The sequence below is a fragment of the Haliotis asinina genome, chromosome 16, assembly GCF_037392515.1.
Source record: "Haliotis asinina isolate JCU_RB_2024 chromosome 16, JCU_Hal_asi_v2, whole genome shotgun sequence".
In the NCBI taxonomy this organism is placed as follows: domain Eukaryota; kingdom Metazoa; phylum Mollusca; class Gastropoda; order Lepetellida; family Haliotidae; genus Haliotis; species Haliotis asinina.
Window position 1 is genome coordinate 1,103,732 of NC_090295.1, and position 101,851 is coordinate 1,205,582.

Sequence of the window (101,851 nt, forward strand, 5' to 3'; positions counted from 1 at the left end):
TGCATAACTCATTGAACTTCAGATGACCGTAAACATGTGATTGATCATGAAATGTCTAACTCATTAATTTCACAAGATGCCTCTGTTCTCAAGTAATGTGTATATTATTAGTCTGGTTTCAGAAATGTTTTCCTCTTTTATTTAAGTCGTATGAAGCCAGACTCTTGTTATGATACCCAAAAATTCTGAAGTGTCCAGAACAGCATTCAAAAGTTCCACTAACCCGGAGGCCCAGCTCCAGTTGTTATTGTATCAGGCCAGTAAATTAAAACATGTGCAGGCCTTAATGGCCTTCAGTAAATTATCATTTCAATGATTTTTCTACTGGAGTGTTTCCCCAGTTTTTCATTATTAATGTTTGGGAATCATCCACGATCCATCATCTTACAATAACTTACAGTTTCACTTAATGGTATTTCAGCACTTAAGCATAGGAATGTCAACACTAGACTAACAAATATAAACCCCTCCGTGTGTCATTTTGTAGAAACAGTGTGAAACTGTGTACTATGCAGTCTATTTTTTTAAACTGGTTTGAATAAAAAAAAATGGGCTTGCAGATTCCTTTTGGGACCTGTAGATTTTAAAGCTTGCAGGTAGTAGCAGGCCCTGATGGCCAGCTGGTAAATGAAACTATTGCAAACACTGGTCCAGATAGTCTAATAATAGGCCAGAATAAAAATGTGTGTATGTCTATCAATTCAAAATCACTTTTGAATTTAAGGATCAAAAAGAGTTCAGCAAACACTGGGTTTGAAGTGTGAAGGGTGACATTGTTGAGTAAATGGTTACACATTCACTGGTTAAACTGATTGGAATGTAAAGATGTCAACTTGCTGAACCATTTCAAATGATAACAGTTCTAATGGTGAAGAAATGGTTTTGAAAACAATGGCTTTCTCCTGAAAGGGTACTATATATTCAAGGTAAGACATGCCAGGTGTGCATTACAGCCTGGTGATTGTGAGGGTCATTCCGCCCCCAAACTTGGTTGTTTCCAAACATGGTTGGCTGTATATGGCATGGAGGAGACAATCTGATAGGGGAATCCCCATCGGTGACTGATTACAAACATGGTTGGCTGTATATGGCATGGAGGAGTCAATCTGACTGGGGAATCCCCATCAGTGACTGATTACAAACATGGTTGGCTGTATATGGCATGGAGGAGTCAATCTGACTGGGGAATCCCCATCAGTGACTGATTACAAACTTGGTTGGCTGTATATGGCATGGAGGAGACAATCTGATAGGGGAATCCCCATCGGTGACTGATTACAAACATGGTTGGCTGTATATGGCATGGAGGAGACAATCTGATAGGGGAATCCCCATCAGTGACTGATTACAAACTTGGTTGGCTGTATATGGCATGGAGGAGTCAATCTGACTGGGGAATCCCCATCAGTGACTGATTACAAACATGGTTGGCTGTATATGGCATGGAGGAGTCAATCTGACTGGGGAATCCCCATCGGTGACTGATTACAAACATGGTTGGCTGTATATGGCATGGAGGAGACAATCTGATAGGGGAATCCCCATCGGTGACTGATTACAAACATGGTTGGCTGTATATGGCATGGAGGAGTCAATCTGATAGGGGAATCCCCATCGGTGACTGATTACAAACTTGGTTGGCTGTATATGGCATGGAGGAGACAATCTGATAGGGGAATCCCCATCGGTGACTGATTACAAACTTGGTTGGCTGTATATGGCATGGAGGAGACAATCTGATAGGGGAATCCCCATCGGTGACTGATTACAAACATGGTTGGCTGTATATGGCATGGAGGAGTCAATCTGATAGGGGAATCCCCATCGGTGACTGATTACAAACTTGGTTGGCTGTATATGGCATGGAGGAGACAATCTGATAGGGGAATCCCCATCGGTGACTGATTACAAACATGGTTGGCTGTATATGGCATGGAGGAGTCAATCTGATAGGGGAATCCCCATCAGTGACTGATTACAAACTTGGTTGGCTGTATATGGCATGGAGGAGACAATCTGACTGGGGAATCCCCATCGGTGACTGATTACAAACATGGTTGGCTGTATATGGCATGGAGGAGTCAATCTGACTGGGGAATCCCCATCAGTGACTGATTACAAACTTGGTTGGCTGTATATGGCATGGAGGAGACAATCTGACTGGGGAATCCCCATCGGTGACTGATTACAAACATGGTTGGCTGTATATGGCATGGAGGAGTCAATCTGACTGGGGAATCCCCATCAGTGACTGATTACAAACTTGGTTGGCTGTATATGGCATGGAGGAGTCAATCTGATAGGGGAATCCCCATCAGTGACTGATTACAAACATGGTTGGCTGTATATGGCATGGAGGAGTCAATCTGATAGAGGAATCCCCATCAGTGACTGATTACAAACATGGTTGGCTGTATATGGCATGGAGGAGTCAATCTGACTGGGGAATCCCCATCGGTGACTGATTACAAACATGGTTGGCTGTATATGGCATGGAGGAGTCAATCTGACTGGGGAATCCCCATCGGTGACTGATTACAAACATGGTTGGCTGTATATGGCATGGAGGAGTCAATCTGATAGGGGAATCCCCATCAGTGACTGATTACAAACTTGGTTGGCTGTATATGGCATGGAGGAGTCAATCTGATAGGGGAATCCCCATCAGTGACTGATTACAAACTTGGTTGGCTGTATATGGCATGGAGGAGTCAATCTGATAGGGGAATCCCCATCAGTGACTGATTACAAACTTGGTTGGCTGTATATGGCATGGAGGAGTCAATCTGATAGGGGAATCCCCATCAGTGACTGATTACAAACTTGGTTGGCTGTATATGGCATGGAGGAGTCAATCTGATAGGGGAATCCCCATCAGTGACTGATTACAAACTTGGTTGGCTGTATATGGCATGGAGGAGACAATCTGACTGGGGAATCCCCATCGGTGACTGATTACAAACATGGTTGGCTGTATATGGCATGGAGGAGTCAATCTGACTGGGGAATCCCCATCGGTGACTGATTACAAACATGGTTGGCTGTATATGGCATGGAGGAGTCAATCTGATAGGGGAATCCCCATCAGTGACTGATTACAGACTTGGTTGGCTGTATATGGCATGGAGGAGTCAATCTGATAGGGGAATCCCCATCAGTGACTGATTACAAACTTGGTTGGCTGTATATGGCATAGAGGAGTCAATCTGATAGGGGAATCCCCATCAGTGACTGATTACAAACATGGTTGGCTGTATATGGCATGGAGGAGTCAATCTGATAGGGGAATCCCCATCAGTGACTGATTACAAACATGGTTGGCTGTATATGGCATGGAGGAGACAATCTGACTGGGGAATCCCCATCGGTGACTGATTACAAACATGGTTGGCTGTATATGGCATGGAGGAGTCAATCTGATAGGGGAATCCCCATCAGTGACTGATTACAAACATGGTTGGCTGTATATGGCATGGAGGAGTCAATCTGACTGGGGAATCCCCATCGGTGACTGATTACAAACATGGTTGGCTGTATATGGCATGGAGGAGTCAATCTGATAGCGGAATCCCCATCAGTGACTGATTACAGACTTGGTTGGCTGTATATGGCATGGAGGAGTCAATCTGACTGGGGAATCCCCATCGGTGACTGATTACAGACTTGGTTGGCTGTATATGGCATGGAGGAGTCAATCTGACTGGGGAATCCCCATCAGTGACTGATTACAAACTTGGTTGGCTGTATATGGCATGGAGGAGTCAATCTGATAGGGGAATCCCCATCAGTGACTGATTACAAACATAGTTGGCTGTATATGGCATGGAGGAGTCAATCTGATAGGGGAATCCCCATCAGTGACTGATTACAAACATGGTTGGCTGTATATGGCATGGAGGAGTCAATCTGACTGGGGAATCCCCATCAGTGACTGATTACAAACTTGGTTGGCTGTATATGGCATGGAGGAGACAATCTGACTGGGGAATCCCCATCGGTGACTGATTACAAACATGGTTGGCTGTATATGGCATGGAGGAGTCAATCTGACTGGGGAATCCCCATCAGTGACTGATTACAAACTTGGTTGGCTGTATATGGCATGGAGGAGACAATCTGACTGGGGAATCCCCATCGGTGACTGATTACAAACATGGTTGGCTGTATATGGCATGGAGGAGTCAATCTGACTGGGGAATCCCCATCAGTGACTGATTACAAACTTGGTTGGCTGTATATGGCATGGAGGAGTCAATCTGATAGGGGAATCCCCATCAGTGACTGATTACAAACATGGTTGGCTGTATATGGCATGGAGGAGTCAATCTGATAGAGGAATCCCCATCAGTGACTGATTACAAACATGGTTGGCTGTATATGGCATGGAGGAGTCAATCTGACTGGGGAATCCCCATCGGTGACTGATTACAAACATGGTTGGCTGTATATGGCATGGAGGAGTCAATCTGACTGGGGAATCCCCATCGGTGACTGATTACAAACATGGTTGGCTGTATATGGCATGGAGGAGTCAATCTGATAGGGGAATCCCCATCAGTGACTGATTACAAACTTGGTTGGCTGTATATGGCATGGAGGAGACAATCTGACTGGGGAATCCCCATCGGTGACTGATTACAAACATGGTTGGCTGTATATGGCATGGAGGAGTCAATCTGACTGGGGAATCCCCATCGGTGACTGATTACAAACATGGTTGGCTGTATATGGCATGGAGGAGTCAATCTGATAGGGGAATCCCCATCAGTGACTGATTACAGACTTGGTTGGCTGTATATGGCATGGAGGAGTCAATCTGATAGGGGAATCCCCATCAGTGACTGATTACAAACTTGGTTGGCTGTATATGGCATGGAGGAGTCAATCTGATAGGGGAATCCCCATCAGTGACTGATTACAAACATGGTTGGCTGTATATGGCATGGAGGAGTCAATCTGATAGGGGAATCCCCATCAGTGACTGATTACAAACATGGTTGGCTGTATATGGCATGGAGGAGACAATCTGACTGGGGAATCCCCATCGGTGACTGATTACAAACATGGTTGGCTGTATATGGCATGGAGGAGTCAATCTGATAGGGGAATCCCCATCAGTGACTGATTACAAACATGGTTGGCTGTATATGGCATGGAGGAGTCAATCTGACTGGGGAATCCCCATCGGTGACTGATTACAAACATGGTTGGCTGTATATGGCATGGAGGAGTCAATCTGATAGCGGAATCCCCATCAGTGACTGATTACAGACTTGGTTGGCTGTATATGGCATGGAGGAGTCAATCTGACTGGGGAATCCCCATCAGTGACTGATTACAGACTTGGTTGGCTGTATATGGCATGGAGGAGTCAATCTGACTGGGGAATCCCCATCAGTGACTGATTACAAACTTGGTTGGCTGTATATGGCATGGAGGAGTCAATCTGATAGGGGAATCCCCATCAGTGACTGATTACAAACATAGTTGGCTGTATATGGCATGGAGGAGTCAATCTGATAGGGGAATCCCCATCAGTGACTGATTACAAACATGGTTGGCTGTATATGGCATGGAGGAGTCAATCTGACTGGGGAATCCCCATCAGTGACTGATTACAAACTTGGTTGGCTGTATATGGCATGGAGGAGACAATCTGACTGGGGAATCCCCATCGGTGACTGATTACAAACATGGTTGGCTGTATATGGCATGGAGGAGTCAATCTGACTGGGGAATCCCCATCAGTGACTGATTACAAACTTGGTTGGCTGTATATGGCATGGAGGAGACAATCTGACTGGGGAATCCCCATCGGTGACTGATTACAAACATGGTTGGCTGTATATGGCATGGAGGAGTCAATCTGATAGGGGAATCCCCATCAGTGACTGATTACAAACTTGGTTGGCTGTATATGGCATGGAGGAGTCAATCTGATAGGGGAATCCCCATCAGTGACTGATTACAAACTTGGTTGGCTGTATATGACATGGAGCAGTCAATCTGATAGGGGAATCCCCATCGGTGACTGATTACAAACATGGTTGGCTGTATATGGCATGGAGGAGTCAATCTGACTGGGGAATCCCCATCGGTGACTGATTACAAACTTGGTTGGCTGTATATGGCATGGAGGAGTCAATCTGATAGGGGAATCCCCATCAGTGACTGATTACAAACTTGGTTGGCTGTATATGGCATGGAGGAGTCAATCTGATAGGGGAATCCCCATCAGTGACTGATTACAAACTTGGTTGGCTGTATATGGCATGGAGGAGTCAATCTGATAGGGGAATCCCCATCGGTGACTGATTACAAACTTGGTTGGCTGTATATGGCATGGAGGAGACAATCTGATAGGGGAATCCCCATCGGTGACTGATTACAAACATGGTTGGCTGTATATGGCATGGAGGAGTCAATCTGACTGGGGAATCCCCATCGGTGACTGATTACAAACATGGTTGGCTGTATATGGCATGGAGGAGACAATCTGATAGGGGAATCCCCATCGGTGACTGATTACAAACATGGTTGGCTGTATATGGCATGGAGGAGTCAATCTGACTGGGGAATCCCCATCAGTGACTGATTACAAACATGGTTGGCTGTATATGGCATGGAGGAGTCAATCTGACTGGGGAATCCCCATCGGTGACTGATTACAAACATGGTTGGCTGTATATGGCATGGAGGAGTCAATCTGATAGGGGAATCCCCATCAGTGACTGATTACAAACTTGGTTGGCTGTATATGGCATGGAGGAGTCAATCTGACTGGGGAATCCCCATCGGTGACTGATTACAAACATGGTTGGCTGTATATGGCATGGAGGAGTCAATCTGACTGGGGAATCCCCATCGGTGACTGATTACAAACATGGTTGGCTGTATATGGCATGGAGGAGACAATCTGACTGGGGAATCCCCATCGGTGACTGATTACAAACATGGTTGGCTGTATATGGCATGGAGGAGACAATCTGACTGGGGAATCCCCATCAGTGACTGATTACAAACATGGTTGGCTGTATATGGCATGGAGGAGACAATCTGACTGGGGAATCCCCATCAGTGACTGATTACAAACATGGTTGGCTGTATATGGCATGGAGGAGTCAATCTGATAGGGGAATCCCCATCAGTGACTGATTAGAAACATGGTTGGCTGTATATGGCATGGAGGAATCAATCTGACTGGGGAATCCCCATCAGTGACTGATTACAAACATGGTTGGCTGTATATGGCATGGAGGAGTCAATCTGATAGGGGAATCCCCATCAGTGACTGATTACAAACTTGGTTGGCTGTATATGGCATGGAGGAGTCAATCTGATAGGGGAATCTCCATCAGTGACTGATTACAAACTTGGTTGGCTGTATATGGCATGGAGGAGTCAATCTGATAGGGGAATCCCCATCAGTGACTGATTACAAACTTGGTTGGCTGTATATGGCATGGAGGAGACAATCTGACTGGGGAATCCCCATCGGTGACTGATTACAAACTTGGTTGGCTGTATATGGCATGGAGGAGACAATCTGATAGGGGAATCCCCATCGGTGACTGATTACAAACATGGTTGGCTGTATATGGCATGGAGGAGACAATCTGACTGGGGAATCCCCATCGGTGACTGATTACAAACATGGTTGGCTGTATATGGCATGGAGGAGTCAATCTGACTGGGGAATCCCCATCGGTGACTGACTACAAACATGGTTGGCTGTATATGGCATGGAGGAGTCAATCTGACTGGGGAATCCCCATCAGTGACTGATTACAAACATGGTTGGCTGTATATGGCATGGAGGAGTCAATCTGACTGGGGAATCCCCATCAGTGACTGATTACAAACATGGTTGGCTGTATATGGCATGGAGGAGTCAATCTGATAGGGGAATCCCCATCAGTGACTGATTACAAACTTGGTTGGCTGTATATGGCATGGAGGAGTCAATCTGATAGGGGAATCCCCATCAGTGACTGATTATAAACTTGGTTGGCTGTATATGGCATGGAGGAGTCAATCTGATAGGGGAATCCCCATCAGTGACTGATTACAAACTTGGTTGGCTGTATATGACATGGAGGAGTCAATCTGATAGGGGAATCCCCATCAGTGACTGATTACAAACTTGGTTGGCTGTATATGGCATGGAGGAGTCAATCTGATAGGGGAATCCCCATCAGTGACTGATTACAAACTTGGTTGGCTGTATATGGCATGGAGGAGTCAATCTGATAGGGGAATCCCCATCAGTGACTGATTACAAACTTGGTTGGCTGTATATGGCATGGAGGAGACAATCTGACTGGGGAATCCCCATCGGTGACTGATTACAAACTTGGTTGGCTGTATATGGCATGGAGGAGTCAATCTGACTGGGGAATCCCCATCAGTGACTGATTACAAACTTGGTTGGCTGTTTATGGCATGGAGGAGACAATCTGACTGGGGAATCCCCATCGGTGACTGATTACAAACATGGTTGGCTGTATATGGCATGGAGGAGTCAATCTGACTGGGGAATCCCCATCAGTGACTGATTACAAACTTGGTTGGCTGTATATGGCATGGAGGAGACAATCTGACTGGGGAATCCCCATCGGTGACTGATTACAAACATGGTTGGCTGTATATGGCATGGAGGAGTCAATCTGACTGGGGAATCCCCATCGGTGACTGATTACAAACTTGGTTGGCTGTATATGGCATGGAGGAGACAATCTGACTGGGGAATCCCCATCGGTGACTGATTACAAACTTGGTTGGCTGTATATGGCATGGAGGAGACAATCTGACTGGGGAATCCCCATCGGTGACTGATTACAAACATGGTTGGCTGTATATGGCATGGAGGAGTCAATCTGACTGGGGAATCCCCATCAGTGACTGATTACAAACTTGGTTGGCTGTATATGGCATGGAGGAGACAATCTGACTGGGGAATCCCCATCGGTGACTGATTACAAACATGGTTGGCTGTATATGGCATGGAGGAGTCAATCTGACTGGGGAATCCCCATCAGTGACTGATTACAAACTTGGTTGGCTGTATATGGCATGGAGGAGACAATCTGACTGGGGAATCCCCATCGGTGACTGATTACAAACATGGTTGGCTGTATATGGCATGGAGGAGACAATCTGACTGGGGAATCCCCATCGGTGACTGATTACAAACATGGTTGGCTGTATATGGCATGGAGGAGTTAATCTGACTGGGGAATCCCCATCGGTGACTGATTACAAACTTGGTTGGCTGTATATGGCATGGAGGAGACAATCTGACTGGGGAATCCCCATCGGTGACTGATTACAAACATGGTTGGCTGTATATGGCATGGAGGAGACAATCTGACTGGGGAATCCCCATCGGTGACTGATTACAAACATGGTTGGCTGTATATGGCATGGAGGAGTCAATCTGATAGGGGAATCCCCATCGGTGACTGATTACAAACATGGTTGGCTGTATATGGCATGGAGGAGACAATCTGACTGGGGAATCCCCATCGGTGACTGATTACAAACATGGTTGGCTGTATATGGCATGGAGGAGACAATCTGACTGGGGAATCCCCATCAGTGAGTGACTGATTACAAACATGGTTGGCTGTATATGGCATGGAGGAGACAATCTGACTGGGGAATCCCCATCGGTGACTGATTACAAACATGGTTGGCTGTATATGGCATGGAGGAGTCAATCTGACTGGGGAATCCCCATCGGTGACTGATTACAAACATGGTTGGCTGTATATGGCATGGAGGAGACAATCTGACTGGGGAATCCCCATCGGTGACTGATTACAAACATGGTTGGCTGTATATGGCATGGAGGAGTCAATCTGACTGCGGAATCCCCATCGGTGACTGATTACAAACTTGGTTGGCTGTATATGGCATGGAGGAGACAATCTGACTGGGGAATCCCCATCGGTGACTGATTACAAACATGGTTGGCTGTATATGGCATGGAGGAGTCAATCTGACTGGGGAATCCCCATCAGTGACTGATTACAAACTTGGTTGGCTGTATATGGCATGGAGGAGACAATCTGACTGGGGAATCCCCATCGGTGACTGATTACAAACATGGTTGGCTGTATATGGCATGGAGGAGTCAATCTGATAGGGGAATCCCCATCAGTGACTGATTACAAACATGGTTGGCTGTATATGGCATGGAGGAGTCAATCTGACTGGGGAATCCCCATCAGTGACTGATTACAGACTTGGTTGGCTGTATATGGCATGGAGGAGTCAATCTGACTGGGGAATCCCCATCAGTGACTGATTACAGACTTGGTTGGCTGTATATGGCATGGAGGAGTCAATCTGACTGGGGAATCCCCATCAGTGACTGATTACAAACTTGGTTGGCTGTATATGGCATGGAGGAGTCAATCTGATAGGGGAATCCCCATCAGTGACTGATTACAAACATGGTTGGCTGTATATGGCATGGAGGAGTCAATCTGATAGGGGAATCCCCATCAGTGACTGATTACAAACATGGTTGGCTGTATATGGCATGGAGGAGACAATCTGATAGGGGAATCCCCATCAGTGACTGATTACAAACATGGTTGGCTGTATATGGCATGGAGGAGTCAATCTGATAGGGGAATCCCCATCAGTGACTGATTACAAACATGGTTGGCTGTATATGGCATGGAGGAGTCAATCTGACTGGGGAATCCCCATCAGTGACTGATTACAGACTTGGTTGGCTGTATATGGCATGGAGGAGTCAATCTGACTGGGGAATCCCCATCAGTGACTGATTACAGACTTGGTTGGCTGTATATGGCATGGAGGAGTCAATCTGACTGGGGAATCCCCATCAGTGACTGATTACAAACTTGGTTGGCTGTATATGGCATGGAGGAGTCAATCTGATAGGGGAATCCCCATCAGTGACTGATTACAAACATGGTTGGCTGTATATGGCATGGAGGAGACAATCTGACTGGGGAATCCCCATCGGTGACTGATTACAAACATGGTTGGCTGTATATGGCATGGAGGAGTCAATCTGACTGGGGAATCCCCATCAGTGACTGATTACAAACATGGTTGGCTGTATATGGCATGGAGGAGTCAATCTGACTGGGGAATCCCCATCAGTGACTGATTACAAACTTGGTTGGCTGTATATGGCATGGAGGAGACAATCTGACTGGGGAATCCCCATCGGTGACTGATTACAAACATGGTTGGCTGTATATGGCATGGAGGAGTCAATCTGACTGGGGAATCCCCATCAGTGACTGATTACAAACTTGGTTGGCTGTATATGGCATGGAGGAGACAATCTGACTGGGGAATCCCCATCGGTGACTGATTACAAACATGGTTGGCTGTATATGGCATGGAGGAGACAATCTGACTGGGGAATCCCCATCGGTGACTGATTACAAACATGGTTGGCTGTATATGGCATGGAGGAGTTAATCTGACTGGGGAATCCCCATCGGTGACTGATTACAAACTTGGTTGGCTGTATATGGCATGGAGGAGACAATCTGACTGGGGAATCCCCATCGGTGACTGATTACAAACATGGTTGGCTGTATATGGCATGGAGGAGACAATCTGACTGGGGAATCCCCATCGGTGACTGATTACAAACATGGTTGGCTGTATATGGCATGGAGGAGTCAATCTGATAGGGGAATCCCCATCGGTGACTGATTACAAACATGGTTGGCTGTATATGGCATGGAGGAGACAAACTGACTGGGGAATCCCCATCGGTGACTGATTACAAACATGGTTGGCTGTATATGGCATGGAGGAGACAATCTGACTGGGGAATCCCCATTAGTGAGTGACTGATTACAAACATGGTTGGCTGTATATGGCATGGAGGAGACAATCTGACTGGGGAATCCCCATCGGTGACTGATTACAAACATGGTTGGCTGTATATGGCATGGAGGAGTCAATCTGACTGGGGAATCCCCATCGGTGACTGATTACAAACATGGTTGGCTGTATATGGCATGGAGGAGACAATCTGATAGGGGAATCCCCATCAGTGACTGATTACAAACATGGTTGGCTGTATATGGCATGGAGGAGACAATCTGACTGGGGAATCCCCATCGGTGACTGATTAGAAACATGGTTGGCTGTATATGGCATGGAGGAGTGAATCTGATAGGGGAATCCCCATCAGTGACTGATTACAAACATGGTTGGCTGTATATGGCATGGAGGAGTCAATCTGACTGGGGAATCCCCATCGGTGACTGATTACAGACTTGGTTGGCTGTATATGGCATGGAGGAGTCAATCTGACTGGGGAATCCCCATCAGTGACTGATTACAGACTTGGTTGGCTGTATATGGCATGGAGGAGTCAATCTGACTGGGGAATCCCCATCAGTGACTGATTACAAACTTGGTTGGCTGTATATGGCATGGAGGAGACAATCTGACTGGGGAATCCCCATCGGTGACTGATTACAAACATGGTTGGCTGTATATGGCATGGAGGAGTCAATCTGACTTGGGAATCCCCATCAGTGACTGATTACAAACTTGGTTGGCTGTATATGGCATGGAGGAGACAATCTGACTGGGGAATCCCCATCGGTGACTGATTACAAACATGGTTGGCTGTATATGGCATGGAGGAGACAATCTGACTGGGGAATCCCCATCGGTGACTGATTACAAACATGGTTGGCTGTATATGGCATGGAGGAGTCAATCTGACTGCGGAATCCCCATCGGTGACTGATTACAAACTTGGTTGGCTGTATATGGCATGGAGGAGACAATCTGACTGGGGAATCCCCATCGGTGACTGATTACAAACATGGTTGGCTGTATATGGCATGGAGGAGTCAATCTGACTGGGGAATCCCCATCGGTGACTGATTACAAACATGGTTGGCTGTATATGGCATGGAGGAGACAATCTGACTGGGGAATCCCCATCGGTGACTGATTACAAACATGGTTGGCTGTATATGGCATGGAGGAGTCAATCTGATAGGGGAATCCCCATCAGTGACTGATTACAAACATGGTTGGCTGTATATGGCATGGAGGAGTCAATCTGACTGGGGAATCCCCATCAGTGACTGATTACAGACTTGGTTGGCTGTATATGGCATGGAGGAGTCAATCTGACTGGGGAATCCCCATCAGTGACTGATTACAGACTTGGTTGGCTGTATATGGCATGGAGGAGTCAATCTGACTGGGGAATCCCCATCAGTGACTGATTACAAACTTGGTTGGCTGTATATGGCATGGAGGAGTCAATCTGATAGGGGAATCCCCATCAGTGACTGATTACAAACATGGTTGGCTGTATATGGCATGGAGGAGTCAATCTGATAGGGGAATCCCCATCAGTGACTGATTACAAACATGGTTGGCTGTATATGGCATGGAGGAGACAATCTGACTGGGGAATCCCCATCGGTGACTGATTACAAACATGGTTGGCTGTATATGGCATGGAGGAGTCAATCTGATAGGGGAATCCCCATCAGTGACTGATTACAAACATGGTTGGCTGTATATGGCATGGAGGAGTCAATCTGACTGGGGAATCCCCATCAGTGACTGATTACAGACTTGGTTGGCTGTATATGGCATGGAGGAGTCAATCTGACTGGGGAATCCCCATCAGTGACTGATTACAAACATGGTTGGCTGTATATGGCATGGAGGAGTCAATCTGACTGGGGAATCCCCATCAGTGACTGATTACAAACATGGTTGGCTGTATATGGCATGGAGGAGTCAATCTGACTGGGGAATCCCCATCAGTGACTGATTACAAACTTGGTTGGCTGTATATGGCATGGAGGAGACAATCTGACTGGGGAATCCCCATCGGTGACTGATTACAAACATGGTTGGCTGTATATGGCATGGAGGAGTCAATCTGACTGGGGAATCCCCATCAGTGACTGATTACAAACTTGGTTGGCTGTATATGGCATGGAGGAGACAATCTGACTGGGGAATCCCCATCAGTGACTGATTACAAACTTGGTTGGCTGTATATGGCATGGAGGAGACAATCTGACTGGGGAATCCCCATCGGTGACTGATTACAAACATGGTTGGCTGTATATGGCATGGAGGAGTCAATCTGACTGGGGAATCCCCATCAGTGACTGATTACAAACTTGGTTGGCTGTATATGGCATGGAGGAGACAATCTGACTGGGGAATCCCCATCGGTGACTGATTACAAACATGGTTGGCTGTATATGGCATGGAGGAGACAATCTGACTGGGGAATCCCCATCGGTGACTGATTACAAACATGGTTGGCTGTATATGGCATGGAGGAGTCAATCTGACTGGGGAATCCCCATCGGTGACTGATTACAAACTTGGTTGGCTGTATATGGCATGGAGGAGACAATCTGACTGGGGAATCCCCATCGGTGACTGATTACAAACATGGTTGGCTGTATATGGCATGGAGGAGACAATCTGACTGGGGAATCCCCATCGGTGACTGATTACAAACATGGTTGGCTGTATATGGCATGGAGGAGTCAATCTGATAGGGGAATCCCCATCGGTGACTGATTACAAACATGGTTGGCTGTATATGGCATGGAGGAGACAATCTGACTGGGGAATCCCCATCGGTGACTGATTACAAACATGGTTGGCTGTATATGGCATGGAGGAGACAATCTGACTGGGGAATCCCCATCAGTGAGTGACTGATTACAAACATGGTTGGCTGTATATGGCATGGAGGAGACAATCTGACTGGGGAATCCCCATCGGTGACTGATTACAAACATGGTTGGCTGTATATGGCATGGAGGAGTCAATCTGACTGGGGAATCCCCATCGGTGACTGATTACAAACATGGTTGGCTGTATATGGCATGGAGGAGACAATCTGACTGGGGAATCCCCATCAGTGACTGATTACAAACATGGTTGGCTGTATATGGCATGGAGGAGACAATCTGACTGGGGAATCCCCATCGGTGACTGATTAGAAACATGGTTGGCTGTATGTGGCATGGAGGAGACAATCTGACTGGGGAATCCCCATCGGTGACTGATTACAAACATGGTTGGCTGTATATGGCATGGAGGAGTCAATCTGACTGGGGAATCCCCATCGGTGACTGATTACAAACATGGTTGGCTGTATATGGCATGGAGGAGACAATCTGACTGGGGAATCCCCATCGGTGACTGATTACAAACATGGTTGGCTGTATATGGCATGGAGGAGTCAATCTGACTGGGGAATCCCCATCGGTGACTGATTACAAACATGGTTGGCTGTATATGGCATGGAGGAGTCAATCTGACTGGGGAATCCCCATCGGTGACTGATTACAAACATGGTTGGCTGTATATGGCATGGAGGAGTCAATCTGATAGGGGAATCCCCATCAGTGACTGATTACAAACATGGTTGGCTGTATATGGCATGGAGGAGTCAATCTGACTGGGGAATCCCCATCAGTGACTGATTACAGACTTGGTTGGCTGTATATGGCATGGAGGAGTCAATCTGACTGGGGAATCCCCATCAGTGACTGATTACAGACTTGGTTGGCTGTATATGGCATGGAGGAGTCAATCTGACTGGGGAATCCCCATCAGTGACTGATTACAAACTTGGTTGGCTGTATATGGCATGGAGGAGTCAATCTGATAGGGGAATCCCCATCAGTGACTGATTACAAACATGGTTGGCTGTATATGGCATGGAGGAGACAATCTGACTGGGGAATCCCCATCGGTGACTGATTACAAACATGGTTGGCTGTATATGGCATGGAGGAGTCAATCTGATAGGGGAATCCCCATCAGTGACTGATTACAGACTTGGTTGGCTGTATATGGCATGGAGGAGACAATCTGACTGGGGAATCCCCATCGGTGACTGATTACAAACATGGTTGGCTGTATATGGCATGGAGGAGTCAATCTGATAGGGGAATCCCCATCAGTGACTGATTACAGACTTGGTTGGCTGTATATGGCATGGAGGAGACAATCTGACTGGGGAATCCCCATCGGTGACTGATTACAAACATGGTTGGCTGTATATGGCATGGAGGAGTCAATCTGATAGGGGAATCCCCATCAGTGACTGATTACAAACATGGTTGGCTGTATATGGCATGGAGGAGTCAATCTGACTGGGGAATCCCCATCAGTGACTGATTACAGACTTGGTTGGCTGTATATGGCATGGAGGAGTCAATCTGACTGGGGAATCCCCATCAGTGACTGATTACAGACTTGGTTGGCTGTATATGGCATGGAGGAGTCAATCTGACTGGGGAATCCCCATCAGTGACTGATTACAAACTTGGTTGGCTGTATATGGCATGGAGGAGTCAATCTGATAGGGGAATCCCCATCAGTGACTGATTACAAACATGGTTGGCTGTATATGGCATGGAGGAGACAATCTGACTGGGGAATCCCCATCGGTGACTGATTACAAACATGGTTGGCTGTATATGGCATGGAGGAGTCAATCTGACTGGGGAATCCCCATCAGTGACTGATTACAAACATGGTTGGCTGTATATGGCATGGAGGAGTCAATCTGACTGGGGAATCCCCATCAGTGACTGATTACAAACTTGGTTGGCTGTATATGGCATGGAGGAGACAATCTGACTGGGGAATCCCCATCGGTGACTGATTACAAACATGGTTGGCTGTATATGGCATGGAGGAGTCAATCTGACTGGGGAATCCCCATCAGTGACTGATTACAAACTTGGTTGGCTGTATATGGCATGGAGGAGACAATCTGACTGGGGAATCCCCATCGGTGACTGATTACAAACATGGTTGGCTGTATATGGCATGGAGGAGACAATCTGACTGGGGAATCCCCATCGGTGACTGATTACAAACATGGTTGGCTGTATATGGCATGGAGGAGTTAATCTGACTGGGGAATCCCCATCGGTGACTGATTACAAACTTGGTTGGCTGTATATGGCATGGAGGAGACAATCTGACTGGGGAATCCCCATCGGTGACTGATTACAAACATGGTTGGCTGTATATGGCATGGAGGAGACAATCTGACTGGGGAATCCCCATCGGTGACTGATTACAAACATGGTTGGCTGTATATGGCATGGAGGAGTCAATCTGATAGGGGAATCCCCATCGGTGACTGATTACAAACATGGTTGGCTGTATATGGCATGGAGGAGACAATCTGACTGGGGAATCCCCATCGGTGACTGATTACAAACATGGTTGGCTGTATATGGCATGGAGGAGACAATCTGACTGGGGAATCCCCATCAGTGAGTGACTGATTACAAACATGGTTGGCTGTATATGGCATGGAGGAGACAATCTGACTGGGGAATCCCCATCGGTGACTGATTACAAACATGGTTGGCTGTATATGGCATGGAGGAGTCAATCTGACTGGGGAATCCCCATCGGTGACTGATTACAAACATGGTTGGCTGTATATGGCATGGAGGAGACAATCTGATAGGGGAATCCCCATCAGTGACTGATTACAAACATGGTTGGCTGTATATGGCATGGAGGAGACAATCTGACTGGGGAATCCCCATCGGTGACTGATTAGAAACATGGTTGGCTGTATATGGCATGGAGGAGACAATCTGACTGGGGAATCCCCATCGGTGACTGATTACAAACATGGTTGGCTGTATATGGCATGGAGGAGTCAATCTGACTGGGGAATCCCCATCGGTGACTGATTACAAACATGGTTGGCTGTATATGGCATGGAGGAGACAATCTGACTGGGGAATCCCCATCGGTGACTGATTACAAACATGGTTGGCTGTATATGGCATGGAGGAGTCAATCTGACTGGGGAATCCCCATCAGTGACTGATTACAAACTTGGTTGGCTGTATATGGCATGGAGGAGACAATCTGACTGGGGAATCCCCATCGGTGACTGATTACAAACATGGTTGGCTGTATATGGCATGGAGGAGTCAATCTGACTGGGGAATCCCCATCAGTGACTGATTACAAACTTGGTTGGCTGTATATGGCATGGAGGAGACAATCTGACTGGGGAATCCCCATCGGTGACTGATTACAAACATGGTTGGCTGTATATGGCATGGAGGAGACAATCTGACTGGGGAATCCCCATCGGTGACTGATTACAAACATGGTTGGCTGTATATGGCATGGAGGAGTCAATCTGACTGGGGAATCCCCATCGGTGACTGATTACAAACTTGGTTGGCTGTATATGGCATGGAGGAGACAATCTGACTGGGGAATCCCCATCGGTGACTGATTACAAACATGGTTGGCTGTATATGGCATGGAGGAGTCAATCTGACTGGGGAATCCCCATCGGTGACTGATTACAAACATGGTTGGCTGTATATGGCATGGAGGAGTCAATCTGATAGGGGAATCCCCATCGGTGACTGATTACAAACATGGTTGGCTGTATATGGCATGGAGGAGACAATCTGACTGGGGAATCCCCATCGGTGACTGATTACAAACATGGTTGGCTGTATATGGCATGGAGGAGACAATCTGACTGGGGAATCCCCATCAGTGAGTGACTGATTACAAACATGGTTGGCTGTATATGGCATGGAGGAGACAATCTGACTGGGGAATCCCCATCGGTGACTGATTACAAACATGGTTGGCTGTATATGGCATGGAGGAGTCAATCTGACTGGGGAATCCCCATCGGTGACTGATTACAAACATGGTTGGCTGTATATGGCATGGAGGAGACAATCTGATAGGGGAATCCCCATCAGTGACTGATTACAAACATGGTTGGCTGTATATGGCATGGAGGAGACAATCTGACTGGGGAATCCCCATCGGTGACTGATTAGAAACATGGTTGGCTGTATGTGGCATGGAGGAGACAATCTGACTGGGGAATCCCCATCGGTGACTGATTACAAACATGGTTGGCTGTATATGGCATGGAGGAGTCAATCTGACTGGGGAATCCCCATCGGTGACTGATTACAAACATGGTTGGCTGTATATGGCATGGAGGAGACAATCTGACTGGGGAATCCCCATCGGTGACTGATTACAAACATGGTTGGCTGTATATGGCATGGAGGAGTCAATCTGACTGGGGAATCCCCATCGGTGACTGATTACAAACATGGTTGGCTGTATATGGCATGGAGGAGTCAATCTGACTGGGGAATCCCCATCGGTGACTGATTACAAACATGGTTGGCTGTATATGGCATGGAGGAGTCAATCTGATAGGGGAATCCCCATCAGTGACTGATTACAAACATGGTTGGCTGTATATGGCATGGAGGAGTCAATCTGACTGGGGAATCCCCATCAGTGACTGATTACAGACTTGGTTGGCTGTATATGGCATGGAGGAGTCAATCTGACTGGGGAATCCCCATCAGTGACTGATTACAGACTTGGTTGGCTGTATATGGCATGGAGGAGTCAATCTGACTGGGGAATCCCCATCAGTGACTGATTACAAACTTGGTTGGCTGTATATGGCATGGAGGAGTCAATCTGATAGGGGAATCCCCATCAGTGACTGATTACAAACATGGTTGGCTGTATATGGCATGGAGGAGACAATCTGACTGGGGAATCCCCATCGGTGACTGATTACAAACATGGTTGGCTGTATATGGCATGGAGGAGTCAATCTGATAGGGGAATCCCCATCAGTGACTGATTACAGACTTGGTTGGCTGTATATGGCATGGAGGAGTCAATCTGACTGGGGAATCCCCATCAGTGACTGATTACAAACTTGGTTGGCTGTATATGGCATGGAGGAGTCAATCTGATAGGGGAATCCCCATCAGTGACTGATTACAAACATGGTTGGCTGTATATGGCATGGAGGAGTCAATCTGATAGGGGAATCCCCATCAGTGACTGATTACAAACATGGTTGGCTGTATATGGCATGGAGGAGACAATCTGACTGGGGAATCCCCATCAGTGACTGATTACAAACATGGTTGGCTGTATATGGCATGGAGGAGTCAATCTGACTGGGGAATCCCCATCAGTGACTGATTACAGACTTGGTTGGCTGTATATGGCATGGAGGAGTCAATCTGACTGGGGAATCCCCATCAGTGACTGATTACAGACTTGGTTGGCTGTATATGGCATGGAGGAGTCAATCTGACTGGGGAATCCCCATCAGTGACTGATTACAAACTTGGTTGGCTGTATATGGCATGGAGGAGACAATCTGACTGGGGAATCCCCATCGGTGACTGATTACAAACATGGTTGGCTGTATATGGCATGGAGGAGTCAATCTGACTTGGGAATCCCCATCAGTGACTGATTACAAACTTGGTTGGCTGTATATGGCATGGAGGAGACAATCTGACTGGGGAATCCCCATCGGTGACTGATTACAAACATGGTTGGCTGTATATGGCATGGAGGAGACAATCTGACTGGGGAATCCCCATCGGTGACTGATTACAAACATGGTTGGCTGTATATGGCATGGAGGAGTCAATCTGACTGCGGAATCCCCATCGGTGACTGATTACAAACTTGGTTGGCTGTATATGGCATGGAGGAGACAATCTGACTGGGGAATCCCCATCGGTGACTGATTACAAACATGGTTGGCTGTATATGGCATGGAGGAGTCAATCTGACTGGGGAATCCCCATCGGTGACTGATTACAAACATGGTTGGCTGTATATGGCATGGAGGAGACAATCTGACTGGGGAATCCCCATCGGTGACTGATTACAAACATGGTTGGCTGTATATGGCATGGAGGAGTCAATCTGATAGGGGAATCCCCATCAGTGACTGATTACAAACATGGTTGGCTGTATATGGCATGGAGGAGTCAATCTGACTGGGGAATCCCCATCAGTGACTGATTACAGACTTGGTTGGCTGTATATGGCATGGAGGAGTCAATCTGACTGGGGAATCCCCATCAGTGACTGATTACAGACTTGGTTGGCTGTATATGGCATGGAGGAGTCAATCTGACTGGGGAATCCCCATCAGTGACTGATTACAAACTTGGTTGGCTGTATATGGCATGGAGGAGTCAATCTGATAGGGGAATCCCCATCAGTGACTGATTACAAACATGGTTGGCTGTATATGGCATGGAGGAGTCAATCTGATAGGGGAATCCCCATCAGTGACTGATTACAAACTTGGTTGGCTGTATATGGCATGGAGGAGTCAATCTGATAGGGGAATCCCCATCAGTGACTGATTACAAACATGGTTGGCTGTATATGGCATGGAGGAGACAATCTGACTGGGGAATCCCCATCGGTGACTGATTACAAACATGGTTGGCTGTATATGGCATGGAGGAGTCAATCTGACTGGGGAATCCCCATCAGTGACTGATTACAAACATGGTTGGCTGTATATGGCATGGAGGAGTCAATCTGACTGGGGAATCCCCATCAGTGACTGATTACAAACTTGGTTGGCTGTATATGGCATGGAGGAGACAATCTGACTGGGGAATCCCCATCGGTGACTGATTACAAACATGGTTGGCTGTATATGGCATGGAGGAGTCAATCTGACTGGGGAATCCCCATCAGTGACTGATTACAAACTTGGTTGGCTGTATATGGCATGGAGGAGACAATCTGACTGGGGAATCCCCATCGGTGACTGATTACAAACATGGTTGGCTGTATATGGCATGGAGGAGACAATCTGACTGGGGAATCCCCATCGGTGACTGATTACAAACATGGTTGGCTGTATATGGCATGGAGGAGTCAATCTGACTGGGGAATCCCCATCGGTGACTGATTACAAACTTGGTTGGCTGTATATGGCATGGAGGAGACAATCTGACTGGGGAATCCCCATCGGTGACTGATTACAAACATGGTTGGCTGTATATGGCATGGAGGAGACAATCTGACTGGGGAATCCCCATCGGTGACTGATTACAAACATGGTTGGCTGTATATGGCATGGAGGAGTCAATCTGATAGGGGAATCCCCATCGGTGACTGATTACAAACATGGTTGGCTGTATATGGCATGGAGGAGACAATCTGACTGGGGAATCCCCATCGGTGACTGATTACAAACATGGTTGGCTGTATATGGCATGGAGGAGACAATCTGACTGGGGAATCCCCATCAGTGAGTGACTGATTACAAACATGGTTGGCTGTATATGGCATGGAGGAGACAATCTGACTGGGGAATCCCCATCGGTGACTGATTACAAACATGGTTGGCTGTATATGGCATGGAGGAGTCAATCTGACTGGGGAATCCCCATCGGTGACTGATTACAAACATGGTTGGCTGTATATGGCATGGAGGAGACAATCTGATAGGGGAATCCCCATCAGTGACTGATTACAAACATGGTTGGCTGTATATGGCATGGAGGAGACAATCTGACTGGGGAATCCCCATCGGTGACTGATTAGAAACATGGTTGGCTGTATATGGCATGGAGGAGACAATCTGACTGGGGAATCCCCATCGGTGACTGATTACAAACATGGTTGGCTGTATATGGCATGGAGGAGTCAATCTGACTGGGGAATCCCCATCGGTGACTGATTACAAACATGGTTGGCTGTATATGGCATGGAGGAGACAATCTGACTGGGGAATCCCCATCAGTGACTGATTACAAACATGGTTGGCTGTATATGGCATGGAGGAGTCAATCTGATAGGGGAATCCCCATCAGTGACTGATTACAAACTTGGTTGGCTGTATATGGCATGGAGGAGTCAATCTGATAGGGGAATCCCCATCAGTGACTGATTACAAACATGGTTGGCTGTATATGGCATGGAGGAGACAATCTGACTGGGGAATCCCCATCGGTGACTGATTACAAACATGGTTGGCTGTATATGGCATGGAGGAGTCAATCTGACTGGGGAATCCCCATCAGTGACTGATTACAAACATGGTTGGCTGTATATGGCATGGAGGAGTCAATCTGACTGGGGAATCCCCATCAGTGACTGATTACAAACTTGGTTGGCTGTATATGGCATGGAGGAGACAATCTGACTGGGGAATCCCCATCGGTGACTGATTACAAACATGGTTGGCTGTATATGGCATGGAGGAGTCAATCTGACTGGGGAATCCCCATCAGTGACTGATTACAAACTTGGTTGGCTGTATATGGCATGGAGGAGACAATCTGACTGGGGAATCCCCATCGGTGACTGATTACAAACATGGTTGGCTGTATATGGCATGGAGGAGACAATCTGACTGGGGAATCCCCATCGGTGACTGATTACAAACATGGTTGGCTGTATATGGCATGGAGGAGTCAATCTGACTGGGGAATCCCCATCGGTGACTGATTACAAACTTGGTTGGCTGTATATGGCATGGAGGAGACAATCTGACTGGGGAATCCCCATCGGTGACTGATTACAAACATGGTTGGCTGTATATGGCATGGAGGAGACAATCTGACTGGGGAATCCCCATCGGTGACTGATTACAAACATGGTTGGCTGTATATGGCATGGAGGAGTCAATCTGATAGGGGAATCCCCATCGGTGACTGATTACAAACATGGTTGGCTGTATATGGCATGGAGGAGACAATCTGACTGGGGAATCCCCATCGGTGACTGATTACAAACATGGTTGGCTGTATATGGCATGGAGGAGACAATCTGACTGGGGAATCCCCATCAGTGAGTGACTGATTACAAACATGGTTGGCTGTATATGGCATGGAGGAGACAATCTGACTGGGGAATCCCCATCGGTGACTGATTACAAACATGGTTGGCTGTATATGGCATGGAGGAGTCAATCTGACTGGGGAATCCCCATCGGTGACTGATTACAAACATGGTTGGCTGTATATGGCATGGAGGAGACAATCTGATAGGGGAATCCCCATCAGTGACTGATTACAAACATGGTTGGCTGTATATGGCATGGAGGAGACAATCTGACTGGGGAATCCCCATCGGTGACTGATTAGAAACATGGTTGGCTGTATATGGCATGGAGGAGACAATCTGACTGGGGAATCCCCATCGGTGACTGATTACAAACATGGTTGGCTGTATATGGCATGGAGGAGTCAATCTGACTGGGGAATCCCCATCGGTGACTGATTACAAACATGGTTGGCTGTATATGGCATGGAGGAGACAATCTGACTGGGGAATCCCCATCGGTGACTGATTACAAACATGGTTGGCTGTATATGGCATGGAGGAGTCAATCTGACTGGGGAATCCCCATCAGTGACTGATTACAAACTTGGTTGGCTGTATATGGCATGGAGGAGACAATCTGACTGGGGAATCCCCATCGGTGACTGATTACAAACATGGTTGGCTGTATATGGCATGGAGGAGTCAATCTGACTGGGGAATCCCCATCAGTGACTGATTACAAACTTGGTTGGCTGTATATGGCATGGAGGAGACAATCTGACTGGGGAATCCCCATCGGTGACTGATTACAAACATGGTTGGCTGTATATGGCATGGAGGAGACAATCTGACTGGGGAATCCCCATCGGTGACTGATTACAAACATGGTTGGCTGTATATGGCATGGAGGAGTCAATCTGACTGGGGAATCCCCATCGGTGACTGATTACAAACTTGGTTGGCTGTATATGGCATGGAGGAGACAATCTGACTGGGGAATCCCCATCGGTGACTGATTACAAACATGGTTGGCTGTATATGGCATGGAGGAGACAATCTGACTGGGGAATCCCCATCGGTGACTGATTACAAACATGGTTGGCTGTATATGGCATGGAGGAGTCAATCTGATAGGGGAATCCCCATCGGTGACTGATTACAAACATGGTTGGCTGTATATGGCATGGAGGAGACAATCTGACTGGGGAATCCCCATCGGTGACTGATTACAAACATGGTTGGCTGTATATGGCATGGAGGAGACAATCTGACTGGGGAATCCCCATCAGTGAGTGACTGATTACAAACATGGTTGGCTGTATATGGCATGGAGGAGACAATCTGACTGGGGAATCCCCATCGGTGACTGATTACAAACATGGTTGGCTGTATATGGCATGGAGGAGTCAATCTGATAGGGGAATCCCCATCGGTGACTGATTACAAACATGGTTGGCTGTATATGGCATGGAGGAGACAATCTGATAGGGGAATCCCCATCAGTGACTGATTACAAACATGGTTGGCTGTATATGGCATGGAGGAGACAATCTGACTGGGGAATCCCCATCGGTGACTGATTAGAAACATGGTTGGCTGTATATGGCATGGAGGAGACAATCTGACTGGGGAATCCCCATCGGTGACTGATTACAAACATGGTTGGCTGTATATGGCATGGAGGAGTCAATCTGACTGGGGAATCCCCATCGGTGACTGATTACAAACATGGTTGGCTGTATATGGCATGGAGGAGACAATCTGACTGGGGAATCCCCATCGGTGACTGATTACAAACATCATTGGCTGTATATGGCATGGAGGAGTCAATCTGACTGGGGAATCCCCATCGGTGACTGATTACAAACATGGTTGGCTGTATATGGCATGGAGGAGACAATCTGACTGGGGAATCCCCATCGGTGACTGATTACAAACATGGTTGGCTGTATATGGCATGGAGGAGACAATCTGATAGGGGAATCCCCATCAGTGACTGATTACAAACTTGGTTGGCTGTATATGGCATGGAGGAGTCAATCTGACTGGGGAATCCCCATCAGTGACTGATTACAAACATGGTTGGCTGTATATGGCATGGAGGAGTCAATCTGACTGGGGAATCTCAATATCGCACTTTATCACAACCCCAAATGGTTGAATTGGGGTCTGATACCCAAGTAGCTGTATGGAGAACTCTGGACTTCCTGTAAACACTAGTCATCACTCCATGCAAAATAAATCACAAGACATTGATTAAGTGTTAATGTTTTTAATAGACAAAGAGACTGATTTTTTATCTTTCACATTTTGGCCATAGAACACTTGTTTCTACAACCTGCATATATAAACAGGTCAAAACACACTTTCATATTTACAGTTCGCAGTCTGAATAATTCTAAACCATTGAAATGGAGATGATAAACTTTCTATAAATTTGAAGATGAAAATTCACACATACTGATGTCATTTGACGATTCATGTTTTCCACAATTCCCCATGATAAGCAGACCTTCAGCAGCCTTGAGGAAACTCTGAAGTTCCTTTTTGTCAATGGAATGCCTACATCTGTTGAAAAGCTTGTTCATCAGATCCATAAATAATACAAATGCTACCGGTACAAATTAAAGCTATGACATATTGTACAAGTTGAATCTCAATAATCACAATCACTTCAAATATGTCTTTTCTTTCACTGATACATGAATATACCTCTTTGTCTGACAAAACAGTATTAATGATAATGGACACAAAAAAAAAAAAAACACTGACAAATAATTCAATATTTGGACATCCAGAACTTGAGAGAGATCTGTACCTTGGTAAACATGATGACCAATATTGGATGCATTCCTAACACTTGCACCATTATTTTCGTAAATTCAACTGAACCAGAAACACTTACTTCACTCTATATGACAAAAGTTACACTGCTATTGCCACATATGACTGGATTCCTCAAGGGAGAAAGTATACATTTGCCCTTTTTCACATAAGGAAATTCTGTACCTAAAGCAGGGAAGGATGGAAATACCTTGACTGCTTGCAACACTGACGCCAACTCCCAACATTAATAAGAGTCGGAGGTACACAACATACTTGTTACTTAGAGACCGTGGTCAACACCGCTGTATAAAAACAGTCATAGAATAATTTTCAACATTGCTGCCATCGCAACGGAGTAAAAAATGTGATATGACATTCAAGGGTAACACAATGGGTAAAATAACAACAAAAAGGATGAACATGTGCCTTTTAGACCCTCTTACTCGATGATATATTTTTAATATAGCCATCTTTTATGTAGTATTCTGTGAGCACTTTTAGAAACATGATATTTATGGGCTAGACACTGTTCCAATTAATACCCAATGATACAGATACCCTAGCGATAAATAATTTACATGAACATCTGATGTCGGTGAAGCGCAAAGAAAATAACAAAATCTTTTAAATATTACAGGCTATTTTAAAATATTCTGGTGCCATTTACATATTGCATATAAACTGTATAATAACTGGAGAATTGGACTTTTTCTTCATCGCAACCATATCCAAAGCAGGATTGGAATTCTTGAATTCACATAGATTTATCTGTGGGTTCCTGCCATGTAGGCTTTGTGTCAATGGACATTTAGGAATATTTAAGCTGAGATAATTTTCATGTCTCTTACACCGTAACTAACGGGTCACTTGAGATGAAAATGTTCGACATCTTTTAACATTTCTTATAAACTGTTGACAGCAAAATAACTAGTGGCATAACAAAGGGAAAAAATAAATCTATGCATAGTGATAACATTTCAGATATTTACATAAAATTATCAAACTTTTTTGTTTATAATTCTAAGAACAATACCTCTGATTAACATCATGACCATTCATTCCTGTTTCGACATGACTCAGATATGTAACAGATATCCTCTTGACTGCCAACTTGTCCAAAAGTTATGAAGTAAACCCATCATACAGACTGAATGTGCATACGAAGCGGGAAATCCCCTTTCCAACTTACGTTTATGCAGGGGTTGGATATCCTTTAATGATGTAGTAGGGGGTAAGGTATTCAAATCATAAACATACATGGTTAAAAAGAAATTGCTCAAAGACATTTATACTGACTTTATTGCACAGAAAAACAAACAGTAGTGCAAGCTTTATCATGATGCACAGATGTTTATTTTAGTTTCATATGCTACAGTTTGTGAGGAAGTTTACTCAGGTTCCAAGATTGCTTTACAAATATTCTCCCAATTCTTAAAGTTGAACAGAAGAAGAATGATAATAATTATAATAAAGTTGAACATGAGATAAGCTTTTTCACAGCAAAGCATTTTACTTTAAAGGCAAAAATATTTTAACTTTTGCACATGCTCAGAATAAGAATGTGTATTCACAAGATGAGATGATATATATGCAGTGTAAAGTTTGACTTTTGGAGTTGACCAGAAAAAAAAATACAAACTAAAAAAAAACAACAGCTGTACATGATGGCATAAAATGACGAGGTTGGGCCACGACCTTGACCTTTAATCGTCATCAATACATATAACATCCTTCTTCCCATTGACCTTGGCAGTGTCCAGTTTACTGTCCATCTTGCTGGGGCCACTTTCTTTCTTGGTCAGGTCCTCAGCTTGTCCAGTTGAACCTGCCAACAAACACCACTGGTATTCACACAGTTAACTTCACACCTTCACCAACTACACAAATTATCTATCTAGCTTAAACCATCTGATGACTTGGTGCTTACAGTTGTCCTTTTAAAACTGTACTTACATGATATCGCTTAGTCAAAGCCCTTCTTTGAAAAGCTCATTTCGATCAAATCAATTTAATCTTAGATATAATGATCATTACCTCTTCACACAAACATTTGCTCCCAAATAGATGCAAATCAAGCCAGTAATTTCAAACGTTCTATTGCCCCTGTTTTGAACATATCAAGTTCAGAATTCACTGGTATGAACAAAGACAGATGTTTAAGGACACAAAACAACATTCTTTTATACTTCCACAAAGGCCATTTTCAAGTGGAACCGGGCACGTGCCTAGCCACAGAGGTGTATCGCATTCGACCTCACTGACACAATGACAAAATGAAAATGGTTTTCTCAAAAGCACTTTTTTGGGGGAAGAAAAAAATAAAAAATTAATGGCAATTTGAAATTAAGTCCACTTGTGATGTGAAGTAAATGATCAAGTATTTTTATACATGTGGTGCTCTGTGTATCAATAGGGTCGAATACAGAAAGATATATCAACCAACAACCAACCTAGCTCACTTTGAGGACTTTGATGGGGCATCTGTAGGGAAGAAAAATATATGCGATGAACATCTATGAAATTCTTGTGGAAGAGATGTAATTTTGAGAGTTTACTTCCCATAGACAAATTATCATTAGCACAAGTTGCATTGGAAAAATGTGATATACTTTCTGGATGCCTCTAGATTCACATCAACACAATACAGACTCCAGATCCACCTGTGTAGATCTCTGTGGAAATATACTACTGGGATATATGATAACTATGACATAAGCGGGGACGGAGAGAACCGCATTGCAAAGTTCATTCTGGCTTAAAGGCTGTTCACGTCCTACAGAAGCATTCAGAAAATACTAACGTGAGGCGATATATTACATATTTAATCTAATCACTGGCTCCACGAGAAAATGGCCCAAGCTGGTTTGCTGATAAATCTGAATTATGCAACATGACATATGAAGTAAACTTGTGACGACACACCATAACTATACTTTCAGCCTTCAACAAACATGAAGCCACGTCTAAACAAAACACCAATCAGGAGAAACATGCAAATTGGGTGTCAAAGAATTTGTCCTCATGAAGCTGATCACACTGCATGTAAAAGTTTGACATCTGCCAAATATTTACTTGATCCCATAAACATAAGGACAACTTCATCGGTTGTAACTAGGAACATTTGATCTAAGCAAATGCTGCAATTAATAATCTATCACAAAACTTCAAAAACACTGTCTGACAAGAAACAGGTTCACTCATTTTGACTTGACAAACAAAACAAGTGGGAAAACATTCACCATTTTGTTAATCACGTCAACTAAATGGACGGTCAAGTGCAAGCAGGGGCATGAAGAAAATATTCTTTGAAAAAACATCAGACGTAAGTTCTGAAAACAAGACTAACATCCATGGCAGATATGAACTGATCACATGACATGGCATGATGCTCTGTGTTCAGGCCAGGCACTCGCAGAATAAACTCAACGCCAGAGGGTGATTAATATTTTCTGGCCTCAACACGGACACTAGATGGCTGACATGGCTCTGCAACAAGGTGGAACTAAGAGCTATAGCCCATGCAGAAACGAGTGTTACACAACATACGTAGTGGTAGAAACTGGTCCAAACCAGCTGGTGGCAGATTGTCCGGTTTCATCTGCCAAGAAAAGGGCTCAGCAGGCCCAAGAAAAGGATTGGGTGGATCAATAGGAACTGTTTGTGAGAGAGAATGAGATAAAGTGTTACTGGAGGTCACGACACTGGGTTGGAGGTTGATGTTACCTGAGGCCATGGCACAGGTTGGAGACTGAGATAAGGTGTTTCATGTGGTCTGGACACAGGTCGGAGATTGAGATAAAGTGTTATCTGTGGTTAGGACACATGTAGGCGACTGAGATAAATTGTTACAAGTGGCCAGAGGACAGGTTGGAGATGGAGATAAGGTGTTACATGTGGTCAGGACACAGGTCGGAGATTGAGATAAGGTGTTTCAGGGGGCCAGGACATGAATTCGAGATTGAGTTAAGTGTTACATGAGGCCAGGAGAGGGATCAGATAATGAGATAAGGCATTAAATGGGGGCCAAGACAGGAATGAGAAATTGAGATAAGTATTATACGGGGCCAGGACTAAGGGTAAAGTAGGACTTAAACAGGTCAGTGATTTTGTCACCTATCAATATTAAGGAGTGATCTGAAAGGTATTCACAACACTATCAACTTTATAGATTCACAGCTTTGGATAATTTTTATCATACTGAAAAATGTTAATATATCTCACGCTCTCTGTCATTTAAAAAAAAAACAACACAAAGTAGACAAAGTCATCAATATCCCCCGCAATGGCAAAATACTCTTCATGAATATGTTTACTAGTTTTGATGATGTTAAATGTTGGTTAAGTGGAATGAGATTATTGAAAATATTTTACTCAGAATTCCAAAACAACCAAAAGGCACCAATACACCTCCAGACCAATCTATCTTTGGTGAAAAATATTTAAAGGTTTCATAATTCTACTCTGGAAAAGAACCCTAACCCTAACCCTAACCCTAACCAACCCTTGCCAATACCCATATCAGTCAAAGTCAAACCCCGCAACTATGTTTGGCATTTCAACAACATCATGTGATCCACTAAAAATGGAAACCTTATGAATGCCTGTCTTTCCTTTCAAGAAAGATAGAAAGATCATGCAGCATGATGCTGGGCACCTGTTCAGTTTCGGTCATAATCAAAGGTATAAAAGCAATGGGTTTGCCAATATCCATATCATAAACATTTAATGCAAATCCAAATCTCAGTCTTTTCGTTTTGTGAAAAACAGAGGTATGAATTTTGAAAAAAATTGTTGAACGATGCACAACTCCATTGATGACTCTCAGCCATGCTCGTGTTGAGCATTGATTTTTTTTGCTCTAAATTATCAGATTAACATTAATACTTGAAAGAAATTCGGTATAATTATAAATTACTTAAATGATCAAATTTGATGGCATAAAAGAAAATAATAGTAAGATCAATTCTGAAACACACACGCACGCGTACCTATCATGAGACCTATCATTTCCATGAAACGAGGAACAGGAAATACCAAATAAGGCATATTTAGAAAGAGAGAGAGGTATTGTGAGAGGACGATCACTCTAGGCTGTTACTTCAGCTTCCTGAATACAGGAAGTACCTGGGCTGTAATTCTGCAGGTCTCCATGACATCAACCATGTCACATTCAAATGCATAGATCGATGCTCATACTGTTGATCACTGGATTGTCTGGTTCAGTCTTGATTATCTACAGACTGCCACCACATAGTTTGAATGTTGGTGAGTGCAGCATAAAACTGTAATCACTCACTTTAATCAGTTACCTGACTAAACTATACACTGGTGCATCTTTTCAGAGTGAAAGCACCTGTCTCAATCTGACCCACCATGTCAAGTCTGAGCTACCCACCAGTTAACCTACTCTGGAAATCAAGGCACAGCAGGAGCCTTCTATCTCAGATCTCCATGGATACATAACCTGTAGGGTGCAATCCTGTCCTACAGAAGCAGCAGACTTTCTACAGGCATCTACTCACCAGATGATGGGGCTGGGGACCGATGGGAGGGGCTGGGTGTTGCTGATGGCAACCGTACACTCTGACCACCTGGGACTGCACCTGTAAACAATGGCACAACCATGAAGAAGTTCAGGTACATGGGTGTGTCACAAGCTGCACAACTAAATACCTTGACGCAACATGAGTTCCACCGTAGTCTCGAGTAAAATCTGGCAGACTCAGTAAGAGAGACATCCCCAAGATTGTGACAAGTGGCAAAGCGTATACTTGGAAACTTCACTACCTCAGTGTTTGCCCCAGGCATAAAGATTTAGGATTGATCATCACTCCCTTGTGTCATGAGAGGGAGTCGTGGACATTTTTTTACGAGTCATGGACATGTTTGGGAGTCAACTTCAGTTTGGAACTTTCGAGACATCAACTGTCATTGTTTAATAAGAACATAAGACAAGGTGGGGCAGGTCAGGTATCTGATCACCACTGAGCAGTTAACTGGCAAAATTTAAACGAAGTAGTATTAAGCAGAAGCAAATTACGATCAATTGTGCATCAAACACGTAGGTTTCCAAGTCAGGGCAAATACTACTACCTGCGATATCACAATTTCCCTCATTATTTTTCTGTCCTGATCATTCCATGTAAATTTTCAAATATTCATATATCTGGCAATAAGTTCTCCTATTCATGTTGTCATGGTTGTAAATCAACTGTCACAAGCCTGACTACCTGATCCAAAGCCACTTATATCACTAACCGATGAAACTTTTGTTTGACACAGACAAATCATGACGAGGTCTATGGGAAATGTCGTGACTGAGACCAACTGATGTGTTTAGCTTCTCACCAAACAGGTTATCTGTCTTAAAGAATGAATAAACTCAATTTTTTGGTACTCTTTTTACCACTGCATATGAAAGACCTCTGGTTAGTCATAAACTGTACACCATCTTATTTTTAAAAAAACTTGTGGTTAATTAATACCAAGCACTTAAAAGTTGCTAAAAAGCCATCTGCTTCTCTCTCGCCCGCAAACGAAACCACAGACAGGTTACGTAACTCTGTCGCCGGTGCCCTGCAGTGATGTCATAGAAGGAACGATTTTCAGTTAGTTGCATAGAAACTGTGTATGAAGCTCGTCATTTTGCTGATTTCTTGACGTCAAAGACATGCCAAATTGTTGTGTTGTCGTCAACTGGGGTCGGGTGATGGTGTCACTATGCACAGATTTTCCACCAGACCTCATAGTTAGTGCTTAAATTGGTTGTTTGTGTGTGCAAAGCGAGCGTTGTCGAAGCCTGTGGTATATACTAAATCGGATGGTTCGCCCCCTACCACACTTCCAGGATAGAAAATGGAGTTCAAGTTTCATCGAGTTTACAAATCAAGACTGCTTACTACACATTGCTGGCCAAAAGGATTTTGCATGAATATAACGCTTTCTTCCTTGGAAGCAAGGTTGTGGTCGAAGTGACAATATTATCGAAAGTAATATTATATTGACCCCCATCTCACTTCCAAGAGTGAAATTGTTATGTTAAAAGCAATGTCATGTAAAATCCTAATGTCCATCAATAAAATACATATTTTACCATCAGTGAAAAGTAATTTTGATTTTGTAAGTTGGTGAAAACAAACTTAAACACCATTCATCCTCAGACAGGGCGCCGCCATTTTTGAAAATCATGAAGTCACAGGCTATAGTCCATTTGAATTAATGAGATTATGGTTTGTTTTCATCAAGTCGGAAAATCAAAACTACTTTCAACTAGTAGTTAAATATGTACTTGAATCATAACCAAAAGGAGTTTGCATGACACAACCTGTAACATAACATAAGCGAGGTCGGGGTCGAAGTGAAAATACTGCGTGTTAACTTTCTTCACTTGCTAAATTTACTTGGCTTGTAACGTTCACTCACCAGTATGTAGACACTTGTCAATATACATCTTTATATTTGGTCTCATAATCCTAATTACTTTATAATCATACTTGTATGCATTTTGAAACTTAATAAAAAGAAGCAATCTGCGAATATTTAACAGGAATGTAATATCTAGACATTTTACAGTTTGCATATATGATTCATAATTCACATGCATGCCCTAGTGTATGTCATCTGTATCATTAAACTTCACGTAATGATTGTGAGAACATATAGCTTTCATTTTTCACAACAGCTGTTGCAATTTCAGGTTTGTACAAACCTGTAAACGAAATAGTTTGCCTCTTGAAATGTAGATCAATTCTGCAAATAGACCCTCATATCTATACCTACTATTACATCACGGAGACTCGCCGCTCTGATTGGTTGAAATTTCGTTTGCGGCTGAGAATTGTGCACTGTTGTCAAAAAGGTCGATTTAAAGTAATTATAGATCGAAATGAGCAGTTTTAATGACAGGGTTTCATTTATTATGAATGATGTCAAGGAGTGATTTATGTCCCTAGAGTATATGTAATCTTTAAAGGTATCAAAAGCAAGTTCATCCACACTGGCCCCAAGACATCAAACTAAGCTATTGGTCGGTTCATACTGACAAATCGCTATCTAAATAGTATGCAATATGGTGTACTCAATTTAACAAAAAATGATAAAATAAAACAATTCTTTCACAAAACAATGTATAAAAATGTAAAGCAAAGTATGCAAAGATGGCTGCCGCCATATATGTACTGAGTTCATTAAATTACTGACAATGACATTCTGCACATAAAGAAATCACAGCACAGAAAGCTGAAACAGAATCACTGATGAAATGGGATGAGCTCTTTCACCAAATGCTTTTAAGAAATCAAGGTTGAATACCATGTTTGCAAAAGTGAAATCATTCCCAAAATAAATGTCTTGAAATTCAATTTTCTTCATTTTGTGGTGAAAACCTCTTTACAAAACAAACAAAACGACCTAGTTACCAATAAATAAATAAATAAATAAATAAATAAATAAATAAATAAATAAATAAATAAATAAATAAATAAATAAATAAATAAATAAATAAATAAAACCCAAAAGCATTAAGGTTAACAAGGACATCAAAGTAATCATCACTTGAGGAAACAGTGTTGAGATTGTCAGACATCTGTTGAAGGAGGCCAACTCCACCAACTTTATTACACAAATTAACAAAGGCTTTTCCACTTCTTTAAACAGTTCATGGTCAAACGTAAATTTTGATGACAATGGGAGCCAGTTTTCCCAATACTGTTTCCTCTCTTGGATATGGCCATCAAATTACAATGCTAACCTGGCAGAAGCGGCATCATGGGAAACCCCATGGGTCCTGAAAGTGAAGTAGCCAGGTGTTTAGCTCAGTTGTATCACAAAGGAACAAACTCGTTTCTCTTGGATTTGTAACTGTATCACCGTGGACAAATATCTCTATCAAACTGTCTTGTCACACGAATGCAATTGCAAATTGAGCAGCTACTTTTGAAGAATCAAGACCTGTATTATTAATCTTACTTCTAAATGCAAAGAGAATGTTTAAGCTTGCAAGCTATTTCATTAAAATTATACTTCAATAAAAATGTTAATACCAGTTTCATACTTATTTGTCTGTACGTCATTTTATCTCACATTTAAGTTTATACTTTAAATTACACATGCAGGAGTACAGGTCGATATCGTCGAGCAGCGGTAACCAAATCTCTACAAACTACAAACAAATTGTATGACTTGATTCTACACAGAGTGACAGGCTGGCCCCTAGCATTTTCCTCAACAAAGACAAAACCTTAATCTGCATCGCACTGCCACAAGATACGTACATCGTCATGTGACAATAGCTGCAACATGATCCACCTAATAGACACTTGCCCTTAAATGTGGGTATCTGTGTTCTAGATCAGGCAACAAAATATTTCCTTATCAACACTGTAAACAGGATACAGGACGATTTGACACTGCATAAGTGATGCCACCAAATATCTGAACCCATATTCCAACTCAATAAGTATTCAAAAAGTTGAATAATCTAAAACATAGGTACACATATTTGAAGGCAAGTAGTACAGTAAGCGAACTGTGTTGCAGTTTTGTTGGACAACTGACTTAAATATGGCAGTGCTGTTAGTATGGCATGTACAGAGTAGGACTATCTTACTAGAAGACAGACAGCAGCTCTGTTAAGTGAAACCATTTATAGAAAGCAGTACAGAGAAATGGTTACCGCAGCTGGATACCGTCATGCCTACAGACACGGGTACAGAGAATCAACTAGGATGTTTTGTATTGAACAGCATTGTGAAGCATAAGTAAACATTTGGATTTGTTCTACCCATCTTCAAGCCAGACATGGTCAACCAGCAAATTTACAAAGCAGTCCATACAAAATGAAATAAGCGAAACGAACCAAGTATATTAAGCACTAGAACATCTAATATGCGGTGGTAGTAGCTCGATATCAGAAACTTTTGTGAACACTGAAGATTCTTTTCGGGGTACTAGGAAAACGGGGAAACCTCCAAAAGGTTCTGCACTTGGAAGAAAACGTTGACTAGTTTCATATTTTTGTTTTGTTTCACAAAAAGGGTTTCTTTTATTCTCATGCATTTTGAAAGCACCAAGGAAAGGTAATAATAAAACAAATGTGTAGCTGCTTCCTGCATAAACACTGCATCAAGACTGTACAAATATATAGCAACCAAATTCAGTGACAAGCCAATCTTCAAAGTAAGCCAGTGATACGAACAAATACTATTGTGAGGTAGGCTGAAATTAAGACAGAAGCTTAGTGACCCAGCTGTCATGCAAAGCAACTTATAACCACATGATTAATTAATTACTGGTCTCTCAAGTCTGGAAAAGTGGAACATACTTCCAGAGTGTTTACATTAAGAAAAGTCTTGTAACTGTCCTTTTCAATTTCTGTTCCTTTGATTTCAAACACCTTTGAATGGTCATATAATTGTGATTTTAGGGGCAAAATATTGTTTCACATATGATTCAGAGCTGACATGCTTCTGAGAAGTAAATATTTCTTGTTATTGCACCAGCAGAGAATAGTTTCAACTACCTTGTTAGAGTATTGCCGGCTAATATGGACAGGTGATTGTTAGCAAGGTTGGCAAGGGTTGGAGAGACATTAATTAATGCATAGTGGTCTAATGCACATGAATCTACTGAGGCAGCAAAGCACTAAGGATGAGAAATCGACTGGAGACGAAACAGTTCACATATCAGCAACCCCTACTGAACCTGGAAGCAAGGTCTTCGATTAATTCAGACAACAGCCAAATTAAGAGCTACAAGTGTTAACAGTGACTCTGTTGAAAGAGACGTAAAGTAAACAGAGTAGTTTCCAAAAGTTCCAAAATATTTCACCACACATCCCAAACTTTGTGCACATTCATGACATAATTCTCTGAGGAACAAAGCAGTGTCAACATCTGCAGCTCATAAAACTTGTCAGTGCACATAAAATAGTTCCTGGACACAGAACAAAGCATGTGAAGCTTGCCGATTCTCACAACATGCCATGACATGAAGGCTCCCCGCTACCAACCTTGATTAAATGATGTAGGGGGGACCCCAAACTGCGGTCGAAACCCTGCAAAACTGGAGTTAGAGTATGGTCCTCCAAAATTGCCTGCAGCTGCCGCTGCCATGAACTGGGAGGACACAGCTGCAGAAGATGTGGCTGCAGAGCCTGAAGCAGAACTTGACCCACCAGAGAGTGTTGGTGTTGGAGGACCGGTCGTCGAGGAAGGAGTAGCCTGGTTTGGGTTGACCAATCGGTTGAGGATATTCCTCTCAGACATCTGTAGTCGCTGGGTGACCGGGGGCACACGGGCAAGGGTGGCCGGGAGACGGGCCACATCCTGTTTCATGTCACTCAGCAGCTCCTCCAGCTGGTTTAGCACTGGATAATGTGCAGATTACCAACGTTAATACACAGCAAGTGTGGTACACACGCACACACACGCACGCACGCACGCACGCACGCACACGCACACGCACACACACACGCACAATATTCATGCAAATGCAAACATTCACTGCCAAGATCTCATAAGTAAATAACATCACAATGTCAGCAGATATTCAAATTCTTGTATGTGCCTTTCAACAATTTTTGTTCAGAACTGACTCATGTGATATATTTACAATATATTCACAGATGAAAGTGTTTTCAACTTGCCAGCAAGCACATGTTACTGCACCCAGACACACCAAAACTGCTAAGGTAAACTGGGCTGGTTGGGTTCAACCCCCTTTATAAAAAATTCCTGTTATATCACAGCATGTCAACTATATCTAGGAGAAACATTTGAAACGATACAGGTGACGAGTTACCATTTCTGTGAAACTCATGAGCAAGTTTATTTTGCTGACAAACGTAGAAACACGCTAAGTGCGAAACAAGATGCCACCCGTCAGGGCTGCATCAACTGAAACAGACCTCGATTCGTATTTCGATAATGGACCCATGATTTGGTTCTTCATATAATTAACAACACCAGATTTTATTTACAACAGGGTCAGCTTTTTCAGAATGAAATCCATTGTCAAGTTGGCAAAGTCTGCTAACAACAATTCTCACTGGATAATGGGCAGGCATCAACCAATCATGTTTCATCTTATTCTATTACACAGAACTGCTAGAGCTGGAGTCAAAATTATATTCTGGCTGCATAATTTAAATAGGCATTGAAACATCATATCCAAAATCTAAATTAAGGAGTCAGAATCAATTTTTGATGAATTGAACATTGATTTGTTGCAGCCCTACCCCCATCATCATAAGTTTAAGGCCTCCTCTACAAGGCATGTTACTCTGCACATTCGCTTGTGCCCCACGGCAACCATGAAGGGCATATCTCCGTAATGCAATAACAACCATGAAAGTGAGAAGATGCAACAGACCTTTATGTAGCACAGCATTTGCAGGCTTGTTCCCGCCCAGGGATTCTTTAGATAGATGCTGATGACTCTCAGCTAGACACTCAAGTTCAGCAAACCTGGAGTAAGACATGTGAAAAATCAGGAACCAGTTAAAGCTGGAGAAATATTTGGCAATGATGTGCTAGGAATCGAGAATACTTTTGGGGGGACCTGCAGTGAAAAGTGAGCTCTCGATTTCATAAAAACATCCCAAACAATCATGACAAACTATTATGTTCACCATACATGTAGAATTGTTAGTTCCAGAATAATGGAACACCAGAATAATACATAAATCTGTGTTCGGTAGTAAAACATCACAGAATAGTTTAGCTGTTATTTCAAATGACCACACACAGTTATCTACCTTGCATTGAGTGCCATGGCAGGATGAGTTGGGTCCTGAGTAAGGTTGAGGTAAGCTGCACGTCTCAGTTGCTCTTCAATGACTAGGGCCTGCTCAAGGAGCTGAATCAGAAACTCACATTAATTATCGCCATCTACTGTATATGCACATCATGAAAGAATATGATCATCGATGAATCACAATCACATCTTGTATGCATGCCATGAAGAGCAAGTCAATAACTTACAATACATGATTACTCATCAACTACAATCACTATGTATAGCATGGACGGCTAGATAATGGAACACAATCTCACTTTCTGAACTACATCAGAGCTGAAAGACGTGTAGAACACGAGAGGGTAAACATTAACACCTGATGTTTATCGGTTGAGGTGACAGCTGTACTGCTTATAATACATCGGTTTTAATTAGCCGGCCAATCATACCTTAAACCTCCTTGCCAGGAACTTGTTCTTGATCTCCAGGAAGTTTCCTTTACCCTGTTCACTGATGAAAGGTTCATTTATGATCTGGAAGCGGGGATCATTCTGAATGTCCTGCCACCGACCATATCCAAATCTGAATCTGGTTAAGGGAAACCTTGGGAGAAATCTAGACTTGGATTGTACTTTTTGCACGAGGGGGTTATGGAAGAATGTAAAACTGTGGGTTCAGGTGAAAGGTCAGTGTCCAAATGGCTGAATATAATACAGATCATGTTAATGATTACACCACAATAGGCACTTACTTCTGTTTAATGTCACACTGTTTTCAAGAACATACATCAGCAGCTGAAATAAAACACTTGTCTCTTCTATGTTGTCTAATTGCAAAACCGTAAGCTCATAAATAATGATACCAGGAAGATACTGTCTCAGGAAAGATAATATGGCCTGTGACAAATTTCTAAGAAAGTACCCAACATGTTAATCACAGGAGACTTATCTCAGACAGTCATTCCAACAAGGTCCTACATGTGACGATAGTGAGTACAGGGAAGGATACGTGACAATGCCGGCAAGCAGCCAGTAGTCATGACGACGATGCCAGACCTCGTGTTCACGCCCTGCCTGCAGGGCTCGTTGTTCATTGGCCCAGAGCGTGTGAAGCTCTGTGAAGCCACCATCAGCAATATTAAACATAAACTTCTGGAACTGCTCGTCCCTCTTCTTCTCCTCTTCAGAGCGAGGCACAGATTCCTTCTTGGGTTCAACTTTCTCCTTCTCTTTCTCGTCCTTTTCTCCCTTCTCCTTGTCTTCTTCAACTGCACAAAGACACAACCCAGATTAATCATCACACCATGGATGAATGCTGAGATCTGATTGGTTCAGGTGTGTGGATCAAACGTAATGTATTATAATCACATCTAAACATACATATGGAAGCAAGATGAAACCGTGTTTCTCAAGACATTTGTCTGTATGTATGCGCATGCATATGTTTACCTGTTATTTGGAGTTTTGTGGAATAAGATTAGACTTGGGATACATATAACACACAACCTACAGTGATACTTCCACAAATGCGGCTAACATGCTAAGGAATAAAGACAAAGTCCATGAAAATAATGTTTCCAAGCAACACAAACCCTCTTTCTTCTCTTCCTTTTTCTCATCCTTGTCTTCTTCCTTCTTTTCATCTGCTTTCACATCTTTCTTCTCCCCATCTTCCTTCTTCTCATCCTCCGCCTTCTCACCTCCCTTGGAGTCATCTTTTGCCTTCTCGCCGTCAGCCCCTACAATGACATCACATGCCTCATCACACACGTACACAATACTGAGCAATGTTAACTGAGCAACACTGCACCAAGTTGAGGTTGAACATGGAAGCTGTTGTCAGCATTGTTAACATCTTTCACCAGAACAGGTGGGTCCTCTCTGACTGTGACCCATTACACCACCAACTAATGTGCAGTCCAAACAGAAATACCAGGTGTTGCTACACATGCCCTAACCGTGTCCATTTGGATAAAATATCTTGTAGAAACACATGTAAAAGGTAAGAAAGAACGAATGGTTTTAAGAAATCAAATGTTACAGTGTGTTCAGTTCAGCAAGTTTGTTTACCTTCGGCCTTCTCCTCTTTCTTCTCGGTGGTGTCCATGGGGACTTCCTCCTCCTTTGACTTCTCCTCAGCGGCCTCCTCCTTGGGTTTCTCCTTCACCTCCTCCTCTTTCTTCTCCTCGGTGTCCATGGGCTCTTCCTTCTTCACTTCCTCCTTATCACCCTCCTTCTGCAGAAAACAATCACAATAGCACATCTCAGTCACGTTTGCTAGTCTGGTGGTTAGAGTGCTGCCTGTCATGCTCATGGCCACAAAGTTTCATGTTACTCTGTCAAGAAATGCATGTTAAAGGAGGTGAAAAACCATTTTCACTGTACATAAATTTGTAAAGAATTTCTGTTCCCTGATTTGGCTGCAGCTGTAGATTCCCGGGGACTATACCAACAACACACCTGTTCAGCTTCTTCCTTCTTATCCTGAGTATCCTTCTCTTTCTCCTCATCCTGTCCTTCTTTCACCTTGTCAGGTTTGTCTTCCTCCATCTTCTCCTCCTTGTCTTCAGTTTTCTCTTCTTTCTCTCCTTCTTTGGTTTCCCTCTTCACTTCTTCTTTACCATCCTCCTTCTTCTCTTCCTTCACCTCCTTTTCATCCTTTTCCGGGGCTGGTGATGCTGCTGCTGCGGCTGTAGCCGCTGCAGCTGCTGCTGCAAGTGCAGCCTCTTTCTTCATCCTTTCAACAGCATCCTCAGCCTTTACGTACGGCATGCTGTGAGTGCCATTGATCGCCTCAAATTCTTGAATCTGTACACGATAAATTACATGATATTTTCCAGTGACAAAAGAAAGCGCTGTTTGTCACAAATAACTGATTACTGAAAATAATTTCGTTACTTATACCCTCCGAGATAAATGACGCTTTAACCAAAATGAATCTAATATGAAGCAATCTTCCATTCATTACCGCAATACCAACTGAACCAGAAGACCAAGGACTTCAGATTAGCAGTATTAAATTGACTCAGTATTACTTGCTTCAACATGTCACAACGGATTCAAAGAACTGAAATGCTACTAACCTTTTTCCTAACTAGAGACATGATTCCAATTCGAGTGAGTACATGTTGTCGAGACAGCCCTTCCCTTGGCACACCATCAGCAAAGGTTTCGGAGTTATCTGCTCCTGGTTCACAGAGATGCCGCATGAAGAGTGAGACATAGGCCTTGAATACTTTCTCGGATTTCCCGCGGAGATCTCGAACCAACCTGAAAACATCAGAATGGCTAAAAGAACTTCTGAATGAATCACTGGGATAAGCAACATACAAAAAAACAACAGAACTGCATGCAAACAAAATACAAAAAGCAGAAACATGATATGTAGTATTCATTTACAATGCCAGCACAATACATACAATACCACAACTTGAACAAGCACTTATGCAAGATTTAACTAAGATGAACAGGTTAAAATTTCAATTACAAACTGACAGAAAATAAAATTCTAAAGAAAAAGAAACAACATGTTAAGGGCAAAATATCACATATTTAGTATAACACTTTTTCGGTGAAGTACAGATTATAGTACTGTTTAAGTTGAATCCCATTTGGGATTTGAACCCACACTCTGTCATACACCTAATCATCAGCATATTAAGTCAGTGACCCACTCAGCCACAATGGCTTCCACAATAACTGAAATGAGACAGAAGGTAGCTTAGAATGTGTTATAATGTGTTCCTCTCTGACAAGTCCCAATAGAGACGTTTACAGGTTTGTCTCAGTGAGTGAGTTCAGTTTTGTGCTGCTTTTAGCAATATTCCAGCCATATCACAGCAGGTGACACCAGAAATCAGGTATGAAAAATAGTGTGCACTGGTCAATGTCCAGGCTACAACTTACCACTGAGAATTAAACGCATCTTGAGGAGGCATGCCCCATCTCATCACAGCGTTTAGGAAAGCCTTCCTCTGTCGAGCATTGAAACCAAGCACCTGAAAAATAACAACCAAAGGTTGTCTGAAACATGCCACACATTAGAAATCCTGACAGTATGTGTAACCTTACAGTCTCTGTCTGAAACATGCCACACACTAGAAATCCTGACGGTATGTATAACCTTACTATCTCTGTCTCAAACATGCCACACACTAGAAATCCTGATGGTATGTGTAACCTTACTATCTCTGATGTACTGTATGTCCTAGAAGTACAGCTTAACAAGGTTATCATATGGCTCATGTCTGACAAGGCCATCATATGGCTCATGTCTAACAAGGTTATCACATGGCTCATGTCTGACAAGGCCATCATATTGCTCATGTCTGACAAGGCCATCATGACTCATGTCTGACAAGGCCATCATATGGCTCCTGTCTAACAAGGTTATCATATGGCTCATGTCTTACAATGTTATCATATGACTCATGTCTGACAAGGCCATCAAAGGGCTCATGTCAAACTGAACTGCAAAAATGCACAAGTTTGTCATGCCTTCCAGCTTTATGACTGAAAAGTGATGAATAACATTTGCAAACTCATACCAAATCTAAAAGCTATATTTTGAACGACTAAATCCTGAAATTCGAATGTGTTTTGGTGTGGTTTGATGATCATTGTGTGGAGAAGTGAATCAAGGAAAAGACAAGTGCATTATTTTTAGCCTACATTACCTGAAACTAGGACTTGAATTTGAATCTGAACTATCAGCTCAAACCCAAGAGCTACAACTACTATTGTCATGAAGAATCGCACAAAATGTCCTGCAATGCCTTATAGACAGAAGTAAACTCAATCGCTTCCATCCCTAATGTTTGCGGTTTTGTTCTAGTCTTCCACTGAGAAGAAATAGATAAGCAATCAATTTCTTGTAGAGGGAAGACACATGTGGCCCACAATTAGTAATATTACTGCTATACCACGGTGGCTCCTCACTTAATTTGTACAATGGGTGGATAGTGTGGGCATATTCTGCCCTCTACCTTAGTCCAAGGAGGTACGTAGCTATCCGTTGATTGCCACAACTATACTGTGTTTTTCTAATATGTTCAGAAGTTCAATCCTTATCTTACCTCAATCTGTCCATTGACACGAGCCAGTAGAGGTGGCAGTGGTCTATCTTTCTCATTGCCACGCTTGCTACGTCCTCGTACTGCAATCACAAATATTGATGATTTAGCTCCCAAACAACACTGCTTTTTTGTTTATAGTATTTGGATGTCAAACATGGATAAGGACAAATTATAACAACACTTACCTTCAGGTTTGTCTTCGAAGTCATCATCATCCTCTTCGTTGTCTGAAACATCACAAAGACTTCATTAATTATGTGACAATCTGACAATCCAATCCAATCATCTGTGAGAAACTGTCATAAAATGAACCAAATGAGGGAAATTTACTGTGTATCTTTTATATACTTTTCATTCAACCTTCAGTCAATCCACAAACAGTGAGCAGTAACATGCAATATGAAACGTTGCGTCAACTTACTGAAGTCAGAATCGAAATCAGACATGCTCTCCTTCCAGGCTTCATCTTCCTGGCCATTCATTGCATCGTTGTAGTTGACCTGCTTGCGGACGCGCTTCCCCTTGCCGAGGGTGCGAGCCATGTCTTCCTGCTGCTGCTCGTAGTGGTGGCGTAGCAGCTTCTCCCAGTACGCTGGGTCGGCATGCTCCGCCTCCTGCTTCAGCACCTCCATCTCTGTCTCATCCTACAGTCAAAAGTTTGTGGAATAACACTGTACTCAGTGTATAAGCTGGGTAACAACAGACTGTAAATGGTCTGGACCAGACAATCCAAAGACTGATATTTTCAAAAAGGGTGCAAACTACATATGATATGGAACTAACATGGAGCTTGATCTCCAGGGCCCTTATTCTGAAAACGATTGATTGCCTTAAGAAGTCTTAACTTTGATCATAGCTAATGTGTTACGAAACGATCCATAACCGTAAAAATTCTTATCTTTGATCGCAGCCAATGTGTTAAGAATAGGCTTAAGACTTAAGAAGTTTGTAGTGCTATGAACGTTTCAGGAAAAGCTAGCCAGATCTGTTTAGCTGCCTTTACGTGGTCTGCTATGGAGTCAGACTCACCTCTTCCTCCCCTTCCTTGACCTGATAGCTGGCCACCTTGAAGGAGCTGAGGTACTCGTTCATGGCCATCTCCTTTTCCTCTTGTCCCTCTTGGGTTCGATCCAGCAGCCGAGACAGCGCTGCGTCATCGTACACGATTCGATCATCCCCTGCTGTAAAAACAGTTTGAACACTGAAGTCCACGCTACCATAATACAACTATTCTGCTACATAAAGAAACCGAACCCACACAAAGAATAAACAACTATTCAGATACCACCTGTGGACACTGTTCAGACACACACTAAGAAGAGAGAAGTTCAATTTGTTAACTTTTTACATCTTTTTGTGTGATGAGAGGATCTAACTATGTAACTTAATATCTATGCTTTTGACAACAGGGGAGGTTGAATGTTGACTACCAAATTTGGATAGCAAGGATTCCAAAACAGTTGTGCCAACTGAAGACTCAAACTTGACAGTTTTTTAAATTACAAAATTGAACTTCCATTGAAATATCTGGGTTTCTAATGACTAGAGGATCTAAATACCTTTTTCTTCCTCTTTGAAAAGTTCCTCAGTACCAAACTTGAGAATGTCATCAAGTTCTTTCTTGGACATTGTTGTGCTCTTGTTGCCGAGGCCAGGTCTGACGACCAAGTGGGTCAACATCATCTTCTTCTTGGCCACCTGTGTAATCCTCTCCTCAACAGATGCTCTGGTTACAAAGCGGTAGATCATCACCTTGTTGGCCTGCCCAATTCGGTGAGCACGACTGAAAGCCTGCAACAAGTCACACACATAAAAGTCAATGTACAGATGGTGGTTCTTTGTAAGCAAAATGTATTCATCATCTGCGAATTGACAGTCACCAAATCAAAAACAAATTTAAAAATTCCAAATTTTATGACAATTAAAGTACCAATGAAGCAAAACTTCCTGGAAAAAATATTTTCAGTAGACTGGTCCTATTAGTAACAAAATGCAAAATAGGGAAATAGGTCCTCATCTCCGTCTAAGTCTTGTTTAGGCAAGCACTATGGTGGCACTGCCAACCTGATTTTTTGCCTGTCACTAGGACAAATCTTCACGAAACTTGCTAGTCAAGAGTGCTGTGAATAGTACAACTTACCTGGATATCATTGTGAGGGTTCCAATCTGAGTCGTAGATGATGACAGTGTCAGCGGTTGCCAGGTTGATACCAAGACCACCTGCCCTTGTGGACAGCAAGAAGCAGAAGGCAAGGGCTCCATTGGCTGCAGATTAACAGACGCATTGGTCAGTTGATCAATAATAATATGATCATAATACAAAGGGAATCACTTCAACTGTGACAAAAGGGCTCTAATCATCATAATTTGGCTCTGATGTTTACTATCTTAAACTATGTTCACTTTACTGCAACTTCTCGTGATAACTGCTAGGACACCTATGACAGCTAACATACCGTTAAACCTGTCTATAGCATCCTGCCTGAGCGATCCAGTCACTCCTCCATCTATTCTTTCATACTTGTAACCTTCCGCCTCCATGAAGTCCTCCAGAATGTCTAACATCTTCGTCATCTGGAACAAAACATGATTTCAACTCACTATCATCCCATTGTTATATCCCAATCTTTGTCTGCATCAACATTAGTCACTGCAACTGTTCTGGTTCATTGAACGAGTTTTGGCAGCATAAAAATACACTGACATTTGTATCTTGCAAACAAACAATTAATGTCAGTTGTGTGGTATTTATTCTAAGACAAATCCATGATGGAGTTTCCCCATCTTTTACCTGGGAGAAAATGAGCACTCTATGGCCTTGTTCTTTCAGCTTTTTCATCATCTTAGACAGCAGCTCCAGTTTTCCGCATGACCTGATCAGAGACTGTCCCTCAAAGGCACCATTTGGGAACTTGGGAGCTTCCTGTAAAGTGTGAGAAAATCTTATAAAGCACCATGACCACTGGTTACTGAAGAATTTCAGGAATATAATAATCTGTCATACAAGTCTTCTGCCAACACCTTCATCTATCCTGTCTTGAAGGATCACTAGAGAAGACTGTCTACTTTATACAGTCTTAAACCATGAGGGCGAGATTGTGTACCGAAGACAGTGCGACTTGTTCCATGGCAACAGAGAGGCAGACTGCCTATGGTGACAGTGTGACACTTACCATAGCAGCAGTTGGGAAGAGATAGGGGTGGTTGCAGCACTTCTTTAAGTCCATCATGATGTTTAGCAGAGACACCTGAGTCCCACCTTTGGTATTCAATGCATCAAAGTTTCTTGTCAAGATGTACTTGTAGTACTTCCTGTAAATACACATACAATATTACAAATAGCTCACACCTCACAATGTGAAATGTAAGACAGCAAGATTATTTTTATATGCCTTTGCAGTTACATAAATGTACAGGTGTTGTGGTTTCCTGCCTAGGGCTAGAAGCTGTATTTTAAAAATGTCACATTTTTTATAGAGGTTATGACACATGAATTTCCTTGCCCTTTTCATAATATGGTTTTGTTACTGACTGATGAACCAGGTTGTACACACAAACTCAACTCAGAAAAAACACCAGTTATTTTGTTCCCATACCGTTATTCAGCAAGACCTGATCAGAGAATAGAGTGATTGTGTGTGAGTGAATTAAACTTTACTCCTACCCCAACAATACTCCAGCAATATCATGGCAGGGAACACTAGAAATGGGCTTTACACATCGTGTCCATGGGGGGGTATCGAACATGGGTCTTCGGCAGCACAAGCAGCCACCTAAACCACTAGACTACCCCACTGCTCCATCTAGTGACTGATTTCTTGAGGATTGAGTGAACAGTTAGGGGACAAAGACAGTAATACTCATGTCATCCCAATAGCTAGCTGTCAATGTCAACAAATAAGCCAATTCAAACTCAGTCTTCACAGGTCAGGAGCTATTGAACAAAATGTGCCTTAAGACATTCTTACTTCTGCATTGGACTGAGCTCCACTCTGACAATGAATTCACTCTTGGACGGAATTCCCTTGAGGACATCAGCCTTGAGACGTCGGAGCAAATGTGGACCCAACAGATCGTGTAACTTCTTCACCTGATCTTCCTTTGAAATGTCAGCAAACTCGTCAAGGAAGCCTTGAAGATCACTACAAACCATTTCCAAGAATACATTAGGTAAGCATAAACTATCAAAGAAGTCTTCCCTACTTTTAATGTGATGTAACAGAAATATCATCTATTAAATAACATGGGAAAGAAACTGGTCCGTGTAACCATGTAGTCGATGAAGTTCTCTGGTGTAAGAATGTTATGTGACATAAAAGTAATACCACCTAATAAATAACACGAGGAAGAAACTGATCCTTGCAATCTACTCACTTGAAGTTCTCCGGGGTGAGAAAGTTCAGGAGATGGAACAGTTCCTCCAGGTTATTCTGCAGAGGAGTTCCTGTCAACAGCAGCTTATACCCTATCTTGTACGAACTCAAGATACGGAAAAACTGAAAAATAGGTCACATACTTCGTTAAACACCAACAACTAACAAATGCAGAAAAACAAATAAACCTGAGCCATTATCCTTCGAAGGCCATGAAATCCACAAAACACAGATACAAAAACACAATTGTTCACTCAATGCACCAGGGATACAAAACTGGCCACAACGAAAGTGACCTTAACAAAGTACCTTGTCCTGATTAATTCTCCACATGCCCTGATAGTTTTGACCAATTCATGATGCTGTAATTATGAAAACATGAATGGTATACATGGTACTTGATGTTAATGTTTAGTGGCCTAGTTCTTGAGAAGTGATAAATAGCCAAGAAAGATACTTGATGTTAATGTTTAGTGGCCTAGTTCTTGAGAAGTGATAAATAGCCAAGAAAGGTACTTGATGTTAATGTTTAGTGGCCTAGTTCTTGAGAAGTGATAAATAGCCAAGAAAGGTACTTGATGTTAATGTTTAGTGGCCTAGTTCTTGAGAAGTGATAAATAGCCAAGAAAGGTACTTGATGTTAATGTTTAGTGGCCTAGTTCTTGAGAAGTGATAAATAGCCAAGAAAGATACTTGATGTTAATGTTTAGTGGCCTAGTTCTTGAGAAGTGATAAATAGCCAAGAAAGATACTTGATGTTAATGTTTAGTGGCCTAGTTCTTGAGAAGTGATAAATAGCCAAGAAAGGTACTTGATGTTAATGTTTAGTGGCCTAGTTCTTGAGAAGTGATAAATAGCCAAGAAAGGTACTTGATGTTAATGTTTAGTGGCCTAGTTCTTGAGAAGTGATAAATAGCCAAGAAAGGTACTTGATGTTAATGTTTAGTGGCCTAGTTCTTGAGAAGTGATAAATAGCCAAGAAAGGTACTTGATGTTAATGTTTAGTGGCCTAGTTCTTGAGAAGTGATAAATAGCCAAGAAAGGTACTTGATGTTAATGTTTAGTGGCCTAGTTCTTGAGAAGTGATAAATAGCCAAGAAAGATACTTGATGTTAATGTTTAGTGGCCTAGTTCTTGAGAAGTGATAAATAGCCAAGAAAGATACTTGATGTTAATGTTTAGTGGCCTAGTTCTTGAGAAGTGATAAATAGCCAAGAAAGGTACTTGATGTTAATGTTTAGTGGCCTAGTTCTTGAGAAGTGATAAATAGCCAAGAAAGATACTTGATGTTAATGTTTAGTGGCCTAGTTCTTGAGAAGTGATAAATAGCCAAGAAAGGTACTTGATGTTAATGTTTAGTGGCCTAGTTCTTGAGAAGTGATAAATAGCCAAGAAAGATACTTGATGTTAATGTTTAGTGGCCTAGTTCTTGAGAAGTGATAAATAGCCAAGAAAGATACTTGATGTTAATGTTTAGTGGCCTAGTTCTTGAGAAGTGATAAATAGCCAAGAAAGGTACTTGATGTTAATGTTTAGTGGCCTAGTTCTTGAGAAGTGATAGTAGCCAAGAAAGGTACTTGATGTTAATGTTTAGTGGCCTAGTTCTTGAGAAGTGATAAATAGCCAAGAAAGGTACTTGATGTTAATGTTTAGTGGCCTAGTTCTTGAGAAGTGATAAATAGCCAAGAAAGGTACTTGATGTTAATGTTTAGTGGCCTAGTTCTTGAGAAGTGATAAATAGCCAAGAAAGATACTTGATGTTAATGTTTAGTGGCCTAGTTCTTGAGAAGTGATAAATAGCCAAGAAAGGTACTTGATGTTAATGTTTAGTGGCCTAGTTCTTGAGAAGTGATAAATAGCCAAGAAAGGTACTTGATGTTAATGTTTAGTGGCCTAGTTCTTGAGAAGTGATAAATAGCCAAGAAAGGTACTTGATGTTAATGTTTAGTGGCCTAGTTCTTGAGAAGTGATAAATAGCCAAGAAAGGTACTTGATGTTAATGTTTAGTGGCCTAGTTCTTGAGAAGTGATAAATAGCCAAGAAAGGTACTTGATGTTAATGTTTAGTGGCCTAGTTCTTGAGAAGTGATAAATAGCCAAGAAAGGTACTTGATGTTAATGTTTAGTGGCCTAGTTCTTGAGAAGTGATAAATAGCCAAGAAAGGTACTTGATGTTAATGTTTAGTGGCCTAGTTCTTGAGAAGTGATAAATAGCCAAGAAAGATACTTGATGTTAATGTTTAGTGGCCTAGTTCTTGAGAAGTGATAAATAGCCAAGAAAGGTACTTGATGTTAATGTTTAGTGGCCTAGTTCTTGAGAAGTGATAAATAGCCAAGAAAGGTACTTGATGTTAATGTTTAGTGGCCTAGTTCTTGAGAAGTGATAAATAGCCAAGAAAGATACTTGATGTTAATGTTTAGTGGCCTAGTTCTTGAGAAGTGATAAATAGCCAAGAAAGATACTTGATGTTAATGTTTAGTGGCCTAGTTCTTGAGAAGTGATAAATAGCCAAGAAAGGTACTTGATGTTAATGTTTAGTGGCCTAGTTCTTGAGAAGTGATAAATAGCCAAGAAAGGTACTTGATGTTAATGTTTAGTGGCCTAGTTCTTGAGAAGTGATAAATAGCCAAGAAAGATACTTGATGTTAATGTTTAGTGGCCTAGTTCTTGAGAAGTGATAAATAGCCAAGAAAGATACTTGATGTTAATGTTTAGTGGCCTAGTTCTTGAGAAGTGATAAATAGCCAAGAAAGGTACTTGATGTTAATGTTTAGTGGCCTAGTTCTTGAGAAGTGATAGTAGCCAAGAAAGGTACTTGATGTTAATGTTTAGTGGCCTAGTTCTTGAGAAGTGATAAATAGCCAAGAAAGATACTTGATGTTAATGTTTAGTGGCCTAGTTCTTGAGAAGTGATAAATAGCCAAGAAAGGTACTTGATGTTAATGTTTAGTGGCCTAGTTCTTGAGAAGTGATAAATAGCCAAGAAAGGTACTTGATGTTAATGTTTAGTGGCCTAGTTCTTGAGAAGTGATAAATAGCCAAGAAAGGTACTTGATGTTAATGTTTAGTGGCCTAGTTCTTGAGAAGTGATAAATAGCCAAGAAAGGTACTTGATGTTAATGTTTAGTGGCCTAGTTCTTGAGAAGTGATAAATAGCCAAGAAAGGTACTTGATGTTAATGTTTAGTGGCCTAGTTCTTGAGAAGTGATAAATAGCCAAGAAAGGTACTTGATGTTAATGTTTAGTGGCCTAGTTCTTGAGAAGTGATAAATAGCCAAGAAAGGTACTTGATGTTAATGTTTAGTGGCCTAGTTCTTGAGAAGTGATAAATAGCCAAGAAAGGTACTTGATGTTAATGTTTAGTGGCCTAGTTCTTGAGAAGTGATAAATAGCCAAGAAAGGTACTTGATGTTAATGTTTAGTGGCCTAGTTCTTGAGAAGTGATAAATAGCCAAGAAAGGTACTTGATGTTAATGTTTAGTGGCCTAGTTCTTGAGAAGTGATAAATAGCCAAGAAAGGTACTTGATGTTAATGTTTAGTGGCCTAGTTCTTGAGAAGTGATAAATAGCCAAGAAAGGTACTTGATGTTAATGTTTAGTGGCCTAGTTCTTGAGAAGTGATAAATAGCCAAGAAAGGTACTTGATGTTAATGTTTAGTGGCCTAGTTCTTGAGAAGTGATAAATAGCCAAGAAAGATACTTGATGTTAATGTTTAGTGGCCTAGTTCTTGAGAAGTGATAAATAGCCAAGAAAGATACTTGATGTTAATGTTTAGTGGCCTAGTTCTTGAGAAGTGATAAATAGCCAAGAAAGATAACACTACTTTATCATCATTATGAAATTTAATAGCTACACTCTGAGTAGATATGAAATGAAATCCAAGCGTATTTGCAGTTTGAAACTGTAAGCAGAAATTTTCTAGAAAAAAATCCTGTTATTTTATTGGCTGAAATTAAAACTGACTTGTCCCAGGACTCCGGCGATGGGATTTTTAAACCTCTGAAGCACCAGGGATGCTAAACTGCCATGGTCCACAAGACCATGTGTCACCTGTGCCTTCATTTCCTAATTGAACATTGATTACTTCAGATCAATTCCTGCTTCACCCACCTTTGACTGGTTGTTCTTGAGTCTGTGAGCCTCGTCGACAACAAGCACAGCCCAGCCAATGGATCCCAATGTAGCACTATCAATTGATATCAGTTCATACGATGTGAGCAGCACGTGGAACTTGATAGCACATCCTTCCCTCACTTTGGAGGCCTTAGCTCCACCACGGATAGCTCCTTCATCAAAGGAAAACTCATGTTCCCTGAAACAACAAATCACTGATGATTTATTCAGTGTCGTATCAGGAAGGCTAATTTTTTTTTTTCAAATGTCCCAGGAAGGCTAAAATGTATATTTCAGTTTTTCCAGGAGGGCTAATAGCAAAGTACCACCAAGGCTAAAGATAAGGTGCCATGTTGGAAGTAGAGAGAATTCTTTCCAGCACATAGTTATAATCTTTGCTTCTCTACAACTTTATACTTCAACTTCAACCTCCCTATTCTCATAAACAATCATCGGCAGTACAAGAGCAAAGAATATACAATGTTAACAAATGTACATAAGTATAACATGCGTCATGATGATGAGTTATTTACGTAACATCTATATAAGTGTTACAACGGTCATAGTCACAATCATGACTAATGAACTTGTGTAATACATGAGATACTTTGATCGTCTCAGTAGATACAAGTTCATGCTAAAAGAACAACATATTGACATGGATTCTTGTAATTCCCTCACTTGGATGTCAATGTGGCTTTGAAATGTGTGTAATTCTGCAGTTGGAACCCACAAATAGTTATCTATGTTTAAGGATTCTGTGAGCAAGTGAAACAAATGTGATTTAGCTAGTCCCTAAGACACAACACATACCAAGAACCTTCACAATGGTGAAAGACAAGATATGATTGAAGAACTTATTGGACCACAACACGTCATGATTATCAAAATTTTACATGATAATTTTAGCAAAAGTGCTAAATTAATTGTTGAAGTTACCTCCAATTGCATTTTGATGTTTTAGTGTTGTTAGTTTTCCTCTTTGAAGACCTCAAAGTTAACATTCTTTACAATATCTTCTAGAAACCTACATTTTCTGATTTTCAGAGTGATAGAAAAGTGTGAGCACAAGCATGACCCATCCCAATTTTTTCACCACATATGAAGAAAGTAAATTAGAATGCACACCCAAAAAATTGTGGTGGGTCACGCTTTTGCTCACATCAAAAGCTTTTAAAAAGTACATTTTAGTTTGTGGAAGTGCCCCATACAACATCTCAAAAAATGTACCTGGATGTTTCCAATGACATATTAGATTTCATTTAACCAAAATGACTACACTTAACTGAATGAAAAGGATTTTCTTTTAGCTAGAATAAGAACATTGTATCAAGGTCTAGCAGGTGATGAACACAAGCAGACGTCAAGTCATACATAGTTGTAAGTTGTAATATATAAGCATAAATTCACATTGTAAGACAAAGGAATATGTAGCCTAGTGGTTGCAATAGTGGACAGTTGGGGCTTTTTTTTGTTATCAGACACACAGGTTCAAACCCATGTAACTTTTCTTCCTTTTTTTCAAAGTTTGTTAACAAGTCTACAATGTTTAACTAAACTGTTTCACATCAAATCCAAATATTGTAATTTTTTTTTCTATCAAGTTTGGTACTCTATGTTACAACACTGTTGAAACAAGCTTTAATTAACATCATGTAAATCTTTTCTCAAGACACTGACCTATCAACTTTTCAAGTCGGTCTAGTTGCCTTTGTCTCCAATATTTTAAAATTCATATTTTACATATTTTGATCTACTTTAGGTTTATACACTCTAGAATGCTGCAGTTCTTGACAGTGAATCAGAAACTGAAATTGATGACTGTGTGAATGAAGAGTAAAAGTGAATGTTTTATATCTTTAAAGTGGATAAGTTGTGAATAATTACTCTGTGAAGACTTTTGAATACTGACTTTAACACTTGCATGGTGTTGATATGAATGTGTGCTGCCGACAATGAAATTTCACCCAAAATGGGCCCGTTTGAGGTCAAGACCTGTGATTTTTAGTGCAACATGATTGGTTATTGCAATAACATATCATGTTGAGATGTTAACTGTATATTTGCTGAAACTGGTTGTAAAAGCTGACTTGTACACTTAGTAGTTAAAATGAAGCTGTGAACAAAATGTAGTTTTACCCAAAACAGGCCCCTGTGATTCTTAGTACCCCATGACTGGTTATCATACATGCATGTTGTAAAATTGACCCATGGATTCCATTTGCAAAGAATGTTGTGAATAATGAGTGAGTGAGTTTCGAGGACACAATAGGCAAGTAATTGAATTAACATTGTATTGCAACCCTAATTGGGCCCCTTGAGGTTAAAACATTATGATTGATATTGACATGTTTTTGAGCATGACTAACTGTTGTAAAACTGCTGTAAGTTGTATGTAAATAAAATGACAGTTGTAAATAAGTCATTATGGCACACTGATATTTCAGACGTCTTGTTATTTTTCATGGGAACTGAATAAACCCATTTTGGGACCCTCTGCAGTGAAATTACACCACAGATCATATAAAATATAGCATTTCTACGCAAAGCTAACTTGTTTCTAAACAAATAACATGTTTTCAGCCAATTCTGTTAGTGGGCTAAAAACCACCCTTATCATACCTTCTCCTTTCTTCTGTTCCCTGTAATTCTTGAACTAATCGTCACGATTGGTTTTGACTAAATGACTACAGTAAACTGTTATTGCAGGGACTTCCATGTCAGAAACCTAATTATGAACTGATTTCATTTTCTTTTAATGTTCATTTGAACAATTTCAAACTATGTAACTATTGTAAGTAAATCCAGAACTGGATGTGGCCCTCTACTTACCTTATGACCATTCGGCTATCCTTGTCACCGACGTAAGTGACAACATACATCTCAGGTGCCCAGAACTCGAACTCTCTCTCCCAGTTAATGATGGTTGACAGAGGAGCACTAACCAAGAACGGCCCTTTTGAATGTCCCTACAATAAGAACAACACATCAGCCACATTTTCGTTGTATGTTCCACCATACACATGGAGGAATCTTTAATTTCCACTACTGACAAATTGCGCAGGTTATTTACACCCAATGCATCAACACTGTATAATACTCTTGGGAAAATTTAACGAAAAATCATTTCAACTCTGACATTTCAGGTTTAATCCTGCAATAACACAGCCGGATACACAAACAATTGGCTTCATACATCGTACCAAAGTCGAGAATGAAGCTCAAGGATTCAACCACTTTAACCTACAGGTCTACACCATCTTTCTACAATGACCAATGAAATGATGTTATTTTCCGACAAACTGCATCATGTGTAGTGGGAAAAAAAGGTAGATCAGCTCAAAATACAGCTGCTATTGACATCACCATCTGAACACAAACAACAAAACAGGAAAATACTGACCTCTTTGAAGAGCGAGTAAAGGAAGGAGATGGTCTGGATGGTCTTGCCGAGACCCATCTCGTCTGCTAGGATGGTGTCTGTTCCGTTTTGCCAGGAGAATCGAAGCCAGTTGAGACCCTCCAGCTGGTACGGGTGGAGTCTGCCACCCGTGGCTTCGATGTACTCTGGTTGTGTATCTAACTTCTTGCGTAACTGAGATTATAACAAGACACTGTTTTATGTCAATACTTGACAACCAATGTTTGCATTCACTCAAGCTGAAGCAAGCTACACACACAATGAAATTAACACGAAGTGCAAATTAAATCTCAAAATCTTGGATCTGAATCATGCATGGGAGCTGGAAAGTGTTTCTAAAAAATACATGACAGCGGATGACATTACACTAAAAGCTGTGATGGTGTGCAACCATGATCCATAATGAGGATGTCTAACAGCAATGTGTGAGTGTGATCAACGGTGACATGAGATAGTGACACAGAGATGTGTGACAATGATGTATACTGAGGACATGTGACAACGATGTGTAGTCTTGTGTGATGGGGACACGAGATGTGTGACAATGATGTATACTGAGGACATGTGACAACGATGTGTCGTCTTGTGTGATGGGGACACGAGATGTGTGACAATGATGTATACTGAGGACATTTGACAAAGATGTGTCGTCTTGTGTGATGGGGACACGAGATGTGTGACAATGATGTATACTGAGGACATTTGACAACGATGTGTCGTCTTGTGTGATGGGGACACGAGATGTGTGACAATGATGTATACTGAGGACATTTGACAACGATGTGTAGTCATGTGTGATGGGGACACGAGATGTATGACAATGATGTATACTGAGGACATTTGACAACGATGTGTCGTCTTGTGTGATGGGGACACGAGATGTGTGACAATGATGTATACTGAGGACATTTGACAACGATGTGTAGTCGTGTGTGATGGGGACACGAGATGTGTGACAATGATGTATACTGAGGACATTTGACAACGATGTGTCATCTTGTGTGATGGGGACACGAGATGTGTGACAATGATGTATACTGAGGACATTTGACAACGATGTGTCGTCTTGTGTGATGGGGACACGAGATGTGTGACAATGATGTATACTGAGGACATTTGACAACGATGTGTAGTCGTGTGTGATGGGGACACGAGATGTGTGACAATGATGTATACTGAGGACATTTGACAACGATGTGTAGTCATGTGTGATGGGGACACGAGATGTGTGACAATGATGTATACTGAGGACATTTGACAACGATGTGTCATCTTTTGTGATGGGGACACGAGATGTGTGACAATGATGGATGCTGAAGACATCTGACAACGATATGTAGTGGTGTATGACACCACATGACACGTGACAGATGTGATGTGATATGTTTCTCAAATTCGTGACTGTTAGTCTAGACCAAGGTGTGTAGCTATGAAGGATGCATAGATGTACAACTGCTCATATCAACAAAATGATTTGGGAAATCTATTTACCAATGATCACGACACATGTTCCTTGAGAACAAATAAAGCTGAAGTGGATGAATAGCGGTAAATCCCACTGCAAGGCTTATTTCAATGACAACAATACAAGTTCTGCTTCAAAAAACCCCTTTCAACATGGTCAGAAGTATTTTTCAATGTCAGATTAAAGAAATCCCAAGAGCTCTGGAACTGCTTTGTTATTCATGAAATAAGCATTGCATAATAAGCAATGAAAAGCCACAAGCCACAAGCCACAAGCCACATGATGTTCTCAATGAGATTGAGACTCACGTCTGTGGTGGGATACACAGGTGGCATTTTTGGCGTCTGCACCTCAATTTCTTTGTCCCTGGTCTTCTTGGCACTTTTACCCTTCTTCCCTTTCTTGTCAGAGATGCCATTGCCGTTCATCAAGCTTCTGCAAGTTGTAAAATGACATTACGTCAGCTAAAACACATAAAATACAATGACTATTTAAACCAATCCAACTGTCTCATAGACGCATGTAAACAATAGAGTGGACAATCCAGAGATCAACATTGTGAACAACGACCCACCATGTTGAGATGCGATCACCTGCAGTTAGCCTCACTACCTGAGCCTTAAAGTCACCTGAAAGTATTGGTTAATGGAGACCAATTCTGACTCGCGAACCCCACAAAAGTACCTCATTTTCCCAATATGCTGAGCAACACTCCTTTATGTCACCGTGGCTTGCAAATAATTTAGATAGACTGAGTGATTAAGTATCAGAATCATATAAGCAAAATTACTAACTCATCCAATTCACCCAAAAAAACTTGACAAGACAATCGTGAGTGAGTTTTATGCCGCACTCAGCAATATTCAAGCTATATGCCAGTTGTCTGTAAAGAATAAAGTCTGGACCAGATAATCCAGTGATCAACAGCATGAGCAATCGATCTGCACAGTTGGAAGCAATAACATGTGTCAACCAAGTCAGGTAGCCTGACCACCAGATCCTCATATTCACGTCTTACGGCAAGCATAGTCGCTTTTCATGGCAAGCGTGGGTTGCTGAAGGCGTATTCTACCAAGACCTTCACAGGTCACGCCCACATAAAACCTCTGACAATGATGGGATTCTGGCACATATTGTTTCCAAGGTTTGTTTAAACAAATAGTCCAACAAACAGTGAAATTCATTTATCCAAGAAGGCCAATACAGAATCCCCGTCAATAACCCTTCTTAACAAGAACCCATGACGCACAGTTGTACATTCACAATGGATCACCCTGAGAAATCCAGGAAGTGCCAATAAAGAAACCCTGTATATAACCCTTCTTAACAAGATCCCTGACACAGGGTTGTACATTCACGATGGCATCACCATGGGAAATCCTGCAAGTTACATGAGGTTGCCACACATACTTTTTCAGAAAGTACTCTGTACACTTACCTTAAGCTTTCATACTGATCTACAAATTTCTTGAAGTCTGCTATTCCCGAATCCTCGGACTCCCAGGTTGCCTGGTCGTATGGCAAGTCCCTCCACTTGGTCAGATACCATGTGGTGCCGTCTCGGGTGGTTCTGAAATACGTGACATATTCTACCAATCAGAATATGGTTTCAACAACACAGCAACTTCCTATTTCCGAGTCTGTTACAAAGACAAGACCATATGACGGCATTATTAGGTAACATAAGGTAGGAGGTCTCCTTTCACAAAGCAGCCTACCTAACGTTAAACATAAATCACATTCTTTAGCACTGAACTGATGTTTTCTTAGTGACTTACAATCACCTTAGCACTTGAAAGCCCTTCAACAGTGAAATGAGTTCAAGAAGACGTATCAGGATAAAACTGATGAGATTCAGTTCAGCACTCAGACTGAGTGTAGTTATTACCTATGGTTGATGATTCTGTGTATCTGTAACCACTCTGGCCGCACCCCATATCGGTAGAACCTATCCTCCAGGTTGTGTGGATCCTCGCTGTCCATCTTGTCTCGGTATGTGCTGCCGTCCTCCAGCGGTGGTGGCTCATCCATGTCATACTTCCGGATGTAGTTTCTGAACATTGCGGGGTGATACACATCCAGCTGAAATGAAATGCCATATATGTGTCGTCACTGAACACTTTAAAATACTACCAACACAGTCAGATGCAGTGCAGATATGGTCACGCTTTGGTGTTGATGGACAATACTTAAAGGTCACATGCAATGTAAAACAACTCTGCAGATTCTGATAACCTTTTGGCATAGTCTTACCAAAACAAATCATCAAAAATGCCAATTCAACTTATAAAGTTGAAAAAAAATGCGTTGAAAAAAAAATGTCCGTGAAACCAGAATTCAAACAACTCACTAAATATCTCCCAGCGCAGAGTGAAAAAGTGGTTTAAACAGCTGTGCTGCGCTGTGCCCAGTGCATAGGATCGCGAAGCTTGAAACAGTATGCATGCCCAGAGCATGAGGTCGTGAGCAGTAGTCTAATCTTGGTTGCGTACACAAACAAGTGAGTAAGTTGAGTTTTAGTTTTAGCACTCAGCAATATTCCAGCTACATAGCTGCAGTCTGTAAATAATCGAGTCTGGACCAGACAATCCAGTGATCAACAACATGAGCATCTATCTGCGCAATTGGGAACCGATGACATGTGTCAACCAAGTCAGCGAGTGTGACTACCCGATCCTGTTAGTTGCCTCTTACGACAAGCACAGTAGCCTTTTATGGCAAGCATGAGTTGCTCAAGGCCTATTCTACCCCGGGACCTTCATGGGTACACAAACAAGTAAATATTCTACTCGCTACATAAAAAAGACTTGTTAACTGTGGTAAGCAGCCTCTGTCACAGAGAAAGCTTAATGTCTGCTTTATTGACTCCTATATGTCTGCCTGCCTGTCTGCTTTATTGACTCCTATATGTCTGTCTGCCTGCCTAAAGACAACATGCAATATACAGCTTCAATCACTGACCACATGCAATTTTAACTAAACACCTATCAGGCTATACACCATAAACAAAATAGACTGATTTGTGACTCATGCACCCGAGTCTTGTCTCTGCCACATTATGTAATTAGGCACATGATACTTGTACACATGAAATGTTTTAATGTCTGTGGGTTGCATATCAACTACACCCATTTTTCTTGGATGACCAGATCTGACGGAAACTGGTGCAAACTCTTGTCAGTTTCAAATCCTGCTTTGTACTTGGACGAGTGACAATTTCCAGCCACACAGTAGTTCACCATCTCTACCGAGATGATTTTTTATTGGATCTAACACAAATTCAGAGAACATGCACTTACAAAGCCCAACATCTCTAAATACATTCTTTATGGATAACAACTTCTTCTAGTGTATTTGATTTTAATTGACAAATCCATACTGAAATGACACATCAAGTACAATAAAGGAAGTTGTTATCCATAAAGAATCTTACTTTCTTGTGACTTGCCATACTTCTAAAATGCCCATCAAACAGATCATCTTTCTGTACACACAATAAGCCCTCAGCATATCAGCAAATGAACCAGCCAATTGGAAGCTGTCATTACACTTGAGTGCACACCCACGCACTATAACGGGGTTCTGTCTGCTGAAGGCTTCGTTTCAAGGGAAGTAAGCCCAAGTACAAAATATTGTACTTTTGAAACGCGATTGTATGCTTATAATTTTGCTTATTTGTTTTGTCACAAGCAGCAATGTATAGCATATGTCATAAATAAGTGATAACTGTGTTTTATTTATGTTTGATTTTTGGGCTGCATGTGACCTTTAAAATAAACAGAGGCTGAAAAACGTAACTGAGCTAAGTACTGGAAATGATTAATCATTGACATGTAAAGGCTTTCTGTTTGTCTCACCTGCAGCTCTGTTATCCAGTTGCAGTGCCAGTAGGACATGTCATGCCACTTGACGAAGAACTCACGCACAAGTTTGGAATCATCTTTCTTCAGATCTTCATGATGAGTGTGATCAAGTTCATCTTCTGTCTTTGGGGGTTCCTTCCACCGCCAGGTCAAGATCTTGGCTACCTTGCCAATGAGGGGCTCACACTGGAACACACGGCCATTTCACAGTGTAACAAGTCCCCATTGTGTTAGCGTATCACAGTTAACTTCCAATTCCAATTTCTATTGCTGCAATACTTCCAAAATTTCTAATTTCTGCCTTTATCTTCTTTGTGGTTTTAAGATGCATGCAGCAATAATCCGGCTCCAGCTACATGGTGGCCAATACAGATGTCATTACAAACCATGACAAACATAATGCAGCCTGTAAGATAGAGGTTACAGGCCACCACAACGACCCTCTCACCCAATGTCAATATCATGGCAACTGCAGAACACTGGGGGTTTTTTTTAACCATTTTAACACTCCCTAAGAAATTCCCAGCCTTCAGACTTTTAACAAAAAATGTTGCAGTGTAAAGATGACAGGCACAGATTCACACCCTTTTTCAGCTGAGTAAGCGAGTGTGGTTTTACACCACTTCAAGCAATATTTCACTGTATTTGAATACATATCACAGGCGGGGACACCAGAAATGGGCGTCAGCATAACAAGAGGATACTTTAACCATTAGGTTTCCCCACCGCCCCTGTATCCGATGAAATCGTTCATACATGTGTATAGCATATCAGCTGAAGTCACTGACATCCCCTACTTATACCCGACATACACTGATACAAAACCTGCAATAGTGTTGCAATAAAGAGATTACAGTATCTATTAATGTGATCTTGATGCAAAATTTGACCATGAAAGAATTTAACATGAAAAACAAAAAACTCATCAAATTTTCAAAGCAATAACAAAAACAATTTCAAATGTGAACATCTGCAACATAAACAAAAAACAGGTAAAAACAGAAGTACTACCTGTTCCTTAGCAACCAATCTGTCCACAAGACGATAGGAAAAGCATCTTTTATTGTTTAAGGATTTGATAGTCATATGAACATGCCAAACAGCATAGGATTGCAAGGTGTACATACTGTGAAATTTCCACACTTAGAGCTTGGTGTTGGACTACTGCAACTCAGTACTGACAGATGTCATTTTATAATGGACATTTGATGACTTATCTGTTGATTTTCTGTTCAACTGTTGTTTGTAGTCCAAGTTTGTGAGTATATAAGCAGTGCACCCATTGCCCTAGCCCTCTAAAACATATGTAGCACTGCACACTTTACTTGCTTGTCGCAGTCAACTACTCACTTCCTGTTTGCGCTTTTCCCTCTCCGAGAGCACCTCACCTTCCACTTCATCCCCTTCTTGTATCTCAGGCTTAAAGAAAACACAATTAACAAAAATTAACATTAACAGGGTGGCAAACTCTACAAGGAGACATGCAACTTACAGAACAGCGTGGACAATGCCAGTCACCATCGGGAACATTTTGAATTGGCGGTTTGAGACAGTTGGGGTGATAGGCCGAGGGACAGCTGTCGCAACAGAGAAGCTCGCCCCCGTCTTTACACACGCGGCAAAACTCCATGTGTTCATCTTCCTCCTGTTCCTTGATCCCTTCTCCCTCCTAGAAGATGAGAGGAGTAGCAGGGTTACTATGGCACTCACTGAAAGAGGCTGCAGCATCGGACTCAAGAAGTTATCGTGTAGCTGGAGTTGGGTGGGAAGCTCACACGCTGTGACATGATCCGAACTCATTTCTTGGAAACTACTTCTACATTTAATTACCTAAATCTCCGTTAAACCATTTAGTTGTAAATACAATTGCTAGTTCTGAACATTATCCCGTAAGTCTGTCAAAAACAATTCATCTGATGCTTAATTTAAATTCCACAAATATTTGTTGAAAAAGAGTATTCACTGATACTACTATCCAGCAACTATGATTAATGTAAGTAGTTTGAGATTGCACACTACATACAGCTAGCTTGTAACTACTTGTATTGTGATCACTTTCTGAAATGAAATCATCATTAATACTGATGTCAAATTAACATCAAAACATGTTGACCCATTTTCTGCCAGACTAAGTTTTTTCAAGTGATATTACAACTCAACCATCAAAGTCCTATTGCCACTTTAATGCAAAATGTGTAAGATAATACAAACATTATTCTGATACTATTTAAATCAAATTCTGAAATTACTTTCACTTGTGAATCTAGCAATGAGCAGCATGGGTAGTGCAAGCATGTGCACAAATATACCAAGTAGTGGCCTCCACATATCAGAGGTGGATCTATTAACGTGAAATATGCTTGGTGAGTGAGGCATTTTGAGGACATTTTGAGGAATACATCCTAGTTAGTAGGCAGAAGCGAATTATTATTCAGAATCAAAATGTCATGTACGTACTTTCTCACTTTGATGGCAAGAACTGTTTTCCATTAAAAGAATAAAACATTTTCACCAAAATATGAATATTTGGTCCATGGAATCCGAGATATTACATAAGGAAGCCAACATTGTTACCAGAACATGTTGTCAACTGTTTGTGAGATACAGTATACATAGCACAAGAAGATTATTAAGTTCTGAATTGCTACTATTACCTTGCACCACTAATCACATCAGCCCTGACTGGTTCTTGAAGGTAGCAAATACTTGCATTTTCTACCAAGTACATTGACGTATCTCTAACGCTGTGAGATTTTGAGTACAAGATGGGATCATGCCACAATCATGTCGCTTGTCAAAAGAATCATAAAAGATTCATATTTTACAGCCTAAAGCTACAAGCTCTACACAAGTTTTGCTCGTAAATTTTGTAGCGAAAATGAACACATGGGGCCCCAGTCTCCCAACTGTCTTATCTGAGGCTTCTCCATCCGCGATCTGAAGAGAAAGCAGATTGTCCGTTCAGGCAGCAGCCTGTAGGTGGTCACTTCACAAAGCTCTGTAGCCCATCAAACTCCCCTCAGGCTCGGGGGACCACAGCTTCTATGCACGTACTCAAGCACTAGATCTTTAACAGGAGGGAAACACAGATTAAAGTATTGTTCAGTTGACTACAAGAGCATTTCATGTTCTCATCTGAACATAATATGAAGGAAGAGTCATTCAGTTTTAAGTATACGTCTTGTGGAATGACGCTGACGAAACCTTCATCCATAGATGAAGTTTAGGAGTGATGCAAAACACCCATTTTCAATGGATGTTGGCTCTGCGCAACTCATCCATTTTAGAAGATGGTGTTAAAGAGCTTTGTGAAACACCCTAGAAAACACCCGTTACCAGCTGATTGTCCAAACACAGTCTACTAAAGGTCATCTCATTACCTCTGTGCGCTTTACTCGTTTTACAGGTAAAACATACCCAGATGATCATAGGTATACACACATGACCTAAATGACCACTATCATAGCTACTTGAGCATAATATCCACATCTGAATACACTTTTGACTCAACATCTACATGTCGGCTGAATTCATTCAACATGGAGAGTGAGGTAAAGAAATCTCATCACAACACAAGCAGGGCAGGGATGATTAGTGCCAAGACATATGTGCTGACGGAACATTTGTGAGAAATCAAATAAACCATTACTAGATCCATAACCTATTGCTTTTATCCCCAACCTGATGAACAAAGCTATCAACTTCCATGTGAGACTTAGCAAAAAAAATGTATTAGGTGATGGCCCAAGTTACACTCCTCCAGTGGACTATTAAATCTATTTCCCAGGAAGAAGTAGTATCTCCGCATGAACAAAATGTAGGTGTGGCATTGACTATGTTTGGACTAACAACTTTGCTACGGACAAGCAAATGTTAAAAGCAGAACTTGCAACTTAAACATCTATTCTGAAACACTTTGAAAATGAACAATCAATTTAAGCATACAAACACAGTTAAGTTGACATCAAGTCTGTCTTAAAATGCTTTGATGGAGAATGACTGTTGTGGCTGACTAAGTCATGCTACCCAATTTCGCTTTTGTGTCAATGATACATTATATTAAAATATACCTCTTATGTTTGCATTTTCAAAGTGTTTCAGTGAAGTTCTAAATGTTAATCAACCAACACAATGAATGATATTAGAGTAATATTAGAGTACAGTGAAACACCATCAAATTCAGATCCATCATTTCTGGAAACTTTCACAACTGTACCATGAGCGAGTAATTTGTCTCAAGTTCATGTCACTTAAAGATGATGATGTTTCATTGTATTTCCATGTCATTCTCTCTTGTAACTTATTAGTAACACATGAAACAAACATTAAGCAATTATGCAATTCTAATGAAGACAGAATTGTCACATATAAAATTACACAAATAATCACAGCTTGTACATAGGATCATAAAACCTCGCAAACTTCTAACAAATTATTTACATACAAAATGTTAGAATGCAAGCCACTTTTTCACTTTTATGTCGTATATATTTAGATGTTCTCATCAATTACAGTTATTTCTTAGATTATCATGACACCCTTATCATACAACAGCTTCAAAATATTTCAGATGTTTAAACTGAATTTTCATTTCCCCAAAAATCAACTTTCAAATGTCAAGCTATCTTATCACCTCAAAATTTTCTGCACAAACAGTCAAAGTACAAACATTATTCACAGCTGTTTTAGAAGTCATTACGAGCATTGGTGTATATAAAAGTGATGTATATACAAGTACTTATTAGAAATCCCTTATGCTCACTCACACAATGGGGGCAGCTCCATTTGCCCTCGGGGGCCTCCTCCAACTCCGGCTCCAGACACACCAAGTGGTATGCCCGAGGACAGGAGTCACACAGGATTATCTCCCCTCCCTGCTGGCACACCTCGCAGTAGTCCTGATGTTCAGTCTGAAACAGGTCACACCATACACATGTCAACCCATCCGTCCACATAGAGGGCATTTGTCACACACAAATCATGCTAAATTTGTGACTAAGTTATTTCTGAACAATAAACAATATGCTGCACTGGTCATATCTCAGAGTTCACGATCAGGAACTAAGCTTGGAACAGGTGCATGCTGACATAAAAATGAAGTTGTATTTAACAAAAACCAGGTAGCATCCTGGTGCCATTAATTCATTGATGATGAAACTGATATATCAACTAGTGTGAGTTAACAGATGGTATGACATATCACATATACTGATGACTATCATCATTAGACATGAAATCATGACAGACTCATCTTTTCAACAACAGCACATGAGCGAGTTTTATGCCATATTCGGCAATATTTCAGTTACATGGTGGCAGTCTGTAAATAATTGAGTCTGGACCAGACAATTCTGCATCAACAGAATGAGTATGTATCTATGCAAATGGGATATGATGACGTTAATAAAGTCACTGAGTCTCCAAGAATCCTGTTAATCTGCTGACACGACAAACACGGTTTACCTAAGACTAAATGTAACCAAGGTCTTTTCAACAATATGTACCAATGGTGCATGCTACGTTATGTATGGAATTTATCACCACAAGATGTTGTTACGTTTCTAAAGAGCGCATTAATAAATCGTGTATTTAAGCAAAGGGATTCTTTTTTGTTCCGCATAATTTGTACTACTGTAAATGTATAGGTTACTGAGACAATATACTCAATAATTCTTTCATTCTCTTAAAAACATCTTGAAGCCATTCAGTCAAACCTCATAGTTGCTGGTATTTTATACCATATTTGCTTGACATAAGATCTACTTCAGAATAGGGTCCATGTTATTTCATGTCCGTCTATGCTCCATTCATTACTGATAAGGCTCAGCTAACCAGCGAGTGAGCCAGTAGACTTGTGGTGATCATAGTCACTGTAGTCACAGGTGGTGATCAGCCAACGAGTGAGTGACAATGTGCTACAAATTATGTTATTTTAAATACACCAGGACCCAAAATGTCACAGCCTATTGTGCCCTAGACGCAAGGCGGGTCTTCTTGACTTGAGAGGGGTCCTGATTATGTCAGAAGTGTATCATGGAGCACATACCATCAGTTTGAGTGATCATAAGTACCTCATAGCCATCAGCATCAGGATCATCAGGAAATTTGCTTGTTGTCCTTGTCTTCTTTTTCCGGCCCTTTCCTTTCCCTTTTCGTTTCCGTGACGATCCACCTTCTGCCTTTGCTACTTCACTTAACAGACTGGCTTCCTCCAGCTGCCTCTCAAACTCTTCATCACTTGTGTTGAAACCTTCTTCCTCATCCTGCAGCATTGGACAAGCAAACTTTGAAACAACCAGTTGACAAGACTGTCCAAACTATATTTACTAACTTCAACTTTATCATCAAAATTCATGGGCATATTACACAATAATGACACTGGTTGCGGTTCAACAAAGCCTACTACAACAGAAGCTCCTCAGTAACACTTACAGAAATATTCCATCAATATCACAACAAAGGGATTTACCTTGGGGGCCTAACCAAAGTGGAAAACAGTAAACTTGGTCAACATCAGGATAGTTTCATCAAATAAAGATATTTTTAACAATCAACATATAAAGTAAGTTTTGAAGCTTCTTGCTCAATACTGTTCCTGTAATTACCTTACATCAAATTGCCCTAATCTCGTCTCGAACAACATCAAATAGGAAATCTTTAATACTAATTTGAAACAGAGGAGAAACATGACTACTTCTTTGTTAACTACAGACAAATCTGGTACTCACAGAACTGTTCTTCTTCTTTTTCTTCTTCTTGCTGATTTTAATCTTCAAAGGAGCAATTGCACCCTTTTTAGATTTGGGTTTTTTTGCACGAGCTGGCTTCTCATCCACGGATTCATCCAGTTCACCCTCCCCTGATATATCATCAGCATCATCTCCTGCATCTGCAACACATTTCTCTAGTCATTAATTATATCAAATTGTACCACCAGTAGTAAGTATTACAAAAAAATACCAGCAAGCATGTAAGTGGGCACAGCTCCCAAACCCTAATTCCCACAATGTTGATCATGAAATTGATTGACATTGGCATACAATGTGACAAGGATCAGCAGGTCACAAGACTTTCTCCTTGACTGCTCAACTGACCATACATGTTAGATAATAGTTTTGCCGTGAACACCTTTATTTGCATATATGAAATGAAGAAATTAATTATTTAGCATCAATCAGAACTATATTTGTACTTACGATATGAACAAAACAACCGTTATAGATACAGAAAATAAATGGCATGTTGATAACATCAAGGAAATAAATTATCTAACAACTGAGAATAACCCATATATTACTACACATGACCTGAAAAGACCAAGCAAAGTGAAAAGTTAACACCACCGTTTGAATATTAACACTTTGCAAATATATAGCACACAGCATATCTGTGGGTCATGACTAACTTGTGTATTAAGTTTGGTGAATCTAGCATGTATAGTTTCGGTGATATGCTGTGGTCAGGTGACCATCAAAGACATTTTGCATCAAGTCATGTTTCCATTGGAACAACGAAACAAATTCTGAAAAACATTAAAACTAGCAAAAGGCACATCAATGAGTAATGATTAACATGTGTGTGAAGTCTGGTGAACCTAGCATGTAAATTTCAACATATATGCTCAGAACAAAACCATCAAACACATTTAGAACCAATTAGTGTTTCCAAGGAAACAGCAAAAAACAGAATTCTGAAAAACTTCAAAATAGGAAAAGGCACACCTATGGGTAATGACCAACATGTATATGAAGGTTAGTGAACTTGTTAACTTTAAGAAATATGCTCAGGACAAACTTCCGAGACAGAAGGAAGGACGGACTGAACGCTATATACCCGTTACTTCATAGCAGGAGTATATATACTAAAATTACCCTAAAACATGAGGAAATGAAACCTGGATTTCCACTACAAACAATTGTCTCCAGATAACAGACTTGGACTCATCAATGAGTTTTTCTTCGTCACTTCACAATACTCCAGCAAAATCATAATGGAGAGGAACACCAGAAATGGGCTTCTCACATCTAGTCCATGAAGGAATTTGAACCAAGGTCTTCATAATGACGAGTGATTGCTTTAACCACTAGGTTACCCCAACACCCCAACAAGCACATAAAGACAAAAGTTACTTTCAACAAAAGGTTTTCCCTTCCTGCCTCCAGATCTAATTCTCACTTACCAGGTGTGTCTGGAGCTGATGGTGTTGCTGCCGCTGAGGTTGCAGCCGACATTGGTGTTGATGGTCCCTCGGCTTTGCTTGGGGTTGTTTCATGAGCTTTTGCCGATATCTGTCTAGCAAATTCACGCCATTTTGCAGCGACAACATTGCCCATCTTTGTTGTGGACACTTTTGGGTTTTCCTTCATCAACATTGGTCTCACATGTTTGCTGAACAGAGCATAGTTTGTCAGTGTTTTGTAGTCCTCATCTGTGTACTCAATGTCAACATCAACCATTCCATAGGAATCGCAGATCTCAGAAGAAGTCTTTTCCTTCTGCAAAGGTAGACAAGCGAATGATGTAACACCCACAGAAGAACAGACAGACATCCATAAGGTACTAAGGCATGAACAAGGGTCACGATCCACAAGAGTTCATAACGTTTCGAGCTGTTGTAAATCTATAGCTTATCACATGCTCATGAATACTATAGTGCTACAAATGATTCAGACATAGAACAATAACCACAGTTTTACATGAAAGACCAGGGATTAGTTTTAATAAAAATTCAAATTTACATAAAGGTGTACATTTTTTCAAAACTATATTTCATCTCTGCCTTTTTGATCACATGATACAAATTATAGTTCAAATTGCCTTTTCTTTTCCTTTCTTCTTCTTTTCCTTAGGCGTCACCTCAACAGGAGCATCATCCTCATCATCTTCTCCATCACTAGCCTGAAGACAGAAACTCAACTTCTCAAACATTCTTATCAGCTCAGAGGACAACTGAAGGAAGTCCTACTAAAATATGATACTGAATCAGCCATACCATAGTTCACCTGTTCCTTGTCACTTCCTCCCTGTCTCTACTCAACAGTTTACCGGTTCCTTGTCACTTCCTCCCTGTCTCTACTCAACAGTTTACCTGCTCCTTGTCACTTCCTCCCTGTCTCTACTCAACAGTTTACCGGTTCCTTGTCACTTCCTCCCTGTCTCTACTCAACAGTTTACCGGTTCCTTGTCACTTCCTCCCTGTCTCTACTCAACAGTTTACCTGCTCCTTGTCACTTCCTCCCTGTCTCTACTCAACAATTTACCTGTTCCTTGTCATTTCCTCCCTGTCTCTATTTAACAGTTTACCTGTTCCACATCACTGTCTACCCGTCTCTATTCAACAGTTCACCTGTTCCACATCACTGTCTACCCGTCTCTATTCAACAGTCTACCTGTTTCACATCACTGTCTACCCGTCTCTATTCAACAGTTCACCTGTTCCACATCACTTTCTACCCGTCTCTATTCAACAGTCTACCTGTTCCACATCACTGTCTATCCGTCTCTATTCAACAGTTCACCTGTTCCACATCACTTTCTACCCGTCTCTATTCAACAGTTCACCTGTTCCACATCACTTTCTACCCGTCGCTATTCAACAGTCTACCTGTTCCACATCACTTTCTACCCATCTCTATTCAACAGTTCGCCTGTTCCACATCACTTTCTACCTTCTCTATTCAATAGTTTACCTGTTCTACATCTGTTTCTACCTGACTCTATTCGATAGTTTACCTGTTCCATGTCACTTTCAGCTTGTCTTTTTTTCTTCTTCTTAGATTTCTTCTTCTTTTCACTTCCATCTCTAGTTTTTCTCTTCTTTCCTTTCTTCTCTGTCACCTCTTCAGCAACCTCTTCCTCTTCTGGCAGACAAATCAGAAACTTAAGTAATACAGAGCTGAGCACAGAGAGTGAAAAAGAAAGCGTATCAATATGCTAAAAGCAAAACCAATATTTTCATCAACAACTAATACTGGACCACTTTTGATTTTATAAAAACTTACCAGTAGTTTACCGTTTCAACAAGCAGGAACTAGCTCATCCGAAACAGTTTACTTTAATTTAAAAAACATGATTTCTGAAAGAATGCCATAAAGTTAAATAAGTTACATGACTGAAATATGTAGCATTTATTTTTCATCAGAAATATAAGCGCACATATAGAAGCCTTAAAGTGCAGCATATCAGTCAATCATACAGAAGCCTAATAGAAGCATACAATATGCATTCTTCACATACAGACCCAAAGCAGCAGTGATAATCACATTTACTTCATAGGCAGACTTGTGTACCTCATACAGTGTATCATTAATACTACTTTCATCTCCACCTAACAGCTACACTGTTTGACACTGACCAGATTTGCCAGTGGTGTGAGGAGTCAGCTCTGTGAATAATTTAAGTGAGTGAGTCAGTGGCAAGCATGGGTTGCTGAAGGCCTATTCTATCAAAGAGTCATGATGGATCTCTACTCGACTCAACATTCCTGGCCCAAAGGCATGTAAAACAGGCAGTACTTCTTTATACAGCTGGGAACAAGGGCCTACACTGAAGGAAACCACTGCAGCTTTGTTGAAGTCCCTTCCTTTCACAAAGCAACCTTACTAAGGTTAACCTTAGCTCCCATTCTATAACAATGCACTTACCTTAGTCACGTATTACCACCCTAATCACTGATTCGTATACAATACAAAAGTTGTACCTTCTACATCCCAAAATAACACCAGACCTGCTACTACTCTGAATATCACTGAAAATATGCTCATCTCCATCCTACAGACCAGAGTCCAGCACAGATGAGTAGGGGTAGGGACACTGATGGTACATTTTGGACAGGTTTATATACTGAACATATACCTTTACCTAAATGTAGTCATCAAATTTATAGAATTGTTTGGCAATGTTTAAACTGAGCTTTACAAAATTTAAAAAGCCATTCGACTCATTTGCATTTCAAATTGGTTTAATTCAACATCTTCAGTGACAAAAATCTTGACAAGCCTGGGCCACGTTCCTTGAAGCGATCATAATGCTACGACAGTCGTATGTCTCTGTTCAAGTATGGGCGTCATGGTCATCTAAGCTCTGATCGCTTTGAGAAACGAGGCCCTCATCTTTTCTTTTCACGGAATTTTCAGAACATACTGGTCTTGGACAAAGGCAAGCAGACAAACTGGATTGTAAGATCATACTGGAAAATGAATTTGGAAAAGGACAAATTGAAATACTGACAGTATTTTTCAATCATAAGATTACGACAGTCAAGGCAATTGTCCCTACTGTTTCTGTTTCACAAATGTATCTAACATGTCTTCATCCTAAACACATTTCTCATCTCCAAACATCAGAAAAGTTCTTGACACAAGAGAAGTCAGAAAATACACACAAATGTCATGCAATACTGTAAAGCTGACAATACGTAAGTATCACCTGTGAAACAAGCATTCCAGACAGCTGTGTGCAAGGTGACACACTCAACAATGTCCAATAGTGCTGATTCAAACAGTGCAACTTGGAAACACTGCACTTGTTTCACATAATCCATGCTGTCACTACAACATGACTACACAGATGACATACTCATTCTCCTAGCCTAAATATATAGCTTGTATATCGCACAGCAGTGCATATTTGGATGGCAACACTTTCAAATGTGTCAATATCTGGAAATATTTCTAGTGCCACATATGCCTATTTAGGTTTCTGTGAAATACTGAATTTACTTACCTGAAGAGAGATATACAAAAGACACATGCACCTGGACTTTAATATTTAGAGTGAGTGAATGAGTTCAGTTTTAAGCCGCAGTCAGCAATATTCCAGCTATATGGCAGCAGTCAGTAAATAAGCAAGTCTGTACCAGACAATCCAGGGACCAACAACATGAGCATCAATCTGTGCAATTGGTAACCGATGACGTGTCAACCAAGTCAGCAAGCCTGACCACCCGATCCCGTTAGTCGCCTCTTACGACAAGCATAGTCGTCTTTTATGGCAAGCATGGGTTGCTGAAGGCCTATTCTACCCTTCACAGGCCAATATCATTTAGAGACAGTCATATGTTGTTAAGAATTACAATCCCAGACACTATACGAATGTGTTGACTAGAATAAGGACAAATACACACTGCATCAGGACATACAATCATAATTCCAGTGACAAATTCTGCCTACACAGTTATTGATTTATACACAATTATTTCAGAAGAAAGTGAAATCCCAATTATGACATATGTTACAATTATTTCAGTACTACACTCCTCCATGACTTCACAAACCATCATATTTCTTGTAACGAAGCTTGACATAAATATTGGACTCTTGGATTCCTTGCTTCATAAGCCAAAGTTAAACAATGCACATTGTTTTGGTATCAGTTCAGCACCAACATTCTGTCAACAGTAAACAAGGAGAAAGGACATATCCAATACAGGGATTGGGAAAGGCAGGGGCCATGGGCCATTTTGCACATTAGAATCAAATATGGCCCGTTAAAATTTTAAAGTTTGCTTTTTGATACAAGGACAATGGCCTCAGTGAGTTTAGTTTCATGGGTCCAGTGGTATTGCAGGGATTGGGAAGGAGAACTTTGACATTGACAATGGCCCATTCTAAATTCAGAAAATGGCTAATAACCCTGAAAATGGCCCATTGTCAATGTCAAAGTTCTCCTTCCCAATCCCTGCAATACCACTGGACCCATGAAACTAAACTCACTCTCTCCAGTACCACTGAATCGTGATGATCTTTATTTTCAGAATTACTTTCTCCAGACAGCATTCCCTGGCTCTTGCAAATCATGAAAGCAACAGTATGTCTGAATCCATATTCTTGGTTTCATGAAAGATTTGAAACTAAACCCTACAAGAACATAAAATTATCTGAACTTAACTGCAGATGCTTCATATGCAACAAAGGCCCATCTTATGACAGTTATCATCAAAACATTCAGATCTAAATCTAAATCCAAGCAGTACAATATTTGTCGGTCTATAGTCCAGTCCAAATCATTGCATGTAATGCAAAATAGAATGCTAGAAAAATCCAACACATCATTACAAGACTTTCCATCATAGGGTTATATGCGTGGATCAGTTAACATTCACTAAATACTCTTTACTCAAACAAATTTACTTTCTATTTCTATTCATTAAACCACTTTCAGGTTTAACAGCTGAATAAAACAAACCTCAGCACTTTGAATGTCTGAACACTGCAACAGTGTTGAGCAAGTTATTATGCAGGCAAAGCTTTCCCTTGTGTAACATTTCAAATAAACATCCAACACATCTCATATTTGAAAATTGTTACTTATCAAAATTATTACAAGAGGAAGCAAACCGAAGCATTGCTGCCTTTACCGAGATTACCTTAAGCCCCTGGTGCAATCACCACAGTGTCACATATACATATTGGTCATGCATACTCTGAAGCTAATGAGTACACGCTAAAGTACACGCAAAAGTACACAAGCTGGCAACAGAACATGGTTTGTTCAGTGACACGGGAACATGACATACTGTGAAATTGTTTTTTTTACCTAGACAGGTAACGAGATTTTTTACATTTCAAACATATCCAGCAAGACATTACAAGGTTCCTATGTCACGGAACATATAAAAATTTCAATAGATGAAGTACTACGTGTCTGATCAAGGACAGCACAGGTATCAAATAGGACCTTTACAGCATTCATGAAATATACAGCTTCACCTTCCAATTCAGCCCTTTCCTATGGGTACATTAACCAATGTAAATGTTGCTGTGACATGCACCTGGCCTGAACGTAACACAATGCAGAACGTTTTCATTATCATATGATCCTATGACGCCTGTAGTTACCCCGACACAGCCTATCATTTCATTCAGACTAACCACCTTATGGATTTACAATTGTGTCTACACTTATTGGTCAGACAATCCAATGATTTATATTGACAGTATTGGTCCATGCTGTCACAGTGCATTGTTAAATCACTGAAGTGACAAAATTCAAATAAAAATGCAACAAGCACCTGCTGATGAGGACGTGTTCTAGGAGAGAAGTACTGAGGTAAACTTACTGATGGAGAAGATTACAAAACAGCAACATTTCCAGATTTTATTCTGACATTCCGGTAAAAGTTCAATGTTGATATATTTCGAAATGGTTGCAAACAAGACAATATTTCACAAAGCATTCCATATCACTGATGGGAGCACTTCGTAGGCCCCTACCTTGCACAGGGGCAGCACAAGGCACTGTTGTAATTAGACAACAAAACATAATTTGTAATGTTTTTCATAAATGCCATGCTCAGTGGTCATGATTCTGTCAGGTTTGTTTGATAATTTGGTAATGCAATCTGCAGATATGAACTCAGATGTGACAGAAGTTTACAGATATATTCATAGGTCACAGGTCTATGTACGGCTTCACACAGAGAAAACCTCACAATACAGGCACAAGTATCTGCATCATTTACATTAAACTTATATATACACATATGTATACACAGATTCTTAATCTGTGACTTGAGCAGAGTGAGCCATTCGTTGTACAACACCTTAATCAACTGAAGTAATCAACACTAACCAAAACAGTATCTATTTATCTAACCCTATCTATTTAACTAACATACATTCCAAGATCAGACACAGTTTCACTACTTAGCAATGCCAAGATATATCATGCAACTATGTAACATTAACTAAGCTTCATGCACAAACTACTTACGCATAGGCGTAAGATTTTCAGAATCGTCTCCAACTTGGGGCGAATAGTAGGAACCCCGAAAAGGAGGGAAGTTATCCCCCTCTGAAAATTTGTACACCACAATCACTAAGTGTGATCATTGCCCAGCTGTGAGAATGGTGTCATCAATGATTTTCACTGTTTCACATGAACATTGACATAACATTAGCTACCTATAATTTAGTCACTGAATGATACTTATTCGTAAATACAAATATTGCAATTAAACATCGATGTAAAGAAAATATATATCATCTAGGTTACATTCAAATATTTGGACGAAATATTAACATCGCATGATCAGTGTGGTATCTCATAATTTCTGATCGAACATGCCCTGGCATAAACTGAAAATACTGTTTCTTTATTGACAAAAGACACAAATATTTTATTTTCTGAATACAGGCGAGACAAAGTCGGCCTCACATGTGTCGGAGGTCAACGAATCAGGTCACATCCGAGCATGCGCAGAGAGATTCACGCCAGATATTTATCCAGATATTTATCCCATCTTTGTGCTTTACACAAAAATCTACCAAAAACATGCTAACAAAATTTAAGAATTGTCTCAAATACACAATCAAACCATTAAAAGCTTATACGCATCGTATCTAACTCACAAGAAACGGGAAAATCCCTTTCTAAACCGGGAAACCTCGTATTTACAAAATGATATGCAAATGAACAAAGACGCGAACGGGGAATCCTCGATCGAAACATTTTGCCGGTAAAACTTAACGACAGCTTGTTAGACCACAAAATGAAGATGAATTAGTCCTTGAGTCATCTAACTTAACTATGCACATTAGATTTTGCTAGTATTTGCTAAGTCAAACAGGAAAAAGTGTTCAGAAATTGAGGTTAATTACAAAAATTACAATCTTCACCTTCCCCCATGTCGTCAAAGTCCATGCTTTCTTCTCCCTCATCGTCTTTTCTGCCTCCCCCGGCCATGTCAGGGTTGTCACAAACTTCTCAACTTCACAAATACACCAAACTGCGGCAAATATAGGTTTCGTAAGTCCGTCTTGTATCGATCGTCATGGGTAGTTGACAAGGGGTAGCGCTCACTTCCCGACCCCCTGCGTCACATTAGGCGGCAAGGTCCTAATTGAACATGCGCAGTGTGACGTCAGTGATTGGGTTGATATATCCCATAATAGTATGGATTTAGTTAATACCAAGTCATGTGACTAAAAACATATATATTGTAATGGTAGGAAATCAACAACTATTTTTTTCAATCGACGTTGAAAACCTCGAGCTGAACTCACCCAGGATGTTTACAATAATTAAAATATTTCATATACATAAAAAAGTTGGGTTTTTTTCAGGCAGTGATGGCTTGCAACGTCTAAGAATAGGTATGACACATGCTTTATATATTATTTTCAATTCATGATTTTCGAAAAAGTTTGGTATTGGGATTCCAAATGGAGAAAAACACATTTCCACCGCCCATCCATTAAAAGTATATGATACATGAGTCTAGATGCCTATTACATACATTTTATGCGTCAGTGAGAGGTTTTTGTACTGCTTTTCTGTTGTAAGTTTTCCTTTTAGATACTTCCGTGTATAATGGAGAGGAAACTTTCTGTTATATTTTAAAAAAGAAATTCAGAGTTCTTTTTCAAGTTAAGCGACAATTGCTAACAAGCAACAATGGTAAGGAGTGTGTGTGTGTGTGTGTGTGTGTGTGTGTGTTAGGTTTTGCTACACAGATTTAAGATGGATAGCCATTTTCTTGTGTATTGAAGCCTTCATACAGCTGTAAAACTAAAATCAGATGTTTCAGCAGATGAGAAAAACAAGGAAGCAAATGATTCTATGTTAACTTAGAACGACCTCGTTACAACAGGAAGTGTATTCTAAGAGAGTGAGTTGTTAACATCTTAAACACGGCTATATCAGTTGTTGCTGGTTCATTTGTGAATAGTCTCTGTTGGTGCAAGTAGAAATTAGATTTTGGTTGTCAGTCACAGGTCTTCTGCCATATACATACATATATATAAATCCTAAGCATACTCTCTCTCTCTCTCTCTCTCTCTCTCTCCTCTCTCTCCCCCTCTCTCTCATGTTCGATGGTATCGAAGGTGAAATATGGGGTAGTCTAGCGTCTTTTCGTCACCTTTGAGATCCGGATTCTATTCCTCACGGAGGTTAGGTGGGGTAGCCTAGTGGTTAAAGCGTTTGCTGGTCACGCTGAAGGCCCAGGTTCGATTAGCTACACTATGTGAAGCCCATTTCTGGTGTCCCCCGCCATGATATTGCTGGAATAGTGCTAAAGGCGGCGTAAAACCATACTCTCACATAGATGTTATCTAAACTGAAAGCAAACGAGAAAATGAATGTGTGTTGTATTGTGATAAATGTGGTACAGGTGTCATCATTGTTTATCGGCGTGTTTTGATGGCTGTGTTTAGCCTTTTCACGTTATTATACGGTTTGAAATAGTTTGGTCAGTTCGTTTTGCATACTTCCGGTTACAGTGCAGTTGCCATATTATTCATTTCCGCTTATAAGTGTGTTTATGTAACTAATACCGAATGTTATCTGTAACATTTTAAACTGACTTTTATTTTCTGGTAAGTGTTTATCGGGTTTTCTTGCCAGATCAGCAGGTATTCATTGTAATCCTGGGCGTTAGGATAGCTTTTGGCTGAAGCGTTTTCTCGTCACTCCAAAGATCCAGGTTCGATTCCTCATATTGGTACAAGAAGCCCATCACGATCTGTGTCCCCGAGATAATGCAGAAATATTGCTTAACTCGGCATAAAAATAAACTCACCCACTCATTGCAATTCATCATTTCGAGTCTGACTTTGAAAGTATTCCTCACAAAGACAATGCATTAGTTGTTGACGAATATCGCTGTGTGATGGCCTGGGTACTCTCGCTACTGTCAAAAAGGAAACCCAGAGACGGTCATGACATTGTGACGTCATAATGTTTGAAGGAACGTCACTACTTCATGTCGCATCACAACTTCGTGTCAGCGTTATGTGTATGACTCCGACGGAAGACAGCAGTCAGACTGTCACATTCACACATTTTACCGAAAGGAAATCTTTGTAGCTAGTAAACTGGTAGTACTAAAGATGGTATAGTAACACAGTATTGCCTATAGAACACATCCATTACACAGCACACGAACACGAAACCCATGAATCATAAAAATACTATAGCCCTACGACTGGTCGTAACGTTACGTACATACGTACACTTTGTGCTCGAGGTCCAGAGCGAGTAAACCTTTCGTCATTCAACGTATATATCCCCACACTCGCTGCTTGTGATATTTCGAATTTATTCCTGGGTGGTGGGGTAGCCTAATAATTTCAGCATTCCCTGGCCACGCAAACACCTGCGTTCGATGCTGCGCATGGGTAGAATGTGTAAATGTCCCCCGTCGTGATATTGCTGGAATATTGCTAAAAGCGCTGTAAACGTAAAGTCACTCATTCTAACTTACAGCGTGTTAGGCATGTGGCGTCACCACAACCCCTGCTCGTGTGAAGAAACATGTGTTGGCCTGCCAGATGATCCCGTGACTGACACAATGGGCATCGATCTGCACAAAGGGACACGGTGATATGCATCAGATCAGTTAATCGCTTCTTACGACATACATAGTTTGCTGAAAATCACTTCTAGTCCGTACCTTCACTCCACTCCCCATCTTACTTAGTTGTCAGGAAAATGTATGTCTACCCTACAGTGTAACCGGTATAAACATGTATGTCCACCCTAGAGTGTACCAGGTATATCCATGTATGTCCACCCTACAGTGTACCAGGTATATCCATGTATGTCCACCCTATAGTGTACCAGGTATATACATGTATGTCCACCCCAGTGTACCAGGTATATACATGTATGTCCACCCTACAGTGTACAAGGTATATACATGTATGTCCACCCTACAGTGTACCAGGTATATACATGTATGTCCACCCCAGTGTACCAGGTATATACATGTATGTCCACCCTACAGTGTACCAGGTATATACATGTATGTCCACCCCAGTGTACCAGGTATATACATGTATGTCCACCCTACAGTGTACCAGGTATATCCATGTATGTCCACCCTACAGTGTACCAGGTATATACATGTATGTCCACCCCAGTGTACCAGGTATATACATGTATGTCCACCCTACAGTGTACCAGGTATATACTGTGCATGTATCTCCACCCTACAGTGTACCAGATATGTACATGTATGTCCACCCCAGAGTGTACCAGGTATAAACATGTATGTCCACCCTACAGTGTACCAGGTATATCCATGTATGTCCACCCTACAGTGTACCAGGTATATACATGTATGTCCACCCTACAGTGTACCAGGTATATACTGTGCATGTATCTCCACCCTACAGTGTACCAGATATGTACATGTATGTCCACCCCAGAGTGTACCAGGTATAAACATGTATATCCACCCTACAATGTACCAGATATATACATGTATGTCCACCCTACAGTGTACCAGATATATACATGTATGTCCACCCTATAGTGTACCAGGTATATCCATGTATGTCCACACTACAGTGTACCAGGTATATACATGTATGTCCACCCTACAATGTACCAGGTATGTACATGTATGTCCACCCCAGAGTGTACCAGATATATACATGTATGTCCACCCCAGTGTACCAGGTATGTGCATGTATGTCCACCCTACAGTTTACAAGGTATATACAAGTTTGTATGTCCACCCTACAGTGTACCAGGTATATACATGTATGTCCACCCCAGTGTACTAGGTATATACATGTATGTCCACCCTACAGTGTACAAGGTATATACAAGTTTGTATGTCCACCCTACAGTGTACCAGGTATATACATGTATGTCCACCCCAGTGTACTAGGTATATACATGTATCTCCACCCTACAGTGTACCAGGTATATACATGTATGTCCACCCTACAGTGTACCAGGTATATACATGTATGTCCACCCTACAGTGTACCAGGTATATACATGTATTTCCACCCTACAATGTACCAGGTATATACATGTATGCCCACCATACAGTGTACCTTGTATGTACACCCCAGAGTGTACCAGGTATATGCATGAATGTCCACCCTACAGTGTACCAGGTATATACATGTATGTCCACCCCAGTGCACCAGGTATATACATGTATGTCCACCCTACAGTGTACCAGGTATATACATGTATTTCCACCCTACAATGTACCAGGTATATACATGTATGCCCACCATACAGTGTACCTTGTATGTACACCCCAGAGTGTACCAGGTATATGCATGAATGTCCACCCTACAGTGTACCAGGTATATACATGTATGTCCACCCCAGTGCACCAGGTATATACATGTATGTCCACCCTACAGTGTACCAGGTACATACATGTATGTCCACCCTACAGTGTACCAGGTATATACATGTATGTCCACCCTACAGTGTACCAGGTATATACATGTATGTCCACCCTACAATGTACCAGATATATACATGTATGTCCACCCCACAGTGTACCAGGTATAAACATGTATGTCCTCCCTATAGTGTACAAGGTACATACACATTTGTTCACCCTACAGGGTACCAGGTATATACATGTTTGTCCACCCTACACTTTTTCATTGGTATTGATCATATTGATGGATTAAATTATCTTAGCTCCTCTTAGCTTGTACAGAACCTCTTGTACAGTATCAGTGGACACGTCGAAGATCAGAATGTCCATAAAGAATGTCTGAAGCCCATAGAATTTCCAATGTGGGTCTGAGAATATCAAATTTGAGCAAAATAGATCAGTGCTCTCATGTGTCCTTTTGCCAATCTAGCAATGTCATCTCACTACTGACATTCTCCCTTTGTCAGTTTGAAACATGCACAAAATCTGGCAAAGTACACACATTACAGTACACATTTTGATTGATATGGTAAATTGAACTTCGATTTGTTGAATGAGACCAAAGATCAATGTTGAGCTGTGAAGTAAAACATTTACGCACATAGACATAAATATTAGTCAGTGAGTGAGTAGGTGAGCATGGGTTTACACCAGTTTTAGCAAAACTCCAGCAATATCAGGCCGGTTTACACCAGAAATAGGCACCACACATTGTATCCATGTGGGGAATCAAACCTGGGCCTTCATTCCGGGTGATAAGCAGATGCTTCAATCACTACAGGCTTCTTCACTGACCCCACATATATTATGTTTAACGTTTCAAGTACAGGTTGAACTTGGGTATGAATATACATGTAGCTAAATAAAACCTCATGAATCCTACCAGCGCAAACTTTGTCTGCTTGTTGTAATACAGCATAGTTTACACTGCCAAGTCCTTGTTGTCACAGCTGATATTCAGTTTGGTGGAACAGCAGCATCTACTGACATGATCCAACCTATTCTAAATGCTAAGGAAATCTGACCTATATGTTGATGACTGGGTCACCACGACCCGAAAAACCTCCATTCTCCAGCAGCAGGAAGAATAACGGAAGCATATATTTGTAAATAAATGAATAAAATGTTTTATTTTTCACTTGAAACCATGTGTATGACATTTGATAAATTTCTGTTTCTAGTGCATCATGATGAAATCGATGTCTGTGACCTTTCACTTGGAGCTGGTTGAAAACAGAGCTAGCAGACCAGCTGAGGCGCCAACAGAAACCACGTAATTCCTGGCAGGTTGTCAAGGAAACAAATCAGTGAAAATACAGAGAAAAGAAAAACATGATAAATGGCAGAGTCCCAGTGCTGACTCTTGGTCAACTGGGGGCTGACAAAACAATTCATGTTTAACAACCTATCACATGATCACATTACTAAGTAGATTAATGCTTGTAAAACACCATTTTGATCATTTGTCTGTCAGGAACTAGAGTATTACAGGAAGAAGATGTGATGTATGAACTTGAAGGTCATCCACCGAGCGGGTCAGTGAGTTTACTTAACGCCACTTTTAGCTACATTCCAGGAATATCACGAGCACGATCCGACATGGTCTTCACACATTATACCCATGTGGAAATCGAACCCAGGTCATCAGCATGACGAGCTAATGCCTTAACCACTATCTACTCCACTGCCCCTGTATGTCATCCAGTTATCAAAGTATGGGTGGTGACAGACCTAAGATCAGAATAGCCAAGAATCTGGCCCCTGATTGCTGACCATGTGCATTTAACTGCAAGTCAAAGGGAAGTAACTCCTAATAGCACAATGTGATATCTCATACCATTGATCTGAATGTCCAGAAAGGACACTCGGCATAAAAATCTCAATTTGGCAAATCCCTGGTTATAAAAATACCTTATCCGTGCTATCAAAATAATTTATGAGCCATTGTCTCAAAGCAATTCCCCAAAATAGTTGTGGCAAACACATATGTAGCGTAAGCGAGAGAGTATGGTATGGTTTTAGCAATATTCCAGCTATATCATGACAGGTGACACCAGAAATGGACTTCACACATTGTATCTGCACGAGTAATTGAACTTTTCTTCAGCTTTAGGCTACCCCAGTACCCCACATATATGTAGAAAGATTTAAGCACATGTACCCACTATAAGCACTTGCACACTTTAGTGCAGACAATCTAATGATTAATATACTGAGCAATGCTCCAAGCTAGTAGGGTACAAGGACATGCAATCCACAAAGTTACAAACCAGAGCATCCCAATCCATTACACTGCCTCTAATCAAGGGTAAATGGGGAGTAACTTTAACGTGGCATTTTCAGGGTGATAGCAAGGGTGCTCAATGAGATGAACAGATAAATACTTTAATTACCAAGTAACAATGAACTCAACTACAAGCATTTAATCAATCGGTGCAAAAACAGAAGTAATAGTATGTGGTATTATGGTATAATGCCCCACTCAGCCATACTGTCGCTGCCTGATGAGCATCATATGCAGTTGGGATGCATGCACATGTTAGTTAAGTCAGCAAGTCTGACTATCGTATCTCATTAGACACCTCTCACGACAGCCATGGGTTACTGAAGATCAGTTCTGACCAGGATCTTTACAGATCTGAAAGGAATTACTGCTAGACACATATTAGATGATCTTGCGCACTAAGCGCATTTGTGACAAGAGAGGCAGTACAATGAATTGGGCAAGGACACTTGGCTGCTACAGGTAGCTTGACGACTATGCACGTGCAATACATGCTAACCGTGACATGAAATCAACACCACATATTCCTTCAAATGATAAGGCTGCAATTTCAGGCATAAGATACTGATATTCCATGCTAACCTTTAGTTAAAACGAAGACAAATAGATCATTGGGGCATTGACAAGCATTTTAGATATTCAACAATTTTGTTTAAAAAACCCAGGAAAATGTCGTTTGCTTCGTTAATTGGATTGGTGGTCCTAAACATATTTGCTCAGTAATTGTGTTGATTCAATTCGTTGGGATTGTACCTGTTCCCAAATCGAGTGTGCTATAACAATTCATGCATGAAACGCACGGGGAAAATGAACTTCTCGATATTTATCAGACAAACTGTCTCCCTCTTGTTTCAAGTGGATCGGTCTGTGGGGTGTTCCCAAGTATGCAAATTGGGGTCATTCGTCAGGTCGTGGATCATCTTATATGTGTTTACCAGTAGTGTTTTTTTTTTTTTTCACATGTTCATACCTCTTTGTTGGCATACTTTAACTGAACATTCAGAACAAACTGCCCAAGGCAAATTTGGAAATTTTAAATACAAATTGTATAGTTATATACTTATCCTATCTCAGTTGAAAATGGAGAAAATGATCAGTGATCAATTACATGTCTGCACACAGGTGTTACCAGGACGAGAATGTGGTGAGTCAGCGTTAAAGAGCTGTTCTATAAGGAGAGCATTGAGTGCTTGGACGGATGGACAGCAGAGACCTTGGACAAAACTTTACATCCTTCCACTCAGTGTCGAAGCAAGTGAGAGATGTGCATAGACTGAGATTAGGTAGGTTAAAAATGGTCTGCCTGAACCATGCATGGATATGACACAATCAAGGATACAGATTTGGGTTGAAGTTTTTCAGGGCGTAGAATGACACCACTATCAGCAACACGAGGTAGAGGGCGTTGTTGTAGAAAATGGAAAAAGTTGTAGCTTCATAGTCAGCAACTTCATTTTTCTTCCAGAGGATTCTGAAACAGCAATGAGCTCACATCAGCAAGATGAAATGTATGAACACTCTCAAAATATATTCCGCTGTCTTAGCTAAGAGTGTGATCTACATCATTGTAATTACCCCTCTTGATCACCTACATTAATGAGAGATCAATGACAAGAAGCCTTTGGATGTCAAGACGCTGGTCAACATGCTCGAGTCATTGCTTATGACAATTGCAGCGTATCAACAATAAAATGACCGAGACACCGACACAATGCCAACAACAGCACGAGATAACAATATCGTGAACACTTCTCGCACCATTGATTACAGTTATTGCTCATGTCACTGCTTTAGCATATCTCAACAATGGCCTCACTTTCATCATGAATATGATTGCCAACATCACCAATGTCATCACTTGCATCCTGTCATTCAATACATGTATTGTAGTCACTGCCAACATCACTTGCATCCTGGCATTCAATACATGTGTTGCAATCACTGCCAACATCATCAATGTCATCACTTGCATCCTGTCATTTAATAAATGTATTGCAATCACTGCCAACATCATCAATGTCAACACCTGCATCCTAACTGTCATTCAATACATGTATTGCAGCCACTGCCAACATCACTGGTTCAGCCTACATCATCAATGTCATCACCTCTATCATGAGCTTGATAACCATTCATCATCAACATCAACACCTACATCATAAAGAGTCATCACAAGAGAAAATTCTATTGTTAGGGCCTACATCATCTCTGTGTTCACCATCAACACCAACACCTACATCATGACAGTCACCATCAGAGTCACTACTAGTTTGGGCCCACATCGTCTCTGTGTTCACCAGTATCATCACCATCATCGCCATCATCACCATCATCATCACAATCACCACCACCATCATCATCGCCATCAACACCACCACCGTCATCATCATCATCACCACCACCACCATAATCACCACCACCACAATCATCATCATCATCATCATAACCATCACCACAATCATCATCATCACCACCACAATCATCATCACCACCACAATCATCATCATCATCATCACCACCACCATCATCATCACCACCGTCATCACCACCACCACCAGCATCATCACACCATCATCATCATCATCACCATCATCATCACCACCACCACCATCATCATCACCACCACCACCATCATCATCACCACCACCACCACCATCATCGCCTGTAGCTCACCTCTCATCCTTTTCCTTCTTGGTCATCTTCTTGTCATCAGCAAGCTTCTTCATCAGCTCCCGAGACACGGCCTCCTCCCGCTTCAATGCAACTCTGGAACACAAATTTTACCGAATCAGAAAATTGTTTTATTCTTAAAAGTGAGTGGGTTAGTTTGGTCTTATGACGCACTCAGCAATATTCCAGCTATATGATGGCAGGCTGTAAATAATCGTCTCTAGACCAGACAATCCAATGATCAACAGCATGAGCATCAAGCTGAAAATAAATAACTGTTTACTGAATATTTGTAGATTAATTAATATTTACAGATGAACTCCAATGAAATCAACATGTTTCCCATCTCTGATGATTGGTGACACATGTATGTTTACACCGAGATTATTAACAAGAACAGTGTACTTAACATGAACACAGATGTAAATTATAACATAGCGTGCAAAAATTCATACGTTGGGGCGTTTTTTTTCAGAATACTCCAGAAATTTTACATAAACTTTTTCAACGACTTTCACATCACTAAATGTTTTACTAATTCTTTCTATCAACAACAGATAGTCAAATCTTTCAGCAAGAACAACACTAACAATGACACAACTCGCCTGATGTGACTCATTCAACATTGCTGAAGCCAAATTAACTGTAAACAACTGAGTTTGGTTTTACACCACTTTTACTAGTTTTAGCAAGATTCTACCAATATGAAGCTGGGGAAATGGACTTCACAAATTATGTCCATGAACTTGAGACTTTATTTTGACAAGGAACCATTCTAACCACCATGTTACCCCACCGACCTTTAACTCAATGATACATTTAGGCAAACAAACGACAATAGCAAATCATCAGATTCTTGTAAACTATGGAAACAGTCCAAGTACCAAATACTGTAACCAAAAGGATAGGATGGCACGAGGCTGGAGAATACCTCAATGATGAATTTCATGTGTGGCGGTGCTTTGTGGTGTGCCGGTTTCAGCATTCTTATAGTCTCATACCATATGGCAGTGAAACATAGATGCACAACTCACTTTATTGAGCAAGTGAGTGAGCTTAGATTCACTCTGCACTCAGTAATATTCCAGCTATGTGGCAGCAGTCTGTAAATAATTGAGTCTGGAAAAGACAATCCAGTGATCAACAGCATGAGCATCGATCTGCGCAATTTGGAAACTGATGGCATGTGTCCACTAAGTCAGCGCGTCTCCCGATCACATTAGTCACCTCTTATGACAAACAGAGTCACCTTTAGTGGCAAGCATGGGTTGCTGTAGGCCTATTCTACGCCGCATGTTCACGCTTCCGCTTTACTGACACAGAGGCAACTAGATCTTCATAAATCCCATGACTGTTGATCAGTAGACAGGGTAACATTACCACCTGTCATTTAACATCACACTTTCCATCTATTAGACAACATTTGTGCTATGAATCATTTCTTGACAGGAAGTGAGTGAGGTTAACACTGCAATGTTCCAGCCACATAACAAAACCCAAACATTTCTGCATTTCGCCCATATAAACTGTTGTCTGAACGCTCTTCTGATCATCTCATTATCTATTGCTGGCTCTTATAAACACTATGTGCAAAAATTAGAAAATCTCAGCAGAATGTTATCTCTTGGCAACATTTCCAGAATTTCAATATGGTCATACTGAACTGAATGAGAAAGACAAAAACTTCACAGTAGCTTGACTTCAAATATGTGTTACTGGAATTAAAATGGTTCATCTCTACTTATTTACCATTAAGTTGTATGCAGACATGTCTAAGTGTACCATGGACTAAAAATTCTTGATAACATTTATTTATGCATCCCAAATCACTTTACATACTTCCACAAAATGGCTGCCCAATGACGGTGTTAAGCCTCTGGTTTATCGCAGTGTTGTGTGTGAAGTGCTGCTTCACCAGCCAAGTTGGACTGAACAGAGACTTAACACTTTTGATTGAGGCTATGTTGGGAATGATGATGGAAAAGGGCTTAACTTCAACACATCAGTTATCCATACATGTGATTTTCAGTTGTCTGTGGATGAAGGTCAAATTGTTGGAAGCACAAGAAGGAGCAGGTGGGTGTGGTATAAAAAGCAATTTTTGAACATTGTTCTTTTGCAATTCTTGAAATCAGTTTCACAGTTGAAACATAAATAACTGAAACACAGTTTTCCTTACCTGTAAGTTAAACATTTTTATGCACAACACTTTCTCTGCTGGATTTCTCCCCATTTATTCTGAAGTCACATGCCAAGTCAGACACCGATTCAGTTAGTCACCACTGTTACAAGCATGGGTTGCTGAAGACCAGTTCTAACCTGGATCTTCATGGGTTCATGGTCTTTGAAAAATGTAATCTAACAATATATAGTACTTACTTGTGCTTTAAAACAAACTTGACATTTTTGTATGCGAAAGCTACAAAGTAGGTGCTGACTAGAGTCATAGCTGCAAACAAGATCCCAGACTGATACAGATCCATCTGGTGTATTCTCCAGAAAAGCCCTGGAAAAATGAAACAACATATACATATTTAATGTACATATCTATAAATTTCATGTCATCTGCTCATGAGTTGATAGTAATATGGACATGAGGTCAGTGGTTCTCTGACCAAAATGGAAAACATAACTGCGAGCATAGGCCTAGTTCTAATAAGAATACGCTTAGAATCCAAATGCTGCAGCCTCATAAACATCCATGTTCTAATCATACAAATGCGAACCTCCTTTCCTTCATCAATATAAACAATATGCTGTTCTTTTAATTATCATGATTTTCCCCTCGTCACAAGTTTTAAGTGAAAAATATCTGGAAGATAGACGTGAAATAGTGATCGAAAATGGGACAAACCTCAATGTTTGCATTTGGTGAGAGGACTTAAAAATACAGAGTTTATGGTAAGTTAAAATCAAGCTACATTTTCATAGGATTTGGATGAATTCTGATCTCAGACAAGGAGGACAAAGGTAATCAAACAGATTAATATCCGAAACAGGAAGTCTGCAGCCGGTGTAAACGTGGCACGTGCACGTTACAATTAAAAGAAATCAGGGTAATACCTACACATTGGGATGGCAGAAACGATTAAAGCATTTCCATAGAACAAAGCTGATGACTTTGTTGATACATTTCTGCTGAAATCCTGAAGCAAAAGTTCTTCCTCACGGGAGAGCTTTGCTGCCTTTCCTCCTGCCATCTTGACAATGTTTTGTGAAAGGTCGGTGCGACTCGTGTGACGCGTCACTAAAGGGAAATAATCCGTACTTTTGGGTGGCATCCCACTAAAATATTTATTCCTGAATGCCCTCTGGCCAAAGTGTCATTAGCTGGTCCCTGTGATGCAATCCAGCACGTGACAAATGTTGATGACCGCAATCTTATTCTTAATAAAAACACGTAAGCTGTAATAAAAATAGATCATAGCAATGTCAGCAAAATATGCAAATCAACTTTGAACCTATTTTATCAGAGAACGCAAATTCCTTTCGGCCAGTTTATTTCGGTATTAAAACTAACACTTTGTTTGATTAGAAACCCATGAAAAGATAAGTGATGTGCTAACGTTAACAACAGTTACTGTTTTATGTGTATCATAGAAAGATTATTTGGATAGCAGATAAAAGAAATTATTTTACAATATGTATTGTAAATTTTAAGTGTTGTATTTCAATACATCAAATACATCTTTTCGTGATAAAAAAACCCGTTTATTTAAAAACATTATATATTTAAACTGGCGATTGTGTTATTGAATTCCGATGTAGTGACAATTTAAAAACAACACTCACCATCTCGCCGCATTATGCTTTCGCGTTAGTTTAAATAGAAATTTTGGTTTGATCGGATATATTGCTTTCTTATTGCTTTGAATAGTTTTGGGTGTATAATTATATCAGAAGACGTACTTATGACATTTGTATATCTGATTCAAGCGGATAATTTATTATAAAAAACACAAAACGAATGAGATGTATCAGAAGAAGGATTGTTGGGTCTGAAACGTCCAATGGAAGCTTTAGGTTGCCGGGGGCGCCCACTGAACCACCATAAAAATATGACATAACCAATAAACCCCACCCTTCCACCTGGTGAGTGTCTGCTGTTGATTTATTGCATACCCATTCACTTGATCATTCCCTGGGGGGAAAACTGACCAAACAATAAAACGTTTCATTTGTCCGGTAGGAAGTGAAGCTGACACTTTGGATCAGCGTGAGAAGTATTTGTGTAATAAAACATTTGACGGAGTTATGTGTGGATGGGAAAACTGAACATAGAATACACAATGCCAACGTTAAATAACAGTTTAAAACAAAAATCGCGAGCCTAAAACAAAGTGTTGAAATAAGCAAAACATGCTTTTCTGTTTGACATTAGGGTAACGCTATTTTTCAGGGCATCATCATTTGCAGAAGCCCGAGGTCTTTCATTAACTGCCCGACGAAGGAGGCCAGTTGAAAAGACCGAGGGCTTCTGCAAATGATAATGCCCTGAAAAATAGCGTTACCGTTATTAAAGCTAAAATGAATAGAATTTTTTTATAAAAGAATAATAAAATCAGAGGCATCGGTTTAGAAGCATTTACTGCCAACAACAAAACGACGAAGGTCACTGACACACATTTTACAAATATAGTCACGTCATAGAACAACACAGATGACGTCACTATTGAAAGTGACGACATTCGACCTTGACCTTTGCTCATACTACCGGCCGCCATTGTTTTCAGTCATCAACAACGTTAGACTTCAAGTCGATATTTTCATTGCTGTATGTTGTCATTTATGGCACAATCGTTATGGACGGCACAAGCAGGAAAGTGCATAATGGCACAGGCACATGTGACGAATGTGAGCCAGATATATGGTCAATAATGAACCCAAGTTCATTCGAGCCGTAGGTGATTGAATTTCAACAGCTGAGCTACTTATGACGTCACCTAACAACGGGCTTGATAATGGCCCGTCGTCAAGCATTTTGCGGGCGTTATCAAGTTACAGTGGCCCGCTTATTTCTGATAACGTGCGGTCGTTTTCATGATAATTCTATCTATTATAAGGGTAACGCTATTTTTCAGGGCATTATCATTTGCAGAAGCCCGAGGTCTTTCATTAACTGCCCGACGAAGGACCGACGAAAGACCGTCACAAATACGGACGGCAGTGCGTCAGTTCCATATCTGTAACCTGAGATATGTTGTACAAAATCCTTGCTGAAACGATGCATCGAACACTTGCTGGATTGCAGTTGTTTGTTGAGTCTCGATTAATAACAATTAATGTACGGCAGAAACGAAACTCTATCGACGCATCGATTGTAAGTGTGACTAGCTACAGTTCAGTCATATGAGTTATTTTTTGTTTAATGTTTATGTTGTTTTGTATCTTTTAATGTTTGGGTGCAGACTAGCAGCTTCAATGGGTTTATGTGACTTCCTCTTGTTTACATTTTATATAAACTATGCACTCTTTTGGGAAATGACTTCAAATGAGACAGTCGAAGAAGAAAAATACTATTGCAATACTACTGGCATAACAGACTCGCTATGGCAATAGTTACAAGTGCAGGCGATCGAGTTCACACAGCGCGACCATTCTCTTCCCACAGAAGTTACTTCTCATATCTTCCTACGGACTTTGTAGGAAGATATGACAAATAACCTGTGGGAAGAGAATGACAGTGCGACTTGAGTGGGACACATACCATCACCACGATTACCTAAGCCTAACATTACTACGACTTTCGCCATGCCTGGTGTGAAAGTGTTTGTTTGTTGGTTATACCCGTAACCAGTGAAATACCTACAGAGTAAGCCTGCAATATTGGATAATAATCAATTGGATCATATCGGTGGTCGATAGAATGATCAACGTCCTTTTAACAACATGACCCTTTGACGATACTGGACAATTGAGAATGCTGTCAAGGGTCCCACAAGTCTGGAGTGGGATCACAAGAAGGTGCATGTGTGTGTGCATGTGTGCGTGCATGTGTGCGTGCATGTGTGTGTGCTTGTGTGTGTGCATGTGTGTGTGAATGAATGTGTAGTGTTTATGTGTTCATGTGGGTTTCTGGGACGGTGGGGTAGCCCAGTGGTTAAAGCGTTTGCTCGTCACGCTGATGACCGGGTTCGATCCCCCACATAGGTACAATGTGTGAAGCCCATTTTCTGGTGTCCCCCACCGTGATATTGCTGGAATATTGCTAAAAAGCGGCATAAAGCTAAACTCACTCACTCACTCACTCATGTGGGTTTCTTGTTTATGAGGGGTAGTGGGGTAGTCCAGTGGTTAAAACTTGGATTTGATTACCCACATAGGTACAATGTGTGAGGCCCATTTCTACTGTCACCAGCTGTGATGTTATTAAAAGCAGCACTAGTCCATACTCACTCACTCACTCCTGTCAGAAGCTCATGCAACTAGCTTGGTGGATATTGAAATCTGTAGGCAGTCACTCAAGCCTGATTCATTGACTGGTTGATAGAGTGTCATGTGATCCTCCTGCATGGCTTGTTGCTCATGATATCAATCACAGGACTGTCTCATCGACACCCCCTGTTTACAAGCTGCAAGTCAGTACCTGCAGTATTGTTCACACAGGTTTGGTGTGGTGTGTTTCAGCCACATTGTCATTGTATGGTGATTTGTTGTGATAATATAACCTTGTGGAATAAGTGTTGGAGTTTATGATGGATGGGCAAAGTTGAGATTTACCATCCCAAATTGTGTTGCACTGGAGATATTACTTGTGTGAGAACAAACAATATCTCCTGACCCTAACAATGCTACATGTGGGTGCATCCAAACCTCTGAAATACGGCAAAAAAGTGAAACAAAGAAACAAGAAATGAAAACAAAAAATGGCGGAGTTATCGTCATACGATCCATTTTGTATTTTATTAAAAATGCACAAAAGACAATTTTACACAAAGCTTTGCTCTGCCATTGGTATGTTCTAAAAATACAGAGATAAATACATCTGTGCCCATAAGGACGACAATTCTAGCAGTAGAAATTATGCATCAAACACAAGGATGAAAGTCAATTACCTCACCCACATACTGGAGTTATCTGCCCTTTGGTTGCCTCAGGATAAGTTGTACTGATAACAAGCTTGGTGGTTGAAATCCATTAGGGGCAGATAACTCCAGTTGCATTCAATGACTTGACCTTGACGTTAGCAACATACATACAGAGTTACGATAACTGCTACATTCATACCTAATAATAGTTGCATATTACAGTTAGTAGTTAGGCTAAACATGAAAATTGCTTCACAAATTGCACTTGAAAATTCTGAATATAAATCACAACATTTCAAAGTTATAAGTAAAAGATAATCTAAAATGGTTTTCATAAAACCATGATTTCTAAAGAGTAGTGTAAAATAGTTATAATCAGCCCTTGGAGCCAAACACAAAGACACAACATTTATAGCTGCACTGAATCAGTGGACAACCATAGAATCATAGTTGAATGACATTATCAACCACACTCCATAACACATGCAGAAGTGCGGCCTACCTGTCTGTTACTTCAGCCCTGGACTAGTACATTTAAGACTGACATCTGGCTGTGCTTGAACTAATATTGGGAGGGAGTCAAAGATGAATGAAGTCAATTGCTAAGAATATATGCAATTAAAGCAATCATCCCTACACTACTTGTCATCAATCACTTCCTCACATCTGGCCTTAAGATCTACTTCCAAAGTGAGGGTTAAACCTGGTTAAGATTCATGCAGCAAAACTTTTTTCTGGATCATGAGGCGACTTGCAGCAGATGCTTGTTGAACAAGTTAATTTATGGAGTAAAAAAAAATATTTTGCACTAGGGTCTCACTACAGGTATTTCATCAAGTTTGCAGTTTTTTACCCTCAGGTCTGGTACTTCAGTTATCATTTTAGATTTACATTGGTTTTCAGCATAAAACTTTTGATTTACTTATTTTCTGATACAACCAGGATTTGTTTCAAGGAATGCAAATTGATCCATTCAATGCCACTCAACTCTTCACAAAACCAGGGCTTCAGTATTTTGTAATATAAAGACATTATAAATAAATGTCATCAAGCAGAAATGCAAACCTTGTGTGCAAAAGAATATTTATTACTATATTCCTGACAGTTTAAATAATATTAGGCCAGCAATAGTTTAAGAACAGAAAAATAATGAAATGGTCTATTTCCGATATCAATGTGACTAATGTTACAATGTCAATTATTCTGTGATCAGCTTAGTTTATTAGATACATATAAAATATCCTTTCTGAATTCTTTTTATGTTATGTTACACACTGTTTATACTTCTTGAATATGTAGTAGAGCATCTCTTTATAAACCAGAACATGAAGTTCAGCTCGGTATTACGTTAATCATGTTTATAGATGGAAGCTGGATTCATATCATAGAGATTTCTAAACATGGATTAGGCCGCACCAACTGCCAAAAGTAAAAACTTTCAGTACCTAGAAGGAGTATTACTTAGACGTGTTATTTTATATGTTTTCCATCCTGCCTTCGTGTTTTCTGTGTACAATCATCTGTGTAACAAGAAATAAAGCTGGTGTGGCCTTAGGATGAAGTTACTAAGCGTATCATCCATAGCTTACTGTGTTAGTTACTGAAACTGTTGAGGATATTAATGATTATCACCGATTTTGTATCTTTTAATTCAATTACATAAATGGGATAATTGTGAAAAAAGAACATCATTGTAAAATTGCACATCTTCCCCACATCATTGTTTCTGGCAATCTCATATATTAATGCTATTATTAATTTTAAAAAAATAATCACAAGACAAAACATTACGAAAAATATCAATGGAAGTGTCCAATAGTAATTTAAAAACTACATGTGAATAACATGACCCATTGGGGTGAACATGTCTTTTTGATAGATTCATAGATTCTTCCCATCCTAAATCATATTAAAACTATCACTGCAACATGCAAGCTCCACTTAAACCATGTTGGACAAAAACTATGGACAAATACTTCTCAGTTAAGAGTAAAGAGATATTTCAGTATTGGTTCTGGCATCATACAAAACTTGTTAAGACAGTGTTGTTGCCTACACCATTACCAAATACGATAAAGTTGTTCATTCTAGTTGTCCATAAGTATCTCTCAAAAGCTAGAATGAAAAACACCAAACAAAGCAAAAAAGAAAAAAAAGAAAAGAAAAAACTTCAAAAAAAAAAACCCCAACAAAAAACCAAAAAACCCCAGGATTTTTATGTCACTAATGCAGAACTTCAGTCTCATTAAAACCCGAAGCCTGTGATACGTATCTCTGTGTGAAGATCTGGTGATATCTTTCTGTGAATCCTGACTGACCTTCAACAACCAAGTGACAGATGCAAGGCTCTTTATACGATTGGACAAATCAAGAGTTTTCTTTATTTGATTTCGAAAATTTTGATTTGAATGAAAGAAATTCACACAGATTTCAAGCACTTGTGTACATGAACGACCGACAGAACATTCTTTGAACACTATGAATTGAATTTCTTGATATATATATATATATATATATATATATACACACATTCACATAACCTTGATTCGTGGATATAAAGGAAGTGCTGTGAAAATCATATTTCAAATACACAATTTCATATTGTACATTAGAGATTATGTATTCATTAATTCAGCAAATCGAAAAATTCCTAATATTGCACTTGTGAATGAAACGTTTGTTTATGGAAGTCATTAGCAATGTATGATCACCTATTCGTGTACCCACAAAATGTGATGTCATCTTGTTTTGTTAATTACACAATCTGTTACTTCATACAGAGAACCTTCTCCTAGTGTCTACTGATACCATTTATATCAACAAGAGTTGATAAAGTTACAAATATCCGAGGCTTGCCAGGATATTTTTAACTTTATCAATGAGTGTTAATATAATTGATATCAGTAGACATGAGGTCGAGATTCTATTTATCATCAAATATCATTCTTCATTAGTTTTCAATGAAAAATGAACATCTCTAAACATTGTACTACCATTAGATGTCATAGCATTGTGACATCAACAAGTTCATGACATCATAGCACTGTACAAAATCTACTGCCAAAACGGTATCTCCTTGGAATATCGTTTGATTTCATATATGCAACACATCACTATGTATGACAGCCCGAGTAAGTACTGACATGATAGAAAGCAGATGACGAAATGTGAAAAGGTTGGTGGTAAAAGTATCTTTTTAACTTGTCATTTGGTAACAAAAAAAGTTAGTGGTGGTGCCATTAGTGAGCTTGGTCTATTTATCTCAGTGCAGGACAATCAGATTTAGTATATTTACATGTAATGTAGAGATTCAGAAAATATTCAGCGAGGAGTGTCATGGTATGAACAGTGGAAGCCCTAAAGACTGGCATCCTTCCAATCCGGCATGCTCTCAATATCGGCACTAGAATTTGGTCCTGGCAGAAGCTAGTTACTAGTAATTTATGATCATTTGCATGCCCTCTAGTCAGGCATCTGCCTACTCCTTACCTCGGTATAATAAAGACCGACCAACTGACTGATTTTACGGTAGTAAATGCTCACAAAACCAGTGTCGGCTATCTTGGCTCTCCTGCTGATTGGCTGAATGTCTGTTAAGAACACAGTGGATTACAGGTAAGTACGGTGGTTAAGCATATGTAGGTGAGGTAAGTTAGGTGAGCGGGAACATGTCACTTTACAAATTAAATCAATTGACATCTCCCCGCTGTGTCAAGATGGTTTTGAAGATTAGCACAACGTGTATTAACAACAAAGTGGATTCCGGAATATCATTCTCAGGTTAAAAATGGAAAAGTTCACAAAACCGGCACACTTGCTATACCTGTATATTTTGCCAGTCCTAACGTATGCCGTTTTAGAGGGCTTCAACTGGACATCAAAAGTACCACTTCGTGACGTCATACGAGGCTTAAGTCACAAGACAGCATGATAATTACGCCGATCCACGAATCAAGGTTATTCAGAAATATAGGTTACGGTTCTGTAAAGATATTTTAAAAAATCTTGATTAAGATTTCTTTACAAAACATCTTGACAACTGGTCTGCAGCTTGTACACTATGGAGGGCAGTTGATTTGGTGATGTATACCGCTCAAGGAGATGATGTACTCACACTGAACAATGTGAGATGTAGAAGTGCCTGCTTCGATTACTTAGTGTAGTATAACATTGTACCTTTTAATACAAGGCAGTTGTAGCACTATGATACCAAAGTCTGACACATGAAATAGCTACCATAGTTTCGCACAGGATTTAGACAGTTTTTACACTACAAATGACAAAACTTTCCTATAATTTAACATAGGCTTCAATAAATGAGTTTAGTTTTACGCTCTCAGCAAAATTCTAGCTATATGGCAGTATTCTGTAAATAATCAAGTCTGGACCAGACAATCCAGTGTTCAACAGCATGAGCATCAATCTGCACAATTGGGATATGATGACATGTGTCAACCAAGTCAGTGAGCTTGACCATTCAAACCAATGGGTTTGACAATGGGTTTAACATAGTTTAACATGTCCCTAAGTGAGTCACAGGACTGTGATGGGTTTAACATAGTTTAATACTGGCTTAAGACAGCCATTGCACTATGATGGGTTAAACACAATTTAACAAGGCTAAAGACAGTTGCAACTCTATGATTTACATAGTTGCCATAGGTTAACAACAGACTCAAGACAGCCTTACATCAAACGTATGTTCACAGTTTAACATAGACTTAAGACAGTCCTACATCAAACGTATGTTCACAGTTTAACATAGACTTAAGACAGCCCTACATCAAACGTATGTTCACAGTTTAACAGACTAAAGACAGTCCTACATCAAACGTATGTTCACAGTTTAACATAGACTTAAGACAGTCCTACATCAAACGTATGTTCACAGTTTAACAGACTAAAGACAGTCCTACATCAAACGTATGTTCACAGTTTAACATAGACTTAAGACAGTCCTACATCAAACGTATGTTCACAGTTTAACATAGACTTAAGACAGCCCTACATCAAACGTATGTTCACAATTTAACAGACTAAAGACAGCCCTACATCAAACGTATGTTCACAGTTTAACATAGACTAAAGACAGCCCTACATCAAACGTATGTTCACAGTTTAACATAGACTTAAGACAGTTGTAGCACTACGATGGATATAACAGACATAGTTTAAACACTAGACTGAAGTCCATTAGACTGAACATAACCATTTACCACAGGTTATGGACAGCACTACAATGGTATTGACTGCAGTAGGCTAACACAAGACTTTAGATGTTCACAACACTATGATGGCTGTACTTCCATGATGTAAAACTGGACCAAAGACAATCACTGCACTACAACTGCTCTGTGGTACCATGCATCCTACAGATCTGTAATGTTTACTTAAAGCCACGCTGTACAATATTACAGTAACTTCACAGTGATAATTCAATTACCAAGACTTGATCAGACAATCCAGTGACTGAAATAAAGAGCATCACTTGACTCACCAGGATTCAATGACATACTATCAAGAACCAAGTCTGACTGGCTGATCAATCAAGTCAATTATTACAACAAGCCAAACTTGCTGGGTCATCAAATCTCACCCACACTGCTTCAGTCTCAGCACCACAAGGCCCTCAGGCAGGTCACAGCAACATGAGGCTCTCAGTCAGGTCACAGCGACACAAAGCTCTCAGTCAGGTCACAGTGACACGCGGCTCTCAGTCAGGTCACAGCGACACAAGGTTCTCATTCAGATCTCAGTAACACTAGGCTCTCAGTCAGGTCACAGTGACACATGGCTATCAGTCAGATCACAGTGACACATGTCTCTAAGTCAGGTCACAGTGACACATGTCTCTCAGACAGGTCAACATAAGACTCATGGATGTCCAGAAACCTACATAATACTTACATTGCTTTAGTTTAAATTGGCAAAATAGAAACTCAATGATTATATAATAACGTAACATATATCAATTTACGATATGAAGTATTAATCAGAACAAGTCAAAAAGCTTGGAACTGCACATAAAAGAAGACTCTAACGGCATGATAACAAAACGCCTAATTTTTAACATTTTAGGGTACAGTAAAACTTTGAATGAACCATCAACCTAAGCAGAAAACAAGCCAAATATGTGTTAAGACAACTGACAACATAACGCAGGTGACATTTCACAGCATAATAAATATACATATAAGGAGGCGGAGCATGGTACATAGTGAACAGCAGGATACTGACACGAGTGATACATCACTATACATATGTACAACATGGAGAAAACAACAACACAGGAAAACCAGTAAATACACACAGTTCTTCTTCACAAATATCAACAAAAAAGACAAACTACCACCAAACATTGTACTTGCCATATATATATGTTAACAAAGATAATGATAAATGTACTATCAGCATTTCCTCACAGCAACACGATATGTTGGTTGCCAATATGTTGAAACTAAGGCTAATTAATGGCTTTAGGTTGAGCATACACATGCAAAACATTACAGATTAAATACCCTGAATATATCTTAATAACTGCCTTAAGGACGCCCCTCTGTACACACTAACATTAGTCAGATGCAGTTCTGTATACAAGTTTTCATAAGATACATTTTTCTGTACAGATGTACAGGAAGTGTCATTCACACTATAATTTACAGATATGACCAAAATAAATTAAAGGATCATACTCCTAAACAGACAAAATTGAAGAAGTGTAATTTATATTTCTTGACAAATGTTGTTTGAGACATTAAGAGGCAAAGGACAGGTTCAGTGAAGTTTGTGGGTTTGGTAGGAATACAATGTGCATGTCTTCAGATAGAGACTGAATCACACACTGGACGTTCTATCTATCAGCTGGTTTGCAAAGTTTAATAATCTTAAAATTCAGTGCAGGTGTTTGATCAAATAAAATAAACTTCAATTTACAGTTTCTAACTAATGAAAAGTTAACCACTTTGACATGGCATCACATTGAAAGATCAACTAAAAATATCGACCAGAGAGATCGACCGGAGAGATCGACTGGATCTCAGTTCACAGTTGGGTCAGAACAAAACTTTATACACTTTTTCACCATTTCTACAAATATTCTACAAATTCTTCTTTTCAAACAATTAATAAAGGGTCATGCCCCATCAAGTTGTCAAATGTAAATTTTTGTCGAATTCCATTTTTTCCTGCTGTTTAGTCTCGGAAACTAACTGAAAAAATATACGGCAATTTTTCTGACAGTAAACATCATAAGACAAAACAATGATGGGAGCAGGGATGTTTGGTACTGATGAGGATGAGGATGAAAATCTAATATCAATTAATCTGGCCTGTATAAAGTACTTCTAAATCATTTTGGATATTGATGTAGACAAACACTGATGCACTGAACACATTTCACAGTTGTGTTAAACTTTGGATATCACTTCAGCTTCCATACAACAGTGTCTCAATGTGCTTAGATATCCAGATGTTACGTGTCCTTCACGCAGCAAATTCAAGTTTGATAACACATGTTGTCTAACTTAAGTTTGAGAGTATGAACATTCCAACACTCCGCCACCAACATTAATTTCAGAGTTGTCAAATTGTTGTCATGGAAATATGGCTGATCTTTATTCTCACCAACTTTTCCATCAAACTTTCAGCGTTGTCAGATTCGAGGTTCAATCAATGAAGCTGACTTTGCTGTGTGAAGGCCGCTTTAGATCTACAGCAATTCTACAGTAAGAAATCATACTGGAACTTTTGCTCTCAAAATAAACAGGAAGACCTAAAACACACAGTGTACATTTTTCATGATAAATTTCAAACACAAAAATTCCTCTGTTTACAAAACACTTTGTCTATGAATCAGCAAAAAGTTTAAACATCATGGTTGAATACACAGTGAACAGGTAGATGCAGCTTGGGATCAACTTTCAGTTGATTATGAGATCTTCAAATCCCTACACATAACTTCAGTGTTGTTTCATGTGATAAACACCTCCAGCAGTATTTACATTAGTCTGTTTTACAGTTTCCCAAAGAAAAGGATTAATGTAAACACCATTCAGTAGAAGGCATGTTTTTTAAACATAATATAAGAAAAATATATATAATGTAAGTGAATATTATTGTCACACCTGCCAGTGTGAGCTTCCATATCAAATGGTATTACATGTCGTAGTTGATATTTTACATCAGATAAAAGCAC

At 40.9% G+C, this 101,851-nt stretch overlaps 2 protein-coding genes across 14 annotated transcripts; both read right to left on the minus strand.

Annotated features, from left to right (window-relative positions):
• Positions 1-25,923: 25,923 nt before the first annotated feature.
• On the minus strand, positions 25,924-77,405 carry LOC137268659 (chromodomain-helicase-DNA-binding protein 4-like). 13 transcript variants are annotated; one of them, XM_067803242.1, is made up of 40 exons: positions 77,156-77,405; positions 76,251-76,331; positions 71,271-71,398; positions 70,356-70,436; positions 69,718-70,033; positions 68,267-68,427; positions 67,610-67,801; positions 66,305-66,448; positions 62,889-62,957; positions 61,533-61,724; positions 59,564-59,757; positions 59,114-59,245; positions 58,026-58,110; positions 56,193-56,384; positions 55,622-55,758; positions 52,787-52,988; positions 48,677-48,798; positions 48,271-48,444; positions 47,476-47,614; positions 47,094-47,225; positions 46,759-46,876; positions 46,443-46,567; positions 45,862-46,093; positions 45,332-45,483; positions 44,724-44,946; positions 44,488-44,529; positions 44,303-44,382; positions 43,134-43,225; positions 42,311-42,497; positions 41,688-42,035; positions 41,298-41,463; positions 40,820-40,966; positions 40,237-40,495; positions 39,678-39,810; positions 39,248-39,348; positions 38,863-38,957; positions 37,502-37,858; positions 35,243-35,278; positions 32,016-32,096; positions 25,924-28,318 (listed from the first exon to the last, which is right to left on the minus strand). In XM_067803242.1, exons 1-40 carry the CDS (start codon positions 77,220-77,222, stop codon positions 28,197-28,199), a joined length of 6,036 nt encoding a protein of 2,011 aa, XP_067659343.1. In that variant the 5' UTR covers positions 77,223-77,405; the 3' UTR covers positions 25,924-28,196. The 13 variants fall into 13 exon arrangements, with proteins under 13 accessions (XP_067659343.1, XP_067659341.1, XP_067659340.1 ...); XM_067803240.1 differs by having other exon boundaries at positions 57,984-58,110; XM_067803239.1 differs by having other exon boundaries at positions 42,311-42,515; positions 57,984-58,110.
• A 5,373-nt stretch (positions 77,406-82,778) lies between these two features.
• On the minus strand, positions 82,779-89,890 carry LOC137268297 (translocon-associated protein subunit gamma-like). Its single transcript, XM_067802845.1, has 5 exons — positions 89,697-89,890; positions 89,009-89,135; positions 86,633-86,725; positions 85,299-85,430; positions 82,779-82,955 (listed from the first exon to the last, which is right to left on the minus strand). The coding sequence occupies exons 1-5, from the start codon at positions 89,827-89,829 to the stop codon at positions 82,889-82,891; spliced, it is 552 nt and encodes a 183-aa protein (XP_067658946.1). The 5' UTR covers positions 89,830-89,890; the 3' UTR covers positions 82,779-82,888.
• Positions 89,891-101,851: the final 11,961 nt, after the last annotated feature.

Bases quoted from the DNA above. Each gene is read 5' to 3' on its own strand.
- LOC137268659 (XM_067803234.1), bottom strand. From the start codon at position 77,222: ATGGCCGGGGGAGGCAGAAAAGACGATGAGGGAGAAGAAAGCATGGAC. The intron at 67,802-68,266 runs GTGAGTACCAGA...CCAATGCTGCAG, and splicing joins AAAAGAAGAAGAACAGTTCT to GATGAGGAAGAAGGTTTCAA. The intron at 59,246-59,563 runs GTAATAACTACA...CACGTATTTCAG, and splicing joins CACAGAATCATCAACCATAG to AACCACCCGAGACGGCACCA.
- LOC137268297 (XM_067802845.1), bottom strand. From the start codon at position 89,829: ATGGCAGGAGGAAAGGCAGCAAAGCTCTCCCGTGAGGAAGAACTTTTG. The intron at 86,726-89,008 runs GTAAGTACTATA...TTTGTGTTCCAG, and splicing joins AAGTTTGTTTTAAAGCACAA to AGTTGCATTGAAGCGGGAGG. The intron at 85,431-86,632 runs GTGAGCTACAGG...TTGCTGTTTCAG, and splicing joins AAGAAGGAAAAGGATGAGAG to AATCCTCTGGAAGAAAAATG.